The sequence below is a fragment of the Oryctolagus cuniculus genome, chromosome 6 (assembly GCF_964237555.1).
Source record: "Oryctolagus cuniculus chromosome 6, mOryCun1.1, whole genome shotgun sequence".
NCBI lineage: Eukaryota > Metazoa > Chordata > Mammalia > Lagomorpha > Leporidae > Oryctolagus > Oryctolagus cuniculus.
Window position 1 is genome coordinate 33,674,093 of NC_091437.1, and position 144,179 is coordinate 33,818,271.

Below are 144,179 nucleotides of genomic sequence, written 5' to 3' on the forward strand. Positions count from 1 at the left end.
CACTCTGATATGGGATACAGTTGTCACAGGGGCAGCTTAACCCCCCACATCACAATACTCACCCCATAAAATTATGTCATTTCCAATATATTTTCTAAAAGGAACCATGATATATAAAACCTTTGGGAAGTGACTTTTTTTTTATTCTGCAATTCATCCAAGTTTTTCCATGTATGAAAGATTTATTTATTTTGAAAGGCAAAGCAACAAAGAGAGATATACCATCCATCCATTGGTTCACTCCTTAAAAGTTCACAGTAGCTTCAGCTGGGCCAGGCTGAACCCAGGAGGCAGAAACTCCATCTTGGTCTCCCACATGGGTGGCAGTGGCCCTAGTACTGAAGCCATCTTCCACTACCTTCCCAGGCACTTTAGCAGGAAGCTGAATCGGAAGTGGAGTAGCATGTGGGATGCCAGTGTCTCAAAGGGCAGCTTAACTCACTGTACAACAATGCGAGCTCCAGTTGGTTTTTAATATTAGCCAGTCTTTTTTTTTTTTTTTTAGATACATTCATTTATTTGAAAGAGAGTTACACAGAGACAGAGAGAGAGAGAGAGAGACATCTTCCATCTGCATGCTCACTCACCAAATGGCCGCATTGGCCAGAGCTGAGCAGATCCAAAGCCAGGAGCTTTTTCCAGGTCTCCCATGTGGGTTCAGGGGCCCAAAGACTTGGGCCATATTCTACTGCTTTCCCAGGCCATAGCAGAGAGCTGGATCAGAAGTGGAGCAGCTGGGTCTCGAATCGGAGCCCATATCGGATGCTGGCACTATAGGCAGTGGCTTCACCTGCTACGCCACAGCACTAGTTCCAATATTAGCCAGTATAAATAAAAATGTAATGTGAAGGAACTTTCTAAAAAAGATTTATTCATTTACTTGAAAGGCAAAATAACAGAGAGAAAGGGAGAGACACAGAGAGATCTTTCACCCTCTGGTTCACTTCTCAAATGGCTGCAACCACTAGTGCAGGTTGAAACCAGGAGCCAGGAATTTCTTCCTGGCCTCCAATATGGGTGGCAGGGGTTCAAGGACTTGGGCCATCTTCCATTGCCTTCCTAGGCACTTTAGCAGAAAGCTGTATTGGAAACAGAGCAGGCAGGACTTGAGCAAATGCTCCAACATCCCAAGCATAGCTTAACCAGCTGTGCCACAACACTGTCCCCTACGGGACATTTTTCTAAAATCCCTTTTGAGAAAATCCTAGGAAAACACACCTACGGTCCCAGAACAGAAACTACTCAAGTTGATTCACCTTTGTCTGCCAACTCACCTTGCCTTTGCCTGACAGTGATTCTAATGATGCTTCCTGAAGTGACTTTTCTCAGAGCCAGGTGGGCTGCTCCAGATGATGCAGAATCAGGAGAGACTCATATTTTGATAAGTGTGTTGTTTAATTAGAAAGTCATCTAAACATACAGACAACAGAAGAGTCTGTTGGTAAGCATGGGCTTCCTAGTTAGAGATTCAACCAAAATTTTGTGTAATTGCATATGAGGGAGGCATATTGTGTTTGCTAAAATTACGAAGAAAATTTAATGCTAATCTCTTATTATGCCTCTGGGTTAGCTCTTTTTGTTTGTTTGAAAGAAAGATTTATTTATAAGGCAGAATTACAGAGAGGCAGAGCTGGAGGCAGAGTTTGAGAGAGAGAGAGAGAGAGAGAGAGAGAGAAGAAAGGTCTTTCATCCACTGGCTCACTCCCCAAGTGGCCACAATGGTCAGGTCTGGGCTAACCCAAAGCCAGAAGCCAGGAGCTTGTTCTAGGTCTGCCACATAGGTGCAAGGGTCCGAGTATTTGAGCCATCTTCTGCTGCTTTCCCAGATATATTAGAAGGGAGCTGAATCTGAAGTGGAGCAGCCAATACTCAAACTAGCACCCATATGGGATGCCAGCACTGCAGGCAGCAGCTTTAGCTGCTATGGAACAGTGCCAGCCTTCTCTGGGTTAGCTCTTAACCACAGGTTACAGAATAAGGACACAAAAATGATCAATTTCCTAGCATGATGCGCTGTGATTCTGGAAGCTGATCTACTTCTGTCAATACTTGTGTGAAATTCCAATGTTAACAGCCCTTCCTTTGTGAGGTCCAGTACCTTTAAGCCAACTGTTACGGTTTGAACAGGATTTCACTCCCCAAAGCATAAGGAAATTTATTTTTAAAATATTTTAAAAAGATTTATTTGTTTATTTGAAAGGCAGAAAGAGAGAGAGATTGAATTTCTGTCTGCTGGTTCACTCCCCAAATGGCCACAATGGCCAGGGCTGAGCCAAGCTGAAGCCAGGAACTAGAAACTCCATCCAGATCTCTCACATGGGTGCAGGGGCTCAAGCACTTGGGCCATCTTCTGCTGCTTTCCTAGGTACACAGCAGGGAGCTGGACCAGAAGCGGAGGAGTTGGCACTCTGATATGGAATGTCAGCATCGCAAGTGGCAGCTTAACTTGTTACACCACAATGTTGGCTCCTCAAATTAGCATTTAAACTCCAAGGTCTTCTATCAAAAATTCAAGGTCTCTATTAACAGTTAATCAATTATGGTGTCTCATAGGTGGGCCCTCTGGGATGTGACTGGATTGGATTAAGCTGCTAGGGTGGAGCCCCATGACTGAATCCTGATGGTTTTGTGATTAGAAGCCATGGAGAGGGTAGAAGAAGAGGATGCTGTGTCTCTCTTCTTCCTGGCTCACCATGTGATCATCCGTCTGATACCCTCTGGTCTTTCTAGATGCTTGAACCAATGGAGCCACCTGATCTTGGGTCATGCACCCCCAAACTATAAGCCAAAATAAACTTCCTGCCTAGATAGCTTCTCTCAGGTATTTTTAGTTAGGAAGAGGAAAAGCTAATACATCAAGATACAGAACTTGGTTTTAATGGAGATGGTTTTGATGTTTGTTCTTCCAGTCACTCTCTTTTTAGTGTCCCTTATTAATAATCTCCCTTTTCTGTTAAAGATTTACTTATGTATTTATTTGAAAGACAGAGTGACAGAGAGAGGGAGAGACAGGTTCATTCCCCAAATGGCCATAATAGCCAGGTTCAGACCAGGCCAAGGGCCAGGAGCCAGGAGCTCCATCTTTGTCTTCCCCAGGGTGGCAGGGGCCCAGCGGCCCAGCACTTAGGCCATCCGCTGCTGCCGTCTCAAGTGCATCAGCAGGAAGCTGGATGGGGAGCACAGCAGCCAGGACCCAAACCAGCACTCAGCTGTGGGGTGCCAGCGTCACAGCAGTGGCTTCACCTGCGGCACCACATCATTGGCCCAATAATCTCCCTTTTCTTAAATAAATGTTTCTTCTTCTTCTTCTTCTTCTTTTTTTTTTTTTTTTTTTTTTGACAGGCAGAGTGGACAGTGAGACAGAGAGACAGAGAGAAAGGTCTTCCTTTGCCGTTGGTTCACCCTCCAATGGCCGCTGCGGCTGGTGTGCTGTGGCCTGCGCACCGCGCTGATCTGATGGCAGGAGCCAGGTGCTTCTCCTGGTTTCCCACGTGGGTGCAGGGCCCAAGCACTTGGGCCATCCTCCACTGCACTCCCTGGCCATAGCAGAGAGCTGGCCTGGAAGAGGGGCAACCGGGACAGAATCCGGCGCCCCGACTGGGACTAGAACCCGGTGTGCCGGCGCCGCAAGGTGGAGGATTAGCCTAGTGAGCCGCGGCGCTGGCTAAATGTTTCTTCTTACAAAGACAAAAAACTAAAAGAACTCTAAGGCCATTTTTATTAAGTATCCACCTTAATATCCCCCTTAACAAGGAAAGAAAATTTATTTAAAATCACATCCAAAAACAGTGACTAACAAGGACTGACAGAGATCAACAAAGGTATTAGTTAGCTTTTTGTTACTACAAGGAGGTAGCTAGGACAAGTTACTGATGAAGAAAGAGATTTGTTTTTGCTCATAGTTTTGGAGGTGTACAAGGCAAGTGGATGGGTACCATTGGTTTGGCCATCTGGTAATGTTGGAACACGTGTGCAGGAAAAAATCACACAGCGAGCCAGAAAGCAGTGAGATGGCAGTGAGACCCGACTCAGCCTTCTATACCCAGCCTTCTCTGAAGAGCTACTTTCCAAGGGCATGTCCAGTGACGTAAGGACCTGTTACTAGGCCCATCTGCTAAATACCATAATCGGATTAAGCTTCCAATCTCTTAGTGCTACTAACACAAGATTCTGGATTCTAAACTTCAAATGTCTGCCTGAGTTTGGGAGTTATATCCCCTTCAAACCATGACAACACATGTTTGTTGAATGAATTTTTAATGAACCACATAGTTCATATTTTTTAAAGATTTATTTGTTTATTTGAAAGTCCAAGTTACAGAGAGAGAGAGAGAGAGAGAGAGAGAGGAAGGCAGAGACAGAGAGAAAGATCTTTGATCTGCTGTTTCACTCCCCAGATGGACATAACAGCAATGGCTGGAGCTGAGCCAATCTGAAGCCAGGAACCAGGAGCTTTTTCCAGTTCTCCCACATGGATGCAGGGGCCCAGGGGCTTGGGCCATCTTCTGCTGCATTCCCAGGCACATAAGCAGGGAGCTGGATTGAAGAGGAGGTTGCCCATATGGGATGTTGGCACCACAGGTGCTGGCCCTCCAGCCAATTCATTCTTACATTTCACTTTATATTTTTGTTACTTGGGGTGACTTCATCTTCTTTGTGGAAAGTAGGGGAGGGAAAATGTGGATAAGCATAAAGGAAGGAAGGGAGGAAGAGAAAGGGGAGAAGAGGCAACAGGTGGATCTGAGAAAGCTCTGAGTTTGCTTTCAGAAGCTCTGGGCACTACTTCTGCTCCTTCTATAGACCTGCCACAGTTTCATGGTTTCATTCTCTGGAATTTTATCCCCATCTGCAAAGTTGAGAGGGTGTCAGTGACAAGCATTCACTAGCGGATTTTTGAGTGCTCTCTGCTTTCTGTCACTCTATGTTGAGAAGCCTGCAGACTCTACCTAGCAAGCCAAACCCCCTGCTGGCACTGTTTTTTGTACATCTGTGAGATGACAACAGCTTTTACATTTAAAAAAATATTTATTTATTTTCATGTACTTGGAAAGCAGAGTATCACACACACAGAGAGAGAGAGAGAGAGAGAGAGAGAAGGAGGGAGAGAAAGAGAGAGAGAGAGGGGCTCTCTTCCAGCTGCTGGTTCACTCACCAAATGTCCACAACAGTCAGAGCAAGGCCAGGCTGAAACCAGGAGAACACGATTCCATCCAGGACTCCCACGTGGGTGGCAGGTGCCCAAGCACTTATGGGATCATGTGCTGCCTCCCAGGGTGCATTAGCAGGAAGTTGGGCTGGAAGTGAAGGTGCCTGGTCCCCAGCTGGCACTGCTCTGAGATGGGGCTGCTGACGCCAAGATCTCCAGGGTGGCTTAACCTACTGCAGTATGAAGCCCAGCTCGGCGTTTACAGTTTTAAATGGCTGAAAAAAATTTAAAGAGTGGTATTTAATGACATGTGAAAGTAATATAAAGTTGAAAATTTCACGTAATGTGCATGTAAGTGTTATTGGAATGCAGGCACAATCATTTGTTTACATATTGTGCATGGCCAGTTTCGTGCCACAACACTGCATATTGAGTAGTTGTCTCAGAAACTTCAAGGCCCACAAAACCGAAAATATTTGCTATATAGACCACTTACAGCAAAAAGTTTGCTTACACTTGCTGTACGACTGTATGGTAGTATATCTGCTCATTTTGGGTTGATCCAACTCTTTTATATGGGGTGTTTGCTCATCAGGTATTTTCCAAAATGTTTTTATTACAGTGCATAACCTCATAAACTTCAGCTTCCTAAAAGGAGCCATTCGGTTTCCTTAATCACTGTTGGACTCCTAGTGCCTTCTCCGGTGCTGGCAAATAGCAGGGGCTCAGTATTTCTCATTCAAGAAACATTCCAACACCACTGCTAAGCCAGTGGTTTCGAAACTCCATAGGAAATTTCTTATCTACTACAAACTAAGTTGCTTATTCCGATAATTGCAATATGTCTTTTAACTATTTTTTTAAAAAAACATTTTATGCTCATTAAAATTCTCCCCCTCAATGAATTTTAGATATGCAACGAAAAGAGTTTTTAAAAAATTGGAATCGTTTTCCTGCCTAAACAGAGCGCTTATTGAGAATGCTAGTAAAATTGTAATGGCCTCAGCCTTTTCCATCCGTGCGCCACGTTTTAAAAACGACGAGTATCAGATTCCAAGGCACGGTTGTCAGAAACATTCTGCGTGACAGCAGCGAAAAATCCAAGCGTGAGCGCCGGTCAAAATGAGTGTGTAAGAAAAAAAGTAAGATTTTGTATTCTGTGCGAAGTGTCGAACGTGGATGCATCGCACGTTGTGTTGCAGATTTACTACAGCTGAGTCATTTCGGGACACGAGTGTGTGTTTCCAGGAAAAATGAGAGGAAGGAACCAGGCTGAGGGGCTCTCCGGGTTCCCCCAGGCACTCACGGCAGCAGAGACCGGTATTCCGCGGCGGGCGGCGGCGTGCTCAAAGAAGGCGCCGCGGCCCCTTTAAGAGGCTCCGTACCTTCTCCAAGATACCATCTTGCACCAGGAGTTCGCTTAAGCTCTCCACCTACCTTGCTATATCCCTCCTACCTAACTGGGTACGACCGGCCGGCGGGGCGAACGAGCCTTTTCATTGGTGTTGCGCGCACGGCCCTCTACCTCCTATTGGCTCTTACGCCCGCCACTCGCTGTTATCTCCCGCCTCTGTCAGCTTCGGGCTAGGTTGAGTGAGGGCTCTTGGGTTAGTTCCTGTTAGGCCCTGGCCGGGGGAGTAGGTTGAAGTCTCTTGAGATGCCCGGTGGGCTGGGGCACCGGGAGCTGTGAAGGGAGTGTGAGGAGGCGGCGAGCGGAGACCCACGGCAGGCCTGAAGAAGAGCGGCGGCCGAGCCCGCCCTCACTGCACCATGCTCATAGAGGATGTGGATGCCCTCAAGTCTTGGCTGGCCAAGTTACTGGAGCCGATGTGAGTGAGCTGGGGTGGGCCGGGGCGGCGAACGTGGGCGTTGGGGGGCCGCGGGGGCGTGGGGGGAGGGGAAGCGGCGTGTTGGGGGGGGCAGTGTGGCAGGGCAGCAGTCGGGAGGTCCCGGCGACGTATTCTCTGTAGTACTATCACCATTGTGGGGGGGGGGGGGGATGAGAGAGAGCGAGGGAGGGAGGGAGACGCCGGGAGGGAGAGAGACGCCGGGCGGGAGGGACGGGGAGAGCCGGGGGGCGTTCGGGCGGCGTTGTTGTGGGACTGGGGGCAAGGACAGCGAGGGCTTTTTAAATATACCTTTCGAGTGCTAGAGGGGGTAGCAGGGAGAATGAGGGAATTTGAAAATAGTGCTTGTTGGAGCACTTAGGAAGATACCAGAGCTATCGAGGGATTTTTAAATGTGAATTTTGAGATCTTGAAGGGAGTAGTTGGACAGCGAGGGCTTACAGGTAGTATGAATCCGGGGCTAAAAGGTCTAGAAGCAGAGTATCAAAGGCCTTTTCAGAATATTGGGGCAGGAAATGTATAGCAGGGACCTGAGGCTGTAGAGCGGTTCTTGGTGAGCTCCCAGGGTTCAGGGATATTGAAGGATTTGAAAAATGTTCTGGAGTGACTGAAAGGGATATGTAGGCATTGAAGGGTTCTAGAAATTTGGAGGGAGCTGATAACATGAGGGCGGGATCTTAAGAGATTTTAAAGTATTGTGGAGGAGTTGATAATGTTAGGAGAACTGAAGATTCTTAGGTACCTGCCACTTGAGGTTGGGAAATTTGAAGTTTGAAAGGGGTATGCTGATTGCGCTATTATTGGTGGAGGGGTTGAAAGGGGTATACCTATAGCGTCTAGGGGTTTTTTAGATACAGGTATTGGAGGAATAAAAGGGGTAACGGAAAGAAGGGTTGTCTATGTTGTTGAAAGGTGGAGAGGATGACTGAAGGTAATTGGATATAGAATTCTTGTTGGTGAACTGAAAGGAGAGAGCTCTCCGTACAAAATATGTTGGATTGTATCAGGCATAGAAATATCGTTGGGGGGCTTGTGAGGGATAGTAGAAGTACCAACTTTTTGTGTGCGTGTGAAAGAGAGACAATGATCTCTGATTCACTGGTTCTCTCCACAAATGCCTGCAACAACCAGGGCTGGGTCAGGCTGAAGCCAGGAGCCCAAACTCATTATGGGTCTTCCGCAAGGGTGGCAGGAACCCAACTCCTTGAGCCATCACCTGCTGCTTCCCAGGGTGCACATTAGCAGGAAGCTGGAATCAGGGTTAGAGCTGGGATTCAAATCCAGGCACACCATTATGGGATGTAGGCACAGGGAATGCAAGTATCCCAAGGTGCGCCAGATGCCTGCCTCTATTTTTTTATATATATATATATATATTTCTTTTGACAGGCAGAGTTAGAGAGAGAGGGAGAGAGAAAGGTCTTCCTTTTTCCGTTGGTTCACCCCCCAAGTGGCTGCCACAGCCGGCGCGCTGGGGCCAGTGCACTGCATCGATCTGAAGCCAGGAGCCAGGTGCTTCCTCCTGGTCTCCCATGCGGGTGCAGGGCCCAAGGACCTAGGCCATCCTCCACTGCCCTCCCTGCCCACAGCAGAGAGCTGGACTGGAAGAGGAGCAACTGGGACAGAACCGGCGCCCCAACTGGGACTAGAACCCGGTGTGCCAGTGCCTCAGGCGGAGGATTAGCCTAGTGAGCCGCGGCGTGCTGGCCTATAATATATATTTTTTTAAATATTTATTTATTTATTTGAGTTACAGAGAGGCAGAGAAAGAGAGATCTTCCATCCACTAGTTCACTCCCCAGGTGGCTGCAACGGCTGGAGCTGCGCCTATCCGAAGCCAAGAGCCAGGAACTTTCTCTGGGTCTCCAGTGCAAGTGCAGTGGCCCAAGGACTTTGGGCCATCTTCTGCTGCTTTCCCAGACCATAGCAGAGCTGGAGCGGAAGTGGAGCAGCCGGAACTTGAACCTGCACCCATACAGGATTCTGGCACTGTAGGGAGCAGTGTTTTACCCGCTACGCCACAGCGCTGGCCCCCATAATAATTATTTTAAGGAGATAGGATTGCAAAGTATTTATGTGGTGAACTAGAGTATAGCTGGTACCTGTAACATCTCCTAGGGGGAGGAGAGAAAATACTGGAGGATTAGAGAAAGATGTCCTTAACTGACTCTTTGGAGAGTGGGTATGGGAAAGGGGTGGAAGGGAGAGATCATTTCCTGCTCCCTCATCATTTCTGCTTTTTACTTACTCTCTTGTTGGAGGTTAGAGCTTTCTGCCTGAAAGATGGTGGAAAAGAGGAAAAGCTTTGATTCATAAATCAGATTGCTTTAGGGAAAAAGTGAGTGTTTTATAGAGATGTGTTTGGGAGGTGTTGAAGCATGATGAAGTAGGGGCTGTTGGGAGACAGTGGTAAGCTACTTCCCTGTTGTTGATCTAGTTCCTGATCTTCCTGAGAAACCTTGTTAACTCATCTTTCTGCTAGTTTGGTTTCTTGGGGTAACATCTAGAGAGAGAGTTAGCTGCAGTCCACTGTGTCAGCCTTGTAAAGGCAGGATGGGTAAGGGAGGCAGCGTGGGGAATTTTGATGTCCGAAATGATACTTGCTTTCTGAGGAAGAGAAATGTGTGAGCAGTGCACAGGTGTATGCAATGAATGAATAAGCACATGCTAAGGGCTTCCCAGTTTTCTGAGTGGTGATCTGGTTGAAGTGGAGTGCACTTGAAAGATGCACTTGAAAGAGTTGTAGGAGAATATGGGCTTCTTAAATGTGTATCTTGATTTTTCACAATGCTAAGTTTTGGGGTGCCAAGATGGAAATTCCTTGTGGTGAAGGTAGGACATAAGATAAAATAGACTAAAATAGACCATATGTGGAGAAGGTTGAAAGAAGGACAAGGTTTGTAAATTTGCAAAGTTCTTCATGTTAAGGTAAAACAAACAAAAATTACCTTATCCTTTTATTTTGAACACCTGCTGTTACTGTTGCTGCTGCCGCTGCTTCTTTTTTAAAGATTTGTTTATTTTGAAAGCCAGAGTTACAGAGAGAGAGAGAGAGAGAGAGAGATCGATCTTCCATCTTCTGGTTCACTCCCCAAGTGCCCACAACAACCAGGACTGGGCCAGGCCAAAGCTAGAAACTTCATCCAGGTCTCCCATGTTAGTAGCAGGGGCCCACACACTTGCGCCATCTTCTGCTGCTTTCCCCAGGCCATTAGCAGGGAGCTGGGTTACAAGTGGAGCAGTCCAGGTATAAACTGATGCTCAGATGGGATGTTGGAGTTGCAGGCGGTAATTTTACCTGCTACACCACAATGCACAATGCCAGCCTTGCAGTTTTTTTTTTTTTTAAATCATTGTCCATGCAGATTGTTTTTGTTGTTGGTAGAGGTATTTTTTTAAAGTATTAAATACATATTTTATGTGATAAATAGAAGGTAGCCACTTTGACCTTAGGGTTACTTAGTTTTGTATTTTTTTATTTTACTTTTTTAAAAGATTTATTCATTTATGTGAAAGAGATGGGTCTGGTGCTGTGGCATAGAGGTAAGGCCACTGCCTGCAGTGCTGGCATCACATGTGGGCACTGGTTTGAGTCCCGGCTGCTCCACTTCCGATCCAGCTCTTTACTATGGCCTGCGAAAAGCAGTAGAAGATGGCCCAAGTGCTCAGGCCACTACCCCTGTGTGGGAGACCCAAAAGAAGCTCCTGGCTCCTGGCTTCGGATTGGCCTAGCTCTAGCTGTTGCAGCCATTTGGGGAGTGAACCAGCGGGTGGAAGACTTCTCTCTCTCTCTCTCTCTCTCTCTCTCTCTGCCTCTGTCTAACTCTGACTTTCAAATAAATAAATAGGTCTTTAAAAAAAAAAAAGAGAGAGAGATCTTCCATCTCCTGGTTCATGAAGACAGGTCTGGGCCAGCCTGAAGCCTGGAGTCAGGAACTCCATCCTAGTCTCCTTAGTGGGTAGCAAGGGCTCAAGTACTTGGGCCATGTTCTCTTGCCTTTCCCAAGCACATTAACAGGAAGCTGGATTGGAAGTGGAGTAGCTGGTACTTAGCTCACCTTGCTGTGATACAACACTGGTCCTTTTAATTATTTTCAAGTTCCCCAAAATGTTTTACTCTGAAATGCTTGTTTTTATTTATTTTTATTAGATTTTATTTGTTTGAAAGGCAGAATTACAGAGAAAGAGAGACAGAGATAGATCTTCCATCTGCTGGTTCTTTCCCCAAATGGCTGCAGTGGTCATTGCTGGTCCAGGCTGAAGCCAGGAGCCTGAAACTCCATCTGGGTCTACAATGTTGATGACAGGGGCCTGAGCACTCTGGCTTTCTTCTTTTCCTAGGAGTGTTAGCAGGGAGCAGGATCAGAAGAACAGCAGCCAGGACTCAAATGGACACTCATGGGATGCTGGCATTGCAGGTGGTGGCATAAGCCTCTGCACTACTATGCCAACATTTTTGTTTAAGTCAAAATTCAGTTTGGTTGCCAGAGCTATAATGAGAGATAAGGAGGGAGCAGGGTGAGAGATTTTCTGTCTAGTAGTTTACTCCCCAAATGGGCATAACAGCCAGGTCTGGGTCAGGTCAAAGCCAGGAGCCAGGAACTCCGTCCCGGTCTCCCAAGTGGGTTGTAGGAATTCAGCTACTTGGGCTATCAGCCACTGCCTTGCATGCTCAGAGGCATTAGCAGGAAGCTGCAGCAGAAGCACAGAGTGCCTGGGACTCAGACTGGCACTCCCTTATGGAATGTGAGCATTCTAACCAGCTGGACCACAATGACCACCACCCCAAAATACATAGTGATGGATTTGATTGGAGATGTTAAGAAATAGTGAAGGCAAATGCAGGTATCACATGTATTTTTATTCTTGGTGTGTTATCATGGGAGTTTTTTTAATTAAAAAATATAGTAAGTCATATACTAAAGAGGGTTGTGTTTATAAGTTTACTTTTTTGCCTATTCCAGATTCAGGAAAATTTTTGTCACATTGATTGGTTGCTACAACAGCATTTCAGAGTAGGTGTTAGGCTTTCAGATAATGTAGTTGCTGTGGCTAGGGTAGAATCAAACTGTGGCTGTGCACATGATTTCCTTTTGTACTTTCTTATGTGACTTAATTTTTTTTTTTAAAGATTTATTTATTAGAGTTACACAGAGGAGAGACAGAGAGAGACAGAGAGGTCTTCCATCTGATGGTTCACTCCCCAATTGGCTGGAACTCTGCCGATCTGAAGCTTTGGAACCAGGAGCTTCTTCCAGGTCTCCCATGCGGGTGCAGGAGCCCAAGGACTTGGGCCATCTTCTGCTGCTTTCCTAGGCCATAGCAGAGAGCTGGATTGGAAGTGGAGCAGCTGGACTCGAACCAGCGCCCATATGGGATACTGGCGCTTTAGGCCAGGGGGTTTAACCCACTGAGCCACAGCGCCGGCCCCAATGTGACTTAATTTACAGTTAACTAAATTTATATTAACTTGCAATTTCTTGGCATTATATAGCATGTTACATTTTGTTACTGATGAAGTAAAGGTGTGTGACCAGGTATTTCTTTCTTTTTTTTTTTTTTTTTTTTAATTTTTGACAGGCAGAGTGGACAGTGAGAGAGAGAGACAGAGAGAGAAAGGTCTTCCTTTTTGCCGTTGGTTCACCCTCCAATGGCCGCCGCTGCAGCCGGCGCACCGTGCTGATCCGAAGGCAGGAGCCAGGATCCAGGTGCTTTTCCTGGTCTCCCATGGGGTGCAGGGCCCAAGCACCTGGGCCATCCTCCACTGCACTCCCTGGCCATAGCAGAGAGCTGGCCTGGAAGAGGGGCAACCGGGACAGAATCCGGCGCCCCGACCGGGACTAGAACCCGGTGTGCCGGCGCCGCAAGGTGGAGGATTAGCCTATTGAGCCACGGCGCCGGCTGTGACCAGGTATTTCTAAACTTAGCCAGTTTTCTTGCGATTATTCCCTATCAACAAGTTAGAAACATCATGGGTTGTTAGAACTTACCTGTTACCTTTTATTTCTCTTGTAGATGTGGAAAATATTTTGAATTTTATTAGATGAGAGACAGAAGGAGGGATCTCAGAAGAAATGACTCCTTAGCTGGCTGGGAAAAAAAGCCAGTACTACCATGTTTGTTGGCAGTACAGTAAAGGGAATGGAAATCATACCTTAGTCAAGGAGTTTGTTTACTTAATGCTGTATCAACAGTCTAGGCACACAAGAGTTTTGTTGGGGTTCTCAACTTTACTCATTTGCAAAATATCTTGGATATCCTAGTCATAGAGACTATGTAGGAATTATCCACAACTTGTGGATGTGTTTTTTTTTTCAGAAATTATTGCTGATTATAAATAAATGTTTGCTTATTTTCATTTTCTATGAAAGGCAAATAAAGATAGAGAGCGATATTTATCTATTGGTTCTCTCCTTAAATGTTCATGTTAGTTAGGGTTGGGCCAGGCAGAAGCCGGGAGACTAGAGCTTCACCTGGGGCCTCCTATGTGGGTATCAAGGGCTCAGATACTTACACCATCATCTGCTTCCTCAAAGGAAGCACATTAGCAGTAAGCTGAATGGGAGATGGACTGTCTGGCACTTAACCGTGTGAGTGTTCTAAATGGCAACAGAAACCACTACACCAGAGGCCTGCCATACTGTTCATTTTAAGTGTGTGAACCCTTAAAGTTTCCAAGTAAATTCAGGGCATAAATGAATCATTGAAGAAATTTTTGCAAGTTTAGAAAACGTTCAGGGAAATACTTTTTCTTTTCTCTCTTTTTTTAATTTGAAGTGTTGACTTTTTTTTCCCAGAAACCTTTTATTTAAGGTATAAAAACTTCATGCATTTCATAAATACAAGTTTAGGAGCAGAGTGATTGTTCCCATTCTACCCGCCCTCACACCCTCACTCCTACTCTTCTTCCCTTTCCTATTCCCGTTCTTATTTATTACTAAGATCTATTTTCAGTTAGCTTTATACACACTAGAATTAAGTCTATACTAAGTAGAGTCCAACAAATACAATGAAAAAAAAATATCTCTCAACAGTCGAAACAAGGAATGTTCAAAGTCACTGCATCTCAAAGATCTCAGAGAGTCCACTTCCCATTCACCTTTTAGGTGCTCTGTTAGTATTATTTTGTCCTTTTGGGACTGACTTATTTCATTAAGTATATTGTTTTCTAGTTGCATCCATTTTGTTGCAAACAACAGCATTTCATTCTTTTTAACTGCTGTGTAGTATTCCGTAGTGTACATATCCCATAATTTCTTTATCTAGTCTTCAGCTGTTGGACATCTGGGTTGATTTCCATATCTTAGTTATTGCAAATTGAACTGCACAGGTAAACACTTTTCACCCATTTACATTTTCCCCAAAACAGTTTGTATTTGGTGGGGAATATTTTAAGTTATTTATAGTATATATTAAGTACATATGTGCATATACAATTCACTGCTCTTTGGCTTATTGTAAACATTTGTCTTGGTGTTTGTTTTTTAAAAGTTTGTAAACTTTTGGACAGTTTTAACTGTATTTTCTAATAAAGCATTATTGTATGAATCAGGACATTTAGTTTCTAGTTCCATGTCTGTCTCTAATTTACTATGTGACTTTGGAGAAATTTTCTAACATTTCTCCGTTGAGGGAGCTAATTATATGAACCTTTTACTTATTTCACAAACAAGAATATTACATATGCAATCTATAAATGCTTTTTATACCTCAATCATTCTTATATTACAAAAATTTATGGGTTTTGATAGTCGATGCCACGGCTCACTAGGCTAATCCTTCGTCTGTGGTGCCAGCACTCTGGGTTCTATCTCTGTTGGGGCGCCGGTTCTGTTCCGGTTGCTCCTCTTCCAGTCCAGCTCTCTGCTGTGGCTCGGGAAGGCAGTGGAGGATGGCCCAAGTGCTTGGACCCTGCGCCCGCATGGGAGACCAGGAGGAAGCACCTGGCTTCTGGCTTTGGATTGGCGCACGGCCGTGGCGGCCATTTGGGGGGGTGAACCAACGGAAAAGGAAGACCTTTCTCTCTGTCTCTCTCTCTAACTCTGCCTGTCCAAAAAAAAAAAAAAAAAAAAAATTTATGGGTTTTGAAATAGGAAAATATATTTTTTTATAAGTTTTTTTTTTTTTTTTTTTGACAGGCAGACAGGCAGAGTGGACAGTGAGAGAGAGAGAGAGACAGAGAGAAAGGTCTTCCTTTTGCCGTTGGTTCACCCTCCAATGGCCGCTGTGGCCAGCGCTCTGCGGCCAGCGCACCGCGCTGATCCAATGGCAGGAGCCAGGTACTTTCCCTGGTCTCCCATGGGGTGCAGGGCCCAAGCACTTGGGCCATCCTCCACTGCACTCCCTGTCCACAGCAGAGAGCTGGCCTGGAAGAGGGGCAACCGGGACAGAATCTCGTGCCCCGACTGGGAGTAGAACCCGGTGTGCCAGCGCCGCAAGGTGGAGTATTAGCCTAGTGAGCCATGGCACCGGCCGAAATAGGAAAATATATTCAAGTCAGTTCAAAAGTATCTTGCTTACTAATGTTAAGTGTTACTCAGAGCCATTTAAAAAATAATAATGATTCTAGTATATACAGTACAATGGCAGGTTCTGTATGTAGGAATTACTAGAGAAAGTCATATTCTTTTGTAGTTTCTATGAGTTCTGGCCATATCAGGATCTTTTATTTTTTTATTTTTTTTTATTTTTTTTTTATTTTTTTTTTATTTTTGACAGGCAGAGTGGACAGTGAGAGAGAGAGACAGAGAGAAAGGTCTTCCTTTGCCGTTGGTTCACCCTCCAATGGCCGCCGCGGCTGGCGCGCTGCGGCCGGCGCACCGTGCTGATCCGATGGCAGGAGCCAGGAGCCAGGTGCTTTTCCTGGTCTCCCATGGGGTGCAGGGCCCAAGCACCTGGGCCATCCTCCACTGCACTCCCTGGCCACAGCAGAGGGCTGGCCTGGAAGAGGGGCAACCGGGACAGAATCCGGCGCCCCGACCGGGACTAGAACCCGGTGTGCTGGCGCCGCTAGGCGGAGGATTAGCCTATTGAGCCGCGGCGCCGGCCCCATATCAGGATCTTTTAAAATGCAGTAGACTCTGTTTAAGAAAAGCAACATTGGATTATCACTGACATCAATTGTGTTTCCATCCATTGCGTTTGCAGTTCTCATTGAACTTGCGTGATGTTGATAAAATACTTGGCCATTTATGTAGAATTCACAGTTTCTAAGACACCTGAACTTTCTCTGGAGGGCATCAAGAGTATTTCACCCCAAATAAGCATAAGGGTTATTTCAAGTTCTGTCATTCTATGTGTATTTCCACACTTAGCTGGTCACTTGAAGCCTGTCATAAAGAAGACAGTTAAATTTACCAAAGATCGAATTGATTTTTTTCTAGAATCATTTTAGCAGTTAATTTGCTTAGAAATTAACATCAGGAACTTACTCTGATTCCAGTTTACAGTGCCTTTTCTTGAAATTTTTTTTCTTTTTTGACAGGCAGAGTTAGATAGTGAGAGAGAGACAGAGAGAAAGGTCTTCTTTCCGTTTGTTCACCCCTCAAGTGGCCGCTACGGCCAGCGTGCTGTGGCCAGTGCCACGCTGATCTGAAGCCAGGAGCCAGGTACTTCCTCCTGGTCTCCCACGCGGGTGCAGGGCCCAAGCATTTGGGCCATCCTCCACTGCCTTCCCGGGCCACAGCAGAGAGCTGGACTGGAAGAGGAGCAACCGGGACAGAATCCAGCGCCCCAACTGGGACTAGAACCCGGTGTGCCGGCGCCGCAGGCGGAGGATTAGCCTAGTGAGCCGCGTTGCCGGCTGTGAATTTTGTTTTGTTTTTAGAAAATAGTCCCTTTTAACTCCATTCTGGTCTGGTCATTCCAAATGAGGCCTTCCCATAATGTGGGTTAATGCTTCTAAGCAGTTTTGTTTCTTTAGTGTAAGTAAGTCCCAGAGACTGACTTTCAATCCTAAATTACCTATTCTCTGAGTTGCAATCATCGTAAATGTTAATAAATGTACACTGTTGATAAAATAAAATGCACTACAGGCTAAATATATTGTCATCTTGGAATATGATGGAAATGACAAAGATGATTGTTTTGGTTCATATTTATGGATTTGGTGGTCATGGCGAGTATACTTTTTTTTTAAATTAATTTAATTATTTGAAAGAGAGTTCTGAGAGGGAGAGGCAGAGGCTGAGGCTGAGGCCGAGGCCAAGGCCAAGGCCAAGAAAAGGAGAGAGAGAGGTCTTTCATCCACTGATTCACTCCCCAGATGGCTACAATGGCCAGGGCTGGGCCAGACTGAAGTCAGAAGCCTGTAGCTTCATCTGGGACTCCCACGTGAGTGCAGGGGTCCAGACACTTGGGCCATCTTCTGCTATCCCAGGCACATTAGCAGGGAACTGGATGGGAAGTAGAGCAGCCGATACTCGAACCAGAGCCCATATGGGATGCAGTTGCTGCAAGTGGGGGCTTGACCCGCTCTACCACAATGCCAGTCCCCAAGGTAGACTTGTTTGAACCCTAGAATTTACATACTGCTCTAAGTTTGCAGTCTCTTATTAATAAACTCTGGCTGTCTCTCTCTGTCTCTGTCTCTCCATTTCTCTGTAGTTCTGCCTTTCAAATAAATAAATCTTAGGGGGCAAAAAAGGGCTGACATGTGGCACAGCAGATTAAGGCCTGTGTTCAACTGCCAGCTGCTCCACTTCCAGCCCAGTTCCCTGTTAATGTGCCTGGGAAACCAGCAGAAGATGGCCCAAGTGATTGGGCCTCTGCACCTGGATGAAGATACTGGCTTCCAACTTCGGTCTGGTCCAACCCTGGCCGTTATATGCATTTGGGGAGTGAATCAGTGGTGGAAATTGTCTCTCTCTATCTCTTTGTCTCTCCCTCTCTCTGTAACTCTGCCTTTCAAATAAATAAATGGATCTTAAAAAAAAAAAAAATCCCAAAAGACAAAGAACAAGAAAGTACTCTGACCAGTGATCTCTGCAGTTGGCCAAATGGGGGGAAAGATCATCATCTGGCAGCTGTTAGACCTCATCTCCTGATAAGTAAATGAATAAGGTTAAATAAATATTAAATAAGTATTTTGAAAGTGTGTTTTTAGGATTGAGAAGTACTGATAATTTTTAAAGTGAGCTTAGTGGCTACCAAGAATTAGTCTGCCTTTGATGTACTGTGGAACTTGTTTAAGGAGACCATTCACTGTTTCATAGAAGAGGAGTTATTTTAGTCAAAAGACTTGGCAAGTTTTAGTCTACAAGTGAAGAACCTATTTGTTTTTATGCCCTTGGTCTGACTCCTAAATATGTCTGACTTCTTTGTTCCTGGCCTAATAGCTATAGGCTAGAAGCCAAAAGTTGCTTTCCTAGCCCTATGTTTCCTACTACTATTTTCTCTCATCCTCTCAAACATGTTGTTATTTACTTGATCATTAATCTCAACTTACACCATTTGTTATTTTGTACTGTAGTTACTTGTTTTTATATCCATCTATTGGCCAGGTGACTGAAAGGCAAGATAGTCTTGGTCAAAGTAATTCTAATAAACAGTAAACATTTAAATGAATGCATATCCTCATGTATAATTAAGTTGCTTGAAAATTAGGAAAGTAAGCTTTTTTTTTTTTTTTTTTTTTTTTTTTTTTTGACAGAGTGGACAGTGAGAGAGAGAGAGACAGAGAGAAAGGTCTTCCTTTTTCCATTGGTTCACCCCCCAATGGCCCCTGCGGCCGGTGCACTGTGGCCGGCGCACCGCGCTGATCGAAGCCAGGAGCCAGGTGCTTCTCCTGGTCTCCCATGCGGGTGCAGGGCCCAAGGACTTGGGCCATCTTCTACTGCTTTCTCAGGCCATAGCAGAGAGCTGGATTGGAAGTGGAACAGCCGGGACTCAAACTGGCGCCTGCTACGCCACAGCGCCAGCCCCAGTAGTTAATTTTGTGCGTGTATTTAACAGTGACTATTCAAGACCTGTATTCAATATATCAAAATGGCATTTGTAACTGACATATGTATGTATTTTTGCCACCAAATCTTGGCAGTGTTTCTTCGTCATCATTCATGAAAGCTGTTAATTAAGGAGAGGATGAAAGTGTTATGAACTGAATGTTGGTGTCCTGTAAAATTGTTCTGTTGGACCTTAATCCCCAATGTGGTATTGTTAAGAGAGGAGACCTTGGGACTGGCACTGTGGCACAGTGGGTTGGGCCACCACCTGCAGTGCAGGCATCCCATATGGGTGCCGATTTGAGTTCTGGCTGTTCCACTTCTAATACAACTCCCTGCTGGTGTGCCTGGAAAGGCAGTGGAGACTGGCCCAAATGCTTGGGCCCTGTACCCATGTGGGAGACCTGAAGTTAAGCTCTGGGCTCCTGGCTTTAGCCTGACCCAAGCTCTCTCTGGTCATTGGTAGCCATTTGGGGAGTGAACCAGCAGATGGAAAAACTCTTAACTTTGCCTTTCAAATGAATAAAATAATTTTTTTTTTTGATAGGCAGAGTTAGACAGTGAGGGAGAAAGAGAGAGACAGAGAGAAAGGTCTTCCTTTTTCCATTGGTTCACCCCCCAAGTGGCTGCTACGGCCGGCGCGTTGCGGCTGGCATGCTGTGCCGATCTGAAGCCAGGAGCCAGGTGCTTCCTCCTGGTCTCCCATGCAGGTGCAGGGCCCAAGGACCTAGGCCATCCTCCACTGCCCTCTCGGGCCACAGCAGAGAGCTGGACTGGAAGAGGAGCAACCAGGACAGGATCCGGTGCCCTGACCGGGACTAGAACCCAGGGTGCCAGCGCTGCAGGGGGAGGATTAGCCAAGTGAGCCGCTGTGCCGGCCTGAATAAAATAAATCTTTAAACAAACAAACAAAAAGAGATGAGCCCTTTAGGAGGTGATTAGTTCATGAAGATCTGCTTCTGTGAATGGGTTAAATTCCCATACACAAGAGGCTTGAGGAAGTTTTCTTGTTGCTGTGTGGGGGACACTTAGTAGGTGGAATCTATGAGGAGTGAGCCCTTCCTAGACCTTGAATTTGCCACTGCCTTGGTCTATGACTTTACAGCCTCACAAACTATGAGCAGTAAATTTGTTTATAAATTACTCATCTAAGGTAAGGTATTTTTTGTTTGTTTTGTTTTGACAGGTAGGGTGGACAGTGAGAGAGAGAGAGAGAAAGAAAGGTCTTCCTTTGCCGTTGGTTCACCCTCCAATGGCCGCTGCGGCTGGTGCGCTGTGGCCAGCGCACCGCGCTGATCCGAAGCTAGGAGCCAGGTTCTTCTCCTGGTCTCCCATGCTGGTGCAGGGCCCAAGGACTTGGGCCATCCTCCACTGCACTCCCGGGCATAGCAGAGAGCTGGCCTGGACGAGGGGCAACCGGCAGAGAATCCGGTGCCCTGACCGGGACTAGAACCCGGTGTGCCGGCGCCGCAGGCAGAGGATTAGTCTAGTGAGCTGCGGTGCTGGCCTGGTGAGGTATTTGTTATAGCAACCTTGACTGAACTACGAAAGCTTTCATTTGAAAAGTAGTAGAACCTGTGGATGTGTGTATACACATATGTCTATACAAAATATTTTAAATTTTAAAATACTTTCATTTTATTGGAAGGGGGGGAGAGAAAGAGATCTTCCATTTTTTCTTTTTTTTTTTTTTTTTTGACAGGCAGACAGGCAGAGTGGACAGTGAGAGAGAGAGAGAGACAGAGAGAAAGGTCTTCCTTTGCCGTTGGTTCACCCTCCAATGGCCGCCGCGGCCTGTGCGCTGCGGCTGGCGCACCGCTCTGATCCAATGGCAGGAGCCAGGTACTTATCCTGGTCTCCCATGGGGTTCAGGGCCCAAGCACTTGGGCCATCCTCCACTGCACTCCCTGTCCACAGCAGAGAGCTGGCCTGGAAGAGGGGCAACCGGGACAGAATCTGGCGCCCCAACTGGGACTAGAACCCGGTGTGCCGGCACCGCTAGGCGGAGGATTAGCCTAGTGAGCCGCGGCGCTGGCCCCCATTTATTCTATATGCCTGCAGTAGCCATGGCTGAACCAGGCTGAAGCCAGGAGTCTGGAACCCAGACCATGTCCCCTACCATGTGGCTGCAGAGACCCTTTTATGTAAGCTATCATTGATGTCCACCTGGGTGCATTAGCAGGAAGCTGGAATTAGAAGTGGAGCTAAAACTCCAACCCAAGTGATCTGATATGGGATGCAAGTGTCTGGTGACTAGCCCCTACATAGCATACCACCCCAATGTATATTTGTAGTTTCTGTTACCATGTTATAAAATAAATTTCATTTTTACTTATTTTTTGTATACTGTATTATCAAAGGAATAATTTGAACACCAATCTCAATCAGACTTTTTGTGTTTTTTAGTTTACTTTCATTCTTTTAAAATAATAAAGATATTATTACATTACAGAAATATGTTTCTCTTCATATGTGCACTTGTGTAGCTCTGATCAGACTCTGAAATTTTGAATCTTAATTTCTCCAATTGACATTACATGATTTTTCATATTTGCATATTACTTTTATAATCACTTTGGATGCCTAATATTTCTTTCTTTAAGGCGTATTTTAGGGGCTGGCACTGTGGTGTAGCAGGTAAAGCCATCATCTGCTGCACTGGCATCTCATAGTGGTGCCAGTTTGAGTCCTAGCTGCTCCACTCTAAATCTTGTTCCCTGGTAACATTCCTGGGAAATCAGCAGAAGATGGCCCAAGTCCTTGGGCCCCTGCCCCTGTGTGGGAGACCCAGAAGAAGCTCCTGGCTCCTAGCTTCAGATCAGCCCAGCTCCAGTCATTGTGAATATTTAGGGAATGAAAAGTGGATAGAAGATCTCGCTCTCCCTCTCTGTAACTCTGACTTAAAAATAAAATCAATACATTTTTTTAAAAAAAGATTTGGAAGACAGAGTGATAGAGACTACAAACAATTTTCTTTTTCTGTTTTAAGATTTAATTGTTTAGTTGAAAGAGTTACACACAGAGAGAAGGAGAGGCAGGGAAAGAGAGGTCTTCCATCCACTGGTTCACTCCCCAGTTGGCTGCAGTGGCCGGAGCTGTGTTGATCCAAAGCCGGGAGTCAGGAGCTTCTTACAAGTCTCCCATGTGGGTGCAGGGGCCCAAGGACTTGGGGGCCATCTTGTATTGCTTTCCCAGATCATAGCAGAGTTGGATTAGAAGTGGAGCAGCTGGAACTTGAATTGGCGCCTATGTGGGAGGCCGGCACTGCAGGTGGTAGCTTTACACGCTGTGCCACAGCACCGACCCTACATTGTCTATCTGCTGGTTTACTCCTCAAATGTCTGCAACAGCCAGGGCTGGGCCAAGGGTAAACAAGAACTTGAAACTCCATTTGGATCTCTCACATGGGTACAACGGCCCCAACACTTGGGTCATCTTCTCATGCTTCTCTAGGCACTTTACCAGGGATCTGGATAAGAAGCAGAGTATCTGAGACTCCAGCTGGCACTCCAGTATGGGATGCTGGTGTCACAAGTGGCAGCTTAATCTGTTGAGTCACAACATCAGCCCCATGGATGCCTAATATTTCATAAACACCCAACAGTAAGAAAATGGTTAACTTGGTGCTACTTTTTCTGTTCATGGTAATTCTTGGGCCACTGTTTTGAAGGCACAGTGGTTAAAACATTGATTTGGACACCTACATCCTTTGTTGCAGTGCCTGGGTTTGAGTACCAGCTTCGCTTCTGATTCCAGCTTCCTGCTAATGTGTACCCTGGGAAGCAGCAGGTGATGGTTTATGTCTTTAGGCCCTTGCCACCCACACCAGAGACCTGAGTTGAGTTCCAGGCTCATGACTTAAAGCCTGGCTCGTCCCTGGCTGTCATGGGCATTTGGGGGAGGGAATCAGTGAATGTGAGATCTTTCTCTGTTTCTCTGCCTTTCAAATAAATTATTTTAAAAATAAAAAAATTTAGAAAGTAATTCTGTTTTTATAGAATAAATACATATGTTTTAGTGTCTGTAGGTACCAGTAGTATTTTCTATATTTGCCTTATTACTGGTCAAAGAATATAAACTTCTTTGTGTGTGTTTTTTTTTTTTTTTTTTTTTTTTTTGAGAGACAGCATGCATGTTTGACAAGAGTGCAGGAATATTCTGCCATCTGTTGGTTCACTTCTCAGATGGCTGTAATGGCCAGGGCTAGGCTGGGCTGAAGCTGGGAATTCAGTCCAGGTCTTCCACATGGGTGGTGGGAACCCAGCTACTTGAGCCATTGTTACTGCCTCCCAGGGTATGCATTGGCAGGAAGCTGGAGTCAGGAGCCAGAGCTGAGTATCAAACCCAGGCACTTCAGTGTGGGATGTGGGCATCTTTTTTTTTTTTTTTTTTTAATGTTTATTTTTATTTTTATCTACTGAAAGAACAACAGAGAGGGTGAGAAAGAGATAGAGCAAGAGAACGTCCCATCATCCTGTGGTTCATTCCCCAAATGGCCACAACAGGCAAGGCTGAGCAGACTGAAGCCAGGAGCCTGAAATTCCATCTAGGTCTCCCATATGGGTAGCAGGGGCTCAAGTACTTGGACCATCATAGGCTGCCTCCCAGACGTGTTAGTAGGGAGCTGGATCAGAAGCAAAATAATGAAGACTCCAACCTGCATGTACGTATGGAATGTGGGCATCCCAAGGGTGACTTAACCTGCTGAACCATGACACCTACCCCATGGCACATAGGGCTTCTTAAGCATCATTTTAATTGCTAAGCTAAATTCCCATCTCAAAGAATGTGAACATTTTTAATGACTATTAATACACATTAGAATTAGGTTTTGTTCTTACAACTCAATAGCCCATATATTAATTTCTCAACTCTGAAACAAAGTTCATACTAAGTTAGAACCTGTAAGTAGGCCTATATTCATAAACATGTAAATTTTTTGAAAGTAGAAAAGGTCTAGGGGCCAGCACCTGGCGCAGTAGGTTAATCCTCTGCCTGCGGCGATAGCATCCCATATGGGTGCCGGTTCTTGTCCCAGCTGCTCCACTTCCAATCCAGTTCTCTGCTATGGCCTGGGAAAGCAGTGGAAGATGGCCCAAGTCCTTGAGCACCTGCACCCGTGTGAGAGACTGGGAAGAAGCGCCTGGCTCTTGGATTTGGATCAACACAGCTCTGGCCATTGCAGCCATTTGGGGAGTGAATCAACAGAAGGAAGACCTTTCTCTCTGTCTCTCCCTTTCACTGTAGCTCTACCTCTCAAATAAAATCTTAAAAAAAAAAAAAAAAAAAAAAAAAGGTCTAAGTAGTCTTGGCCTTTTTCCTAAAACAGAGTCTATTTTTTTTTTTTTTAATAATATTTCCTTGCTTGGAGGTCAAAGGTAGTACCTTTCCTCTTTGATGCTGGGATTGAACAAAATGTCTGAAATCTTCCATAAAGCTGATATGCTACACAGTGGATTGCAATTTGAGTATACCTGCAATGGAGATTTTTTTTAAAAGGAAAAAACCCCTAATTTAATTTAAGGTTTCTTCTTCTTTTTTTTTTTAAGATTTATCTATTTATTTATTTGAAAGGCAGAGGTACAGAGAGGGGAGGGGAGAGGAAGAGTGGGAGAGAGAGGTCTTCCATCTGATAGTTCACTCCCCAGTTGGCTTCAATGACCGGAGCTGCACCGATCTGAAGCCAGGAGCCAGGAGCTTCTTTGAGTCTCCCACATGGGTGCAAGGGCCTAAGTACTTGGGCCATCTGCTGCTGCTTTCCCAGGCCATAGCAGAGAGCTGGATTGGAATTGGAGCAGCCAGGACATGAATTGGCACTCCTATGGGATGCTGGCACTGCAGGCGACAGCTTAACCTGCTATGCCTCAGCACTGACCCCAGATTTAAGGTTTTTACAGATGAGAATTCTATGGCATTACTTCTGTTAGTGTTCTATGATTAAAAATTCTAATTGGTTTTGTTTTTTAAGTGATTTCAAATTAAAGATTTTTTTAAAGATTTATTTGAAAGGTATAAAAGAAGATTGATACATATTCTTTTAATGTTAGTACACAAGAATCCTAATATTTGTAACTTAAGCTGTAGGAAATTTCTTTAACAATTTTTAATATAAATTTTTATTTTAATTGATAATTGTGTATATATTGCAATATTTCTGTTCTTAGTGGTAATTTTTTTTTAAAGATTTATTTATTGATTTGAAAGTCAGAGTTATACAGAGAGAGGAGAAGCAGAGGCAGAGGCAGAGGCAGAGAGAGAGAGAGAGAGAGAGGTCTTCTATCCGATGGTTCACTCCCCAGTTGGCTGCAATGGCTGGAGCTGGACCTAACTGAAGCTAGGATACAAAAGCTTCCTCTGGGTCTCCCACATGGGAGACCTGGGCTATCCTTCACTGCTTTCCCAGGCCATACCAGAGAGCTGGATTGGCAGTGGAGCAGCAGATCGCAAACCAGCGCCTATATGGGATGCCAGCACTGCAGGCGGCAGCTTTACCCACTGTGCCACAGCGCTGGCCCCTAATTGTGTATATTAATGGGGTACAATATGATTTTTTAATAAACAATAATTGTACATCTTTATGGGCTACAGTGTGGCATTTCAACACATATATACAATGTGAGGAAATTTGTCTTGTTAATTCTTCATTTTAACTAAAAGGTAACTATTAGTTGACACTTAGGATACATTAATATTTTTATGCAGATGTAAGAAATGGTATATGCCTTATAGTAGATCTTATTTGTGTAGAATTGCAGCTGAGTATTAGTTCCACAGGTGTGCCGTCCACCTTATCTTGAGAGGATTACTTAGTCTTTACATTTATAACTTTAGTTGACTCTCTAGTTCTTGTGGCTTTTTTTGAAACATTTATTTTATTTGAAAGGCAGAGTTACAGAGAGAGTGGGACTAACAGAGGGAGAGAGTTCCATCCCCTGGTTCACTCTCCAGATGGCCCCAATGGCTGGGAGTGGAACAAGCAAAAGCCAGGAGTCCTTCTGGCTTTCTTTCTTGGTCTTCCACATGGATGGCACATATATTCACATGAGATACCAGCATTGCAGAGTGAAGCTGTACCATAATGCTGACCGCTAGAATAATAACTTTTTTTTCCTTTTTTATTTTTATTTTATTTATTTATTTTTGACAGGCAGAGTGGACAGTGAGAGAGAGAGACAGAGAGAAAGGTCTTCCTTTTCCGTTGGTTAACCCCTCAATGGCCTCTGTGGCTGGCACGCTGTGGCCGGTGCACCGCGCTGATCTGAAGCCAGGAGCCAGGTGCTTCTCCTGGTCTCCCATGGGGTGCAGGGCCCAAACACTTGGGCCATCCTCCTCTGTACTCCCGGGCCACAGCAGAGAGCTGCACTGGAAGAGGAGCAACCGGGACAGAATCCAGCATCCCGACCGGGACTAGAACCCGGTGTGCCGGCGCTGCAGGCAGAGGATTAGCCTATTGAGCCATAGTGCCGGCCAGAATAATAACTTAATATGGGTGTTTTTAACTTCTCTCTTTTTTTAAGATTTTTATTTGAAAGGCAGAGTTACAGAGAGAGAGAGAGCGAGAGCTTCCATCTGCTGTTTCACTTCCCAAATGGCTGCAGTGGCCAGAGCTGGGCCAGGCTAAAGCCAGGAGCCAGGAGTTTCTTCCCAGTCTCCCACGCAGCTGCAGGGGCCCAAGGACTTGTGCCATCTTCTGCTGCTTTCCCAGGCCACAGCAGAGATCTGGATCAGAAGCGGAGCAGCCAGGACTTGAACCGGCGTCCTATGGGATGCTGGCACTGCATGCGTCGGCTTTACCCGCTACACCACAGCGCCGGCCCCAGAAACATGTATATTTGACATAGTCATGGATCGAAAATTTTAGAATGCTTTTTTTAAAAAATAAATATTAATTTTTTTGTGAGGCAGAGATGGAGAGAGATAGAAAATACTCTTATATGCTGGGTCACTTACCAGATGCCCTCTGTCCATGTGAGTGGACAGATTTCCCATGTGATTGCAGAGACCCAACTACTTGGGCCATCATTGCTGCCTCCACATTAATGGGAAGCTAGAATTGGAAGTAGAGCCAGGTATTAAACATAGGCATTCTGGTAGGGGATGTGGGTATTCCAGCCAGTGTCAGAACTTCTACTTCAAATTCGTGCCCCTGTTTGTCATTAATACATATGTTTTTCACTAGTCAAGCAGAAGTGGACTCTGATAAGCTTTTGTTTCAAATAAATAGCTTAAAGGCTTTTTAAAAATCATTTATTTATTTTAAATGTAGAGAGAGAGAGGCAGACAGAAATTTTCTTTCTGCTGTTTCAATTTTCAAATAGCTGCAATGGCTGGAGGTGGGCCAATCCAGAGCCAGAAGCCAGGAGTCTTCTGGGTCTCCCATATGGGTGCAGGGGCCCAATTATTTGGGCCATCCTCTTCTGCTTTCCCAGGCATACTAGCAGGAAGCAGAACAAGAAGTGGAGCAGCTGGAACTTGAACCAGCACCCAAGTGGGATGCCGACACTGTAGGTGGCAGCTCAGCCTGCTGTGCCACCGCTCTGGCCCTGCTAAAAGGCTTGTAATACTCTTTGGGGGAAAGAAAAATAAGTAATGGTTTTGAAGGAAGGGAGATAACCCCAGCATTTGTGTTTTTTCAGTCCCTGGCATTTGTCTTACAATCTGTCAAGGGTCAGAGTCATGCTCAGATTTTTGCGGCACACTTTTAGAAGCCTTTCTGGAATGTTACCATCATTACCCTAGCTACAGTATTACAGTTGTCAGTTTAAAAAGATTTTATAGTAAGCGGTCAGTGTGTTGAAAGAATAAATAAGATCAGTAAGATCTAGAAGGGGCCAGCATTGTAGCACAGCCACTGCTTTTGTGAAACCAGCATCCCATATTAAAGTGCCAGTTCAAATCCCAGCTGTTTTGCTTTTAGTGCAGCTCTCTGCTAATGCCACTGGGAAAGCAGTGTAAGATGCTTCAAGCACTTGGGACCCTACCACTCATGTGCAAGACCCAGATGGAGTTCTGTGCTCCTGCCTCCTGGTTTAGGACTGGACCAACTCCATCTATTGCTGCATTGTGGGGAGTGAACCAGCAGGTGGAAGATCTCTTTTGTCTCTCTTGTCTCTCCTTATTTGACATTCCATCTTTCAAATAATTTTTTTTTTTTAAAAAAGGAAGATTTAGAAAATTATAACAATTCCCCAGTTTATTTAAATTTCATCATTAATTAATGAGACTTATTATTTCAAACTGATGATAGAGCACTTTATGGGTGCATGTTAGGAGCTATTAAAAATAAACAGTCCTATCCCTTTGGCTATGTATGCTTTGTATTTAGTACAGAATTTTACCAGTTAGTTATTAACAGTTACTTATTCACTCTGTTTAGATTCTGTGATCACTTTTCCCAGGTTCTAATGTTTGTTTTCTTATTAATTTACCTTCCCTTAATTATTAATTAGATTTTTAACCCCATCTTACCAAACTCTATTTTGTTAGAAGCATATTAACTCTGCCTTTGTTTTTTAGAGTCAGAATACTGGATTTGCGTAATAGAACATACGGATTTGCCAAACCAACTCCATTTATCTTGTTATCAGAATGTTTTGTCTGTTTCTTATCAGTAATCTCTTGCCCTTCTCTGGCATTATACCTGTCATGAAACCCCATGAAGGTTCTAATACATTGCAGAGAGTAATAGTGCCACTTTCTGCCAGGCTTCTCTGCTGGAGTATCTATCTGTTAATTCTAAATATCTGAATTATCTGAGCTTCCCAAGTTCCATGGGAGTGTGATTTTTTTCCCTCCCTCTTTGCTCTCCATATGAATGCTGATTAGAACTATACTTAGTAATATCTTATTCTTTTTTTTTATAGGCAGAGTGGACAGTGAGAGAGAGAGACAGAGAGAAAGGTCTTCCTTTGCCGTTGGTTCACCCTCCAATGGCCGCCGCGGCTGGCGCGCTGCGGCCAGCGCACTGCGCTGATCGGAAGGCAGGAGCCAGGTGCTTCTCCTGGTCTCCCATGGGGTGCAGGGCCCAAGCACTTGGGCCATCCTCCACTGTACTCCCTGGCCACAGCAGAGAGCTGGCCTGGAAGAGGGGCAACCTGGACAGAATCTGGTGCCTCGACCGGGACTAGAACCCGGTGTGCCGGCGCCGCAAGGCAGAGGATTAGCCCATTGAGCCGCGTCGCCGGCCAGTAATATCTTATTCTAATGGAAGAAATGAATTCTACCTACATATCTCCATTTTAATGTGTTTATAAAATAGCTTAGGTGAACATGGCATGTATAGTATTTTTTTTTTTTAAGATTTATTTATTTATTTGAAAGACAGAGATGCAGAGGCATAGAGAGGTCTTCCATCCTCTGGTTCACTCCCTGGATGGCAGCAACAGCTAGAGCTGCGCTGATCCGAAGCCAGGTGTTTCTTCCAGCTCTGATGTAGATGCAGGGGCCCAGTGACTTGGATCTTCTATTGCTTCCCCAGACCATAGTAGAGAGCTGGATTGGAAGTGAAGCAGCCAGGACATGAACCAGCACCCATATGGGATACTGGCACTGCAGGTGGCGGCTTTACCTGCTGCGCCACAGCACCGGGCCCTTGTAGTATTTTTGAAGATGGAATTGCTGTAGATTTGCTTTTTTGTTCCTAATTTAGAGTTTATTTAAAATTAAGAAGCATGTATATTTAAGGTATATATGAATGTTTTGATTTTGTATCTATACACATTGTGAAATTACTATAAAATAAAATATTTAAAATTATTAAAAATAAAAATTAAATATTCAACATTAATTATTAAAAATAAAAAATAAAATAAAATAATTAACATGTCCATTTCCTTACATAGTTACCTTTATATATGTGTATATGGCAGGGATAGTTTGAATATGTAATATTTACTTTCCACAAATTCAAGTAGATAGTATATATATCTGTTAGGGAATTTTTCCGTGGGTATATTAAAGTGATCTGTTATTAATTCCAAAATGTAGTATGCTTTTTTATTTTTTTAAGATTTATTTATTTGGGGGCCAGTGTTGTGACATAGCAGATAAAGCCACTGCCTGCAGTGACGGCATCCCATATGAGTACCGGTTTGAGTCCCAACTGCTCCACTTTGGATCCAGCTCTGCTGTGGCCTGGGAAAGCAGTAGAAGATGGCCCAGATCCTTGGGCCCCTGCACCTTCGTGGGAGGCCTGGAGGAAATTCCTGGCTCCTGGCTCTTGGCTTTGCGGCCATCTGGGGAGTGAACCAGCTGATGGAAGACCTCTCTCTCTCTGCCTCTCCTTCTCTCTCTGTGTAACTCTGACTTTTGAAAGAACTACAGAGAGAGGTGGAGAGAGAGAAGAGAGAGGTCTTCCATCTGCTGGTTCACACCTAAATCGCTGCAATGGCTAGAGGTGAGCCCATCTGAAGCCAGAAGACAGGAGCTTCTTCTGGGTCTCCCATGTGGATGCAGGGGCCCAAGGACTTGGACCATCCTTTGCTGCTTTCCCAGGTGCATTAGCAGGGAGCTGGATGGGAAGTAGAACAGCCAAGACTCAAACCATTGTCCATATGGGATGCTGGCACTGCAGACCAGGGCTTTACCCTGCTGCGACACGGTGCCAGCCCCTGTAGCATACTTTGAAGAAATATTTTAGTTTGTTTGTTTCCTTCTTTCCTCCCTTCCTTCCTTTTTTTTTTTTTTTTTTTTTAAAGATTTATTTATTTTATTTGAAAGGCAGAGGTGCAGAGAGAAAAAGAGAGAGGTCTTCTGTCCACTGGTTCACTCCCCAGATGGCTGCAATGGCTGGAGCTGAGCCAGTCTGAATCCAAGAGCCAGGAGCTTTTTCCAGGTCTACCAGGCGAGTGCAGGGACCCAAAGGCTTGGGCCATCCATCTACCTTTCTCAGGCCATAGCAGAGAACTGGATCGGAAGTAGAGCAGCAGGGACTTGAACTGGTGCTCATATGGGATGCCTGTACTGCAGGTGATGGCTTTACCCACCATGCTTCAGTGCCAGCCCCTTTACTTTCTTTTTAAATTGCCTATTTTTACTAACATGTAACTCATCATCTTTGATATACTCATTTCCATCACACTTGATCTCTGCCCATAATTTTTTTCATTAGCTTTAAGTTGTGTAAAATTGATAGTCATTAAACATTTCTTTGTTTCTTCTAATTTGTTGCTTAGATATTTAAAGAACCAGCCTGTCCCTTGATGTTGTTGATATTGACAGTGGGAAAAAAAATGTTGTTTTATTAAATCATGAACTTTAAAAATAGAAACTACAAGGAAGTATAGGTGCTAGTGTTCGGCTTGTCTTTTATTTGCTAGTCTCATAAAATTACTGGAAATATAATTGATACTCTTTTATTCTTTAAGAAAGGTTTATTTACTTATTAGAAAGAGTTATTACAGGGAAAGGGAGAGAGAGATCTGCCATCCGCTGGTTCACATCCGAAATGGCTGCAGTGGCCAGGGCTGGGCCAGGCCAAAGCCAGAAGCTTCTTCCAGGTCCCCAACATGGGTGCAGAGTAGAGCAGCCAGGACTTGAACTGGCACCCATATGGGATGCTGGGGTCACAGGTGGTAGCTTAACCCAGTATGCCACAACACTAGCCCTGATACTCTTTTTATTTTTATTTTTTTAATGTATTTGAAAGGCAGGTTAAAGAGAAAGATTGAGATCGAGATTGTTAGAGATTGATCGATCTTCCATCTGCTGGTTCACTTTTCAGATGACCTCAGTGACCAGGGCAGGCCAGGCCAAAGCCAGGGGTCGGCAGCTTCCTCCCAGTCTCCCACATAGGTGGCAGGGGTCGAGTCTCGGGCCATTTTTTCCTGTTTTTGTGGGCACACTGGCAGGGAGCTGCTAGGAAGTAGAGCAGCAGGGCCTTGAACTGGTGTACATATTTTGAATGCTGGCATCTCATGGGGTGATCTAACCTGATCCTCTACTATGGGACCCCTAATTGGTATTCTTTAACTTTCTGATTGACAGTGGAGGCTCAGGCATTATGGACCAGATTAATTAGATTTGAATGGTGCTTTGTAGGGATGCAAACTTTGCTTGCATCATTTTCCCCCCTCATTTGAAGGCAGAGTGACAGAGGGGAGAGAGAGGTATCTTTCTTTCATCTGCTGGTTCATTCCCCTTCCATCAGAGTTTTATTTAAACTCATCATGATTTTCTAATTTTACCTCTACAGCAACTCTCTGAAGCCACAAAAGATATGTGTTACTTAAGTACGCATTCCTGGGGAAATCTGAATATTATATATGAGACAGTCTTTAAACTTTTTGTGAAAAACGTGCATTCTTAACAAATTGTGAGGCAGGTATTTTGTGCAGCATTTGAGACTCTGATTTGAAACACCTGCATCTCTTACCAGGATGCCTGAGCTCAAGTCCTGGCCCTGCTTCCAATTTTAGCTTCCTATTAATGCACATCCTGGAAGAAACAGGTGGTGACTGAATATTTGAGTCTCTACCATTCACGTAGGAGACCTGGATTGAATTGTGGGCTCCTGGCTTTGGCATAGCTCAGCCCTGGCTGTAATAGGCATTTGGGGCATGAAGCAATAGATGAAATATCTCTTTCCATCTCTGTTTGTTGTGTCTCCCTCCCTCTCACTCAACTTCCAAATAAATTAACAAAACAAAAAACTGTTCAGATTTCAAAATTGTGTTTTGCACCAAGATAAATTCATACTAATTTGTGATAATTGTGATAACATGTCTGGACAGGATCTAGTTTGAGGGATTTATAATAAATGCTAATACATTAGTTTGAAAAGAGCACCTATCTGAGCAACCTGGATTCTGGTAAAACTGAAGCAGTAAACCACTCAGCATGTAGAGAGACTTGAGTAGAAGAATGATGAAATCATTGATGCATTAGGAAAAATTTATGCGGACAGCACCCCAAAGAAATTAGCAGTTTGCAAATGGACTGCTCATTTTAAAAAGGGACAAGCCCGTAGTACCAGATCATTTGCAAGAGGAATAAATTAATCTTGTTCATGCCTTATGTAAAGAGGACTGATGGTCAAGGGCAGAAACAATAGTCAATACCAAAGATATCTCAGTTGGTTCAATTTAAACATTCTAGGTTCTTCTAGGGTCTTTTTTTTTTTTTTTTCTTATTTTCATTTTATTTGAAAGGCAGAAGGACACACACATACACACAGGAACAGACAGGCAGATCTTCTATCTGCTTGCTCACTCAGCAAATACCCATAAGAGCTGGGAAGGGGCCAGGCTGAAGCCAGAAATTGGAAACTCAATCTAGGTCTCCCATTTGGGTAGCAGAGACCCAGCTACTTGAGTCATCAGCACTGCTTCCTGGGGTCTGCATTAGTGGGAGGCTGGGGTTGGGAGTGGAGCTGGGACTTGGATCCAGGCATGCTGATATGGGATGTGGGCATCCTCAGCAGCATCTTCACTGCTACACCAAATGCCCAGCTTCTGTATTTCTGATTGAAAAATTAAAATAGAGCAAACTTTTGCCAGATGGATGCCAAAACTGTTGTGTCCAGGTCAGCTGCAGAGAAGAACAGAGCTTTTAATGGACATTTCCAGCAATTGGGATCAAGATCCTGAAGCATTTCTTTGAAGAAATTTTTAACAGATCTCAAAACATGATTTTACCAGGATCATTCTGAAGACAGCACTATTAAGGGAATGGCTCCCAAGAGATGGAAGTGGTCCAGTCCAAGCCAGAATGGACCAGGCAAGAGTAAAGGTCATAGCAAAAGTTTTTTGGGATGCTCAAGGCATTTTGCTGTTGACTTTCTGGTGGACCAGATAACATAAGGATGTTTTGATCTTTTGGTTTTCTAAAATAAGGGTGACTTTATTAATGACACCTCTGTTTGAAAACATTATGTTCTTAAATTTTTGTTTCTCTTTGTCTAACTAGATGTGATGCTGACCCATCAGCCTTAGCCAACTATGTTGTAGCACTGGTCAAGAAGGACAAACCTGAGAAAGAATTGAAAGCCTTTTGTGCTGATCAACTTGATGTCTTTTTACAAAAAGGTAATTATTACAGGCTTTCAACCAAGTATTTCAATAAAGATTTTGAATGTAAGACTTCGTGAATTTGAAACTTCCTCTAAGATTGGTAGGAAAGAAAGTGGTCAGATTTCTTTGAATACTTGAATATACCCATTCATGCTTAGTTACTCATCAAGTGCTCTGGCAGAACTGGCTTTTTCCCTTTTGTTCTTTGGTTCTTTCCTATGCTGAAACAGTGGGAGTTCTAATGCTGTTTAGATGATTGGGTAGTTTGCAGCTTTTGGCAGATGTTGATGGTGGAGTGGTAAGTTTAAGGATAATGAAGCTGCCTATTCTTGCTGATAAGAGAATGACACTTTTTCTCTTAAGAATTGGGCGTCAATATCTTTTCTTTTTATCTTTAATATCCCATCTTCTTACCAATGGTCTTCACAGCTGCTTTGAGGGTTTCTTAACTTCCTTTCTTACCTTATTTCCTGCCACTCCTCCTCATTTGTTTCACTCTAGCTACATTGATCACCTAGCATTTTTGAATATACCAAACTATTCCCAACTCAAGATCTTTGATTGCATTTTTTTACTTGCATGAAAGATGGGCTTTTCTTCACTTCTTTTTCTCTTTTCAAACGTCATCTCAGAGCAGTTTCACCTGAGCACCTCATATGCTGTGTGGTACGCTCCGAGCTCCTAGTCTCCTGCTTTCAGCCCTGCTTTATTTTTATTCATATTACTTGTCATGCTGTGTCATATGTTCATCTGCGTTTACCCCCCCCCCCCCCCCCCTTGTTTTTATCTTTGCTTTGAGAGTAGAGACTTGGAACCTATAGTGCTTGGCATATAGAAGATGTTCCATATTGTTGAGAGGTTGAACAAGAATGTGCATAACACACACATACACACACACATACACGCCAGTTGATCAAGCTGGTTTTGAGAAGATATATTTTAAGTGAAATGTCTACTGAAGAAGGAAAGAAAATATGGCTACTTTTTTTAAAAAAAGATTTATTTTATTTATTTGAAAGAGTTACAGAGAGAGAGAGAGAAAGAGAGAGAGAAAGAGAGAGAGAGGTCTTCCATTCTGTTGGTTCATTCCCCATATGACCACAACGGCCAGAGCTGAGCTGATCTGAAGCCAGGAGCCAGGAGTGTCCTCCGGGTCCCCCATGCGGGTGCAGAGACCCAAGGGCTTGGGCCATCTTCCACTGCTTTCCCAGGAATATGGCTACTTATAAAATGTTTACTTATTTCGGGGCTGGTACTGTGGTTCAGAGGGTTAAGCCATCATCTGCAGTGCCAGCATCCATATGGGTGCCAGTTCCAGTCCTGACTGCTCCACTTGCAATCCAGCTCCCTGCTAATGTACCCGGGGAGCAGCAGAGGATGGCCTAAGTGCTTGGGCCCCTGTACCCTCCTGTGAGACCTGGAAGATGCTCCTGGTTTTGGCCTGGCCCAGCCCTGGTCATTGCGGCCATCTAGAGAGTGAACCAGCAGATGGAAGATCTGTCTATTTCTCCATTCTCCCTGTAACTTTGACTTTCAAATATGAATGTATTTTTATTTTATTTTATTTTATTTTTTTTTATTTTTTGACAGGCAGAGTGGACAGTGAGAGAGAGAGAGAGACAGAGAGAAAGGTCTTCCTTTGCCGTTGGTTCACCCTCCAATGGCCGGCGCGGCCGGCGCACCGCACTGATCCGATGGCAGGAGCCAGGAGCCAGGTGCTTTTCCTGGTCTCCCATGGGGTTCAGGGCCCAAGCACCTGGGCCATCCTCCACTGCACTCCCTGGCCACAGCAGAGAGCTGACCTGGAAGAGGGGCAACCTGGACAGAATCCGGTGCCCCGACTGGGACTAGAACCCGGTGTGCCGGCGCGCTAGGCGGAGGATTAGCCTAGTGAGCCGCGGCGCCGGCCTGAATGTATTTTTTAAAAGGTTTATTTACTTATTTGAAAGGCAGAGTTACAGAGAGGCAGAGAGAGAAAGAGAGAGAAGTCTTCTGTCCGCTGATTGATACCCCAAATGGCTGCAGTGGCCGGAGTTGGGCTGATCTGAAGCTAGGAGCCAGGAGCTTCTTCTGGGTCTCTCATGTGGGTGCAGGGGCTCAGTGACTTGGGCCATCTTCCACTGCTTTCCCAACCCATAGCAGAGAACTGGATTGGAAGTGGAACAGCTGGGACTTGAACTGGTGCCCATATGGGATGCCAGCACTGCAGGTGGTAGCTTTACCCGTTACGCCTCAGCACTGGCCCCTAAATAAATAGATCTTTGAATGCAAGAGATTTATTTCTTTGAAAGGTAGAGTTACAGAGAAGGAGAGAGAGTGAGAGTGAGAACCAGCAAGTGCTGGCGCGGGGCTTCAGCAGATTAAAGCCAAGGCCTGCAGTGCCAGCATCCCAAATGGGAGCCATAGAGTCCCGGCTGGTCCACTTCTGATCCAGCCCTTGCTAATGCACCTAGGAAGGGAGTGGATGATGGACCAAGCCCTAGGGCCCCTGTACTCATGTGGAAGACCTGGAAGAAGCTGCTGGCTCCTGGTTTTGGCCTGGCCCAGCTCAGTTGTTGTGGCCATTTGAGGAGTGAACCAGCGGATGGAAGATTTCTTACTTTCTCTCTCTGTCTTTCCTTCTCTGTCTATAACTCTCCCTCTCAAATAAATAAATAAATCTTTAAATAAATAAATAAGAGAGAGAGGGATCTTCTACCCATTGGTTCACTCCCCAGATGACTGCAACAGCTAGGACTGAGCCAGCCTGAAGCCGGGAGCCAGGAGTTTCATTTGGTTCTTCCATGTGGGTGCAGGGGCCCAAGCAATTGGACCATCCTAATCTAAAACACAGGATTATGTAGTTTTTCATGTATCTTAAGACTTTTTTTGTCAAAACAAAAACCCAAAAAACTGCTACTACAGAATTCTTTCCCCTTGTAAGTAGATGTTTTCTTCTGTAAATAATATATTAATTTATATTATTTAATTTAAAGATGAATCATACATGAATGCCCACCCCAAGTGCTTTTTAAAGCCTTCATAGTATATCTTGAATATTGTCTGATGTTAGATATTTACCCTATTTAAAATGAGATATTTATGAGTTCATTTGAAAGACACAGAGAAATAGATAAACAGAAATCTTGTATCTGCTGGTTCACTCCCCATATAGCCAGCCATAGTAGCAGGGCCTGGGGCCAGTCTGAAGACAGGAGCCAGGAACTGAACCTGAATCTCCCACAAAGGTGATAGTGACTCAAGTACTTGGGCCATCATCTGCGACCAGGGTACAGATTAGCAGGAAGCTGGAATTGGAAGTGGAACTGGGATTTGAACCCAGACACTGATAAGGGCTGTAAGCATGTTGAGCAGTCTTAACCACTGTGCCAAAAGCCTGCCCCAGGTGTTTGCTTTTTTATTGGACTGTATGGCTTTCAAATTACAAAAATAATGCATGATATAAATTTTTAAAAAATATAGAATATAGAAAAGTAAAGATGAAAGTCTTCTGATTATAAAGGCTTTGGAACAGTTTATTTATTAAGATGACAGGTGGCAATTTGCAAGAGCTAACAGTTTGATATTCATGGAAAAATGCTCACTACACAAATTAATAGTGTATAAAGGAGTTTATAAGGAGACAGTTTTATTTTTTTTTTTTAAAGATTTATTTTATTTATTTGAAAGAGTTACAGAGAAAGGCAGAGACAGAGAGAGAGGTCCTCCATCATCTGGTTCATTCTCCAGATGGCTGCAATGGCCGAAGCCGGGAGCCAGGAGCTTCTTCCCGGCCTCCCATATGAGTTCAGGGGCCCAAAGACCTGGGCCATTCTCCACTGCTTTCCCAGGCCACAGCAGAGAGTCGGATTGGAAGAGGAGCAGCTGGAACCAGAACCGGTGCCCACATGGGATGCCAGTGCTTCAGGCCAGGGCTTTAATCCACTGCGACACAGCGCTAGCCCCAAGGAGACAGTTTTTTGAAGAAATTAATTTGTCACTTTAGAAATAGCTATTTATGTAAAATGTATAATAACTGCAGTATAAACAGAGTCTGTATTGTGCTTTTTTTTTTTTTTTAATTTGTTTTATTTGAAAGGCAGAGTTAGAGAGAGGGAGAGATCTTCCATTTGCTAGTTCTCTCCCCAAATGGCTCCAACTGTTAGGGCTGGACCAGGCTGAATCCAGGAGCCAGAAGCTTTTTCCAGGTCTCCTGTATGGGTGCAGGAGCCCAAGCACTTGAGCCATCCTCCACCGTGTATTCAGGCACATTCAGAAGTAGAGCAACCAGGACTTGAATTGGCCCTCATATATCGGATGCTGGCACCACAGGTGGCACCTTAACCCACTGCTGAGCCACAACACCAGCCCCTAGGTTAATTTTTTTTTTTTTTTTTAAGATGTGTTTATTTGAAAGCCAGAGTTATAGAGAGGGAGAGGCAGAGAGAGAGAGAGAGAGAGAGACAGACAGACATCTTCCATCTGCTGGTTCACTGGCAAATGGCTGCAATGGCTTGGCGAAGCCAGGAGCTTCTGGTCTGACATATGATGGGGGTCCATGCTGTTGGTCCATCTTTTGCTGCTTTTCCAGGCTATTAGTAGGATGTTGTACTGGAAATGGAATAACTAAGAACCAAACCTACGTCCCGTGGGATTGCAGGTGGTGGCTTAACTTGCTGTGTTTACAATGCCAGCCCATGTGTTGTGCTTTTAATATGTTCTTTAGTGTTCTATAGAGTAGAGCCAATTAAAATTTGGTTTAAATAAAATAACAAATATTTTTACAGTTTTACTTTTAGTGAATTCTTCTAGGTTTCCTGCTCTGTTAGTCTGAAAAAATTTCAAGTTAGAGCAGTTTTTTAAGACACAAAAAGATGACTTTCTTATTATTTCCATGCCAATATTTGTTTTCAATTTGTTTTACAAACATTTTTAGTTTTTTTGAGTAGACAGTTCATTTAATCCAATAAAATGAAGATGTATCATGAAAAGATTTTGACCTATTTTACATCTTCCCCTTTCCCGCCTAACCATCCAATTTTGCCAGATTTTATGTCCTTTCAGTTTATTTATATGCAGATGTAAGCAAACACATATAAATATTTAGCCTTCAATCTTGAACATATGGTGGTATTAATACTTTTCTGTGGGTGCTGTATATTCCATTTTATGGTTGTCCATCATTTATTTGTCTCACTTTTGGAAATTGGGATTGTTTCCAATTTTTCATTATATACTCCAACAAATGATCTTATATATAATCATATATATATACACACACACACATATATAATCAAATACTTGCATCATTTTGCATATGTGTGAATATGTCAGAAGGATTTAAAAACCAATAAGTTAGATTTCTCTCCCATAAGATCAGGCTTATTTTAAGTCCCATTAACAGGGTTTGAGATGTTTTGTTTTCCTAAGTTTTTCTAACTGTTTAAGCTTTTGTTTTTTGTGTAACACTTAAATGTTATTTCTTCTCCCTAGAAACTTCAGGCTTTGTGGACAAACTATTTGAAAGTCTCTACACTAAGAACTACCTTCCAGCTTTGGAACCAGTTAAGCCTGAGCCAAAACCACTAATCCAAGAAAAAGAGGAAATTAAAGAAGAGGTAATATGGAATTTTCTTTTGCTTTTGGGAGCTTTTCTGATTCTGTCATTGGTTACTTTTAGTTAGAAGTTGAGCTCTTCAGAAGTAGCTGTTGAATGAAACTTCTGAGTTTTGGGCATGGTGTAGATTCTTCATTAAGGTTTCTTATTTGGATTTCCAAGAGTTGGAAAAATTTTGATAGCTTGTTTAAAAATTCAACAATTGCTTTAGTAGTATTAAGAAATTAAGAGAATTCTTATCCAGTGATTTTTTTTTTAGAAAAAATATTTATTTAGATATTTAATTATAGAATTTTGACTGAAAGTAAAATATTAATAAACCTTCAAGTGAAATCATTAGATAATATCTTTTCATGTATATAAGCAAAGCATTTATTCATTTGAACTATACAAGGTTATTGTCCCCTCCTCCTAGGGAATTTATTATAAACAGCATTGTCAACAATGGAAAGAAAAGAGAAAGTTTTTACAGTGTTGAAGTAGAAAAATATGATTATAAGTGGTAACCTGATTGAACCAAGAAGCAAATTTTGTGCACTTCATTTGTAATTCTTCTATCTACAGTGTGTTACATATTAAGAATGTGCATTCTGTCATAATTCTTCATGAATTAAAATAGCTCACTTTCTTCCTTTTATATGAGTAAAGTGAGGATCATGGTAGTGATTACTGAGTATTGAATGATATTTTATATACATATATATGTATACCTCCCAGAACAGTTCCTGGTACATAAATGTTGGCATTTTGTTCCAAAATAATTATCCAGAATTATTATAGAAATATTTCCAACCATTTGTTTTTCTTACATTCTGAAGACAAAATGATTTCCGTTTGAACTTGTTATTTGTACTCTTCCAGAAAACTTAGAAGAATTGTACCCAAGACACCTGTATGACATCTACCTAGATTATTAATTGAAAATTTGCTGTTTCTATGCTGACATCCATAAATACTTTTGTGACTATTTTTTTTTGTAGTTAGTTAAGCTAATTTTGTAGTACATCATGGTCCATTACCCTTAAATACCTTAGCATGTTATTTTTTTTTTAAGATTTATTTTATTTATTTGAAAGAGTTACATAGAGTAGAGGCAGAAAGAGAGAGGTCTTCCATCCGATGGTTCACTCCCCAATTGGCCATGACTGCTGGAGCTGTGCCGATCTGAAGCCAGGCGCCAGAAGCCAGGAGCTTCTTCCGAGTCTCCCACGCGGGTGCAGGGGCCCAAGGAATTGAGCCATCTTCTGCTTTCCCAGGCCATACCAGAGAGCTGGATTGGAAGTAGAGCAGCCAGGACTAGAACTGGAGCCCATATGGGACGCTGGCGCTTCAGGCGAGGGTGTTAACCTGCTGTGCCACAGCGCTGGACCCAGGTTTTTTTTTTTTTTTTTTTTCTTTTAAGATTTATTTATTTGCAAGTCAGAGTTACACACAGAGAGAAGGAGAAGCAGAGAGAGAAAGAGGTCTTCCATCTGTTGGTTCACTCCCCAATTGGCTGCAACAGCCAGCGCTGCGCCGATCTGAAGCCAGGAGCCAGGAGCTTCTTCTGGGTCTCCCATGTGGGTCCAGGGGCTCAAGGACTTGGGTCATCTTCCACTGCTTTCCCAGGTCATAGCAGATAGCTGGATTGGAAGCGGAGCAACCGGATCTTGAACCGGTGCCCATATGGGATGCCGGCACTGCAGGTGGCAGCTTTATCTGCTATGCCACAACGCTGGCCCCTTTCAGCATGTATTTCCCGAGAATAAAGACATTTTCCTAGATAACTGCAAAATTGTTAATAATTTCAGTAAATTTAATATCTGTACAGTACGTTATATGCTTTTTTAAAAAAATTTATTTATTTGAAAGGTGGGGTTACAGAGAGGCAGAGGGAGGGAGGGAGAGAGAGGGAGAGAGAGAGAGGGAGGTCTTTCATCTGCTGGTTCACTTCCCAAATGGCTGCAACAGTTGGAGCTGCACCAATTAGGAGCCAGGAGCTTCTGCCTGGTCTCCCACGTGGGTGCAGGGGCCCAAGGACTTGAACCATCTTATACTGCTTTCCCAGGCCATAACAGAGTGCAGGATCAGAAGTGGAGCAGCTGAGTCTTGAACCAGTGCTCTTTGGGGATGGCAGCTCTGCAGGCTGTGGCTTTACCCGCTGTGTCACAGCGCTGTCTCCCGTTATTTAAAGATTTTTTTTATTTGACAGGCAGACTGACAGAAAAGAAAGGGAGACACATAGGAGAAAGAGATCTTCCATCTGCTGGTTTTCTTCTCCAGTGGCCACAGGGCTGGGCAATGCTGTAGCCAGGATCCTGGAACTCCATTTGGATCCTCACAGGGGCTTAGATAATTGGACCACCTTCCACAGCCTTCCGTACATTAACAGGAAGCTGGGTTGGAAGTGGAACAGATAGGACTTGAGCCAGTGCTCCCATGAGATGGCAGCTTAACCCACTGCACCATAGTGCCAAACTTCATACAATACTTTGTACCCTCTGTATTCCAGTTTTATCAAATGAGTAAACAATGTCCCTTTTTATAGCATGTTTTTTTCCTTTTCAGAACAAGATTTATTTTAGGGGTCACATATCATTTAGTTGTCATTTAGAGAGAGAAAGAGAGAAAACAAGATCTTTCATCTGCTGCTTCATTTACCAAATGGCTGCAGTGTTCAGAGCTGGGCTGATCTGAAGTCAGCAGCCATGATATTTTTCTGGGTCTCCTAAGTGGGTGCAGGGGCCCAAGCACTTGGGCCATCCTTTGCTGTTTTTCCAGGCCATTAGCAGGGAGGTGGATCCGAAATAGGGCAGCCAGGACTCGAACCAGCATCCATATGGGATGCTGGTTTTGCAGGTAGCGGTTTTACCTGCTATGCCATGGTACTGGCCCCTAGTTGTCATTTCTGATTTATTTTAAAATTCTGGACTGATTGAACTGATCCATTATTAAAATAAAATGTGGTTCTATGTAATTAATATGAACTGAGACCAATATTACATACTTCTTTCTTTCTTTCTTTTAAAGATATATTTACTTATTTGAAAGGCAGAGATAGGGAGAGAGAGAGAGAGAATGAATGTCATGTCTGTTGGTTCACTCTGCAAGTGGCCACAGTGGCCAGATATGGGCTGTTCTGAAGTCAGGAGCCAGGAGCTTCTTCCAGGTCTCCTGCGTGAGTAAGGGGCCTAAGCACTTGGGCCATCTTCCTCTGCTTTCGCAGGCACATTATTAGCAGGGAGCTGGATTGGAAGTGGAGCGGCCAGGACTAGAACTGGAGCCCATTTAGGATGCTGACACTGTAGACGACGGCTTTAATTTTTATTTGAAAGGTAGAGTTATAGAGTGGCAGAGGCAGAGAGAGAGAGAGAGAGAGAGAGAGAGAGAGAGAGAAAGGGAGGCTGGCACCGCGGCTCAATAGGCTAATCCTCCACCTTGCGGCGCCGGCACACCGGGTTCTAGTCCCGGTCGGGGCGCCGTATTCTGTCCTGGTTGCCCCTCTTCCAGGCCAGCTCTCTGCTATGGCCAGGGAGTGCAGTGGAGGATGGCCCAAGTGCTTGGGCCCCGCACCCCATGGGAGACCAGGAGAAGCACCTGGCTCCTGCCTTCCGATCAGTGCAGTGCGCCGGCCGCGGCGGCCTTTGGAGGGTGAACCAATGGCAAAGGAAAACCTTTCTCTCTGTCTGTCTCTCTCTCTCACTGGCCACTCTGCCTGTCAAAAAAAAAAAAAAAAAAAAAAAAAAGAAAAAAAAAAAAAAGAAAAAGAAAAGAAAAGAAAAGAAAGGGAGAGGAGGGGTCTTCCATCCACTGGTTCACTTCCGAGATGGCCGCAATGGCTGGAGCCTCACTGATCCAAAACCACGAGCCAGGAGCTTCTTCTAGATCTCCCACGTAGGTTAGGGTGCCAAACACCTGGGCCATCTTCTGCTTCTTTCCCAGGCCATAACAGAAGGCTGGAGCAGAAGAGGAGCAGCCAGGACACATACCCATGCTCATTTTAGGGTGCGGAGGTGGGGATTTAACCTACTATGTCACAGTGCTGTCGCCCCTCCCCACCCTTTTCAAAAAGATTTAATTATTTGAAAAGGCAGTTAGAGGGGAGGAGAGAGAGAAAGAGAGTTGGAGATAGAGATAGATTGATCTTCTGTATGCAGGTTCACTCCCTCAAATAGCTGCAATGGCTAGGGCTGGGCCAGGTTGAAACCAAGAGCTTGAAGTTTCATCTGAGTCACCTACATGGGTACTGGGGCCTGAGCACTTGGACTGTCTGCTGCTGCTATTCCAGGTGTATTAACAGGCAGCTGGATTTGAAGTAGAACAAATGGGATTTGAACCAGTGCTCATCTGGAATGCAGGCGTTGCAGGTGGCAGTTTAATCTGTTGCTGTTCCCCAATTCTGGCCCCTAGGTTAAACTTTTTTTTTTTCAATAAAGGTTTATTTATTCATTTGACAGAGAGGAAACTGGCGCTGTGGTTTAGCGGGTAAAGTCGCCTCCTGCAGTGTCGGTATCCCATATAGGTGCCGGTTCAAGCCCCGGCTGCTCCACTTCTGATCCAGCTCTCTGCTATGGCCTGGGAAAGCAGTAGAAGATGGCCCAAAGTTCTTGGGCCCTGACGTGTGTGGGAGACCTGGAGGAAGCTCCTGGCTCCAGGCTTTGGATGGGCACAGCTCTAGCTTTGTAGCCACCAGTGGATGGAAGACCTCTCTCTCTTTGTGCTTCTCCTTCTCTTTCTGTTTAACTCTGCTTTTCAAATAAATAAATATATCTTTAAAAAAAAATTAGAAGAGAGACAGAGAGAAAGAGTGAGACCTTCCACCCATAGGCTCACTCTGCAAATGGCTGCCATGGCCTGGCGAAGCCAGTAGCTTCTTCTGGTCTCCCATGTGGGTTGCAGAAGCACAGCCTCTTGGGCCTTCTTTTGCAGCTTTCCCAGGTTGTTAGCAGGGTGCTGTACTAGAAGTGTTGCAGCTGGGACACAGGCTGGCACACATATATGAAGCCAGCATTGTGGGTGATGGCTTAACCCGCTATGCCCCAGGTTAAATCTTTTAGAAGTTAAATTTTTTTAGCATGTGGTCTTCTCTACTGTCTTTGAAGGTCACTGGTTCAGAAGTATCTGAAATACAGCTGATTTGAATATAAGAAAACATTTGTATTATTTTGGGCTTTGAAAAAACAACTGAAGGCCGGCGCTGTGGCTCAATAGGCTAATCCTCCGCCTGCGGCGCCGGCACACCGGATTCTAATCCTGGTCGGGGTGCCGGATTCTGTCCCAGTTGCTCCTCTTCCAGTCCAGCTCTCTGCTGTGGCTTGGGAGTACAGAGGAGGAGGGCCCAAGCACTTGCCCAAGCGCTTGGGTCCTGCACCCACATGGGAGACCAGGAGAAGCACCTGGCTCCTGCCTTCGGATCAGCGTGGTGCGCTGGCCACAGTGTGCCGGCCACAGCGGCTACTGAGGGGTGAACCAACAGAAAAGGAAGACCTTTCTCTCTGTCTCTCTCTCTCACTGTCCACTCTGCCTGTCAAAAAAAAAAAAAAAAAAAAAAAAGGAAAAAACAACTGAAAAGAAGGCAAGTCATTACCTAATTTCCTTTGTATCTTTGTAATAAATCCTACTTGTGAAAATTATGGAAAATGGGTAATACCAATACCAACTTTTTTGTAGAGCTACTCCAACTGACATTTTCTGGAATTTACCAATTTTTTAAATATTTATATTTTTTACTTGAAAGAGTTACACAGAGAGAGGAGAGGCAGAGAGAGAGAGAGAGGTCCTCCATCTGCTGGTTCACTCCTCAATTGGCTGCAACGGCTGGAACTGTGCTGATCCGAAGCCAGGAGCCTCTTCGAGGTCTCCCACGTGGGTGCAGGGGTCCAAGGACTTGGGCCATCTTCTACTGCTATCCCAGGCCATAGCAGAGAGCTGGATGGGAAGTGGAGCAGCATATGGATGCTGGCGCTTCAAGCCAGGGCGTTAACCCGCTGCACCACAGCACTGGCCCCTGGAATTTACCATTTTCTTTTTTTTTTTCTTTTTTTTTTGACAGGCAGAGTGGACAGTGAGAGAGAGAGAAAGGTCTTCCTTTGCCGTTGGTTTACCCTCAAATGGCCGCCGCGGCCGGCGCACCGCGCTGATCCGAAGGCAGGAGCCAGGTACTTCTCCTGGTCTCCCATGGGGTGCAGGGCCCAAGCACTTGGGCCATCCTCCACTGCACTCCCTGGCCACAGCAGAGAGCTGGCCTGGAAGAGGGGCAACCGGGACAGAATCCGGCGCCCCGACCGGGACTAGAACCCGGTGTGCTGTCGCCACAAGGCGGAGGATTAGCCTAGTGAGCCGCGGTGCCGGCCTGAATTTACCATTTTCTAAGATTATAGATATAATTTAATTGTAATTACTGACATAAGTAAAGTTCATATAATAGTATGTAACCATAGTAGTTATCATAGTTCTGTTAGATAATGTAGAAGGAGGAGGCTTGAGTGGCACATACTTTTGGCTAGTTGTCTTTTTTTGGTGTGTGCTCAGTTGATACAGTTGCTGTGGGCAGGGTATGGAGGAGGAAGTGTATCTCAGGACTAACCATCTTCCTTGGTCCTCAGCTCCGTTGTGCCACCAGTTGTTTTAGACTTAGACTGTTGGTCACAAGAGCACCAGGTGAGAGAATTTGGATTGTTGGCAGATCTCATCCTGGTACTAGAAAAGCAACTTGTTAGATAATGTGCCATGATCTATGAAGTGCTGTGCTTGTTCCTTTATGTTACCACTTCTTTTTACTGAAGTAATTTGTCCCGAATAGTATTTTACGTTTTGATTTTGCTTATTTCATTTCAGTAGAGTAATATATCCTCTGTGTTTCTTGGAAATTGGTAAAGAGAATTAATTTTTTTTAAGAAACAAATTTTTTTCAGAGATTTTTTATTTATTTGAAAGGCAGAGATACAGAGAAGGAAAGATCTTATATTCACAGGTTCATTTTCCAAATGGCTGTGGTGGCTGGGGCTAGGCCAGTCTGAAGCCAGGAGCCTAGCACTCATCCACATAGGTGGCATGGTGGTGGATTGGAAGTGTAGCTGCTGGGAATCAAAGCAGGCGCTCATATGGGATGCCGGCATTGTAGGTAGTGACTGAAAACCTCTGTGCCACAGCAGCGCTGGACCCTGAGAGAATACTTTTTTTTAAGTATAATTGGATGATTGTGTAGTGTTTTTCGCTGAAACTGTATGTTGTTAATATTGTGGCTGGCATTTATGTTGCTTCTATTTTATTAAACTGTTTTCTAGTCTGTTCACTCATATCCAGTTTTATAAGTCAGATTCTTTGTTACATAGGCATTTGTTTAGTTCCTGCCAGTGACTTAATTTTATCTTTCTCTGTGTATCTGATTTAAGGTAGAGTTGTTAGAAGACTAATAAAGTCACTATGAAATTATAATGAAGATATAAACCATTTTACTGTGATAGTGACTTGCTATTTCTGTTATTACTGTTTAACGAATGAATTGCTTGCTTTTCTATATTCCATTCTCTGCCATAAATTGACATTTGAAAAATTAACATATTGCTTGTTAAAATAATCTGAGCATTTTTTTGAAAAGATTATTTATTTATTTGAGAGGTGGAATTATAGAAAGAGAGGGAAAGACATAAAGGTCTTCCATGTGCTGCTTCAGTCCCCAGCTGGCCACAATGGCTGGAGTTCAGATAATCAGGAGCCAGGAACTTCCTCCAGGTCTCCCACTCAGATCTAGGGGCTGAAGTACTCAGGCCATCTTCTACTTCTTTCCCAGGCCATAGCACAGAGCTGGATTGCAAGAGGGGCACCTGGGACGTGAACTGGAACCCATATGGGATGCCAGCACTGCAGGCAGAGACATAGCCTACTATGCCACAGCTCTGGCCCCACTGAGCATTTTTTTGAAAAAAGATATTTATTTGAAAGGCAGAGTTATAGGGAGAGAAGGAGAAGCAGAGAGATCTTCCATCTATTGGTTTATTCCTCGAATGGCCAAAACAGCCAGGAGTGGGCCAAGCCAAAGGCAGGAGCCAGGAGCTTCATCCAGGTTTCCCATGTCGATGCAGGGGTTCAAGCACTTGAACTATCTTCCACTACTTTCCCTGGTGTGTTATCAGGGAGCTGTATTGGAAGTGGAGCAGCTGGGGATTGAACCAGCAACCATATGGGATGCTGGTGTCAAAGTATCTTAACCCCTATACCACAATGCTGGCCCCAATCTGAGCATTTTTATAAATTCTCTTGTTGCCTAACTTTTTTGGATGTGATTTGACTTCATTATTTCAGTGTATATATTTCTACCTTCTCTTGTGCCCAAAAGATTATCAGGTGGATGTGTTTTACAATCTACAGGACTATTTGTATTTCTAATAAATGTTTCCTAATAGGTATTTCAGGAGCCAGTAGAGGAAGAACGAGATGGCAGAAAAAAGAAATATCCTAGTCCCCAGAAGACCCGTTCTGAATCTAGTGAACGAAGGTTTGTGTTTATCTTTAGTTAGGAAGACATTGATAACTCACTTTTCAGTTGGCTTGTGAGGTCATTACAGGAATTGTAACATGTTCTCTGACTCATCTCTCAACTCATTAAAGAAAGAGTGTTATCGTGCTTCCTTCCATTCTGTTTTTTGTCTTTATCTTACTTTCTATTCCTTTTATAAACATCATTATGTGCTTTCCCCAAGAGCTCAGGGGTGGGAACGGTTCCCTTAGAGAATATCATTGAAATGTTCCATTTGGTTAGGGGTGTTCAATATTAAAATTATCCACTTAATTTTATACTATAAGTATTGTTGTTATTACGTTGAAATACTGATGGGCCATCAAAAAATTGGTTTTTGTTTAGGAAGACTTTGTTTTGAGCCTTTTTTATTTTCCAGTTTTCAATTTCTGTTTTTCTGCTCCCCTCTGCTACTTTGGATTCACCTCTTTTTCTTTTCTCCCCACCCAGTTTAGTAGAAGTGAGAATGCGTTTTTTCCTTTTTATATACTGGGTTAGAGGGATTATGTGGTAGTCTTAAATCTTGCAATTTTCTAAAATATCAGAGACGTTATGAATTTTGATCACTCAAGGAGAGTATTTTATACTCTACATTTGTTTGCAGAACTACTTTGTATAGCCTATATATGGCTTTTATATCTGTGTATTACAGGACACGAGAGAAAAAAAGAGAAGATGGCAAGTGGAGGGACTATGACCGGTACTATGAGCGGAATGAATTGTATCGTGACAAGTATGACTGGAGAAGAGGCAGGAGTAAGAGCCGGAGTAAGAGCCGAGGCCTGAGTCGTAGCAGAAGCCGAAGTAGGGGGCGCAGCAAAGACCGGGATCCAAATAGGAATGTTGGTGAGTAGATGAGGTGTTCCAATAAAAACACTAGTTGCTTTCTTCCTGTATCACGAAATGTATAATGAATTCCTTAACAGAAATTGTACCTTTAATATTCAATCAATATAAAAACTGAAATTGTCTCAAGAAACAATATTGATTTTGTTATAAAGGTAGGGCTCTATTCTTGGGATGAAGTCAAGGGAGTTTGCGTAAAAGAAATTATTTATAAGTATCATAGTATATGTCTAGACTTAAGTCATTTTGTATAAATGATACGAATGTCCCTTAATGAACAAAGCTATCAAATGAAGAGGGGGGTTGTTTGCTTTTGCTTTTTTTGAATAATTGATGTGCTGTAAAGTTGCCTAAAGTTTCCCAATTAAAAAGATATAAGTTACTGGGATCCCAACCGTTGATCTTCTGAGATATCAGTTTGAAAGTCAGTTCTTGGAAAACATTATTATTATAAAAAGCCATGAAGGCTGTGACCCTTTTTTCATTAAGTATAATTGATGTTGATATTATAAAAGTTTATTTTTCATGTTACTGCCACATTGTGGATGTTCCTTCTTTTAGGATATATTAATAATGAGAGCAGTTTAAAATATAGATAATAAGTTTACTTAAGTATTTTCATCTATCCTATTCTGTGAGAAAATAAGAGTAAGAACATAAATGTGTGATTTCTTTGTTCTTGTTTTTATTTTGTCTCCAAAGCAGAGCACAGGGAAAGATCGAAGTTTAAGAGTGAAAGGAATGACCTGGAGAGTTCCTATGTGCCTGTGTCTGCACCACCTCCTAACTCTTCTGAACAGTATTCCTCTGGGGCCCAGTCTATTCCCAGCACTGTTACTGTGATCGCACCTGCTCACCACTCTGAAAATACAACTGAGAGTTGGTCTAATTACTATAACAATCATAGCTCTTCCAATTCTTTTGGTCGAAACCCACCACCAAAGAGGCGATGCAGAGATTATGATGGTAAAAATCATCACCTTCTCTTATATTGTATCCTAAACTACTAGTGAAGCAAATGTTGCATGTATTGTGTACTTTAAAAAAAAAATATTATGGTTCACTGCCCAGATGGCTGCAATGGCCAGTGCTGGGCCAGGCTGACGCCAGGAGCTGTGAGCTTCATCCAGATCTTCCATGTGGCTGTCAGGGGCTCTGCTTTTCCCAGGCCATTAGTAGGGTGTTGGTTCGAAAGTGGAGCAGTCAGGACACAAACTGGTGCTCATATGAAGTGCTCATGTTGCAGGGGACCTTTTTCTTTTTAAAATTTTATTATTTATTTATTTGAAAGAGTTACAGACAAAGAGAACGAGAGAATAGAGAAAGAACTTCAACCCGCTGATTCATTCCCCAAATGGCTGCAATGGCTGGAGTTAGGTTGATCTGAAGCCAAGAGCCAGGAGCTTCTTCTGAGTCTCTTGCATAGGTGTAGGGCCCAAGGACTTGTAGCAGAGAGCTGGATTGGAAGTAGAGCAGCCAGAACTCAAACTGGCACCCATGTGGGATGCCGGCACTGCAGATTGCTGCTTTACCTGCTATGCCACAGCTGTGGCCCCAATTTTAATTTCTTTTGTAGTGTTTGGTACTTGGAACTTGGTTAAGGTGTGTAACCTACTTAGTAGTTTGACTTACTGATTTTCAGTTTGAATAAATGACTGAGTATGTATGTATTTAGATTTTTATTATGGTATATTTAAATGTTTATGAAAATTGACGAATAACATAAACCTCAGGGTACACATTACTTCATTTCAACAGTTACCAACTTGTGGACAATTTTGTTTTTAATCTATACTCCTACCCACTTCTTGGCCTGCATTATTTCTTTCTTTCTTTTTTTTAAAGATTTATTTATTTATTTGAAAGAGTTACACAGAGAGAGGAGAGGCAGAGAGAGAGAGAGAGAGAGAGAGAGGTGTCTTCCATCTGGTGGTTCACTCCCCAGATGGCTGCAACAGCCGGAGTTGCGCCGACCCGAAGCCAGCAGCCAGGAGTTTCCTCTGGGTCTCTCACGCGGGTGCAGGGGCCCAAGGACTTGGGCCGTCTTCTACTGCTTTCCCAGGTCATAGCAGAGAGCTGGGATGGAGGTGGAGCATCTGGGACTCAAACTGGCACCCATGTGGGATGCCGGCGCTTCAGGCCAGGGTGTTAACCCACTGCGCCTCAGTGCCGGTCTGCATTATTTCAGGCAAATTGCAGACCTCATAATACTTTAAATAAAAAAAAAAGATTTATTTTATTTATTTGAAAGAGTTACAGAGAAACAGAGAAAGGGAGAGACACAGAGAGAGAGGTCTTCCATCCATTGGTTCACTCCCCAGATAGCTTCAATGGCCAGAGTTGGCCAATCTGAAGCCAGGAGCCAGGAGCTTTTTCTGGATCTCCCACATGGGTGCAGGGGCTGGAGGATGTGGGCCATTTTCTGCTGTTTTCCCAAGCCATAGCAGAGAGCTAGATCAGAAGTGTAACAGCTCAGACTCAAACCGGCACCCGTATGTGCTGCCAGCACCACAGGCTGGGGTGTTAACCCACTGTGCCACAGTCTCACCCCCATAATGTTACTTTCTATAAATATAAAATGTATGTATGTTGTATATATACAGCTAGGGTTCTGCCATTCAACTTCCCAAAGCCAGCTTTAATGTTAGCAATTTCTTTATCTTTCCAAAGATAGAGTAGGCATATATATATACACACACACACACACATACACACACATATATATATATATATACACACACACACACACACACACACATACATATTCTCCCCCAGTTTCTTTTTCACATAAATGGTAGTGTACTGGGGCCGGCATAGTGGCATAGTGGGTAAAGCTGCCACCTGTGAATTCAGCATCCCATGTGGATGCTCTTTCAAGATCCACCTATTCCACTTCCGATCCAGTTCTCTGTCGATGTGCCTGGGAATGCAGTGGAGATGGACCAAGTGCTTGGTCCCCTGCACCTGCATGGGAGACCTGGAAGAAGCTCTGAGATCCTAGCTTCAGCCTGGCCCCGTGTTGACTGTTGAAGCCACCTGGGGGGTGAACCAGCAAATGGAGTGTCTGCCTCTCTCTGTCTCTTCCTCTCTCTGTGCAACTCTGGCTTTCAAGTAAATAAATCTTAAAAAAAAAAAAAAAAAAAAAAAAAGGATAAGTGTACTAGTCACAATTCTACATGATGTTTTTTCACTTAGCTGCATTTTCTAGCAGTCATCCTATTTTTATACATAAAGAGAGCCTCAATGTTTTTTTTAAGGCTTCTTTGTATTGTATTCTTATAAAAATGCATATTGATACAGGTTTAGGATGTTTGTAATATTTTTCTGTTGTAAATAGTCCTGCAGTAAGTAACATATTATATGATGCCCACTTGAATATTTCAAACTGAAATTTCAACTTCCATATAGAGCAAGAATGATTGCTTTAGCATAATATAAGAATGGATGATTAAATTTAAATCATCTAGTTTATGGCTCTCATACAATAAAGCTTCAGTTTCTATTATGAAACTTAATATCAAATAGTTAATAGTAGGTAAAAAGGTTCCTGAACCTGTTACTTGTTATTTCAAAAATTATAGTTTCATATTATATAAAATAGATACTTAACTCTTCCTCAGGGTTATATCATGATTTATAGAATAACACCAAGAGGGCTGTATGTAATCTCCTTGGAGAAAACCCCTTTGTAAATCACATTGGTAGATTTTTCAAGGACTCATTCTGTTTGTCTTCTGAATTCTAAATAGATTACAAGATGCTTATTTTATTCTTACAGAGAGAGGATTTTGTGTTCTTGGTGACCTTTGTCAGTTCGATCATGGAAATGATCCTCTGGTTGTTGATGAAGTTGCTCTGCCAAGTATGATTCCTTTCCCACCTCCTCCTCCTGGGCTTCCTCCTCCACCACCTCCTGGAATGCTAATGCCTCCAATGCCAGGCCCAGGTCCAGGTCCAGGTCCAGGCCCAGGCCCAGGCCCAGGTCCAGGTCCTGGCCATAGTATGAGACTTCCTGTTCCACAAGGACATGGCCAGCCTCCTCCTTCCGTTGTGCTTCCCATACCAAGTAAGTATATTTTGCTTAAATCTTTCTCTAGTGGAAAATTCTACTTAGAAGAGTCTCTTTGAATTTGACATTCCATTTAAAGTATTTGAAACATAAATTAATAATAGAACTTGGATTATAGTTTCATAATTAAGATGTGATTCTTTGCTTTTTTTCATCTGTTGTAGCGTGGTATTATAATACCAATAGTATAAATTTTTTATGTTGTGGCGTAGCCTATCTTGATCAATAGTCAAAATCCTGTTATTTGCTAGATGTTAGAGAACTTGCCAATATTTTAATGAGATTTTTAGTGTGTTAAGAAAATATCTTCAAGAATATTAACATATGAAGAAATTTTTTATTATGGTAACTTTTATTCATTCACAAAATAATGTGTATTGTGTCCAGACTTAGTGGTTATCAGTATTCAGTTGTTTTTGTCATTCATCCCTCTCCTGCCACATCATATACACACTTCTTTTATGTTTTCTTGTTTTTGCTGGAGTAAATTCTGAATTTCACATTTTTAAAAAATATCGCCGGCGCCGTGGCTCAATAGGCTAATCCTCCACCTTGCAGCGCCGGCACACCAGGTTCTAGTTCCGGTCGGGGCGCCGGATTCTGTCCCAGTTGCCCTTTTCCAGGCCAGCTCTCTGCTGTGGCCCGGGAGTGCAGTGGAGGATGGCCCAAGTGCTTGGGGCCCTGCACCCACATGGGAGACCAGGAGAAGCACCTGTCTGCTGGCTTCGGATCAGCGCGATGCGCCAGCCGCGGCAGCCATTGGAGGGTGAACCAACGGCAAAAGGAAGACCTTTCTCTCTGTCTCTCTCTCTCACTGTCCACTCGGCCTGTCAAAAAAATAAAAATAAAAAAAAATAAAAAATATTTATTTATTTGAAAGTCAGAGTTACACAAAGTGAAGGAGAGGCAGAGAGAGAGAGATAGAGAGAGGAAAAAGGGGTCTTCCATCCATTGGTTCACTCCCCAGATGGCTGCAACGGCTGGAGTGCGCTGATTAAAAGTCAGGAGCTGTGAAGTTCTTCCAGTTGTTCTACATGGGTGCAGGGGCCCAAAGACTTGAGCCATCCTCCACTGCTTTCCCAGGCCATAGCAGAGAGCTGGATTAGAAGAGGAATAGCCAGGACTCGAACCGGTGTTCATATGGGATGCTGGTACCGCAGGTGGCATCTTTACCCACTATGCCACAGCTCTGGCCCCCTGAATTTCTTATTATTTCACCAGTATATTCATAATGGATCTCTTCACTGACAAGGATATTTGTTTTGTTTAGATTTATTTTATTTATTTGACAGGCAGAGAATAGAGGGAGAGAAAGGAATGACAGAGAGAGGGGGTTGGGGGAGGTTGTCCATCTGCTGGTTCACTCCACAACGGCCAGGGCTGGACCAAGCTGAAGTCAGAAGCCTCAAACTCCATCCAGGTCTCCAACATGGGTGGCAAGGGTCAAGTGCTTGGGCAATCTGCTGCTTTCCCAGATGCATTTATATAAAAGGAACAAATTTCATATATCGTTTTAAGAATATAATGATACTTCCCACCCTTCTTTTCTTAATTTTCTTTAAATTTTGTAGTGATATACTTTCAGTTTACTTTGTGATCACAAGCTTAAATCTCCACTAAATAAAGGATTCAACAAGTAGTAATGCTTGTAATGTAGGCTGTAAATAATAATCAAATCTCAAAATGTCATTTTCACTTACACATTAGAAATTTTTTGTGCCCTATATATTAGTTAACACAAATCAGGGAAAACATATGAGGAAATTTTTTAAAAAAAGATTTATTTATTTGAAAGGCAGAGAGTGGGATAAAGAAATCTTCTGTCTACTGGTTCACTGCAGATTCCTGCAATAGCCAGGGCTGGTCCAGACTGAATTTAGGAGCCAGGAACTCCATTGTAGGTTACATGCGTGTCCTGGGCCCAAGTACCTGGACTGTTTTCTGTCTTCCTAGGCACATTAGCAAGGAACTGAATTGGAAGTGGAGTAGCCAAGACTCCAAACTGGCACTCCAATATGGAATGTCAGTCTTACAAGTGGCAGTTTCACCCCAGTGCCACAACACTGAACCCAAGAGTGAAATATATTTAAGGTTTATATATTTATTTATTTGAAAGTCAGAGTTGTAGGGAGAGACAGACACAGATCTTCATCTGCTTTTTCACTCCCCAAGTAGCTGCAACAGCCAGGGCTGAGCTAGGCTGAAGCCAGGTCACCTATGTAGGTGGCAGGGGCCCAAGCAGGTAGACCATTTTCCTCTGCTTTTCTCATTAGCAGAGGGTGCCAGTTCAAGTCCTGGATCTTCCATTTCCAATCCCACTCCCTGCCAATGGCCTGGGAAAGCAGTAGAAGATGGCCCAAGTGCTTGGGCCCCTGTGCCTGTGTGGGAGACCTGGAATTAGCTCCTGGCTCCTGGTTTCAGATCATCCCAGTTCTGACCATTGCAGCCATTAGAGAGTGAACCAGTGGATGGAAGTCCTCTCTCTGTGTCTCTCCTTTCTGTTTGTAACTCTGCCTCTCAAATAAGTAAACAAATCTTTAAAAAAAAAAAAAATCTTAGAAAAAAAATGAGAGGCACAGTGACAGAGAGAAATATTCCATCTGGTGATTTGGGCTGGGCTGAGTCAAAGCCAGGTGTCTGAAACTCAGTCTAGGTCTCCCTTGTGGATGGAAGGGATCCAGGTGCTTGAGACATCACCTGCTGCGTCTAGGTTGCACATTAACAGGAATCTGTTACCAGGACTCAAAGACAGCCCTTTAATTGATAAAAGCCTTTTTTTTTTTTTTTTTTTAAGATTTGTTTATTTGAAATTCATAGTTAGAGAGAGGGAAGGGCATAGTTCTTCATCTGCTGATTCATTCCACAGATGGCTGCAACAGCAGGGCCAGAGCGAAGTCATGAGCTTCATCTAGGTCTCTCAAGCACTGGAGCCATCTTCCACTGCTTTTTAAGGCACATTAGCAGAGAGCTGGATCATAAGTGGAGCAGTAGACTGAACCAGCCCTGTATGGGATTCCAGTGTCACAGGCAGTGGCTTAACCAGCTGCACCACAATGCTGGCCCTGGGTAGTAGTATCTTAACACTGGTGTACTCCTGTCCCAAGAAGCTTCTTGATATATATAGAAATGCTAACAGTAGAAGCTATTATCTCACTGTGAGAACATACCTGTTTAAAAATTAAGTCAAAGCATATCATATTACCCAGTGGTTTGCTTTGAAAAATTTAAATTCAACAGAAAACGTGAAAGAATTATACCTATATACCGTATACCATCTAAGTTAAACAACTAGTATTTCATTATTTTTATCATATTTTCATTGACATGTGTCTTTCTCGTTTTTATTTCTGATGCATTTCATTGTATGTTGCAGAATTCTGTAGAACTTTATCACCTTGGAAACTTTCTTTAATCCCTTCCTAGTCATTCTCATCCTCTACCTGCAGAGGCAACCAGTTTTGTTTGTTTGCATCCTGGATTAGTTGTACTTGTTCTAAAATTAAGAGTCATTAATCAATGAATTAAACAATTTAAACAAACCAGCTTCTGTTAAATTCCTCAATTCTGTTCAAAGCCAAAGTATTCTAAGTATGAATGCCAAGATGAGTATTAGTACATTGAATTTTTTTTAAAGATTTATTTATTTATTTGAAAAGCATAGTTACAGAGAGGGAGAGAGAGGCAGAGAGAGAGAGAGAGAGAGAGAGAGAGAGAGATCGATCTTCCATATGCTAGTTCACTGCCCAGATGGCTGAAACCGCCAGGGTTGGGCCAGGCCAAAGCCAGGAGCTCTATATGTCTCCCACATGGGTGGCAAGGACTCAAGCATTTGGGCCATCTGCTGCTTTCCCAGGCATGTTAGCAAGGAGCTGGCTGGATTTGAAGTGGAACAGTCAGGACACGAACCAGTGCCCATATGGGATGCTGGCATCACAGGTGGTGGCTTAACCTGCCATACCGCAATGCTGTCTCCACATTGAATATTTTTATTAGGAAATGTCAGTCCTCTATATTTCACTTTTTGTTATTTGTAGGACCACCCATAACACAGTCAAGCTTAATAAACAGCCGTGATCAGCCTGGGACAAGCGCAGTGCCCAATCTTGCACCAGTAGGAGCAAGACTACCTCCTCCTTTACCCCAGAACCTCCTTTATACAGTATCAGAACGTAAGTAAATGTTGTTTGATTTAAAATTATTGGGATGTAGAGAGATTTTTGTCATATCAGTATTACCCTTTTAAGAAATAACATTTAATTTTTTAAAAGATTCATTTATTTGCAAGGCAGATTTACTTTGGGGCGAGGTGGGGAGGAAATGGGGGGTGGCAGAGAGATTAGTTATTCTTCCATCTGCTTGTTCACTCTCCACCTGGTAATAATGGCTGGGCTGGGACAGGGCTGGGTTGAATGCAGGAGCCTAGCACTCCATGCAGGTCTTCTGTGTGGGTGGAAGGGGCCCAGGTACTCTGGCCATTATCTGCTGCCTTTCCAGGCACATTATCAGGGAGCTGGATCAGAAGTCCAGCAGCCAGGACTCAAACTGGTGCTTATATGAGATGCCAGCAGTGCAGCCAGTGGCTTAACCTGCTGTGTTTCAGTCCCAGCCCTAAATAATGCCTGGTTTCTATTCTTACAGACTGTGTAACTATACATAATGTGATTAGGCCATCTAGCTGTGTTTTAATTTGTGTGGTAAACAAGAGAAAGCAAGACCTTCTATTTTAGAGAAGTTTGTTCTTCTGTAGAGTAGTAGCATTTAAACACTTCTTAGGGAAACTTTTAAAACAACTATTTGTGTATTTTATTTGTTTACTTTATTTCAAAGTCAGAGTTACACAGAGAGGAGAGATAGAAAATCTTCCATCTGCTGGTTCACTCCCCAAATAGCCACAGCGCTGGGGCTGGACCAGGCTGAAGCCAGGAGCCAAGAACTCCCTCCAGGTCTCCTATGTCAGTGCAGGGACCAAGTACTTGGGCCATCCTCTGCTGCTTTCCCAGGTGCATCGCAGGGAGCTGGATCGGAAGTGGAACAACAGCCAGGACTCAAACTGGTGCCCAATTGCAATGCTGGCCCTGCAGAAAGTGGCTTAACCTGCTATGCCACAGCGCTGGCCCCAGGGAAACTTATTTTGATACTGTGTTCAAAAACTGTTTCCCTGAGTTTTTGAAATGTAAGGCTTATCTTAAGAAGTATGCAGAAGATTAAGATATGTCTGATAGGGGCCGGTGCTGTTGCGCAGTGGGTTAAAACCCCTGTATGCAGTGCCCGCATCTGATACGGGCGCCAGCGTGAGTCCTGGCTGCTCCACTTCCAATCCAGCTCCCTGCTGATGGCCTGGGAAAGCAACAGAAGATGTCCCATGTCCTTGGGCCCCTGCACCCACGTGGGAAACCCAAAAGAAGCACCTGGCTCCTGGCTTTGGATCAGCTCAGCTCTAGCTGTTGCGGCCACTGAGAGAGTGAACCAGCGAATGGAAGACCTCTCTTTCTGTCTCCTTTCCCTCTTTGTGTAACTCTGTCTTTGAAATAAGAGATATGTCTCATAATTATGTAACATGTTGAGATAATGATAGAAAGCGATCATTTAAATTGTAGTGTTTGGGGTTTATGCTGTTAAAAGATTTAAATTTTATAATGTTTTCTTTTCATCTTAATTCTCATTCTTTTTTTTAAGACTTAATTGTGTATTTTTTCATTTTTATTATTTTTTAATAAACATCTTTTTTTTTAAAGATTTGTTTTATTTATTTGAAAGAGTTACAGAGAGAGGTAGAGACAGAGAGAGAGGGGTCTTTCATCTACTGATTCCCTCCCCAAGTGGCTACAGTGGTTGGAGCTGAGCTGATCTGAAGCCAGAAGCCAGGAGCTTCTTCTGGGTCTCCCACCTGGGTGCAGGGGCCCAAAGACCTGGGCCATCATCTTTTAGTGCTTTCCCGGGCCAGAGCAGAGAGCTGGATTGGAAGTGAAGCACCCAGGGTTGGAACCAGCACTCAAATGGGATGCCGGCACTGCAGGCCAGGGCTTTAACCCCCTGTACCACAGCCTTGACCCCAATAAACATAATTTCATTCCATTTTTCCACAGGCTTTCTGAAGTACTCTTGTATCTTTTTCTTTTTTTAAATTAGGCTTATTTATTTATTTTAAAGGCAGAGCACGGAGAGGCGGGGAGGCGGTGGGGAGGGGGAGAGATCGATCAGCCGATCCTCTATCTGCCGGTTCACTCCCCAGATGACTACAGCTGCTGAAGCTGAGCTGATACGAAGCCAGGAGCTTCTTCTGGGTCTCTGACATGGGTGCAGGGGCCCAAGGGTTTGGGCCATCTTCCATTGCTTTCTCATGCCATAGCGGAGAGATGCATCACAGAGCTGGATTGCAAGTGGAGCATCCAAACCTCGAACCAGAGCTCATAGCGATGCTGGCACTGCAGGCGGCAACTTTACCTATTACTCCACAGCAGCAGCCCCTTATTTCATTTATATTTTGAAAGTCAGAGTTAGAGAGAGGGGGAAAGACAGAGAGCGGTCTATCCACTGGTTCACTCTCCAGATGGCTTTAATGGCCAGTGCTGGGTCAGACTGAAGCCAGGAGACAGAAGCTTTATCTAAGCCTTCCATGTTGGCGGCAGGGGCCCAAACACTTGGGCCATCTTTGCTGCTTTCCCAGGGTCATTTTCACAGAGCTGGATCAGAAGTGGAGCAGCTGGGACTCACAAACAGTACCCATATGGGATGCCAGTTTCACAGGCTGTAGCTTTATGTGCTATGCCATGTTGCCAGCCCCCTTTTTATTTCTTAGATGTTTTGTTTAGATTACAAAGACTTTTAAAAAAACTTTTTAAATTGTTAAAAATTTGGATTGTTAAAAATATCAGGTTATGAGATTTTTTTTCTGCAGAGCCATTGTGACATGCATTATGTTAATATATAACTATAATTGTGTTAATCTTCTTTGTAACTGTGTCCATCATTAGATTTCTTTTGCCTTCTAAATATTCTTACATGTCATAGAGAAGCAATTTTGGCCAAGTAGTTAACTCCTAGCAAGTTACTTAACCTCTCTTAGTATCCTCTCATTTTGTTAAGTGAGAATAATAGTTACCTACTTCATTAAGGTTATATGGAGGAATAATGAATTAATACATGCAAAACATCTAAAAAAAAAAAAGCCTGCTACCTGGTAAGCTATATGGATAGTTACTATTTTTTTATTATTTTTTTATTTTTTTTAATTTTTGACAGGCAGAGTGGACAGTGAGAGAGAGAGAGAGAGAGAGAAAGGTCTTCCTTTTGCCGTTGGTTCACCCTCCAGTGGCCGCCGTGGCCAGCGCATCGCGCTGATCCGAAGGCAGGAGCCAGGTGTTTCTCCTGGTCTCCCATGTGGGTGCAGGGCCCCAAGCACTTGGGCCATCCTCCACTGCACTCCCGGGCCATAGCAGAGAGCTGTCCTGGAAGAGGGGCAACCGGGACAGAATCCGGCGCCCCGACCGGGACTAGAACCCGGTGTGCCGTCGCCGCAAGGCGGAGGATTAGCCTAGTGAGCCACGGCGCTGGCCATGGATAGTTACTATTATAGTTCTTTTTGTCTCCTCAAATTTCAGCCTATTGTCTTTTACCTGAGTCTGTGTTCCATGGTCCCAGTCTGTCAGTGGAAATAACACGCACCTAATCACCTGGAATTGAAACTTCTATGGCTGCCTGATTGCTTTACTTTTTCATACTTTGTTATTAATAAAATTTTTTTCCTTTGGTGTGCCCCTCTCTGTTTCTACTATGTTATCTGCCCTCATCTATTGCTTGCTAGTTGACTTATCTGGATTATAGCCACAACCTTCTTGACACCCCCTTAAGCCACACCACATAAGGCTACTAAGCTGTTTTTCCCAAGAAAACCAACTGTGACCATTCCTCATGAGAACACTTCAGTAGCCACCATTCCCTTTAATTCCCTGGTGAGCCCGTCAGTAGCCTCTAACTTTCTTTTATCTAGCCATTTCTTCTTGGTAATCTTTTCCCCTATTCCCCAGTGTACATCTTCTCTGGTAAGGCCAATTACAACCTCTCTGCACTCCTGTCAATTCCTTCACTTTATTTTTCTATCTCTACTCCTCCATAAAGCTCTCTGATGTCTTATTCTTTCAAGACCAAAATCTTTTAAATACTTGGGTTATTAATATTTTAATCTCCAAAAAGTGTTTATTGCATAATAGCATATACGAGGATATAGATGTACTGTTTGATTCTGTTTTTTAAAGATATATTTATTGGGGCCGGCGCTGTGGCGCAGTAGGTTAATCCTCTGCCTGCAGCGATGGCATCCCATATGGGCACCGGTTCTAGTCCCTGCTGCTCCTCTTCCAGTCCAGCTCTTTATGGCCTGGGAAGGCAGTAGAAGATGGCCCAAATGCTTGAACCCCTGCACCCCCATGGAGAACCTGGAAGAAGGTTCTGGCTCCTGGCTTCCGATCAGCGCAGCTCTGGCCATTGCAGCCATTTGAGGAGTGAGCCAATGGAAGGAAGGCCTTTCTTGGAAGAGTTACACAGAGAGAGAAGGTGTGGCAGAGAGAGAGAGAGAGAGGTCTTCTTTCCACTGGTTCACTCTTCAGTTGGCCACAATGGCCGGAGTTGTGCAGATCCGAAGCCAGGAGCCAGGAGCTTCTTACTGGTCTCCCACGTGGGTGCAGGGGCCCAGGAACTTGGGCCTTCTGCTGCTATTCCAGGCCACAGCAGAGAGCTAGATCTTTCCCAGACCATAGTACCGGCCCCAGAAGGCCTTTCTCTGTCTTTCCCTCTCCCTCTCTGTAGCTCTACCTCTCAAATAAATAATCTTTTTTTTTTTTTTTTTAAATAGATATATTTATTTGAAAATCAGAGTGTATGCGTCCATATGCTGGTTCACTCCTCAGATGGCCCCAGCTGCCAGGAGTTTCATCTCGGTCTCCCATTTTGGTGGCAAGATTCCAAACACTTTTTTTTTTTTTTTTTTTAATATTTACTTTATTTATTTGAAAGACAGAGTTACAGAGAGAGAGGTCTTCCATCTGCTGGTTCACTGCCCAGATGGCCACAACGGCCGGAGCTGCGTTGATCCGAAGCCAGCAGCCAGGAGCTTCCTCCAGGTCTCCCACATGGGCACAGGGGCCCAAAGACTTGGGCCATCTTCTACTGTTTTCCCAGGCCATAGCAGAGAGCTGGATCAGAAGAGGAGCATCTGGGACTAGAACCAGCACCCAATATGGGATGCCGGCACTTCAGGCCAGGGCTTTAACTTGCTTTGCCACAGCACTGACCCCGAGGGTCCCAAACACTTAGGCTGTCTTCCATTGCTTTCCCAGGATGTTAGCAAGGAGCTGGATTAGAAGTGGAGCAGCTGGGACTTGAACCAGTGCTGGTATGGGATGCTGGTGTCACAGGCGGTAGCTTTTTCTGTTATGCTACAGTGCTAGCCACTGTTTGATATTTTTTCAGGTATATAAATTTATATTTAGTTGAGCTTCTTCAGACAAGAAATTATATCTGTGGGGTCAGCACTGTGGCGTAGTGCATGAGGCTGCTGCCTGCAGTGCCACATCCCATATAGGTGCCGGTTCAAGTCTTGGCTGCTCTACTTCTGATCCAGCTCTCAGCTATAGCCTGGGAAAGTAATGAAAGATGGCCTGAGTCCTTAGGCCCCTGCACCCACATTAGAGACCCAGAGGAAGCTCCTGGCTCCTGGTTTTGGATCAGCGCAGCTCAGGTTGTTGAGGTCATTTGGGGAGTAGGCTGGTGGATAGAAAATCTCTCTCCTTCTGCCACTGCCTCTATGTTAACTCTGATCTTCAAATAAATAAATCTCAAAAAAAAAGAATTTATATCTGTATACTTAAGTAATTGCCCTTCCTATTTTATATTTAATATCTCACAATCTTGTGATTAGTATAGTGTGTTTTCACAGTGTATATTTATTCTTCTGTTCTCATTTTTAAATTAGAAATCTCAAATATGCATAAATGTAGAACAGTGAACTTACATGAATCTGTCAGCCAATTTCAACAGTTATTACAATTTTTTAATAAAAGATTTGTTTATTTATTTGAAAGAGGGAGGGAGAGAGAGAGATCTTCCATCTGCTGGTTCATTCCCCAAATGGCCGCAAATGTAGAGCTGAGCCAGGAGCCAGGAGCTTCTTCTAGCTCTCCCAAGTGGGTAAGGACATCTCCTGCTGCTTTTCCCAGGCCATTAGCAGGGAGTTGGATCGGAAGTAGAATAGCCAGGACTCAAGCTGGATTCCATATGGGATGCTGGCGTCACAGATGGTGGCTTTACCTGTTATACTGCAGTTATTAACTTATCATTAATCCCCTTATATCTGTTTCCTCAGCTGTCACTATGATTGCTGCACACTTTTTGGACTTTTAAATTGGAAAACTGGGTTATTTATATCAGAGTCTGTTGTATATGCATTTTTTTAAAAAAAATATTTATTTATTTATTTGAAAGGCACAGTTTCAGAGAGCCAGAGGTAGAGAGAGAGATCCATCTTCCATCTGCTTGCTCACTCCCCACATGGCCTCAACGGCTGGAGCTGGGCCAATTTGAAGCTAGGAGCCAGGAGCTTCTTCTGGGTCTCCCACGTTGGGTACAGGGGGCCGAACACTTGGGCCATCTTCCACTGCTTTCCCAGGCCATAGTAGAGAGCTGGATTGGAAGTGCAGTAGCCGGATCTATAAACGACACCCATATGTGATGCCGGCGTTATAGGCAGCAGCCTTACCTGCTACGCTACAGCCGAGACCACAAAGGCATATTTTTACACATTAAACAGTATTGTGGGGGCCGGTGCTGTGGCTTAAGGTATAAAGTCACCGCCTGTAGTGCCAGCATCGCATATGAACGCCGGTTTGAGTCTCTGGTGCTCCACTTCTGATTCAGCTCTCTCCTATGATCAGAGAAAGCAGTAGAAGATGGCCCAAGTGCTTGGGCCCCTGCATGCACGTGGGAGACCTGGAAGAAGCCCCTTACTCATGGTTTCAGATTGTCATAGCTCTGGCTGTTGTGGCCATCTGGGGAGTGAACCAGCAGATGGAAGACCTCTCTGTCTCTCTCTATGCCTTTCCTTCTCTCTCTATATAACTCTGACTTTCAAATAAATAAATCTTAAAAAAAAAAAAAAGAGTATTGTGACTCATGATAAGAATTCCAGTTTATATTTAATGTTAAAAAAATTGGCAAATAACAGCAGTTTTTATATCATTGAATTTCACATTGTGGCTCACACTATAAACATTCCATTTTGCTTTATTTTTGAAAAATTTGACCTTTATCATTTCAGTGACATATTTTTCAGCCGGGACTGGCACCGTGGCTCACTTGGTTAATCCTCTGCCTGCGGCGCTGGCATCCCATGTGGGCACCAGGTTCTGGTCCCTGTTGCTCCTCTTCCAGTCCAGCTCTCTGCTGTTGCCCGGGAGGGCAGTGGAGGATGGCCCAAGTGCTTGGGCCCCTGCGCCCGCATGGGAGACCAGGAGGAAGCACCTGGCTCCCGGCTTCAAATCGGCACGGCTCCGGCCATAGCGGCCATTTTAGGGGTGAGCCAACGGAGGGAGGACCCTTCTCTCTGTCTCTCTCACTGTCTAACTCTATCTGTCAAATTAAAAAAAAATATTTTTCAGCCAATATTTATTGAATGCCTACTATGTGCTAGGCATTGGAGTCCAATGGATTTTTTCTGTTCTTTTGGAACAGAAATTTCAAACTTTGATTTTTCAAAGACTGGTAATATTTGTTAGAAAACTTAAAGATTTGTTTTGTTTATTTGAAAGGTAGAGTGGCATAGAGGGAGAGACAGAGAGAAAGATCTTCCATTTGTTGGTTCATTCCCTAAATGGTCACAACAGTCAGGGCTGGTCCAGGCAGAATTCCATCTGAGTCTCCCATGTGGGTGGCAGGGTCCCAAGACTTGGGCTATCATGTGTTGCCTTTCCAGGCTCTTTAGCAGGGAGCTGGATCCAAAACAGAGTAGCTGGGACTCAAAATGGTGCTGCAGCGTGGGATCCTGTTGTATGCCTCAGCTTAACCCACTCTTTACAATGCTGGTCCTTGTTAGGAAATTTGAGGGGCCAGTTGAGTTATTAGCAGCTGCTTCTTTTGCCAGGTTAAGGGCAGTCTGTGAAAACATCACTTAAAAAAAACTTTATTATATCAAAAATACAATCTCAGAATAAAGAATAGTCCTTAATATTACTTGATTTTATGAAATATTCACATTTCCTCCCATTTTTGCCTTATTCCAATAAAAGTTGTTAACTTATTGACAAATGAGAGTTATTGCTTTAGAGGTTGGTTTCATTGTTTAAAGATACTTAATTGATTGGCAACTGAATATTTTGGAAGATATAGACTATTCATATCAGACGTTTTATAGCTCTGTTGTGCAAACAAGTTTATGATTTTCTTCCTTTCTTAAAAACCTAAAATTTAATTCTAAAGTTTGTAGAGAAATTTGAAAACCTATACTGTAGTTCCTAATAACTATTTACTTATTATTTTTATTTATTTATTTGAGAGGTAGAGTTACAGATAGTGAGAAGGAGAGACATAAAGGTTTCCATCTGCTGGTTCACTCTCCAAATGGCCACAACAGCTGGAGCTGAGGTGATCTGAAGCCAGGAGCCAGGAGCCAGGTGCAGGGGCCCAAGCACTTGGGCCATCTTCCACTGCTTTCCTAGGCCATAGCAGAGACTGGCTCAGAAGAGGAGCAACCGAACTAGAACCTGCACCCATATGGAATGCCAGCACCACAAGTGGAGGGTTAACCTACTGTGCCACAGCACCAGTCCCCCTAATAACAATTTAAACATTACAAAAAGTTGAGGGGTATAGTATAGTCAGTCATCAGTTTTTAGGTCTTTGTGAAATTATGTTGATTAAGAATTATTTTTAATTGTCTTTGAGCCAGGTAAGTTGAACCTTTCAGATTGTTCAGTTTACTTTCCTAAATATTATAATCACTGATTTGAAAAAAATCAGAACTTGCATTACTTAAAAGGAAGTAAACAGTTATATGTATGTTTGCAATATAATAGAGAACTTGAACTATCATAAAGAGAAAGTTTAAATTATAGCTATTTCATTGCCATTAACAATTAGTATTAAATTCACAGCATAGAAAACATTTACTAATGGGAAACAGCGTATCAGATGCTATTTTCGTTTTAAAGATTTATTTATTTATTTGAAAGTCAGAGTTAGAGAGAGAGAGAGAGAGGTCTTCCATCCAGTGGCTCACTCCCCAATTGGCCACAACAGCTGGAGCTGCGCCGATCAGACTTCAGGAGCCAGGAGCCTCTTCCTGGTCTCCCATGCGAGTGCAGGGGCCCAAGGCCCAGAGCCATCTTCTACTACTTTCCCAGGCCATAGCAGAGAGCTGGATCAGAAGTGGAGCAGCTGGGTCTCTAACCGTTGCCCACATGGGATGCTGGCACTTCAGGCCAGGGTGTTAACCCACTGTGCCACAGCACCAGCCCCTCAGCTGCTATTTAGTTGTGAAAATTATATCCCTAGAGACCCAAAGTAAACAGAAAAATGAAATCTGGATTTTTTAATTTTTCTATTTCTGGAGGTAGAAATAGAAGTCTGCTCAATACTAGGTACTGGAAATAGATGAGTAAGAAATGGTTCGTCTGAGAACCTAAAAATCTGACCATGGAGAGAAATACATAAACTAACAACCACTACCCATACACACATAAAAACCAATTTTAGTAAATCTTGCTGGTATGACTAAATGAAATGAATATCTTAGAAAACATAGGTTGGCATTGTTTTGCAGCATGTTAAGTTGCTGCTTGTGATGCTGTTTTCCCATATGAGCACCAACTGTTCACTTCCAGTCCTGCTCCCTGCTAAATGAGCCTGGAAAAGCAGCTGACAATGGCCTAAGTGCTTGGACTCCTGACACCTATTTGGGAGACCAAGACAGAGTTCCTGGCTCCTGTCTTCAACCTGGGAGTTGTGGCCATTGGTGGAATGAACCAGTAGATGGAAGATTTCTTTCTCAGTCTCTGCCTCTGTTTCTCTAACTCTGCCTTTCAAATAAAATAAATAAATCTTTGAAGAAAAGAAAAAAACAAACAGGTCACAAAGGAACTAATTAAAAAATAAAGGGTTGGGGCTGGCACTGTGGTGTAGTGGGTAAAGCCGCTGCCTGCAGTGCTGGCATCCCATATGGGTGCCGGTTTGAGTCCTGGCTGCTCTACTTCCCATCTAACTCTCTGCTATGGCCTGGGAAAGCAGTAGAGGATGGCCCAAGTCTTTGGACCCCTGCATTCACTTGGGAGACCTGGAAAAAGCTCCTGGCTCCTGGTTTTGGATGGGCCCAGCTCCAGCTGTTGTGCCCATCTGGGGAGTGAACAGGCAGATGGAAGACCTTTCTTTCTCTCTCTCTCTCCTCTCTGTAACCCTGCCTTTCAAGTAAATAAATTAATCTTTAAAAAAATAATAAAATGTTTAGTCTACAATTGTAACTTGTTTTGAAAGAATGTTAAAAGAATTAATAAGAAGTAGCCCATTGCACAACTGGATAGGATATACATGATTCCTGATGCTGTTTGAAAGTTAATGTCAGCCTGCGCCGCGGCTCACTAGGCTAATCATCCTGCAGCGCAGGCACACCGGGTTCTAGTCCTGGTTGGGGCACCGGATTCTGTCCTGGTTGCTCCTCTTCCAGTCCAGCTCTCTGCTGTGCCCCGGGAAGGCAATGGAGGATGGCCCTGCACCCACATGGGAGACCAGGAGGAAGCACCTGGCTCCTGGCTTCGGATTGGTGCAGCGTTCTGGCCGTGGCGGCCATTTCGGGGGTGAACCAAGGGAAGGAAGACCTTTCTGTCTCTCTCTCTCTCTCTCTCTCTCTCTCTCTCACTGTCTAATTCTGCCTGTCCAAAAAAAAAAAAAAAAAGAAAGAAAGTTAATGTCAGATAGATGTACTATGAAAAAACTTTGGAGAGACAGCAGTATATATCCATGAAAAACAGCCATATCTTCTGTAGTATTTATACATTTTAACCAAAAAGTCACTTTGGTGTTTTTCAGGATCTTTTTTTTTTTTTTTTTGAAATATTTTTTAACTTATTTGTTTGAAAGGCAGAGTTACAGAGAGTGGGGAAATACAGAGACAAAGAGAAAGAGAGAACTTCCATCCACTGGTTTATCCCCAAAAGGCCCCAATGGTTAAGTAGGGGTGAGACCAAAGCCAGGATTGAGGAGCTCTATCCCTGCCTATTATGTGGGTGAGAGGAGCCCAAGCAATTGAGCCTTCTTCCACCACCTTCGTAGGCACATTAGCAGGAAACTGGATCAGAACCAGAGGACTGTGACTTGGAATTGGCACTCTGATATGGGATGCCATTGCAAATGACAGCTTAACCTGCTGTGCTGCAATGCTGTCCCTCTGTCAGGGCCATTTTTAAGTAAAGTATACTTGTTTTCTGTTTTATATTTGGTTGGTCTTCTACTTCCTTGAAGAAGATGCATGGAAATATTTTATAATTGGTAAAATTTTGTATCGAATGTGAGAAAAAACTAATGGGAATGTGACATGTTTGGTGACTGTTGAGTTGAAGGTAATTGTCCACCCTTCAAGTGAATTCACATAAATAATCTTTGTTTCAAAAAGTAATTTTCCTCTAACTATTATGAAAATACTATGTTACTAAGCTTGAGATTTGCTCATTTAATTCTGTGGAATACATAACCACTCATACAATGGTTTAATGTCTAGAAAAGTGAATCAGTGTCTCATCCTGTATTTTACTTTGATTCATGTTGCATTAGTTGTCCGAGTACCCATTTCAACGTTGTCATTTGGATACTTTAAGCTTTAACCTCTTCTTTAAGTGACTTTTCATTCAGTTCGTACTATGCACCAGGCACCATTTAGGCCATGAAACATTCTGAAGCAGGAGGCATGGTAAACTTGGTTAATATTTGGAAGATGTTGCTTTTTATTTTTTCTAGATTTTAGCTTTCAGCTTAACGGTTATCTTACAAGTTTTTTCCCTGTGAGTACTATTAAAAATGAAATTAGGAAAGTTACAGAAGATGACTTAAGTTTTACTTTGAATGAAGACTATCTTTTGGTTAATAATCAAGAATGTAAAAACTGATACCAGATGTGTAAGACAGAGAAACAACTTAAATGGGAACATGAACTTGGGGTGCTTGGGGTTCGGAATTATCCTATTACTCTGTGTTGACCAAAAACAAAGTTGAATGAATGTGAATTCTGACTGCTTTATCTTTACCATTATTGTAACTTGTTTAATTTAAAAAAATCATTTTTAAAGATTTATTTTATGTACTTGAAAGTTGGAATCACAAAGAAAGGGAGAAACAGAGACAGAAATTTTCCATCTGCTGGTTCACTCCCGAAATGGCCACACACAGATGACTTCAATGGTCAGGGCTGGGCCAGACCAAAACCAGGAGCTTCCCACACAGGTGGCAGGGGGCCAGGTTCTTGGTTCATCTTCCACTGCTTTCCCAGGTGCAGAAGTGGAGCAGCCCAGCTGACATGGCCGGTGCTGTGGTGTAGTAGGCTAAGCTTCTGCCTGCAGTGCTGGCATCCCATATGGGTGCTGGTTCCTGTCCTGTTACTCCTCTTCTGATCTAGCTCTCTAATTATGGCCTAGGAAAGAAGTAGAAGATGGCCCAAGTCCTTGGGCCCTTGCACCCACATGGGAGACCCGGAAGAAGCTCCTGGCTCCTGGATTTGGATCAGCTCAGATCCGGCTGTTGTGGCCATTTGGGGAGTGATGCAGCAGATGGAAGACCTTTCTCCTTTTCTCTCCCTCTCTCTGTAACTCTGCCTCTCAAATAAATACATTTTAAAAATCTTAAAAGAAAAAAAAAAAAAAGAGAGAAACAGAACAGCCAGAACTCAACCAGCGCTCAGTTTGGATGCCAGCATCACAGGTGGTGGCTTTACCTGCTACACCACAGTACAGGTCCCTTAAAAAACTTTTATTGTGAAAGCCTTGAGGAGAGCTGGTAGTCTAGTGAATCTGTGTGTACACACTTTCTGCTTCAAAAGTTACTGAGGTATGGTTAATCCAGCTTCATCTGTAACTTATTCTTGGTTTGATTATGCTAGAACAAGTCCGAAACAACATTCCATCTGAAAAAAATTTAGTATTGTTAAAAGATAAAGATTAAACACAGACGCACACACAGACAAAATCATGGTATTGTCACATTCCCCCCAAATTTTCTAACAGATATGTAGTTGATACTTATATATTCCCATTTTATTGTAAATATCCTGTTATAGCTGGTTTATTTGAAGCTAGATCCAGAGCTATGCACTACATGCAGTTAATAGATGTCCTGAATCTGTAACAGTTTCCCTTAACTTTTTCTTTTTCCTAGACATTTATTTGTTGAAGGAATAGATCATTTGTCCTGAAGAATTTTCTCACATTCTGGACTTGGCAGATTTGCATTTCCTAGGGTTATTTAACACATTCCTGTATTTCCTGTAAATTGGAAGTTATATCTAGACACTTCATTAGAATGACTTTTTGTCCCTGTTTTTGGAAAGAACATGTTACAGTTAGGGTTATATACTTCTATACTTCTTACTGTAGTACTCATCATTGTGATGCTCCTAATGTCTGTTTGTCTCCTGTGTTAGAAATATTGATCAGTATGTACAGTTATTTTCATTGTGATCCATCCATTTTAAAAGTTGTTCATGGTTTGACTACTTTGGATTATTACCTGAATCTGCTATTTCATTTGATACTCTAATTCTGTAGTTTCTCTTACATTTATTATTGACATTTTATTAAGTGAAACTTGGCAGTATTAACCATTTGGTTAACCTGAAATACACATTTTACATGAAAGGATAAAACTTGTTTCCTTTCATTTATTGGTTTGCAGAATGAGTTGGCTCCCTCTGTCTTCCAAAGGGACCACTGCATTTATTTTTAAACTATCATTATGAACTCATGAATTTTTAACATGTTTGATGTGTTTTCACTCCATTGTAGTCCTGTCTCATGTTCACATTGTCTCAGCTTTGCCAGTGGGAAGCTTCTTCATGATTGCTCTTGGTAGCCTTGTTTTTTGGACAAGCTATTCTTTGATAACTGTCTTGCTTTTGGAAGGATAAGGGATACTGTTTTTTGCCCAGTCTTAGAATCAGCTCTTTTTGTCTTAAAGAAACCTGTTTCTTCTAGAAGTATTATTTAGAGATCTTAATAGCTGTGTGTAAGAAAATCTGGTTTAATTTGAATAAGCAGCCATCTTTCTGAAGTGTTTGAACTACATGTTGTCATTCGTTTTGAAGGTGGACATTGTACAAACTAGCCATTGAGTTTCTAATTTCTAGAGGCAGTTATTAGATATACTTGATGAATTGAATAATACTTAATATATTTAATACTTTGTGTATTTAAAGTCATCATGTGGCCTGAGGTTGTTTTTCTTCACATATTTTTGTGTAGAATGCTATGTTTTGCTGATAGGTCACTCTTCATAAGGCGTTTTCTGTAACAGATCATACAACTATTTTCAGATCACTGAGGAATTGTTTTTGCAGTGTAATGAATGATCCTTTTTTAATATAATTTTTGAAAGGATTGGTGCTAAATACAGTTATGTGGTCTGCTGTACAATATGGTTTATCACCTTTTATACATTTATAGGAGAAGAGTGGTAAAGTGTAGCTTATTTATTTTTCATAAACATTGACCATGAAATCAAAATGGTTGTTTTGTAGCCTTTTTTTTTTTTTTTTTTTACAGGCAGAGTGGACAGTGAGAGAGACAGAGAGAAAGGTCTTCCTTTACCGTTGGTTCACCCTCCAATGGCCGCTGCGGTCAGTGCACTGCAGCCGGCGCACCGCGCTGATCCGAAGGCAGGAGCCAGGTGCTTCTCCTGGTCTCCCATGCGGGTGCAGGGCCCAAGGACTTGGGCTGTCCTCCACTGCACTCTCTGGCCACAGTGGAGAGCTGGCCTGGAAGAGGGGCAACTGGGATAGAATCCAGCGCCCCAACTGGGACTAGAACCCGGTGTGCCGGCGCCGCTAGGTGGAAGATTAGCCTGTTGAGCCGCGGCGCAGGCCTGTAGCCTGTCTTATTGAGATGTATTAAAAATCTGTAGGAATTGCTGAACTTTTAAGGACATTTAATCAGATGTTAAGGAAAAATTCTATATAAACTTTGTTTTTTGGTGGACATTTTGCAAACTAGCCATTGAGTTTCTAATTTACTATGAGACAGTTATTAGATATACTTGATATAAAACACTGACAAAGTTTTAGAAATATGTTTCACTTGGAGTTGTTACTGGATAAGATTCTAGTAAATGGAAAAAGGACTGTTTTGTTCCTTGATACCTTGTCTTTTTCTAATCCTATTCTATAGGACTTGGCTTCAATTGTGTGCATTCTTGCATCAGTGTATATACCTCTAAATGTACTTTCTTTCAAAATGAGATTCTTAATACCTGAAATAATTTAGTATGTTCAATGGTAGTCTGTTTTTTTGTTTTAGTCTCTTTTTTTCCTTTTCTGTATTTGTTATTCACTTGTTCACAGGGATAACACAGTTTTGTTAAATTGTTTCATTTTTTCTTTTTAATGTTATTCTCAGTGATGGTACATTTGTGGTAATTTATTTTTAATTCCTTTATTATTGTCTTTTCTGCTCCCAGATGTGGGAGTATATATCTTGTACAAATTTGAAATTGTATGAAGGGGATGGAGTGAAGGATTTTTTGTTTTGATTTGAGAAAGATGTGAGAGAGTTCCTGTCTCCTGGTTCACTTCATAAATGTTCACTGTGGCCAGGACTGGACTGGGCCGGGCCAGAGCCAGGAGCCAGGAACTCAATACTTGTCTCTCATTTGAATGCCAGGAACTCAGTTGCTTTAGCCATCACCACTGCCTCCCAGGGTCTAGACTATCAGGAGTCTGGATGCAGGAGCTAGAGAAGGGTGTTAAATCTAGGCACTCTGATACTTCACTCAGGCATCCCAACCCAGCATCTATTCCTGCTCCTTGTTTGTCTAATTTTGGTATGTGACAGCCTTCATACATATCTATGTATCTCTTTCTTATTGGATACAAAATTCTTAGCTCAGGGCTTCTTTGTCTAGTAAGTTGATGAGGTTGTTCAACTTTGAGCAAAACTAACACATAGGTACTCCATTTAAGATCGTAAAAGATGGGGTTATGCAGTCGTGCTACCTAATTCTTAGTCTTTCTTTTTGCATCAACACATCCTAACTAGTTACATGTCTAAGTTTTCATGAGTCAGAAAAAAATCTCAGTAACATCTTTATCCTTTACTGTTCCTGTTGGTAAAATTTCTCTGTTCTTCATTCAGAGTCTCAATAAGTACATCATTATCTAAGAGAAGCTTTGGACTCTCAATCCCAGCTGCCCTCCTATTCTTTCCTCTATAGGACAGCCCATGTACTCTCGTGAACATGGTGCTGCTGCATCTGAGCGACTTCAGTTGGGGACACCGCCTCCTCTGTTGGCAGCTCGTTTGGTGCCACCTCGCAACCTCATGGGATCCTCCATTGGGTACCATACCTCAGTCTCCAGCCCCACCCCTCTGGTCCCAGGTAAGCTTTGCTGCAGAAGGCTATCCATCTTGCTGATCTTTTGTATCATAAGGTGGCCAGCCTAAGAGGTGACCTGGTTCCCGCTCTGCTGTCACATTCCCATTAAAGCTCTTACCAGGTAGTTTTCTGTTCTTCTGCTTGTTTGGTTTGTCTTTAGTGGCTGCTAGATGATTAGGCCTCCTGTATGTCTTATCATCTCTGGTGTTCTCTGTATTTGCTTTCAGTGCCTTGGAAACAAAATCATGCTAATTTCTTGAGCTAGTTTCTAATCAGGTAGATAGGAAATTAATATCTATTTGAATGTTTCGTTTTTTATTTATTTTTTAAAAACGATTTATTTATTTATTTGAAAGTCAGAGTTACACAGAAAGAGGAGAGGCAGAGAGAGAGAGAGAGATAGGTCTTCCACCCAATGTTCACTCCTCAACTGGCCACAACGGCTGGTGCTGCGCTGATCCAAAGTCAGGAGCCAGGAGCTTCTTCCAGATCTCCCATGCGGGTGCAGGGGCCCAAGGACTTGGGCCATCCTCTACTGCTTTCCCAGGCCATAGCAGAGAGCTAGATGGGAAGTGGAGCACCCGGGGCTTGAACTGGCGCCCATAAGGGATGCTGGTGCTTCAGGACAGGGTGTTAACCCGCTGTGCTCCAGTGCTGGCCCCATCTATTTGAGTGTTTTCTGATTACTTAATTATATAAATTAGGTTAATTTTTCTTTAAAAAATAAACCTGGTTTCTTGCTGAACATCATGGATGAATTTGTTCTTTTTGCCCTCTGCCCCTTGTTGTATGGACTGGCTGTGTAAATGTAGTCATACTTGAAAATTCTTCCCTCTTAACTGACATGTATATTTTGAAGGTCTTTAAAAAAGTACTTTGTGAATGTCTTAAGAGTTTTTGTTTGTTTTTTAACTTTTCTCAATTTACTTTTAGATCTGGTTCATCGTAATTAACCACAAGACTTTTAAGTTTTTTGGGGTTTTGTATGGAATTATAGGACAGGATCGTTATGTAACTTTTAAAAAATGTTCTGTAGCATTAAAGATGGAGCAGCATTTATTTTCTGTGTTACGTTGCATGTAGTTTTGTAGTCTTTTTTTTTTTAATATTCATTTGAAAAGCAAAATGACAGAAAGATAGGTCTTCCATCTACTGATTTGCTCCTCAAATACCCACAATGACCAGGGGTGGGCCAGGCCAAAGCCAGGTGGCAGGAATTCCATTTTGGTCTCTTACATGGGTAGCAGGAGCCCAAATACTGGGGTCATCTTCCATTACCTTTCTAGGCATGTTAGCAGGGGAAGCTATCAGTCAAAAGTAGAACAGTAGGGCTCAATTGGATAATGCCCACCGTGCCACATTGCTAGCCTCTATTGCATGTAGTTTTCAGAATTGACATTTGTAACCATAGAAGCTTTTATTTTACATATTGTCTTCAAACTATGTTGACCTTAAATACATCTAAATTTAATAAACAAGGTGATTATGTTTGCTTTTAAGTTGTGCTTGTCATTGCAGATATGTTTCTGTGAGGAGGGCCTGCTTATGATTAAATATTGCCTTTAGTTGTTTTAAACAAATTACAGAGAGGAGGGTTAGAACAGAAGTTGAATTAAATATGAAGCCCAAGTAATACTTTTTGGAGGATTAACTGTAAATGTGACCCTCTAACCATTGAAGTTCAGAATCTATTTGGTTATAATAACCACCATCATGCAATTTTGAGGTTGACTGCAAGCTTTGAGCATGAAAAACCAATTCTATGATAGGAACATCATCGTGATAATAATTTATTAAATTTTCTGAGCTGTTCTCCTCTGAGGGGGCAGCACAGGCTAGCCTGGTGATTGATTTTCAATCTTAACATTTTGTTAAAGACAGTTTTTAATCTCTTGATGCCCTTTTTGTATGATTATGTGAACTGTTTCTACACCAGAAGAAGGGAAAGTAATGGGGATGGGGGAAGAGAAGGAATGCACTAGCACTTCTAGTTCTGATACCACATAACTTACAGAGTCACCTTGCTTTAATGGCATTTTGTTGTTTCAGACTCATGGTAACCCAGTGATGTTTTGTACAAGGAGAGAGTTTGAATATGAACCTGAAGTTAGGGAAAGCACAGTATTCAGGGGAGAGGTTTAATCTAAGACGGTTGAATGAGATTTGCTTTAGTGTCAGCTTCTTGAAAGCCTATGTTTATTTTGACAAGGGCTGCAGTCTCAAATGCCTTTAGATGCCAGGAGAGTCCCCTAAATAGGGATAATCTGTTGATCTTATATTCTGTATCATAGAAATGAAGGACCAATAATGAAGATCTGAATGCACTTTAAATTGTAGCTGAAACTTAATGTGAATTAAATAGGGAATTTTTCCACTAAGAAAAAAAAAGCCAGAGAACTATGAAAATCAGTGTCTTTAGTCAATTTTAACCCTTTCATTCTTTGTGGGATGGATAAAGAGAGTATGTACCAGTTGGAGATAAACACTTAGAGAATTTTCTTTTTTAAATATTTTATTTATTTATTTATTTATTTATATTTTTATTTATTTGAGAGGTAGAGTTACAGACAGTGAGAGGAAGAGACAGAGAGAAAGGTCTTCCCTCCAATGGTTCACTCCCCAAATGGCTGCAATGGCCAGAGCTGCACTGATCAGGAGCCAGAAGCCAGGAGCTTCTTCCTGGTCTCCCAGGCAGGTGCTGGGGCCCAAGGACTTGGGCCATAGCAGAGAGTTGGATTGGAAGAGGAGCAATCGGGACTAGAACCAGCGCCCATATGGGATGCCTGTGCCGCAGGGAGAGGATTAACCTGCTGTGCCAAAGTGCTAGCCCAGATTTTTATTTATTTGAGAAACAGAGTTAGAGAGGGAGAGAGAAGGAAAAGGTCGTCTTTCCGCTAGTTCACTCCCCAAATGGCAGCAACAACTAGAGTTGGGCTGATCCGGAGCCAGGAGCTCGGAGCTTCTTCCTGGTCTCCCTTGTGGGTGCAGGGCCCCAAGGACTTGGGCTGTCTTCTCCCTTCCGAGGCCATAGCAGATCAGAAGAGGAGCAGCCAGGGCACTAAACAGTGCCCGTATGGGATGCAGGCACTGCAGGTAGTGTATTAACCTACTTGACCACACTGCTGGCGATAATTTTTTAAAACCACAACATAATTATTTAGCATTAGAAGTCTAAAAAGTAAATTTTTAGTTGTAAAGAAAGCACAGGAAACATCAAAATATATGATGAAGGATGGTGGTAAAGATAATTGCTACTTTTGTATATATCAAATTTATCTTATTTAGTTGTATTTGAAGTATATTTTGTGTGTGAAACCAGCTGTTATCTCTCCAGTCTAAAGTGCAGTTAACTAAATGAATAGAATGACTCCTTCCCCCCAACCTCTGCAAATTCTTTAGAAGTTGGTGATGGCCGGCACCGCGGCTCAATAGGCTAATCCTCTGCCTGCGGCGCCGGCACACCGGGTTCTAGTCCCGGTTGGGGTGCCAGATTCTGTCCTGGTTGCTCCTCTTCCAGGCCAGCTCTCTGCTGTGGCCAGGGAGTGCAGTGGAGGATGGCCCAAGTGCTTGGGCCCTGCACCCCATGGGAGACCAGGAGAAGCACCTGGCTCCTGGCTTCAGATCAGCCTGGTGCGCTGGCCGCAGCACGCCGGCCGTGGCAGCCATGGGAGGGTGAACCAATGGCAAAGGAAGAAGACCTTTCCCTCTGTCTCTCTCACTGTCCACTCTGCCTGTCAAAAAATAAAAAAATAAAAATAAATAAAAATAGAAGTTGGTGAGATGTGATGAGTAATAAAGGAAATTGAATTAATCCTAACATTATAGCATTCATCTACATGAAAATTTGTCTTTAAAATAAGCTTTGAAGTTTGGATCAGTTGATGTAATATATAGGGTAGAAATGACTAGATGAATGAATCTGGAAATATATCAACAGTTAAGAATAAAGTTTATGTATGTTTTACAACAGTAGCATTTTTCTTCTAAAAGATGTGTCTATACTCTAAATTAAAGAGAAATGTATACAGATCAATATAACTGTATTTTTTGGAAAATAGGTGTTTTTAGCAGTTGTGTATAGTAATGATAAAATGCTTAACCTCTTTCTGATTTGTTACTTGTTCTGTTGCTTTGTTTTCTCTCAGATACATATGAGCCGGATGGTTATAACCCAGAAGCTCCTAGTATTACCAGTTCTGGTAGATCTCAGTACAGACAGTTCTTTTCAAGAACACAGACACAGCGCCCCAACCTGATTGGCCTAACATCTGGAGATATGGATGCAAATCCAAGAGGTGAGAGTGCATTGAACTTTTTTTAATGCAAGGTTTTATGCAGTAGTTGGATATATTTATTTTTGTAGGAGATGTGCTTATTTATTTGAAAGGTGAAGTGATGCACATGCAAGCACACATTCACACACACACACACACACACACACACACATCTGCCATCTGTGAGTTCTATCATTTGCTAGTTTATTCCCCAAAAGGCTGCAACAGCTGGGGCTGGGCTAAGCTGAAGCAAGGAGCCAAAGAACTCCATCCGGTTTACCATGTGAGTGTTAGTAACTCCAGTACTTGAGCCATGATCATTTGCTGTTTCCCAGGCACATTAGCAGAGAGCTGGATCAAAACAGAGTATTCAGGACTCAAATTGACACTCTGCTATGGGATGCAGGCATTCCAAGCAATGGCAGAGCTGCTGTGTTATAACAACTAGACATAGTTATTATGTTTGCATTTTTGTCCTTACTTGAGGAAATTTTCAAAATTCTTTGAAGAGTATTATGTAATCATCTCACTTTTTTTTTTTTTACTGTCTCCAAATTGTATTTTTTTAAAAGATTTATTTTATTTGAAAGAGTTACACAGAGAGAGAAGGAGAGGCACAAAGAGAGAGAGAGAGAGGTCTTCCATCCGCTGGTTCACTCCCTGATTGGCTGCAACCGCTGGAGCTGCGCCGATCCAAAGCCAGGAGCCAGGAGCTTCTTCTGTGTCTCCCACGTGGGTGCAGGTGACCAAGGACTTGGGCCATCTTCTCCTGCTTTCCCAGGCTATAGTAGAGAGCTGGATCAGAAGAGGAGCAGCTGGGACGTGCACCAGCGCCCTTATGGGATGCCAGTGTCACAGATGGTAGCTTTACCTGCTACACCACAGTACCAGCCCCTGATTTTTTTTTTTTTTTTAAGATTTATTTTATTTATTTGAAAGAGTGACAGAAAGAGAGCTTCTATCCACAAGTTCATTCCCCAAATGTCCACAATGGCCTGGCCCAAGATTAGAGCCTGGAGCTCTATCTGTCTCCAGCATGGGTAACAGGGGCCCATGGACTTGAGCCATCTGCTGCTGCTTTCCCAGGGAGCTGAATCAGACACAGAGCAGCCAGGACTTGAATTGGCAATCTGATGTGGGATGCCAACATTGCAGGCGCAGCTTCACCCTCTCTCACAGCACCAACCCTAGAACTGATCATTTGATAATTCCCTATTTCCTCCACTAGCCTTCTGAAGACAAATCCTACAAGGACATGTATCATTTTTATTTAATTCACTAATTTATATTTAAGGTATAGTACAGTTGCTGAGCTGTGAAATAGCTAGCTGCTGAAGAGATACATGTAAAGCGAATCTGTGTTTATATCCTTTTTTTATTATTATGGGTTTTTTTTGTTTGTTTGTTTTGTTTTTTTGTTTTTTATGTTGACAGGCAGAGTGGACAGTGAGAGAGAGAGAGACAGAGAGAAAGGTCTTCCTTTTGCCATTGGTTCACCCTCCAATGGCTGCCACAGCCGATGGCAGGAGCCAGGTACTTCTCCTGGTCTCCCAAGGGGTGCAGGGCCCAAGGACTTGGGCCATCCTCCACTGTACTCCCTGGCCACAGCAGAGAGCTGGCCTGGAAGAGGGGCAACTGGGACAGAATCCGGCGCCCCGATCGGGACTAGAACCCGGTGTGCCGGCGCCGCAAGGTGGAGGATTAGCCTAGTGAGCCGCGGCGCTGGCCTTTATCCTTATTTTTATGATGGTCACAAGTAGTATGTTACCCACATCCCTACCCCAGTGTCCAGTAACACATGTTACCCTCTGCTTGGAGCAGTTGCTGAATTTTAAGGCAAATACTCAGGGTATAACAGGTATAGTTTTGTGTTGTTATTTACCTCTTTGTTCAACATACCTCTTCCCACCTTTGGGTAACCTATTCCAAGGTTAATTTATTCTAACACTTGTGTCTTAATCATGGTGAGAGAAATATGCTAGTTTACAGTATTGACTTTGGACTTTCCAACTTTTCAGTTTGGAAATTTTAAAAACTATAAAAAAGTAAAAGAAATATAGTGAATACATGAATGCCTTTGCTTAGATATACCAGTTACATTTTTGTCACTCCTGGGCATGAATACTGACATGCATACTTTCACCTCTCTTTTTTTTCCTTTTTTTAAAAAAATATTTATTTTATTTATTTTAAAGGAAGAGTTACAGAGAGAGGTAGAGACAGAGGTCTTCCATCCGCTGGTTCATTCCCCAGATAGCCGCAACAGCCAGAGCTGCGCCGATCTGGAGCCAGGAGCTTCTTCCAGGTCTCTCCCATGTGGGTGCAAGGGCCCAAGGACTTGGGCCATCTTCCACTGCTATCCCAGGCCATAGCAGAGAGCTGGATCAGAAGAGGAGCAGCCGGGTCTTGAACTGGCACCCATATAGGATGCCAGTGCTTCAGGCCAGGGCTTTAACATGCTATGCCACAGCGCAGGCCCCTCTGACATTTTTTTTTTCTTGAACAACTTGAAAGGTACTGTCACACTTGTAAGTGTTTTAGCTTACATCTAAGAATAAAGGTCCTCTACAATATCACTCATACACATGAGAAAATAATTATTCCATATTAATTTTCAGTCCTTAAGATGCAGTGAACATTTTGTTGAATTGCCTCAGAAGGCAAATAAAACCCTTCTGTTGATGGTGCTAAGTTTGTTTGTCTGAGGTGATATTTGTTATCTCTCTGAATTGTGAATAATCTATGAAGTCGTATTTTGGCACCATCTAACAACTTTTCACTAATAATTTTTTATATCTATTATAATATTATTAATAATAACACATTGAGTAGATGAGCACTATGTTGCTGCAGGTTAAACTGCTGCTTGGCTGCCTGCATGCCATATGGGTGCTTGGTCCAGTCTTGGCCAATCTGCTTCTGATCCTGCTTTCTCCTGGTGTCCTGGGAGGCAATAGGTGATGGCCCAAGTGTCTGGGCCACTGCTGATCATGTGAGAGAGCTGGGTATAGTTCCAGGTTCCTGACTCCAGCCTGGTCCAGCCGTGGCTATTGCTGGCATTTAGGGAGTGAACATCAGATGAAAGTTCTCTCTCTCTCTCGCAGTGTTTTTCAGAGTAGATGAAAATAAATAAAAATAAACATTAAAAACGTTACTACATTGTGGTTGTCTTCAAGTTTTTAAACTTTGATTTCTATTCTCTTAAGAGGAGAAAAAGGAAACAGTAGTAGTTGAGTGCTATTCACAGTATTTTTAGCTTTTACATTACATATGTAATCATTTGAGATTCTCCAAAAACTCAATATGTGAATTTTTGTTTTCAACAGCTGCTAACATTGTCATCCAGACTGAACCACCAGTTCCTGTTTCAATTAATAGCAACATAACCAGAGTAGTTCTTGAACCAGATAGCCGGAAAAGAGCAATAAGTGGTTTAGAAGGGCCACTTACGAAGAAACCTTGGCTGGGAAAGTAAGATAACTTGCTAATTTCTAATATCTAATTGGTGTTTTTATTGTTTTGTCTGCATTAGTAAATTTGAAAAATTAAAAGTGTCATTTAATGAGTGATTCTTTTCGAAGTCTTAAAGTTAGGGTTTTAGGGGACATCTTTAGAATTCCTAAAAGTTGAAACTTTAGCAGAATATTCATAGTAGATGTTTGTAATTGGTGCCTATCAATTTCTGTGCCTAATTATTTAAAAAGATTGAGGCAGTTGAAATAAATAGAAAAAGAAAAAAAATTCTGTATTTTTACAGAGGTTGAAAAACACACCACTGAAAATTAATGCCTTAGCCTTGATTTAATTTTAGTCATGTTTATAATTGTGGTAAATTTTTTTGGCATATGATTTTTAATGTTAATTAAGCTTCTTTTTGTAATCTTTTGCTGTCCACTTTTCTTTCTTTCTTTTTACTTGTTCTATTGTTGTGTAATAATGATGATGTGAGAGTTGCTCAGTAATTGCTGAAGAATGCTAGAGGCTACCAAAGGCATTTTTTAATATATATAAACTTACTTGCTAATGTATTGCTTGGCTAGGCACGAAATGGGAGAATTAACCAAAATCTGTTAATGTTCTTTTAGGCAAGGGAATAATAATCAGAGTAAACCAGGATTCTTACGAAAGAATCAGTATACGAACACCAAATTAGAAGTGAAGAAAATCCCTCAGGAATTGAACAACATTACCAAGCTCAATGAACATTTCAGCAGATTTGGAACTATTGTTAATATACAGGTAAATGTGGTACCATCAGAGACAAAATCCATGCATTTTATGTATCTTGGAAAGAATTCTGAACAGCTCACTTTGTCAGTGGTTATTCTCATCATTTCTGCTAAGTGTTTGGAATGCCACTATACACACAAGCACACACACACAGCTTTATCATGGAATTATTATGCTGAATTTATTCTTGTAAATTCGTTTGGTTCTTTTCTGCAGCCCTTTCTGGAAGACAATGGCCTAGTTAAAATTTTTGATGATAGTTCTATCTTTGAACAAATGACCTTAAAAAAGTTATTTGAAAGGCTGAGCAACTGAAAGAGAGATATCCTTGATCTGCTGGTTCACTACCCAGTTGGCTGCAACTGCAGGTCTTGGCTGGACTGAGGCCAGGAGCCAAGGACTAAATCTTGGTGTCCCACATGGGTGGCGGGGCCCAACTAGATGAACCTTCCCTGATATACTGGCAGGAAGTGGAGTAGGCAGGACTTGGATTAGCACTCAGACTGGCATTATAATACTGGATGTTGGCATCACAGGTGACAGCCCACTGTACACAGTACCAGCCTCAGCTATTTTTTTAAATTTGTATTAATATTCTAACTATATTGTTGAGATTTTTGGTTATTTCTGACATTGTAACACTGGCTACTGAATGACTGGTTCTGATCTTGAGAATTTTAGAGTTTTGGAGTTTCTGGTTTTTTTTTTTTTTTTTAAGATTTATTTATGTATTTGAAAGTCAGAGTTACACAGAGAGAGGGGAGGGGGGGCAGAGAGAGAAAGGTCTTCCGTCCATTGGTTCACTCCCCAATTGGCCGCAACGGCTGGAGCTGTGCTGATTCGAAGCCAGGAGCCAGGAGCTTCTTCCAGGTCTCCCATGTGGGTGCAGGGGCCCAAGGACTTGGGCCATCTTCTACTGCTTTCCCAGGCCATAGCAGAGAGGTGGATTGTAAGTGGAACAGCCAGGTCTTCAACTGGTGCCCATGTGGGATACCGGTGCTTCAGGTCGAGGCATTAATCTGCTGCGCCACAGTGCCGGCCTCTCAAATTGAAATTTTTGTATTTTGCTGTCTATTTGTTAGTTATCGAATTCATGGTTGGATTTTATTTTCTACTTGATGGTGCTTGAAGGCTAGTTTAAATTTGAATGTTAGTGTATTTTTAATTTTTTTATTTGAAAGGCAGAGTGACAGAGAGATGGAGAGAGTGATATCTCCATTGGCTGGTTCACTCCCCAAATGGCCACAACAGCCAAGGCTGAACCAGGCTGAAGCCAGAAGCCTAGAACTCATCTGTCAAAAACAAAGTCCTTTGAATTCCATTTTCCACATACTTTTTTTTTTTTTTTTTTTTTTTGGACAGGCAGAGTGGACAGTGAGAGAGAGAAACAGAGAGAAAGGTCTTCCTTTGCCATTGGTTCACCCTCCAATGGCCGCCGCGGCCGGCGCACCACGCTGATCCAATGGCAGGAGCCAGGTACTTATCCTGGTCTCATGGGGTGCAGGGCCCAAGGACTTGGGCCATCCTCCACTGCACTCCCGGGTCACAGCAGAGAGCTGGCCTGGAAGAGGGGCAGCCGGGACAGAATCCGGTGCCCTGACCAGGACTAGAACCTGGTGTGCTGGCGCCATGGCGCCGGCCTCCATATACTTCTAAAAAATTTATATTTATTTGAAAAGTAGAGTGACAGAACCAGAGACAGAGATAGAGAATTCTTAATATCTGCAGTGGTTCACTCCCCAAATCTCCAATATGGCAGTCCAAAATGTGTGCTGGCATTGTACTTGGCCTCTTAACCCATTGTTGTTCAACACTGGCCCTTAGAAAAATTTAGATGCATTAATGTAGGTAAATGTATTAGTCTTCTTGGGTTGCCATAAAAAATACCATATACTGGAGCCAGTGCTGTGTTACAGCCGGTAAAGTCACCACCTGCAGTGCCAGAATCCCATATGGATTCCAGTCTTGGCTGCTCCACTTCCCATCCAGCTCTCTGTTGTGTCTTGGGAGAGCTGTAGAAAATGGACCAAGACCTTGGCCTCTGTACCAACATGGGAGACCCAGAGGAAGCTCCTGGCTCCTGGCTTTGAATCAGCCCAGCTCTGGCTGTTGCAGCCATCTGGGGAGTGAACCAGCAGGTGGAAGATTCCTACCTCTCTGCCCCTGCCTCTGCCTCTGCTTCTGTCTCTCTGTAACTCTGCCTTTCAGATAAATAAATCTTTTAAAAAAATACCATAGACTGATGGACTGAGTGTGGCTTAAACAACATCAGTTATTATCTCACAGTTTTGTAGGGTGGAAAGTCCAAGATCAAGGTGCTTTGTGAGGGCTCTTTTCTTGGCTTGCAGCCTTCTGACTTCTATTGTCTTTGCATAGCAAAGAGATATAAAGAAATTCCTTCCTCTTCTCATAAGATCACCAGTTCTGTTTAACTTTAATTACCTCCTAAAAGCTGTCTCTGTTATAGGTTAAGGCTTCAACATGTGAATTTTGGGGATACATAAGTCCCATCCATAGTACTCAACCACAGTTTATTTCATTGTTCTGTGTTGTGAATTTATGTTGTTTCTATTATTTTCTTAAAGGTTGCATTTAAGGGTGATCCGGAAGCAGCCCTCATCCAATATCTTACTAATGAGGAGGCCAGAAAAGCTATTTCTAGCACAGAAGCAGTTCTAAACAACCGATTCATTCGAGTCCTGTGGCATAGGGAAAATAATGAGCAACCAGCACTCCAGTCCCCCTCACAGCTGCTCCTGCAACAGCAGCAGGCACTTAGTCACCTTTCACAGCAGCATCATCACGTGCCACAGCATCTTCATTCACAGCAGGTGCTGGTGACCCAGTCTCCTCCCTCAACGGTACATGGAGGTATCCAGAAGGTAATCCAGAGCACTGGGAATTAAAATTCCATTGGTCCTCCTTAAGATCCTTGTTTCTCAAATTATGGACTTTGGGTTTTCTCCTGTTTGATTATTTTTGAGCATTTAATTTTTTGAAAGAGACAATGATGTGAGAGGGATATAGACGTGTGTGCACACATACATACAACACATGGTAAGAAAGAAAGATACCTTCCATCTGGTGGTTCAGTCCACAAATGCCACTCCACAGTAGCTGGGGACCAGAGCCAGGAGCTGGGAACTCCATCTAGTCTCCTATGTGGGTAGCAGGAACCCAAGTACTTGGACCATCATCTGCTGTCTCCCAGGCACATTAGCAGGAAGCTGGATTGGAAGCAGAGGCAGGACTTGATCCCAGACACTCTGATACAGAACGCAGTCATCCAGAGCGGCAGCTTAATCCCCTGCACTACAAGGCCTGCTTCACTTCCACTACTCATAATCAGATCTACTCGTAATTTGAATGTAGACCAGCAGCATGTGATCTTCTAGGACCTTATTAGAAATGCAAACTCTTGGGCCTCACCCAGTTCTCATGAATTGGAATCCCTATGTGTGTGCCCAGGAATCTGTATTTTAACAAACTTTCCAGGTGATTCTTAGGTATTCTGAAGTGTTATGTACTCTGGAAGAAGTACTGTTTTATACCAGAACACTTACCTGGGTGTAAGTTTCTGTGCCTCATCTATAGCACCAGACCTATAAAGTATATCTGTAATTATAGAACTCATAAATGTACTATAGAGTATATTTATATACTATAGAGTATATCTCTAATTCTAGGGCCCATAAATGTACATGTTTAAGAAGCACTCTTTAAGTGATTCTTAGCCCACTAAAGTATAGTAATCGATGCACCAACAAACAGCTCTGAATGTAGAACTAGTTCTTTATTTTTTGTTAGAATCAGTCTCCTAGTATCCATCTATTTGTCATATTTTTCTCCCATTTAGAAAAATTATATGTCTTTTAAAACAGGAGAAGTTCCAGGAAAATTGGGATTTTGACCGTTATATTACCATTATATTCTTTGTATTCCTATTCTCTAAAATAGTGCCTGGGAGAACATACAACTGCCCCTTAGAGCTATTTGGATATTGACAATAATGATCTTCATATTCTCATGTTTAGATTCAGTGCACTTAGATTTTTTTAAAAGAAATATTCCTTAACAGTATATAGTCTCATCTCCATCCATCATCATGTTCATTTCCATCTAAACTTTCATTGACTTTTTATCCCATTTCAGTTTGGTGAATACTTTTTTCTAGAGGTTGGTTAAATAGTATAAAAAATGATAACATTACATGTGTGTTCATTAGACCATGTTCTATTAATACAGCCCAGAATTGCATTATGCTGTGAAGGGTATCATTTCACACTGTTAGGTGTATTAAGCTACGGTCAGTGAAAACCCCCAAAATCTTCAAAGCATCACGTACTAGTGGTAACATTAGCAAATTTTACATGCCTGTCTGCATGCATTTTGTTTTGGCATATTTTAAACATCCAGAAAGTGTGGGTAATATTATCATTTGTGTGCTCACCACTTAAAAAAATAAAACCTTAAAGATAATTGAAGCTCCCTCCCATTCTTATTTTCTTATATTCTTCCCTAGGGTAATCACTGTCCTAAATTTGCATCCTTCCAAGGCATGTTTTGAAACTTTTACCACATATATGTTTATTTTGTATAAGCAGATGATGAATAAACCACAGACACCAGGTGCATATGTTCTTAACAAAGTTCCTGTTAAACATCGTCTTGGACATGGAAGTGGTAACCAGAGTGATGCGTCACACTTGTTGAATCAGTCTGGTGGTGCTGGAGAGGATTGCCAGGTATGCATTCTGTGAACCTCAGATATATTTAAGAGCTATTCAGTGGCACAGAGAAATTAACAAATTATCATCTAGATTTGTGATATATATAATTTGCTCAGGAAAGAGGAATATGACATTTGACCTAAGTGTGGCAGATACATCCTCCTAACTTCCTTTAGAAATTTGCTAGTCAAATTTATGTTTTTGTTCAAAGCTTAGTGGGAGTTGAACATTTCTTGCTATATATTAATAGGTAGCTTTTTTATTAATAAGTCATTTATTAAATGTCTTTAATAGTTTTTCCTCTTTAAGAACCTGGTGAAGCAAATTCTGTGATAATAAAAAGCCAAACTTTGGAATAGCTTTTTTTTAAAAATATATTTATTTATTTTACTTAAAAGAGTTACACAGAGAGAGGAGAGGCAGAGAGAGAGAGAGAGAGGTCTTCCATCCAATGGTTCACTCCCCAGTTGGACGCAACGGCCAGAGTTGTGCCGATCCGAAGTCAGGAGCCAGGAGCTTCCTCCGGGTCTCCCACATGGGTGCCAGGGCCCAAAGACTTGGGCAATCTACTGCTTTCCTAGGCCACAGCAGAGAGCTGGACAGGAAGTGGAGCAGCCAGGTCTCGAATCGGCACCCACATGGGATACCGGTGCTTCAGGCCAGGGCGTTAACCTGCTGTGCCATAGCACCAGCCCTGGAATAACTTCTAAGTAATTTCTTTTGCTTTTAGGAATATATCTGTGCAGTGACTTTCTAGCATGGTGATTATTACAAATGGAGACCAGGAAAATCCTGAAAAAGAAAAATAATATTGGAGGATAGCCCAAAAAAATACTATAAATCCCTGTAACTGAAACAGTTTGATGTTGGCACATGAGTAGACCAGTGGAACAGAATAGAAAAGCTAAAAGTAGACTCAGTTGCAAGTGGGGAGTTTAAGTATCAGATCAGCAGGGAAAATGCACACTTTTTGATAAATGCTCTTGGGCTAACTGGATAGCCATATGGAAAAGATAAAATTATTTTTTATTACATCATAAACTAGAGTAAATATCAAATGCATCTGAGATTTAGGTATTGATGGAAATGCTAAATGATACAACCCCTGTCAAAGGAAGTTTGGCAGTGTCTGGCAGAAGTATATATGTATTCAAAGAAGTAGTAGTGTTCCCTTTAAAAATTCAGGTAAGATGCAGTAGCCAAAATATGAAAAGATGTATATGCAAGGTTAGTAATTGTAGATAGTTTGTAACTGCAAAACACTGGAAACAGCTCAAATGCCTTTTAGGAGGGGACTGGTTACTTAAAATGTAGTACATCCACAAAGGAATAAGGAATATTTTTATATATACAGTGGAGTGGTTAACAGGATGTATTAAGTTAAAAAAGCAAAATGGAAGGGAATGTAGTTGACCACTGTTGGTTTAGAAAGTAAGAGTAGTCAGTGCATATTAGTATTTGGTTACAGTAGAATGAACAAGAAGGTAATTCATAGCAGTTCAGATCAAGTAGTTATGACTAGTGTAAAAGAAGCAAGCTGACTTTGACTATTGATTATTTGGTAGATTTGGCTTGGAACCATTAAATACTGAATGTAATTATAAAATAAAAGCGACCCTAGAAATTGTGGTGCTGCAGATTTAAAGTTGCTGCTTACAACTCCACATCTCATATTAGAGGGCTGGTTCTGAATCCCAGCTACTCTGCTTCCAATCCAGCTTCTTGGTAATTGATCTCGGGAGGCAGCAGATAATGATTCAAGTTCTTGGGCTTCTTCCACCCATGTGGGAACTTGGATAGAGTTCCAGGTTCCTGGCTTTTGCCTGGCCCAGCTCTGGTTGCTCTTGCAGGTATTTAGGGACTGAGCCATCATGTGGAAGATCTCTCTCTTTCTCTTTTTCTTTCTTTCTTTTTTTTTTTTTTTTTTTTTTTAAGATTTATTTCATTTATTTGAAAGAGTTACAGAGAGAGGTAGAGACAGAGAGTGGTCTTCCATCTGCTGGTTCACTCCCAAGATGGCCTCAATGGCTGGAGCTGTGCCAATCCGAAGCCAGGAGCCAGGAGCTACCTCCAGGTCTCCATGTGGGTACAGGGGCCCAAGGACTTGGGCCATCTTCTACTGCTTTCCCAGGGCATAGCAGAGAGCTGGATTGGAAGAGGAGCAGCCAGGACTAGAACCGGTACCCATATGGGATGCCGGCACCCCAGGCCAAGGCTTTAACCCACTGCGCCACAGTGCTATCCCCTCTCTCTTTCTTTTTCTCTCCTCCTGCCTTTCTATGTTTCAAATAGATGAAAATAAACAATTAAAAAATAAAGGGAAGAAAAATATGAAATTGCATTCAGAAACAAACCATTACTACTGAAAACTTTTTTTCTTTGATGTCTTTTGAGCAACAATGGAGTTTATATATAAAGAACTACATTTTATAAATGAATTTTTAAAGGTAAAAACAATTTAAATCCTTAAAAGAATAGAAATGCATGGAATTTTTCTAAAGCATTTTTGAGATTTAATTTATTTATATTTGTTTTTTTCCTTTGTAGATATTTTCAACGCCAGGCCACCCAAAAACGCTTTATAGTTCTTCAAACTTGAAGACACCTTCCAAACTTTGTTCAGGGTCTAAATCTCATGATGTTCAAGAAGTGCTTAAAAAAAAACAGGTAACAGTCTTGATTTTTTTTGCCTTACAGAGGAAAGGACACATTACTTTTTTTTTTTTTTTTGACAGGCAGAGTGGACAGTGAGAAAGAGAGACAGAGAGAAAAAGGTCTTCCTTTTGCCGTTGGTTCACCCTCCAATGGCCGCCGCAGCCGGTGTGCTGTGGCCAGCGCACCGCGCTGATCCGATAGCAGGAGCCAGGTACTTATCCTGGTCTCCCATGGGGTGCAGGGCCCAAGGACTTGGGCCATCCTCCACTGCACTCCCTGGCCACAGGAGAGAGCTGGCCTGGAAGAGGGGCAACCGGGACAGAATCCGGTGCCCCGACCAGGACTAGAACCTGGTGTGCCAGCGCCGCAAGGCAGAGGATTAGCCTAGTGAGCGGCACCGGCCTAGGACACATTAAATTTGTAAGTGGTGGTGTTAACACCTTCATCCGTTCATGTTATTGTAGAACTACATCTAAATGCTTATTAACCTTCTCTTTTTAATGTACAGTTGGAAAAAAAAAGATGAACAAACAAAAAGTATTTCACAATTGCCTTTCAGTGGCCACATCAAACACAAGGAATAAAATTTTTCCCATTAAGTTTTTTCTCCAGGAAAGGGAGAGACTTGTATTTCAGTATGTATTTTTTTTTAAGTTCCTTTTTGGAAAGGTATTATAAATTAGATAATTTTAGCAAATTTGTGGGGAGCAATCCGGACTAGACTAAGTTACTCGAATTAAGACTTATTCTATGCATCTGCTCTCCCACAATGTGGCGTTGGGAGAGAAGTAAACAGCTTCCACACAGCTGCCTCCAGTTCAACCAATTAACTGTAGGACTTGCTCCTGATTGGAGAGCAGCGTACTCAGCCGAGTTGGGATTGGCGGAGGAGGACTATAAAGGAGGAGAGAGACGGCATGCACCAGGAACATCTATGGGGAACATCTAAGGGAACCCGTGCAGCCCCCGAGAGAACCGGCCGGTGGTATGCCGCTCCCCTGCGGAAGTGGGGAATGCGGCCAGGGGGAACTGCCCTTCCACGGAGGTGGAAGGGATAGTAGCCAACCCGGGAAGAACCAGCAGCAAACCCGGGGAGGGCCGAGCAGACGAAAGAACAGCGCAGGGTCCTGTGTTGCTCCTCCACGAAGAGGGGGAGCGACATAATGGTGCCGTGACTCGGATAGGAAACCTAGCTCGGATAGGAAACCTAGGACGGATAGCAAACTTAGGAGGGAAGAAACGGGAAGAATTGGGAAAATATCGGAGAGAGAGACTAGCAAACAGCCTAGGGAAAAGCCGGACGAAAAAGGAGCCGGAAGAAGCTATTGAAAGCCTAGGCATAGACTCAGATACGGACTACGGGGGGAAGCTGGGAGAAATCTCTAAGGTCGAAAGTGAAAGTGAACGCTAGAACAAACAGACTCGGACGCGGACTGTGGGGAGAGGCCAGGAGAAATGAGGGAGGAATATCGTTGGAGGAAAGCTTGGGGAAACATACCGGGTAGAGAAAAATGTTAGGGAAATTGAAGCCGTGGGGGGCAGGCCAAGGCGGAGACGAAAGCCACTTTGGGATTCTCAAGTTAGCCCGGGAATAGGGGGCGAAAAGTTGAAACTAGAAGCTGAAACGTGAGCCTGGTTGGGATCCGTCTGATTAGCCCGGGGAGCAAAGGACGGGAAGCCAAACCGTGGGGCGGAGACGTACGCTGGGTTGAATTCGCCAGGCTAGCCCGGGGAACTTAGATTGAATGCTAGTGGCGGACACGTAAGCTACGCTGTGTTACTCGCGGAAGCCGCCGCGTGCAGAGAGAGCACGGGGCGTGAATAGATAGGGAACGGGGCTGGCGTAGGCCGTGGTTCAGACGCGAAAGGGTTAAGCGTGGAGACCGCGGAGCGCGCGAAGCCGAGCCGCGCAAAGCCGGGAAGCTGCGCAGATGAGAGAGGCGCGCGGGCTGAAGCGGCGCAGAGCCGGGAACCCGCCGGCGGGGCGAGGTGCCGGAAAGCCGCAGGGATAAGAGAAACAGAAGTTTAGAAGTAAAGTGAGAAAAATAGGAATGCTGGAAGATAGAAGTAAAATGGGAGAAACAGAAATGCCCGGAGATAGAGAAATAGAGAAATAAAAAGGCCTCCCTACAACACTGCAATGTGAGAGCTTGGATTCGGTCTGCCTAATCAAGTGAGGCGATGAGCACCTGCGGGCAGCTAGCAGCTTATGCGCCGCAGGTCACCGAAGACAGGCACGAATTAACATCAGTAAGGCTTCCCCACAATACAACAATATTAAGCTTGGATTCGGTCTGCCTGATTTAAGGCGGTAAGCGCCAGCAAGCAGCTCGACCAGAGTATGAGCTGCAGGTCACCGAAGATAGGCACGAACCAACACTAATAAGTCTCCCCCACAATAAGGCAATGAGAAGGCTTGGATTCGGTTTGCCTGATAGAGCTTGTAAGCCCCTGCAGGCTCGACCAGAGCATGCGCTGCAGGGCACCGAACACAGGCACGCATCAGCGCCTAAAAACCTCCTCACAATGGCGAAGAGAGGACCCGGATTCGGTTTGCCTGATTGATAGGACTTGTAAGAGCCTGTGGCAACTCTAGCAAGGAGAGCAGAGTGTGTGCCGCGGGACACCGAAGACAGGCGCGTATCAACGCTAAAAAATAAAAAGAAAGGGGGATCTGTGGGGAGCAATCCGGACTAGACTAAGTTACTCGAATTAAGACTTATTCTATGCATCTGCTCTCCCACAATGTGGCGTTGGGAGAGAAGTAAACAGCTTCCACACAGCTGCCTCCAGTTCAACCAATTAACTGTAGGACTTGCTCCTGATTGGAGAGCAGCGTACTCAGCCGAGTTGGGATTGGCGGAGGAGGACTATAAAGGAGGAGAGAGACGGCATGCACCAGGAACATCTATGGGGAACATCTAAGGGAACCCGTGCAGCCCCCGAGAGAACCGGCCGGTGGTATGCCGCTCCCCTGCGGAAGTGGGGAATGCGGCCAGGGGGAACTGCCCTTCCACGGAGGTGGAAGGGATAGTAGCCAACCCGGGAAGAACCAGCAGCAAACCCGGGGAGGGCCGAGCAGACGAAAGAACAGCGCAGGGTCCTGTGTTGCTCCTCCACGAAGAGGGGGAGCGACATAATGGTGCCGTGACTCGGATATGAAGCCTAGGCAGGGTTTAGTGTCGTTCCCCCATGAAGACGGGGAGCGACAAAATTATGACTTTTCATGCAGTTATTCATATAATTAAGTTAAAAGTTTCATTTTTATCTTATATTTAAGTTTCCATAAGCTTTTTCAATAAAATAAGTATATGTTATATCTCAGTGTAGTTAGAAATTTAATAGGAGCTTGGGAGGCAAATATTTCTGGCAAAGAGCCGCAGATTTTGATCACTTCTAACAGTTACAATTTTAAATTTTTACTTTTTTCAAAAAAATATTAATGTGAAAGGTAGAATTGCAGAGAGAGTGTGAGTGAGATCTTCCATCTGTTGGTTCACTCCTCACATGGCTGTAATGGTCGGAGCTGGGCTGATCCAAAGCCAGGAGCTGGGAACTTCCTCCAGGTTTCCCATGTGAGTGCAGGGGCCCAAGTAATTGGGCTGTCTTCTGCTGCTTTCCTAGGTGCATTAGCAAGGAGCAGGATCGGAAGTAGAGCAGCCAGGACTTGAATTGGCACCCACATGGGATGCCAGTGCCACACATGATGGCTTTACCCGGTATGCCACAGCACTGACCTCAATTTTTATTTCTTTTTTTTTTTTTTTAATTTTTAAAGATTTATTTATTTACTTGAAAGAGTTACAGGTAGAGACAGAGGTCTTCCAACCACTGATTCACTCCCCAATTGACCACAACAGCTGAAGCTGAGCCAATCTGGAGCCAGGAGCTTCCTCTGGGTCTTCCCACATGGGTGCAGGGCCCAAGGACTTGGGCCATCTTCTATTGCTTTCCTAGGCCATAGCAGAGAGCTGGATTGGAAGTGGAGCAGCTGGGACTTGAATCGCACCCATAGGGGATGCCAGCACTGCAGGTGGCAGCTTTACCTGCTATGCCATAGCACCGGCCCCTAATTTTTACTTCTTTAAACATTTATTTATTTGTTTGAAAGAGTTTAGTTCAATTGATCTTCTCATCCACTGGTTCACTCCCTAAATGGCCACAATGGCCAGGGCTGTGCAGGCTGAAACCAGGAGCCAGGAGTTTCTTCTGTGTGTCCCATGTGGATGTCAGGGGCCCAGGCACTTGGACCATCTCCTGCTGCTTTTCCCAGGCCGTTAAAAGACAGCTGCATCAGAATTTGAGCAGCAGGGACTCAAACCCATGCCCATATGGGATGCTGACATCGCCATTGACAGCTTTACTTATTATATCAAAATGCCAGCCCCTAACTTTTATTTATTGATTTTACTTACTTGAGAGTCAGGGAGAGGCAGAGAGAGCGAGTGAGCGAGCTCCCATCTGCTGGTTCACTACTCAAATGGCTACAATAGCTGGAGCTATGCTGAAGTGGGGAGCAGGGGACTCAGTCCAGATCATCCATGTGGGTGGCAGGGACCCAAGTACTTGAGCCAATAAATGCACCTTTCCAAAGTCTACATTAGCAGAACTTGAACCCAGGTACTCTGATATGGGATGTGGGTATCCCAAGTAGCATCTTAACTATTGTGTTATTGTGTCAGACACCTACCCTTACATTTTACATTTTAAACTTCAAAAATAAGGATATGTCTTATTGCATTTTCAAATGCATGCTGCTCTTGTTTTTCTTCATAAAGACATTGAGATCATTCAAATCAACTAACTTTATAGATACAGCTATTAGTAGCCAATATTTTAAATATTTTTATTTTTTTAAATTAATTAATTAAATTTTTAACAGGCAGAGTTAGATAGTGAGAGAGAGAGAGACAGAGAGAAAGGTCTTCCTTTTTCCATTGGTTCACCCCCCAAGTGGCTGCGGCGCGCTGCACCAATCTGAAGCCAGGAGCCAGGTGCTTCCTACTGGTCTCCCATGCGGGTGCAGGGCCCAAGGAACTGGGCTATCCTCCACTGCCTTCCTGGGCAACAGCAGAGAGCCGGACTGGAAGCGGAGCGACCGGGACAGAATCCAGTGCCCCAACTGGGATTAGAACCCGGAGTACTGGTGCTGCAGGCAGAGGATTAGCCTAGTGAGCCGCACCGCCAGCCTTTTCTTTTTCTTTTTTTTATTTAATATTTTAAATATTTTTAACTATAGTTATAAATGTAAACTCTTGTTACATTGGAAATGTTAAGGTTTTGTCCCTGGTTTCAGCTATTTTTTGATTAGTAGGAAAATTCTGTCTTAGATAAAGACCCAGAAGAAGTGAGTTAAGGATATAGTAAGGTTACGTATCATTGGCAGATTTTGTTTTCCGTTACTGATTTCTTCTTTTTTTATTTATGCAGGAAGCAATGAAGCTACAACAAGATATGAGGAAAAAGAGGCAAGAAGTGTTAGAAAAACAGATAGAATGCCAGAAGGTAAGATGAGAGCTCATTGTTTGCATACTGGAATTAATGTAGAGGGTTGATTTTACAAAGATACCCGTAAAAGTAAAGTTTTTAAGTCTTATTATATTAATGTTTGCTAAGGATAATTTTACCTTTTTTTCTGCTTTTCTTTTTTTTTTTTTTGGTAGATGCTAATATCCAAGTTAGAAAAAAACAAAAACATGAAGCCAGAAGAAAGAGCAAATATAATGAAGACTTTGAAAGAGCTTGGAGAAAAGATCTCACAACTAAAAGATGAATTAAAGACATCTTCTGCAGTTTCTGCACCATCTAAAGTGAAGACAAAAACAGAGGTATGTATTTGCATTTTTTTAATTGAACATGCTGCCATGAGCTTGGCAGTTTGAAAATATTGAAAGTACAGTAGAACTAAGTCTATCTCTCTTTTTTTTGTAAAGACATTTGTTTATTTGAAAGTTAAGAGTTACAGAGAGAGAGAGAGAGAGGGTGAGAAAGAAAGATCTTCTATCTGCTGATTTACTCCCCAGAAGGCCACAACAGCCAGGGCTGGGTTGGGTCAGGTCAAAGCCAGGAGCCTGGGACTCCTTTCAGGTCTCCCATGGCATGCCAGTGTCACAGAAAGTGGCTTAATCCACTATGCCACAATACCAGCCCTTATAGCAGAACTCTGAGGTAGCAAATTGCCTGGTAGCTTGATAGTCAAGCAGTTATAAGACAGGTTTTTTTTTTTTACTCTTTCATTAGATGGTATTGGCTGTCTTTGTGATCAAGAGTTGATAATATTGTTTGAACAAAGATGTGGGTTTTTTTTTTTTAAAGATTTATTTATTGATTTGAAAGTCAGAGTTACACAGAGAGAAGAAGAGACAGAGAGAGAGAGAGGTCTTCATCCATTGGTTTACTCTCCAATTGGCTGCAACAGCTGGAGCTGCACTGATCCAAAGCCAAGAGCCAGGAGTTTCTTCCGGATCTCTCAAGAGGGTGCAGGGGCCCAAGGCCTTGGGCCATCTTCCGTTGCCTTCCCAGGCCATAGCAGAGAGCTGGATTGGAAGTGGAGCAGCCGGGTCTTGAACCGGCGCCCATATGGGATGCCAGCACTGCAGGCGGCAGCCTCACCTGCTAAACCACAGCACTAGCCCCAAAGATGTGTTTTTTGTTTTGTTTTGTTTTGTTTTTGACAGGCAGAGTTAGTGAGAGAGAGAGACAGAGAGAAAGGTCTTCCTTCCGTTGGTTCACCCCCGAAATGGACACCACGGTCGGCACACTGCAGCCGGCGCACTGCACCTATCCGAAGCCAGGAGTCAGGTGCTTCCTCTTGGTCTCCCATGTGGGTGCAGGACCCAAGCACTTGGGCCATCCTCCGCTGCCTTCGCGGGCCATAGCAAAGAGCTGGACTGGAAGAGGAGCAACTGGGATAGAATCCGGCGCCCCAACCGGGACGGACTAGAACCCAGGGTGCTGGCACCGCAGGCGGAGGATTAGCCAAGTGAGCCTCGGCGCTGGCCAGATCTGTTTTTTAATCGAAGTTTTGGTCTTCTGTCCTGAAGATGAAACTGCTAAAGTGAAGGGCAGGAAAGAAACGTTTCCTATTTCAGCAATTTTTAATAATGTACTATTGTAGCAAAACTATCATTTTAATAATCAGGTTATCAGGGGCTTTAATATGGGTAAAAATGTGTCATGCTATAAAAGAGAATAAGAAGAAGTTCTAGATCCATTTAAATCTGGTTTTATTAATTTCCAAGTGTTTCCTTTCTCTGAGAGAATACTTACCTTACTCAGTGGTTCTCAGTGGTTCCATTGTTACTACCACTCTGTTGTAGATTTAGTTAATTTCTTTCTTTCTTTCTTTTTTTTTTAAGGATTTCTGTTTTATTTATTTAAAAGAGTTGGAGAGAGAGAGAGGAAGAGACAGAGAAATCTTCCACTTGCTGGTACATGCCCCAAATGTCCTCAATGGCTAGGGCTGGGCTAGGCTGAAGCCAGGAGACAGGCACATCATTCAGGTTTTCCCATGTAAGTGGCAGGGTCTAAGGACTTGGGCCATCTTTTGCTGCTTTTCCCAGGCCATTAGCAGGGAGCTGGATCAGAGGTGGAGCAGTGAAGACATAAACCAGCACCCATATGGATATTGGCATCACAGGTGGCAGCTTTACTAGCTGTACCACAATGCCAGCCCCATTAAGATCATTTTAACCCTTTAGAGAACTGGGAATAAATTTGTCCGATATATAGAATGCAAATTGTTATGTACAGTGTGATATAACATTTGCAGTTATGGTTCTTTGAGTGTAGAAATATAAAGTGTTTGAGTTAAAATTACTTTTTAAAAATACAATGTAATGTTTTTATTTAAATGTTCCCCAATTATAGAAAGAATTTGCACAATTAAAAAGTAAAAGGAGAGTCTGGCACTGTGGCATAGTAGGTTAGGCCTCCTGTGGCACCAGCTTCCTATAAGGGTGCCAGTTTGAGTCCTGGGTCCTCTACTTCCAATCCAGCTCCCTGATCATGTGTCTTGGAAGGCAGTAGAAGATGGCACAAATGCTCAGGCCCTTGCACCCACGTGGGAGACCCAGAAGAAGCTTCTGGCTCCTGGCTTCAGATGAGCCCAGCTCTGACAATTGCAGTCAGTTAGAGAGTAAACCAGTAGATGGAAGACCTCTCTCTATGTCCCTTCCTCTCTGTAACTCTGCCTCTCAAATAAATAAATAAATCAAAAAAAAAAAAAAAAAAAAAGTAAAAAGAGTACATAGGAAGGGAACAAAACCTTTGACAGATATGCCCCCTGAAAACTGATAAATAATTTGTGTTTTATCCAAAAGAGTGGCTAGGGGCCAGCACTGTGGTGTAGTGGGCTTAGTCTCTGCCTGTGGTGCCAGCATTCCGTATGGGCAATAGTTCCTGTTCTGGCAGCTTCTCTTCCTATTCAGTTCTTTGTTATGGCCTGGGAAAGTAATAGGAGGTAGCCCAAGTGCCCAGGCCCTTGCACCCACGTGGGAAACCCAGAAGCAGCTCCTGGCTTCAAATCTGCTCAGCTCCTGCTGTTGTGGCTATTTAGGGAGTAAAATAGCAGATGGAAGACTTTTATCTCTGTCTCTGCTTCCCTCTGTCTGTAACTCTACATTTCAAATGAATAAAAATAAAAAATCTTTAAAAAAAAAATAGCAAAAATAGTGGCTATCCAGTCTAAGAGTAATTACAAAACTGTTACCTTTGAGCAATTAATAATATTGCACTGTATAATTTATTTTGTGAAGATTGCTCTTATCTGCCTTCTCTGAAGTGACTATTTTGCCAGATCTGATTTTAAGTTATTTTGTACAGTATTATTGCTTATTGTTTTTCAGTGATATATTCTTTACATTTGCAATGTTTTATCTATGAATTTACTTTCCTTAAAGTAGCCATATCAGTTGCATCCTCTCACTCTCATTTTCCCAAAAGAGAAGTATGTATTCATATAATTATTATGTTTTGAATAAGGTCTTAGAAGTTTTCTAAAAATACCTTTTTTACTACTGATCTTTCCAAAGGCCCAGAAAGAGTTACTAGATACTGAACTGGACCTGCATAAGAGGCTGTCCTCAGGTGAAGATACAACAGAATTACGGAAAAAACTCAGTCAGTTACAGGTTGAGGTAAGATTTAAAGAGTTACTGACCCATCATATTTAGCATCTCAAATATAGTTTTCTCTTTCTCTATTTTCCAAGGCTTAGTCTAAGAATGTATGTTGCATTCTACCTTTTGTTTGCTAATTCAGGCTGCAAGATTAGGTATTTTACCTGTGGGTCGAGGAAAGACCATGTCCACTCAAGGTCGAGGAAGAGGCCGAGGCCGTGGTGGCAGAGGAAGGGGCTCACTAAATCACATGGTGGTGGACCATCGCCCCAAAGCACTAACAGTTGGGGGATTCACTGAAGAGGAGAAAGATGAACTACTTCATTTCTCAGTAAGTTTTTAAAGCAGCAAATGTTAATTCTAGGAACACCATGTTCAGTATTTTTCTGGTGTAATCTGTATAAATATCAAATGTTTTATATATTAGAAAAGTTAGTTGTAAAAACCTGGATATTAGCAAATTCTTACTAATGTATTTGAAGATCAAGAAGCAATTTTTGCTTTGTAATTCCATAATATTTCACATAAATGGATTGGTACTGCAGGTTGTTCCAAAACTACATTTGATTTTTGTTTTAGGATTGCTACATGGTTACCACGTATATATAGTCAGTAAGTAAAAAATATCCTAGATGGAGAGGCACAATTCAGAGTGTATTAGGATAACAGATATGTTTACTTAGGATCTATGTACAGTGCTCATCATTACTTTTAGGCAATATGCAAGTAGTAATTTGCTGCATGCAAATATCTATGATTTTAGATATATACCTAGTATATTCTTTCTTTATAGCCACTCATTAATTCAATCAATAAATGCTGAGCGATACTTATGCCAGAACATTTTCATACATCCTTTCATTTCATCTTAAATGTAAATGTGAAACACAGTTGAGCCTCCTTGCATATGAAATCCTGTGTGAAAACCAAGTCTTAAAATCTAAACAGGATCAGATGATTAACAGGTTATAGAACTAAACCAACCAAGTTCCCTATTCTCAATTTTTTTTTGAGAGAAAATGTTTTCAGCCTTATTACACGTTTAAAGATGGTAAAAGAAGAAATTAAGAGCAAGGTTTCACTTCAGATGTTACTAGTTTGATGCTCATTGATCTTTCATCCTAACTTAGAGAATGGCAGACAGTTAACAAAGAGTATCCAAATTTGAATCATTTACATTGTGGCCAGTTCACTACTACTTTCGCTGCTGTGACTCTCATTTTCCTATCCAGTAAAGTGGGAGAATAGCTTTTTTTTTTTAAAAATTGTAAAAACTTCCTTTTGTAATTAGACTTTATAGTTATTCTTATTATTCACATTGTTATCTAACTCTTTTTAGGACTCTGCTAATCTAACCAAGGAGTATGGTTCCCATGCTGGTTCCATTAAGCAGTTATTTCCTTTTTTTCTCCCCTGATTTATTTATTTATTTATTTGTTCCTGCGAAGGCAGTGGGTGATGAACCTGTGCCCTTGCCACCCACATTGGAGACTGGCTGGAGTTCCTGGCTCCTGGCTTCTGCCTGACCCAGCCCCAGCTGTTGAAAGCATTTGGGAGTGAACCTGCAGTTGGAAGATTTATTTATTCATTTGAATGGCAGAGTGACAGAGGAGAGGGAAAAACAGAGCTTCCATTCACTGGTTAACTTCCCAAATTCCTGCAACAGCCAGCACTGGGCCAGGTCAAAGCCAGATGCCAGAAAATCCATCTTGGACTCCCACCTGAGCTGAAGGGGCCAAGCAGTTGGGCCACCCTACACTGTTTTCCCAGGCACATTAGCAGGGATCTAGATCAGAATTGGAATAGCTGGGACTCAAACTAAGTAGGGGCCAAACCATTGTACTACAACATCTGCCCTGGGAAAATAGTTCTATGTGACTTCTTTGAGGAGTAAAGATGCTAAGTGGAGGAGCACTACACAGATGCAGGGTGCTTTTGAAAGCTGCACAATTGTTTGTGTTGTCTTCTGAAGTTGAGGGTATAAAATTAACTAACATCTTGCTAATTAAGTTGGCACTTAGACTCAGCAACAGCTCTAGTTAGTTAGTATTGGATTATGTAAAGCAGGAGTTTCATACATTTGACTCTGCAGAAAGTTCCAGTCATAGAAAGTAGATAATCTGGCCGGCGCCGCGGCTCACTAGGCTAATCCTCCGCCTAGCAGCGCTGGCACACCGGGTTCTAGTCCCGGTTGGGGCGCTGGATTCTGTCCTGGTTGCTTCTCTTCCAGTCCAGCTCTCTGCTGTGGCCAGGGAAGGCAGTGGAGGATGGCCCAAGTGCTTGGGCCCTGCACCCGCATGGGAGACCAGGAGGAAGCACCTGGGTCCTGGCTTCGGATCGGTGCTGCGCCGACCGTGGTGTCCATTTTAGGGGTGAACCAACGGAAGGAAGACCTTTCTCTCTGTCTCTCTCTCTCCTACTGTCTAACTCTGCCTGTCCAAAAAAAAAAAAAAAAAGGAGTAGAGATCTAATTCTGGGGTCCTTCAGAGTTGTCCTTGTATACAGTATTCTCAGTTTGTCTTAAAGGAAGTATGCTTGTATGCTACCAGTATAATCATTGCAGGACTCTTAATGGTGAAGATGGGAACCACCTAAAAGTTCAACAGTGCATTTTTAAAAAATGCCTAATCATAGGAGAAAATTTCCAGGCTGAATTATTAAGTTACACAAAGGTAGAGATACAAGATTATACATAAATTTGAAATAGAACTACATTAAATTATTAGTTCATCTTGGTAAAAGTCAAATTAATTTTTAATTTTTTTCTAAAAACTTTTCTAAACAATCTAAAAACTTCACTGTTTTTCATATCCTCCAATGAACGAGCATTATTTTTTATTTATTTTTTAAGATATATTTATTTATTTGAAAATCAGAGTTACAACAGAGAGAGAAGAGGCAGAGAGAGAGGCAGAGAGAGAGACAGAGAGGTGTTCCATCCGCTGGTTCACTCCCCAGTTGGCCGTACCGATCTGAAACCAGGAGCCAGGAGCTTCCTCCAGGTCTTCCCACGTGGGTGCAGGGCCCCAAGGACTTGGGGGCATCTTCTACTGCTTTTCCAAGCCATAACAGAGAGTTCAGTTGGAAGTGGAGCAGTTGAGATACGAACAGGTGCCCATATGGGATACTGGCACTGCAGGCAGCAGCTTTACCCACTATGCCACAGCACCTGACCCCAAACATTAGTTTTAAATATTTATTTACTTATTTGAGAGGCAGAGTATCAGAGAAATCTTCTATCCACTGGTCACTGCCCAAAAAAGCCACAACATGCAGGGCTGACCCAGGCTGAAGCCAGAAGCCAAGAATTCCATCTGGGTCTCCCAAGCGGATGACAGGAACTCGAGTATTTGAACCATCATCCTTTGCTTCCCAGGTGCATTAGTAGAGAACTGGACCTGAAATGGAATGGAAGAGCCAGGAATTGAATCGGCAATCTGTTATGGAATGTAGGCATCCCAAGCAGCGCCTTAACCTGCTTGAACCACAACAGCCACCCCTAAATACTTTTAAAGTCAGATTTTTTACCTCATTGACTTTTAGGATCAAGCATTGCTTTCCTTTCCTTTCTTGTTTTTGGAAGCAGAGTGAGGTGAAGGCAAGGAGAGAGTTTTCCCCATGTTACCTTTGGTAGAGACATAATTTTAAACCCTTTTAGTTGATTCTTTGGTATTTTCTCCATTTCTGCTTACTATTCTTGTTTTTAAATTTTGAGCATAATTTATTGACTTTCAAATAGTTTTTCTGCTTCCCAGCCCTGGTTTGGTTCTTTGGTGTTCTTTCATTTTTTCTTTTCTTGTGGATTTATGTCTTTAAATTGAAAAATAATGATTTCAGTAGGGGAGGTATGGAATTGCCTGCATTAGATGGTTATTACTCCTTCTCTAGCCAGAAACCCTTTGGAATCTTAAAGTAAGACGTTTAAAAGTTTAGGTCTCTGTATCTCTAAAAATATTTATGTAGTTCATTATAATATTTATGTTTTTACTGATAAGAACCTCTAATTCCCCCATTCTGGTCATTCCTGTATAAGGCAGTTTAATTTCATATTAGCTAACGAATACTTTTGTATTCACATTCACATGCACAAGGACTTCAAAAAGGTCATGGCATGTGGAATTAAAAGATAAATTGAAATCCATACATAGTTTTTTTGGTAATATACATCCTTCATGAACATTTTGAAGACTCCTATGGATACATTTAGAAAACTTTCATTTATTATATATGACTGATCTGTTTATATCCATATATATTTTTAATATAAATTATTTTATTTCCTTGGCCAACACACATACCAAAATGAACGACGAGTCAAAGTGTATACTATAATGAAAAAGAAAAATCTCGTCTACCTCTAGAAACTCTTTCTTTCCCCATAGGCACTTACTATTAACAGTTTCTATTATATCTTTTTTCTTTATTTTTAAAGATTTATTTATTTTATTTGAGACAGAGAGAGAGAATCTGCCATACACTGATTTACTCCCGAAATGGGCATAATGGTCACGCTTGGTGGGCCAGGCCAAAGCAAGGAGCCAGGAACTTCAGCATGATCTCCCATGCAGATGGCAAGGGCCCAGTTACTTGGGCCATCTTCTGCTGCCTTCCAGGCGCATTAGTGGGGAGCTGAATCAGAAGTGGAGGAGCTCAGACTCATATCTGCACTCCCGATGTCCTAAGTTGTGGCTTAACTCTCTGTGCCACAATGCTGGCTCCTTTCTCTCTCTGTCTCTCTCTCTGTCTCTTTCTCTCTCTCTTCCCCTCCCTCTCCCTCCTCCCTCTGATTTATTTCTTTAAGATTTATTTTATTTATTTGAAAGGCAGAGAGTGAAGGAGATCTTTCATCTACTGGTTCACTCCCCAAATGACCACAGTGGTCAGGGCTGGGCCAGGCCAAAGCCAAGAGTCAGGAACTCTGGGTATTCCACATGGGTGACAGGAGCCCAGCATGTGGGCCATCTTCCACTGCCATCCCAGGTGCATTAGCAGGGAACTGGAGTGGAAGCAGAGCATCTAGGACTTGAACTAGCACTCTGAAATGGGATGTCAGTGTCACAAGCCACAACACTGGTTCCAAGATTTAGCTATTTGAAAGACAAAATGACAGAGTGGGAGAGACACAGAGAGCACTTTTATCTGCTGGTTTACTTTGCAAATGGCCACAATGTTTGAGGCGGGAACACACCGAAGCCAGGATCCTGAATTCCATCCTGGTTTCCCACTGGGTGGCAGGATCCCAAATGCTTGGGCCATCTTCTCTTGCTTTCCCAGGTGTATTAGCTGGTAAGCTGTATTAGAAGCAGAATAGCTGGGAGTTGAACTGACCCTCCAGTTTGAGATGCTGGCACCACAATGATGGCTCACCTCACTGTGCCAAAATGCCAGCCCTTCATATATCTTCTTGAACATGTTCTCTGTTTTACAGAGAAGTGGTGTGTTATATAATTCTTATGCATATGTTCTTCTCACTTAATTTGCGTTAAAGTATCAGAGATTGCTCTGTACTGCTATACATGATGTTCCTTCATTTTTCTTAATGGCTTCTTAATTCTTCTTTGCATCCATGTATCATTAAACATTGGATTTAAATGTGTTTAAACAGTGTTTCATTGTAACTTTCTTTCTAGTGTTTCATTATTTCAAGCCATAAATATATATATATATATATGAGACTATATATGTTCATATAGTTATTAATGAGTATGTGATATTTTAAGAGGTCAATCCTCATATTATTAAAATGCTTTAATTGAAGAAAGAAATATGCATCAGTGGTTAAAAATATGGTTAATAAAATGTGAATCTTCCTCCTACTAATTTCTGTTCACCCTTGAAAGATAGTCACTGTCACTAATTTTGGGTATATTTATAGGGAAAAAAAATGTATATAAGAGTAGGTAGAGCGGCTGGGTCTGTGGTGTAGCTGGGTAAAGCTCTGCCTGCAGTGCCAGTATCCCATATGGGTGCCAGTTTGAGTCCCAGCTGCTGCATTTCCAATCCAGCTCTGTGTTATGGCCTGGGAAAGCAGTAGAAGATGGCCTAAGTCCTTGAGCCCCTGCACACACATGGGAGACCTGAAAGAAATTCCTGGCTACTGACTTCAGATCAGTGCAGCTCCTGCCATTGTGACCATCTGGGGAGTGAACCAGCGGATGGAAGACCTCTTTCTTTCTCTCTCTCTGTCTCTCCTTCTCTCTGTGTAACTCTGACTTTCAAATAAATAAATTAAAAAAAAAAAAAAAGAGTAGGTAGATAACTCATTTTAAAACATTTACTGTAATGTGATTACATTTTAAATACAGAGGCTTATTCCAAAACTTATTTTTTCACATAAAAATCTTGGCTATTTTAGTATTTCCTTAAAATCATAAAGATGATAGTTAATTTAAAATATTATGAAAACCAGTTGTACCAATTAGAAACATGGTTCAGTGATTTATCAGAAGGTAAGCACGCATTTACCCATGCCTCAGCTAAAAAAATGGGGCATTCACAGCACCTAGAGCCCTTTTGGTGTTCCTCCCAGCTGTGTCTTCTATCTGCCTTAGAGAAGTAACCATTATCCTTGCTTTATGATAATAGGCATCCTTGATTTCTTTATAAGCTTTTTTTTTTAATTTGAGGATTCAATATTTGCCAGTTTATCTAGTCACTAAAATTTATTTGAGACCCCCCCCCCCAATCAATACAGATAATCCCGAAGTTATAATGGTTCAGCTTGTGATTTTACAGTGGTGTTAAAGTATACCTACCCATACAGCCTTTTGTTTTTTTCACTTTCACACAGTATTCAGTAAATAGCATGAGATATTCTACATTTTATTAAAAAATAGCCTTTGTGTAAAATGAATTTTCCCAAACATAAGCTGATGTAAGTATTCTGAGCATGTTTAAGATATGTTGCTAAGCTGGGATGCTCAGTAGGTTAGTTTGTAGTGTTTCATGTATTTTCCAACTTAGATTAGTTTATGGAGACATAATTCCATCAAGTTGAGGAGCATCCATACTTATTGAGTTTGTGGTTTTTCTTAGACTTGCAGAGTTGTGAGTCCCCTGATGTGTACATTCCTGCTGAAGTCAAGTTATGCATTACTCTGACTTCTTTTTTTAGCTCTTATACTGTAAACAATGACCTTTTTGCAGACTACTTAATGCCACAGTTGTCTCATTTTTATGCTTTTTGTTGTTGGTTAAGCTGTTTAAAATGACCCCAAAGTATAGTTTTAAGGTTTATTTATTTACTTGAAAGACAGAGGAAGAGTGAGAGATCTTCTGTCCATTGATGCACTTCCCAGATGGTCCCAACGATCAGTGCTTTTGACCAGGCCAAAAACGGGAGCCTGAGACTCCATCCAGGTTTCCCATGTGGGGGGCTTGTTGCCATCTTCTGATGCTTTCACAGACACATTAGCAGGGAGCTGGATAGGAAGTGGGACAGCCGGGACTAGAGCCTACGCTCTTTCAATAGGATGCTGGTATTGCAAGCAGCAGCTTAACCAACTATGTTGGCGCACTGGTTCCCCTCAGAAGTGTAATTCTGAGGGGTCTCTGGTATTCCTAAATTGAAGAAAGCTGAGGTATGCCTTCAGAGAAAACACAAATTAGACAAACTTTGTTCAGGCATGAGTTCAGTTGTAGTAAATCAATAATATATATTAAAGTATCTATATACTTCAAACAGAAGTACGCATAAAAAAGGGTTATGTTTCTGTCACTTGACAAAAAAATATATGACCCTCTAGAAGCTTGTAAATACAACTTTATCCGGTATTTCCCCCAGGAGCAGTGGTTTAGTATTTGCTTATTCAGTGTTCTCAGTAATTTAATAGACCAGTAACAAGAATTGACTGTAGTTTTATCACCTAAGTGTGCTTTCCTATCTTCTTGTTTTTCAAATTTTTTAAAGATTTATTTATTTATTTGAAAGTCAGAGTTACACAGAGAGAGGAGAGTCAGAGAGAGAGAGGTCTTTTTTTTTTTTTTTTTTTTTTTTTTTTTTTTTTTTTGACAGGCAGAGTGGACAGTGAGAGAGAGAGAGAGAAAGGTCTTCCTTTTCGCTGTTGGTTCACCTTCCAATGGCCGCCACGGCCGGCGCACCTAAGGCAGGAGCCAGGTGCTTCTCCTGGTCTCCCATGGGGTGCAGGGCCCAAGCACCTGGGCCATCCTCCACTGCACTCCCTGGCCACAACAGAGAGCTGGCCTGAAAGAGGGACAACCAGGACAGAATCCGGCGCCCTGACCGAGACTAGAACCCGGTGTGCTGGCGCCGCTAGGTGGAGGATTAGCCTATTGAGCCGCGGCAAGAGAGAGAGGTCTTCTATCCACTAATTCACTCCCCAGCTGGCCGCAATGGTTGGAGCTGCACAGATCCGAAGCCAGGAGACAGGAATTTGTTCTGGGTCTCCCACGTGGGTGTAGGGACCCAAGCACTTGGGCTATCTTCTACTGCTTTCCCAAGCTATAGCAGAGCTGGATCGGAAGAGCAGCTGGGACTCGAACCAACGCCCATATGGGATGCCAGCACTGCACCGACCCCTTTTTGAATTTTATATGAGTGGAATCATACAATATGTATTCTCTTGTGTCTTGGTTCTCTTGCTTACCATTATATTTGTAAGATGCATTCATTTTGTTGTATGTAACAGTTGTATAACATTTTTATTTGTAGAAGTATACCATAATTTATTTTTCCAGCCTCCCATTGAGAAATATAAAAGTTATTTATGCTCTGTGGATTTTGAAAATAGTATGGCTATGCACATTCTCAGAAATGTCTTCTGTATATGTACGGAAAATTCTATTGGATATATATATTGAGTTGCTGAGTGAACCACATCAATTTTAGATTCTCATTAGTCATGTATAAGAAGAGTTCTTGATTGCTAATCTTAGTTGATTTGTTATTAGTAGGATAATAGATTTTATTTATTCTTAGTTCCTGGCTGTGTACAGATTAAATTCCTAGTTCTTCCTTTAGTAACATTTTCAGTACATTTAATGCCTTAAAATTCCTTTCGGGGTTATATTACAGATTAAAATCTTCATTGCTTTTTCTGCTTATAAAAGTACTGTATTTTTACTTAAAAATTCAAGTAATACAGAAATGAACAAAACAAGCATTGAAAGCCTTTCTGTAATTGGACTGTGTTAAAAAGGTAGATGGGATAGATGTTTGGGAAAGCGGTTAGGACCCCCGCTTAAGATATATATGTACTTGTCATATCAGTATGCCTACATTTGAGTCCTGGCTCTGCTTCCAGTTCTGCCTTCATGTTAATTAATGTACACTCTGGGAGACAGCAGTAATGGATCCCCAAATTGAGTTCTAGGTAGCTTCTGCCTGGGCCAGCCTGTCTATTACAGACTGTTTGGGAGAAAATCAGGAGATTGGTCTTCCTGTCTCTGCCTTTCAAATAAAATACAAGAGCAATTTTTTTTTTTTTAAAGTTTAAAAACTGTATAAGGATATGTATATTTAAAAGTAGGTAAATTATGATTGGATAGTCATTTTCATACATCATTTGGTATGTCTCACTAATTGAAATGTTTCATGTCAGGTTATAAGGATTCAGTCCCCACAAGGAGTGATGGGAATTTTTTTGTCAAGTCACAGAATAATATCTATACAGGGTATAGTTATGGGTTTGGCCTAAAGTTTGCTGTTACCTGCAGCGCTGCAATATTCTGTTTCAAATGCTCCATAAGACTTACCAATAATTTTCCCAGGAAGACCGGAGTGAAATATAAAATTGAAAAGAACCCCTCTGTTAGGTTTTTCAGAACTGCAAGTTCTTTTAACAGAAAAGCTGTTAGGGGTGACGAAACTTTCACTTTGGTGAAACTTAGGATTTCTTTGCTTTTGCTTTTTTGCTTGTCCTTAAAATTAAGTTTTTACTTTCTTTACTGAGATTTGCTGGGGAGAAAAATATGTTTTGGAAGTAGTATTCTTAACACAGTTGAGACAGTTTTCCTTTAAGTTAGGACAGTAGGTGTCGAATTAATGTTTGTGAATTAGCTGGGAAGTACTTGTCATTGTATAGAATTTCAGAAGCAGAAGTGGCAAGAGATTAAATACAGGTAAGTGGCACTGTAAGAAATGCAGTGAGTTAAATAAATATGAGATGATTCACTGTTTTAAAAATTACTCTTTTTAAGGTTTAAATATGTAGTAGACATCAAAGTCAAAGATCAATAATTGTATCAAGAAAAAATATTTTGTACCCTCATCATGACTTTTATTATAGGATGACTATAAAATTTATCTTCCCAACCAAGATGAATTACAAAATTCGCCTGACATTGATATAAACCATGGAATATCTAGGCAAAGCAGAACATACAGTTGTGTTCTCATTGGAGATTAGTTGTAGATTCAGCTTAATGGATTTTCTTCCAAATCATTGAAGTTTTTAAATAGCATGGAATTTGAAAAAAATTATTAATAAATGTGAGTGCCAACTTAGTGTGTTCTTCTTTAATACATTTTAGGCTACAAATCAAGGGTCAAAATTCAAAGACCGTCGACTACAAATATCATGGCACAAGCCCAAGGTACCATCTGTATCCACTGAGACTGAGGAAGAAGAAGTCAAAGAGGAGGTAAATTTAATGACTGAAAATAAGAGTTGAATTAAATCATTTCCAATTATATTTTTCTTGACATAGTATAAATTAAAAGATATGCCGGCACCACGGCTTACTAGGCTAATCTTCCACCTGTGGCGCCAGCACCCTGGGTTCTAGTCCGTCCCGGTTGGGGCGCCGGCTTCTGTCCCAGTTGCTCCTCTTCCAGTCCAGCTCTCTGCTGTGGCCAGGGAAGGCAGTGGAGGATGGCCCAAGTGCTTGGGCCCTGCACCCGCATGGGAGACCAGGAGGAAGCACCTGACTCCTGGCTTCAGATCAGTGCAGCGCACTGGCCGCAACACACCAGCCGTAGCGGCCACTTTGGAGGTGAACCAATGGAAGGAGGACCTTTCTCTCTGTCTCTTCTTCTCTCACTGTCTAAGTCTGCCTGTCCAAAAAAAAAAAAAGACCAGTCTAGAAGCAAAAATCAGCCTCTTAAAATATATGAGGTGGCAGGTCTTTGGTGCAGCCCTTAGGGCATCTCTTGAGAAACTCATATCAAACTGTGCCTAGTTTTGTGTTCTTGCTCTGCCCCCAATGCCAACTTCCTGTTGATGTGTACCCTGGGAGGCAGCAGATGATGGCTTGAGTATTTGGGTCGTTCATGGGGGAGATCTGGATTGAATTTCTGGTTCCTGGCTTTGGCCTGGCCTAACCCTGGCTCTTTTGGGCATTTGAGGAGTGAACTAGCAGATAAATTCTGCTCTGTTTCTCTCTCTTTCTACCTTTCAAATAAAATGGTAAAAAATGTTTGTGGAAAAATAGAATTAAAAATAAGTTTATCTTAAAAAAAAAACCATGTTTAACAGTTTAACATTTATATTTGGTAATGTGACTTCTAACAGAATTTTATATAAGAAAGGCAGAAATGAGCCCCTTAGTAAAAAACTAAAGAAAACTTTGCATTTTGGTAAGGTTTCTGGATACTTGAATTTGGTATGAGATTTTAAGGTTTTATTGTTTTGTTATTTTTTAAGATTTTGTTTATTTGAAAGGCAGAGTGACAGAAGGAGAGTGGCAGAGAGATGGGGGAAGAGAGAGATTGACTCACAAATAATTAAATTAGATTTGTAATTAAAATATTAGATGTATATATAGAAGGAAAGATTTAGGAGTTTGTGTGGCCTTTTAGATTCCTCATTTTTAAGTTAATGAAATAAAATTATTTTTAATTTATCAGAAAAATATTTCAGATTTTTTCTTTCTTTTTTTTAATATTTTATTTATTTTATTTGAGAGTTAGAGTTACGATGAGAGGGTGAGACAGAAAGGTCTTCCTTCCTTTGATTCACTCCCCAATTGGCCACAATAGCCAGAGCTGCACCAATTCAATTCCAGGAGCCAGGCGCTTCTTCTTGGTCTCCCACTTGGGTGCAGGGGCCCAAGGACTTGGGTCATCTTCCACTACTTTCCCAGGCTACAGCAGAGAACTGGACTGGAAGAGGGGCAGCTGGGACTAGAACAGATACCCATATGGGATGCCGGTGCCGCAGATGGAGGATTAACCTACTACGCCACGGCGGCAGCCCCAGGATTTTTTTTCTTTCATTTCTCCTATAAACATTCACATACTATTTATTTTCCTGATGATACTAGAATAGAAATCTGTTAGAAGTCAAACAGTTGGCAGGAGAAAGGAATTTATATCTGTTTAAAAAAATAAAATACTTTTTGGTGTTCTTTTTGTCCAGAAAGATACTCTGCATGTATCACTTGTAAGTCCTATGTAGGTGTTTTTTTTATGTCTTTTTGTATTTTTTTTTTTTAAGATTTATTTCATTTATTTGAAAGAGTTACAAAGGGAAGGAGGGAGAGAGAGAGAGACAGACAGACAGACAGAGAGGGGTCTTCCATCCGCTGGTTCACCTTCTACGTGACCACAGTGGCCAGAACTGAGGTGAGCTGAGCTGAAGTCAGGAGCCAGGAGCTTCTTTTGGGTTTCCCACGAGGGTGCAGGGGCCCAAGGACTTGGGCCATCTTCCACTGCTTTCCCAGGCCATAGCAGAGAGCCAGATCGGAAGTGGAGCAGCAGGGACTTGAACCGGTGTCCATATGGGATGCTGGTGCTGCAGGGCTGGGGCTTTAACCCACTGCACCACAGCCTTTTTGTCTTTTAGCATAAAAGGTATTTTACCTCACGTTCCTGTACAACTAAGCTGATTGTATCCTCTCTCTCTTCAGGAAACAGAAACCTCAGATTTGTTTTTGCATGATGATGATGACGAAGATGAAGATGAATACGAGTCTCGTTCATGGCGAAGATGAAATCTGATGAGAGCTGTATAATTTTTAGGAATATTGTTTAGAAGAACAACTTTTTAAAATTATTTAAAGAAGTCAATGAGCCAAAAAATTTTTTTTATTTTTTTTCAACACAGTAGGTTTAAGGACAGCAAGTTTGCTATTTAAACACATCTCATAACTGTACATGATATTAAAGCACCAAAGGCCTAGTGACTTTTACACAGTTGTGAAGATCTACAGGAATGATATGGATAATCTCTAGAGCCTTATTTTCCACACCTTTTTTTGTTGCTATTGGTGTTGGATGATGATGTAAATGACAGGGTGTTCAGAAATTTTATTTTGGATTATAATCTGATAAAATTTCATTAAATGACAAAATTGCCTGGAATCTCTTAACTCTAAGCTATTATGGATGGGTTGTCAGACAGTAGGAGATATTTGTAATTAAAATACACTTTCGCTTTCAAGAGTTGTCTTGGAAGAAAAGTAAATTTATTTTAATTTTTTACTGTAGAAGAGTCCAATTTGTATTCAATCTAAATTTTTTTCAGGTTTTTTATGTGCAGTAATACTATTTCAGTGAAAATCACAACAAACTCTGTTCTTAAAGGCTATAAGGTAATGATAGCTAGCTCTATGGTAATTCCATTCTCATCACATTAACTCCTGTACTTTTCCTTCTACTGATCTTTGCTTTGCCACTCAGCATTGTTCAGTTGGTTCCTTTTTTTATTTAGTAATATTTTCAGAATGTAAAAGGCTTTCACCTATTGCCTCTTTCTTGTCCCCCTTTATTACTCTTGCCTGTTTTTTAATAGGCCTGACGTACTCAATATTAAGATGATTGATTTGGGCCACCAAAAGTCAGTCCCCAATAAAAGGTTTAAAGCAACACCTTGATAAATAAGTGATGTTTTGATCAGAATAATGGAAGAATGGGGGGAGCCACCAGCCTTTTTTTTTTTCCTTCTATTTTAAATCTTCAGCTTAGTTATAGTTATACAAAAAGGTTAAAAAGTGTCTGAAATTTTCTAAATTTCAACCATGATGGTGAGGGTACGGGGGTGGGGTGGAGGTAGGGCAGGGAGCTGGGGATGTTAGTAATAAATGGGAGTCATACCTTGACTTTGATCAGATGATCTTATATTTTCATAATTTTGTAGCGTGTTGCTATCCATGCACATGCGTCCTTCAGTAGATAGTTTCCTTTCCTGTGTGCATTTTTACTGTACACTGTATAGAGTAGAGTATCTGTTAAGTAAGATATATATGTAAATTTATGTCCTTGTGTTCTGAATGTTAGATGGAAAAGCAGAGGAGCAACACTACACTGTACTGACCACTAGGGAAATAAAATGATTATTGTATCTAGGATATCACTTTTTGAAGGATATACACATCTGTGCTTTTATAAATGTGTGGTGTGAAAATTTGAAATTTCCTGTTGGCTTCAGAGGGTTCTTGGTGATCACTCTAAAAATTTGTTTCTTGAGGTAATGACTCTTTTTCAGAATAGAATCCATTCACTAAGAAACTTAAAACCATCAGGACTCTAGATTCACTTAACTACAAGAAGTTACATCCCATGTTCTGATCATCTTTTCTCTTCTACATAATTTCCTGGAATGATGTGTCTAGCCAGGGTCATTTTTAAGTCCATATAATTGTCCCTTCATAACAAGGGAATCCTTTTTTGAGGTTATTGTTATATTTCTGGTAACACTGAAGCTAAAATAAACTTACAAGCATAGAAAGAAAACATTAGAATGGGGTACCTAGAATAAGCACTCTTGCTCCTTACTCCTCCATCATCTCTAATGAAATTTTCTTAATGTCTGTGGCTCAGTCATATATATTTTGAAAGATTCGTTGTGGTGAATATTTTGAGTCCTGACAGTTTAAACATGATAGAGGGAACAAAGGATTTATATATTTTTTGTACAAAGGTTTTTCTTAAGCTGTATAATTTTGTAAATAATTTGTTTGGTTTTTGGTTTTGTTTTCTTTTTTGTTTTGTTTTGTTTTTGTGTGTGTGTGTGTACTAAAACTACCAGCGTATAGATTTCAATAAGAATTGTTGTATTTTTGTATTTGGAAACTGAAAATTACAGTAAATTAATGGAGCTGTAAGAATTTTCAGTAGACTGACAGTTCAATAGAATGAGATTCCTTTTCATATGATTTTTTACCCTCAAAATTGTCATCTTATTATACTCTTAGAGAGGAAGTTGAGGATTTGACTTTTTAGTTATTGGGGGCAGGGAATGAAAGAGAAAAGTGTTAAGGTTTGAGGTTTTTTGTGTAAATTTGATTTTTAGTACATCTTAAAAAAGACTGAATTTTGCTTTCAAAGTGTCATTTCTAAGAATTCTAAAACATTTTGACTCATAAATGAATTCAAATGCATAAAACAGTTGAATTTTTTTTGTTATCCTCCTCTTTGGAGTTTTTTTTATCCTACCTTCAAATCCCCAACTGTTAGAATTTCTTTTAAAAGTGAAGTGAAGAACCACAATGATTTGTTTTCTTCACATCTTCATTTACGGAGATTAACATACAGCATCTGAGGTGGATTCTGCTGTTCTTGTATGCGTGATGTGTTTACAAGAAGCTGATCAGCAACAACCTCCCAGCAGGCTGGCTGGGTCAGGCGACTTACTAGATAACTGCCCAAGCTCAAAAAAAAAAGCTAATCCCAAAGAAATTTCCCTCAATTTCTTCTTGGAATATTGAGAATATACTGTCACCAGCTGAGATGATCTAATGGAGAACAGCCCTGTTAAGGTGAAAGGTCTGTGGTGATCATTATTTCAAAATAGAAGAAAAAAAAATCATGTGAAAAGGAATAGTGGTTCCTCTTGATGTATAGTATGCCTGTATTATAGTTTTTATGAATTGTGAACTTGTGTAATAGTATAATAGGAGATACTGTTGAATTTCTAACTGTTTATACATTTAAATTCATATATGTAATGTTTGTTTTATCGATTACAATCTGAATTTCTAAGAAGCATGTTGACTTTTGCAATAAAGATGCAATATGGAATGGTTCACAATTGGAAAAAAAAAGATGAAAGTATTTCAAATTTAAAAGAATTTGGAAAATTTCTGAACCATTCCAAAATTATAACAATCACCAAAAGAGCTGTAATTCTGGCTTGTTCTGGAAAGAAAGAAAATGTATGTGTGTATGCTTGCTCATGAGAGAGAGTTGGTAGTGGGTATGTGTGTGTGTTTTATGTTGAGTTTATATATGAGAGAATGTCACTCAATATGAAGTCACTGGCTAGTATTCAGCAGAGTAACTCCCTCCACAGGGTAGCATGAGGAATGAGAGAACAGGGTATTAAGCTACTGTTTGTAGGCAATTCTTGGTAGCCCTATGTTTTGGTTAATGGATGGGTCTTGGTACCCCCAAATACAAAGCACAATTTTATGATAGCAGTTATTTTCATGTTGTCTTAATACACCTGCCAACAATAAAAGAGAGAAGGGAGAGAATACTGACAAGAGATGACGGCAAAATACAAGTTCTGTGTGATAACTTGTAAGGAGTAACAGGAGAACGCAGTGATTGTACACAAAAGGACTGCGTTTGATGGGAGAGGGAAGGAAGAACGTCCCTTGGGCTCCTGCTTTCTCATTTTAAAAATTGCAGTTCTTATGAAATTCCCCTTAAAACGATTATGGACCAAGAAAGTCATTCCTTAAATTTCATTTTATACAGGAAAACACGAAAGAATGAGAGTGGATTTTACTTTCATTCTTTTCAAATAGAGGCATTTGTATTTTATATATTATGTAAATAGCAAAAAAGCTCTGTGACCATTTGTTTTGAACAGATCTCAGTTGATTCTATATAAATTTATACTAAACATCAGTTATAGGACTTTTGGGGGGAGGGCAGGAATAATTCTGAACATAATTTTATCTCTTTAAGAATAGCAAGTCAAATATTTTTACTAAAGTGGAGTGCTGATTAACAGAAATTTTAGTGGTTTTATGTGGGGTTTTTAATGATTTTGGTGTAAATTGTACTAAAGTCAAGGATATGTTTTGAGTCATCAGCCCAACATATTTAGTCATGCATGGTGCAGTAAACAAATGTGACTCTGTACCAACATACAAGATTTTGGATAATTGAGTCAGGCAGGAAGACTGCTGTTAGCACATCCTTGCAGGACAGGGTAGAACTCCCATATTATATTCATTTTTAGTCTCAAAGACTACTTGAGGGGCCAACCAGTGTTGACTCTGAAAAAGTCTATATACTGATATCACGTGCGTTATGAATCACTTCCGTTTATGCTAAATTGATTTTATTGCCAAGAGATCGCCTTTCAACAGGATCATCTACCATTTGGCCTCCTACCTGTTCTGCAATCGACCTTAGGTTAACCAAACCATTCTGAGATAGGCGACTTGATACAGGTGAAATTAAGGTCAGAATAGTGTTTGACGATCGCTTGCAAGATATGTGTGGTTTGCATCTCAGACTTCTGCAAGCGGATTTTTTTCCCTTTTTTGGTGGCTGTGGCTAGGTCACTAAAATAAGCTAGTGGTAACTATTGCTGATACTTTAAAAATATTTATTTATTGAAAGTTATAGAGAGAAAAGGAGAGACAGAGATCTTCCTTCTGCTGGTTCACTTTCCAGATGGCCTCAATCAGGAACCAAGAGCTTCACCAGGTCTCCCACATGAGTGGCAGGGGACAGGTACTTGGGCCATCTGCTGCTGCTTTTCCCAGGCTATTAGCAAGGACACTAACTAGCACCATGTGGGATTCAAGCGTTCATTTTTTAATAATTAGTTAAGATCTTAATACTGCTTTGTAAAAACCTTACAAAATTATGTAAGCTTTCTAGAGTTTTAAAATTATATTTATTTATACAAAAGGCACAAAGAGAGGGAGAAACAGCACTTCATCCACTGGCTTGCTTCTGAAATGGTTACTAGGGGAATTAATCAGCAGGGAACTGAATCAGAAGTAGAGCGGCCCAGACTGGAACTGGTGCTCCTAGGTAGGATGGCAGCGTCAGTGGCAACTTGACCTGTTGCACCACAATGCTTGTCCCTAAAGTTCTTTTGATTTCATTTGTTCTTAGTTTGCCCCTAGACTGCTATCATTGGAAGATACTGATAGATTTCTCCCAATTAAATCAGTAAAGGCTTATGCTTGCTTTGCCAAATGAAATTTTAAGAATGGTTTGGCTTCAAGGTTGAGGTTGAGCTGCCATATGTTCAGTTTGACTGCTTAGACCAAGCATTGCCTGTTTAGATAAGCTTTCACTTCTCTATAAATTACTGAGTTTAATTCTGAACCACCCTCCAAGTATGTTATTACTGTAGGATGCAAGTTTTTAGCATGTAGAACCTGTAGGGGGCTCCAAAAGGCAAAATTTGAAGCAGCGACTCACAGCAGAGCACAATGAGACACACTTTCACACACACTGAACAGATTTACAAAACAATACCCCCACTATCCAAAGTGCCACTTATATTTATTTTATTGGATAAAGATTGTCAGGATCCGTTATTTGGCTTTCAAAATTGCAGGTTGTAAAACTAGCCTGTAGAGTTGCAGGATGCATATTGCACTTTTCACTTATTTGCTATGACATCATTGGTACTCATGAGTATAAAGTGATACAACTTTATCTTATGTACTTATTTTGCTTGGAAAGATGTTTTGGAGTCTAAAATTGACCTTTAGTCCAAAAAGTGAAAATAATGTCCTTTCCTCAACGTGAAAAACAACTTCTCAGTGACTTTTTAAACTTGCCTACGATTTAAAATTTTTGCCATTATGTGGCGTCCTAGGAAGGGGGTAGAATCCTGGTATATTGGTGCTACTTATATAATTCAAGTCACTTGTCAGAAATTACCTATTTCTAAAAATCTACCTGTGAAATCCACACAACTGCAGTTAGGCTTTGAGTTTAATTCTGCTCAGTTAAAAATTGCCCTTAGTCAATCTTTCCAAACAAACCAATTTTGATATGTGCATATTCTGACATTGTACCATTGAATTGACCCTCTTCAAAGATCCCTGTGAATGTGTCTGAAATGGATAAGCCCCTGTATGAAAATAACTGCCTGTTTTTGCCACTTTTCCTAATCTGAAGCAAGTATGTCGTTAGTATCTTTATATTACACGGGTTTTCCGGTTTCTAAAATGTGAAGGTGAAGAGGAACATGTTGATGAGAATGTGGCAATGCTTAAAAATCTGTAGAAGAAAGCAGTTAAGTTTGCAAAGTAACAAAATCAGCACTAATGTGGGAAATACAGATTTCTTAGACATTTCAGTATTTCCACCCTCTCTCTATGTACTGTTCATTTGGAATTTTCCTTAAGCAATAAAGCCAGACCTTCTTGTAATTCTTTTATTAAAGGTTTTAAATTCTTTTTTAAAAGGTTTATTTATTTATTTATTTGAAAGGCTGAGTGACACGGAAGCAGAGACAAAGAGGGATCTTCTTTCTGCTGGTTTACTCACCAAATGACTGCAACAGTTGAGGCAGGACCAAACTGAAGGTGGTAGCCCATTACTCTATCCATGTGGTTAGCAGGGGCCCAAGTACTTGGGCCATCTTGTGCTGCTTACCCAGGTGCATTAGCAGGGAGCTGGATTGGAAGCAGAGAAGCTAGGACTTGAACCAGCATTCTGATAGGGGATACTGGTATTGTAGGCTGTGGCTTAACCCGCTGTGCCACCATGCCAGCCCCTGGGCAGTTATTTTCAACTGGCTTGGCTTATAATTTTAGACTTCTCCAAAGAAAAAGCTAAAATGTGGCATATATTGAATGTAAACTGTGCCCCCAGATAGTGGGCTGAGTAGTTCCCCTGCGTTCTGTGCTTAGGACAGCCATTGAGGGTGATGCTCCTACCTCCTGGTTCAGCACTGAAAACTGAACTTGAGAGAGATTGAATTACTTCCCTGAGGTCACACTTGAACACGGGTCTGATTCTAGAGCTTATGTTCTTGACCTCTGTGCTCTATCTACTGCTTCCAATGAAGTAAAACGTTCCAAGCCTGCAGCGTCACCGGTCTTTTTCATTAGTGTCTGTCAGACACTGCCATTTCGGCTCCATCTATCTCATCTGCCTTGGATTGAAACCAGGCTCCCTTGGGAAGGAACACCATGTTTTTAGGTAGCATATTGGAAACTATAGTGTTTATGCTAATTTGTGGAGAAACATTTTAAAGTAATAATATCCTGTGACCTCCACCATGTACAGCCAGCCAATTTGATAAGTTTCACAATAATTTGGCTATATCATAACGTATGTTTATTTTCAATTTTATCTTAAGTATATTTTCCCTGTGGCAAACTGAATTATGATAATTTTTCAGGATTTCTACCTTGCTTTTCAATATATCTGTGCTTTCTTCCTTTTAACCTTGGCATTAAAAAAATCATGTTGTACATAAATAAGTTTACATGCTTTAATTTAATGATGGTTTCATATAGTGTACTGAATCTTTGAGTCAGAAAGTGCTGAGAATAGCAGAGTTCATCTATAGTTATATTTATGCCATAGATTTTTTAAAAAACAATATGTATTCAGTGAATAAAACTGATGTTCGTGTTGTTGTGCTTATAGAGTTATTTGATGTTTACATGTTCAGATTTTTGTTTTAGCAATGCCATTTAAAATCCTGTCGGATATATAATTTTCACTGTTTTTGGAAATTAGCAAATATTTATTGACTTGTAATTGTTATGGTAATAGTTGCCTTCTGAAAAAAAAAAAAGAAGATGTAATTAGTCTTGAGAGAAAGGGGCCTTTTTAAAAATTCTGTGATAGCCTTTGAGAAAACTAGACATATTTTAACAGGCTTACTGGGAAATTCTTGACAAGTTTTTTAGCTGTATAGTTCCAGAATGATAACTGTATCAGGGAAATGCTGAGACAAAAGAATGGTCAAAACATTTTGCAGGTAAAACAGTACATGTTTTTAGAAAGGTACTTTCCCCTAAAAATAAATTTGTATTATGTCATGTGTTTAAAAAATTTCACTGTTATTACATGCTAAAAAAAGCATATATGCTGTTAAAGAATCAACATGTTCTGTTTTGAAATACAAAAGATAGGGAAGAATTTTATATATAGAACTTAATTTCTTAGAATTATAACTTTTTTATTTTTTGAAAAATTTCTACAAATAACTATGAAGCACTTATCTCCGTGTGATTTATTTAAATCTAATAAATTATACATTTCTGCACTTTAGTCATTCATGTGAACATTATTTGGAGTCATCTCAATAGAATGGTGCTGTCTGGTCTCCTGAGGCCCAAAGTATGTCAAAGAAGTTTCCCCTACTCTTAGTTCTTTACATTTTCAAGTAAATATTATTGATAAGTCAGATCAAGCTAAAGAAAAGTCTTTAAAGTTCCAAGTAAATTATTAAAATCTACGTAAGAGTGGGGACTCTATTTAGGAAAGCTGCTGTGCCGAGTTCCTGGTACTTCTGGAAAGTTGAGTGGACATCTGTGGATTTCTCAGAAATGGTCACATCCAGAGGATGAATTAGAACATAACTGGTGTATTCAGACATGATTGGAAAACTTTCAGCATTATCTGTTAAATAGCCACGTGGCATATTTTGCCTCTTATTTTATACCTCTGAAGATTGCCTTTTTATTCATTTTGACATTCTGGTTATCTTCACTGGCAATTCTTTCATGTCTCATAGACCTAGGTCCCAGACTTGGTTATAGTATGTAGTTTCATTTGTTTTCCTTTCTTTTTGAATCACAACCAAAGAGAATCTGCACATTTAAAGTCGGAGGAAAGTACAATGAGTCTTGATTGTGTCTAACATTTAATAAAGTCATCCTCCATCATTCTTAGCAAGAACCAGAATGGATTTGTGTGTATGTGCTGTAAATAAGAATTGAATTAAGAGAACATGAGAGGGAGTAAAATGTCCTGCACGCAGAAACTCTTTAATAACTGTTGAGTAAATGCCTTAATGTAGCACCAGGAGCGGTGATCAGAACAGCCCACCTCCACGTTTTATTTGGTTAATTCTCTTTTCATTTCACTACAGTCAATTTTAATGGCACTAGGAAGAAATGATTGTCAACTTGGGAAGGGGGCTGCAAAGCCTTTATTGCACTGCAATTATGCTCCCTATTTTTTTTCCTGAGTCTTGGTTTCTTTAACCGTGGCATCATTTTTGCATAGTAGTTTGAACGCCAGCATTCTGTGAGGGAGGGATTGCAAGCAGAATTCTCAGGGCACTTGGATCTGATAAAAGCAGCTCCTCTCCTACAACCCAGGATATTCCTCAAATAGTGGCCAGCAAAGCTCCAGCTTCATGATCAAAGTAATGCTGTCTACTATCTCGCTGTGCTGAGTGTTTTGCGTATATTATCATTTAACTCTCAACAACTGGTATACTATTTTTCTTTTTTGTACAAGGCAAAACGGGCATAGATAGGTTGTGTCACCCATATTGAAAGTAGGGCTTAAAAAAAAAAAGAGTATTTATTTGAAAGGCAAAGTGAAAGCGAGAGAGAGAGAGAGAGAGCGGCGCCAGCGAGCCAGCTTTCCCATCTGTTGGTTTACTCCCCAAATGGCCGTAACCGCTGGATCTGGCCTAGGCTGAAACCAGGAGCCAGGAACTCCTCCCTGATCTCCCACATGGGAGTACTTGGGGCTTGTTCTGCTGTCTTCCTAGGTGTACTAGCAGATAGTTGGGTTGGAAGTGAAGCAGCAGGACTCAAATTAGCACTCGATGGTATGCTGATGCCGCTTAACCTGCTGCAGCACAACACCAGCCCCAACACAGGGCTTCCAACGATTGCTTGAGCCTCCATTCATATTTCAGTTCTTGCTACATGTGTGAAATGTGATTACTTACTTTTTGAAGACCCAGTTTACTCACATAAAGTGGTTATTAAGTTAGCATCTACTTAATGCTCATGAGATTAGAATGAGCACTGAGACATTACTGAAAGTATTTTGTGAAATGTTCATCACTACTAGCAAATCATTCAAGCTTAATTACATTATCTAAATGGAGTTATTTTCACCTGCAATTGAATTTCCAATCTTGGTTACATAACATCTTGTGGAATGATCTAAGTAAATGCATTGGTGGTGTTGGAGAAAAGAGAAGGAACTACTTCATACCCGAGTTGCAATACACCATGATAATCAACTAAATAGAGACACTGGACTCTAGGTAGTAATGTTTTTTAATCCTCAGCAGTTGGTACGTGCACTTTACACGTAGCCAAGAAGTGAGCCAGATGCCGTATATTAGTGCAGGTGGTTGATTCTGACTAGAATCCCCTTGCCAGTTTTCCTTAGATCTTGTGAAAGCATAAATATCTCTCTAGTCTTTTTTTTTTTTTTAAAGATTTATTTATTTGATTGAAAGGGGGAGTTACAGAAAGGCAGAGGTAAAGAGAGAGGTCCTGCACGAGGTGGCCACAGTTCCAGCCCCTCCCTAGTCTTGGACTCTGATCTGGGTATTTACTTAACAGAGTCACACTTCAAAATCTCCCTTACTGGCTGTTGCATTGTCTGTCATATGGTCAGCTTCAGCCTGATAAACCTGTTCATGTGAATCTCCTAGTTATATTCATTTTTTTGTGTGTATTTTTTTTTTTTTTTTTGACAGGCAGAGTGGACAGTGAGAGAGAGAGAGAGAAAGGTCTTCCTTTTGCCGTTGGTTCACTCCCCCAATGGCCGCTGCGGCTGGCGCGCTGCAGCCGGCGCACAGTGCTGATCCGAAGCCAGGAGCCAGGTGCTTCTCCTGGTCTCCCATGTGGGTGCAGGGCCCAAGCACTTGGGCTATCCTCCACTGCACTCCCAGGCCACAGCAGAGAGCTGGACAGGAAGAGGAGCAACCGGGACTAGAACCCCGTGTGCTGACGCTGCAGGTGGAGAATTAGCCTAGTGAGCCGCGGCGCTGGCCTCTCCTAGTTATATTCAATGGGGTTTTCCCATGCCTTAACAATTCCACAGTGTATATAGTTACATATAAGTGATGGCCAATGAATTATGCTTTAGGGTGCTACCAAAGAAAAACAACTAAAAAGGGAAAATTGATGAAACTATTGCTTATAAAGAATATATAAGTCATAGCTATTGAAAGGATATGAGTATGCCCTTAGTGAAAAGACCATGAAATAACCACACAACTCATTCACAGAATCTGTGTTTCTGGATAATAGAAAAATATGGAAAAGCAAGCTGTCATTTTCTTTTATAAAATTATTATCCAAATGATACACATTACAAAAAGAATCAGGTTATTAAAACTATTAAATTTTTTGAGTGCATTCTATTATAACCCTTTTAAACAAATGCAATGATTTATTGAACACTCTAGAGCATGAAAATGTTTTAAATGCTCAAATGGAAAATGAGGCTTTCCTGTGCTTGCGCCTCACTTCCAGCACACCACACTGTTAGAACACAGGCAGACTTTGATTTCCGCGTCAATATTTCTCTATCCCTATTTTGCATTCTCCGAGGACATCATCTCTCTTTTCATAAATCTGCGGACCTCTTCACCCTCGCCTCTCCCCATTCCCTGTGGCAGAGGACTCCCCTTTGTTTCTTTAGGAAGAAAGGAGATGATGGCCACGTGATTCCCTCCTGTGTAGCCAGGGGCGCTGGTGCTTAATCCACAGGGAGTCCTTTGTTTTCTGCCTTATTCTTCTTTCTTATTGTCAGAGCGATTAACTTAATGTGAGGATCCAGGAGCCAGAGGCAAAGTGGCCCTTCAAATTTAAAATCGAAAACTGGATAACAGGTGTAAAATTTTTGATAATGGCTTTATCTGGATTGAATCTGGAAGATTAGGTGAGAGCACTTTTTCCAATGGTAATTAATATTACCTGGGGATTCCATTTTTAAAGTTTTATGTATTTTTATTTAAAAGTCAGAGTGACACAGAGAGAGAGAGAGAAAGAAAAATCTTCCATCCTCTGGTTCACTCCTCAAATGCCCTCAACAGTTTGGGCTGGGCCAGACTGAAGCCAGGAGTCTGTAACTCCATCTGGGTATCCCACCTGAGTGGTAGGAACCCAAGTACTTGAGCCATTAACTGCTGCCTCCTAGGCGCATTAGCAGGAAACTGGATTGGAAGTGGAGGTGGGACTCCATCCCAGGCACTGCAATATGGGATGCTGACATCTCAAGCCACAGCATAACTGGCTGTGCCTCCACGACCACCGACCACCCGGACCTGTTATTCTGTTCTAATGCTACACTGTAGCTCCCAAAGGGAGAACACTAACCCCCCCCCCCCACCAGATAACAAACCTAAGTATTACGTAATCAAACCTTGACACCATTGAAGTGCTTTTCACTGTGGGATCACAAATTATATGAGCATTTGTGGCTTTCAGGTAGGAAGAGATGATTGGCTGTTGCCACTCCATGCATTGGTAGTAACACTGAAAAGCATCTCACAATTTTTGAAGAACTCAGCAGCAACTGCACTGTGTCTGGAACAAATGATTGTTATCTGCACATTTATTTCAGGAATATATGAAGTTACAAGATACACAAGGAGGAAATATCCTTGCGTAACCATAGTAGCTTAAATTTTTATGAGAATTATCTCCTGAGCAGAAGCTGTCAATCTTGGGAAGAGAAACTGGCATAGATGTTTAATTCCCCTCTTTGCCCCATTAACTGGTTAAACTGCCAAGTCAATACATTCTGTAGACAATTTAGAAATGGGTGCAACTCTGCATGTTGTTACTGTTGCTTTTAAAGATTTATTTGAAAACAGAGTGATAGAGAGGGAGACACACACACACACACACACACACAAACAGAGAGAGAGAGAGAGAAGAGATTCCGTCTGCTGGTTCAGATTCCAAATGGTAGCAAGAGCAGGGGCTGGGCCAGGCCAACACCAGCAGGCAAGGACTCTGTCCTGGTCTCCTACATAGGTGGCAAGGGCCAAGTATTTTCCGCTGCTTTCCCAGGTGCATTATCAGGGAGCCAGATTGGAAGCAGAGTAAACTGGACCAGGACTGGTGCTCACATATGGATGCTGGCATCACAGGTGGCTGTGCCACCGCGCCAGCCCTTGAATTTTTTTTTTTTTTGAGCATGAAAATAATTTACTGATTAGACATCTGATTTATACAAGCATTAGGCCTACTGAAGACAGAATTAACACACAGCTCATGGAATAGGAGAGAATTCCACCCAGCAGCCACTGCATTTCAAAGTTCCTGGGGACAGAGTTTACCCATTCTGTCCCAGAGCTTTAGCCTGAAGCATCCATGTGTGCTTGGTGTTGACTAAGTGGAACAGGAGACGAGAAAATTTGTGTACTCTCAGCCTGGCAAATATCACTGGTGATGTGACTTTCAGAAACTGAATGGTGTTTTTTGAAGATGATAGTATCTGTCCCAGAATAAGGAGCACAAGTTTGTTAAGATCAGGTCAGTGACACAGCGGTTTGAAAATCATGCTTTTGAGTATATGCGCAGGCACATTAGAAAGTTAGGTGGCAATGTGGCTCAAAACGGCCAAGAATCACCAGTCTGGAGAGACATCAAAATCTCTTCACTCTCCCTGTGTGTGTGTGTTTCATTTTTAAGATTTACAAAGTGCATGTGATTCTCCTACGTGTTTATCACATCTGCTCCGCGGGAGCTGGTGGTGTGACCGGCCACATAGCAGCTGAGCCTGTCCTGCAGGTAGGAAGTGTGTAGGGAGCGGGACAAAGCACGCCTTCTAAACACAGTGATGCTGCAGAACTCAGCGGCTCTTGGCCGTGCGCGTGCGCGGTTGGTCTGCATGGAGAGCAGTGCCCATGACGTGGCCCGACGTGTCATGTTGGTGACTAAAACACAGAAGTGACACAGAAGACTTGGGCTGCTGGCCGGGCTGGCTGTGGTAGTGCAGCCGGTGGCGTGCATGCGGCTCCCCGTCCCCGCGCGTGTTCGCCGCCTGTGGACAACCGAGCCAATGTGCCGCTTCCCGCGAGCGTGTGTGTAGGTTACAGGTTCTCTTCCCTTGGTGGGATTGCTATTGGAATTTCAGAAGCTGATAACCGCTGCAGGGGTCTCGGCTGCTGACCGGGATGTTTATGGCCGTGGGCGGGCCGGGGAAGCCGAGGAAGCCTGCGCGCTAAGGGAACTCACTGTTATTTTTTTTTTTTTTTTTTTTTTTTTTTTTGACAGGCAGAGTGGACAGTGAGAGAGAGAGACAGAGAGAAAGGTCTTCCTTTGCCGTTGGTTCACCCTCCAATGGCCGCCGCTGCAGCCGGCGCACCGCGTTGATCCGATGGCAGGAGTCAGGAGCCAGGATCCAGGTGCTTTTCCTGGTCTCCCATGGGGTGCAGGGCCCAAGCACCTGGGCCATCCTCCACTGCACTCCCTGGCCATAGCAGAGAGCTGGCCTGGAAGAGGGGCAACCGGGACAGAATCCGCAGTATCAGAGCTTGATTTCCTCCGCAGGTTCCTGTGAGTCCTTCGCTGAGGCGGTCCCAGCTGAGCAGGCAGAGAGGGGAAGCGTTTGGGGGCATTCGAGGGAAAAGCTTTGTGGGGTGAGGGTAGACTGAGGCCAGGGAGGGGCCCTCACTGAGGAGGTGGGGCGGTCGTTGCGGCCCGCAGGCTGCAGCAGGTGCTGCCCAGCGCCCGTGTGTGGGGCTCAGACCCTCCGGCCGCATACTGCCAACGTAACTGGCTCTTAGATGTAGCCACCTGATTCCTTGTCTGGTAACTAAAGCAGTATTTCACCCACCTGTATGAACGCCGACCTGTCGGCCGCAGGAGGTCACCAACAATAGAATTCTTTTCTCTCCATGCAAGGATGAGTTAGAGAATGCAAGTGAGAGAGAGACGCTCCCACAGCAGGGTAGGGACACACCCCCGTGACGAGTGCACACAAGAGCTGTGTGCTACAGGTGACCCACATGGGCCGGGAGCAGAGCCCTGGGGCAGGACAGGGCCAGCAAACCTGCGATCCCCATCCTGCTCCCAGGAAGGCGACTGTGCTGTACTCAGGGACAGTGAGGTGGCCAGATGAAGCCTGTCACTGTCAAGTCATCATGAAGGCGGAAGCTACACCACATGTGAGTGCTATGCAAAACGCCTGGCATTATCATCCTCATACACTGACCACAATAAAACTCCCTTAAAAAAGATTTTATTTATTTGAAGGACTGAGTTACAGAGAGAAAGAGGGAGAGACAGAGAGAATGTGCGAGAGAAATCTTCCATCGGCTAATTTACTCCCTAGATGGTTGCAATTGGATGGGCTGGGCCGGGCCGGGCGGTAGCCAGGAGCCAAGAGCTTCTTCCAGGTCTCCCAGGTGGGTGCAGGGGCCCGAGGGCTTTCCTCCACTGCTTTCCCAAGCCATTAGCAGGGAGCTGGATCAGAAGTGGAGCAGTCAGGACTTGAACCAGTGTCCGTATGGGATGCTGGTGTCACAGGTGATGGCTTTATCCACTACACCACAATGCCAGCCTCAATGCTATCTTGCTAATAGCAATGACTCACAAAGACTGTTTTGAGCCATCCTAAAAATTTGTTTTAAAACCTTTGAAGTTGTTTTCTTTTTTTTTTTTTAAGTAAAATAGACTTCACATTTCTTTTCTTGGTTTTACAGATGTATTTGAAAGTCAGCGTGACAGAGAGAGACAGGGAGAGACAGAGAGAACAAGAGATCTTGTATCTACTGGTTTACTTGTCAAATTGGCCACAAAAGTGGAGCTGGGGCTAGGCCAGCTCCATCCTGCGATCCCAGGTGGGTGGCAGGGACCCAAGTACTTGAGCCGTCATCTTCTGCTTTCTCAGGTAACCCAGCAGGGAGCTGGATCAGAAATGGAGCAGCTGGGACTTGAACTTGTGCTCAGATATTGGTTGTCTACCTCATAGGCAGTGGCTTAGCTCACTGTGCCACAAGAGCAGCCCCTGGAGACGAGTATTCATATCATGTCATTTTGTCCCTCAGGAAAAACTGGGGGCCAAGTTACAAAGGTAGGAAGCAGGAGAGCCAAAAAAAAATTTTTTTTGACAGGCAGAGTGGACAGTGAGAGAGAGAGACAGAGAGAAAGGTCTTCCTTTTGCCGTTGGTTCACTCTCCAATGGCTGCTGCGGCCGGCGTGCTGCAGCCGGCGCATCGCGCTGATCCGAAGCCAGGAGCCAGGTGCTTCTCCTGGTCTCTCATGTGGGTGCAGGGCCCAAGCACTTGGGCCATCCTCCACTGCACTCCCAGGCCACAGCAGAGAGCTGGCCTGGAAGAGGGGCAACCGGGACAGAATCCGGTGCCCCAACCGGGACTAGAACCTGGTGAGCCGGCGCTGCAAGGCAGAGGATTAGCCTAGTGAGCCGCGGCGCCGGCCCAGGAGAGCCAAAATTTAAATGCAGATGATGCTGCACCAGTGTTGTGGCATAGCAGATAAAGCCACGGCCTATGGTGTCGGTATTCCATATGCTCGTTGGTTTGAGTCCCAGATGCTCTGCTTCTGATCCAGCTCCCTGCTGATAGCCTGGGAAAGCAGTGAAGGATGGCCCAAGTGCTTGGGTCCCTGAACCAATGTGGGAGACCTGAAAGAAGCTCCTGGCTCCTGGTTTTGGCCTGGCCCAGCCCTGGCTATTGTGGCCATCTGGGGAGTGAACCAGTGAATGGAGGATCTCTGTCTATCTCTCCCACTCTCTCTCTCTCTCTGACTTCCAAATAAATAAATAAAATCTTAAAAAATAATAAAATAAATGTAGAGAGTTCAGCTTTCAGTAGTGGCTCCAGCTGAACTCCTGCCCACCACAGATCACAGAACTACAGGGGAACAGTGTTAACACCATCTTTGCCACTCAGAAAAGGAACCAACAAATTTTATTCTGACCAAATGTATATGAAAGGCAAAAGTGAAGGTTTGAATTACTTTGGACTTATATGAGGCTACTTAAGAGTTTACAGAAATTGGAATTAAAAGATAAGTTTAGTTTGGTGCAATAAAATTTGCAATCATGCATATGAGGAGCATTCAAAAAGTTCATGGAAAATACATGGTGAAAATTGCCTGGTTTTCTAAATGCTTTGCACTAAAACAAACTTGTCATTTAATTTCATTTTCCCACAAACTTTTCTAAAGAACCCTTGGGTATGATTTTAAAATGTACAACTTTATCATTCATTGAACATCCATGAAAGAGGCTGCTTTTAACAACTCGTGGAAACGGGGAAGCTTTCTGATCACTGTTTTATTTTATTGTATTTTTTTTTTTTTTTTGACAGGCAGAATGGACAGTGAGAGAGAGAGACAGAGAGAAAGGTCTTCCTTTTGCCGTTAGTTCACCCTCCAATGGTCACCGCCGCCGGCGCACCGCACTGATCCGAAGCCAGGAGCCAGGTGCTTCTCCTGGTCTTCCATGGGGTGCAGAGCCCAAGCACTTGGGCCATCCTCCACTGCACTCCCTGGCCACAGCAGAGAGCTGGCCTGGAAGAGGGGCAACCGGGACAGAATCCGGCACCCCGACCAGGACTAGAACCCGGTGTGCTGGCGCCGCAAGGCGGAGGATTAGCCTAGTGAGCCGCGGCGCCGGCCTGATCACTGTTTTAGAGAGCAGGAGTCTAACTCTTTTCCTTATGCAGTGTGAGTTTTAACGGCTTCAGTTCAACACCTATTTTTGCTTAATACAACATTTAAATAGTGGCAAACAAGCACAGAGCTTGCTCTGAGAATGTTACTGTGCCTTGCAGTTTAAGCAAATACTGTCTTGGGGGCAGTGAGGCGTTCACTATTATTTCCTGTCCTCACTATACATCTTGATCTTTCCCGTTAGTGCCTCTGTCCTGCTCATTATATTCTTCAAGATTGTCTTGATGAAAACACATCGGTTTAGCTTTGGTGATTAGCAAACATTAGCAGACCTACTGTTGCAGAGCGTCAATAATTAATGGATACTCCTCATTAATTTCTTCTGAAACTGACTCTCGTTAGACTACAGTAAGATATAGTTCTTGCATTAAGAACAGATTTTGTGTGTGTGTATGTGTGCAAATTGTTGAAATCTTTAGTATAGAGTTGATCTTTTGGTATAAAGATAATTGAAAATGAATCTTAATGGAGAATGGGACTGGGAATGGGAGAGGGAGGAGGAGGAGGGGTGGGAGGGTGGATCCAGTAGGAGGAATCTCTATATTCTTAAAGTTCTACTTGGGAAATTTCCCAAAGGTTTCTTTGGGAAAAAACAAACAAACAAACAAAAGAGCAGATGAAAGGAGCGAGGACTCTGTGCCTATTTTGAACACAGGCCACTGACTTTTGAGGGAAAATGACAACAGCTGAGTCCACCAGTGGCGATCAAAGAAAACCTTTCTCATGAGAGGCGACCTGTCTTTGGTTCGCTAAGGGCCTGACGTCACAAGGTGTCAGTACTGTGATAGCTTTCTCCTGCGCTCTGCACAGTCTGCCCTTCAATCAAACACATCCCAAACCCAAGCGCTCCCCTATTCTTGCACTTGACCTTCCTAGCCATTTTACTGCCTGGTAGGGAGCTCCTCTGTCGGTACACAGTGGAACCCCTGCTCCACTTTAGTTTTTAGTTTCTGTCCTTGGTTTTTATTAATATGCAACCCTTTTAAAGAATCTGTTACAATTAATGGGCAGGCAATAAAAATATAGGTTCTGAGATAAATAGCCCAATAAAATACTTCCCTGAGGACATTATTCTAATTAATAGTTAGGTTTCTTTCTATGAAAATAATCAAATACACATGAGTGTTTCCTTGTTTCTGCCACCCAGTGTTGGCAAAGCTCATTCTGCAACTATCCACAAAGTACCATCTTGAACTTCCCAGGAAGCTCAAGGAATTATCAGCCTTTTTCTAAGCTGGCAAAATGTGGGTGGTTTAAAAATGAAACAACCAATAAAACAGTAGACTGAGTTTATTGCGCAGAGGTGGGCTCCTCAAATGGAGTGCTGAAATACGTTTCCCACGTGGCTGTGCTGAAATTCAGAGAATCGGGTCAGGCGTTACGTCTAGCAGAACACTGCTTGGGTTGCCCTGCCCCCCACACTGGAGTACCCGAGTGGGATACCTGGCTCCGGCTCCTGATTCCAGCTTTCTGCTAATACAGACATTGGGAGGCAGCAGAGACGATGCAAGTAATTTCTGTCCAGGTAATAATTCCACGTAGCGATGACAAATACTAGAGTCAACCCAAAGATAAAATATAGCAGATAGACTGAATTTTAGGGTTGTAGTATAACTGAATACACCTCGCTTATTATATATATATAAAAAAAAAAAAAACATTGTTGTCAGCGCTGTGGCACAGCAGGTAAAGCCGCCGCCTGCTGTGCCGGCATCCCATATGGGTGCTGCTGGTTCGAATCCTGGCTGCTCTACTTCTGATCCAGCACTCTGCGATGGCCTGGGAAAGCAGCAGAGGATGGTCCAAATCCTTGGGCCCCTGTACCCACATGGGAGACCCGGAAGAAGCTCCTGGCTCCTGACTTCAGATCAGTGCAGCTCTGGCTTTGCAGCCATCTGGGGAGTGAACCAGCAGATGGAAGACTTCTCTCTCTCCCTCTCTCTCTCTCTCTGCCTCTGCCTCTCTGTAACTCTGCCTTTCAAATAAATAAATAAATCTTAACAACACTGTGAGGGCCAGCGCTGTGGCACAGCAGGTTAAGCCACAACCTGCAGTGCTGGTGTCCCATATGAGTCCCAGCTGCTCCACTTCCTATCCAGCTCCCTGCTAACGCACCTGGGAAAGCAGCAGAGGACAGCCCAAGTGTTTAGGCCCCTACACCCACGTGGGAATCCCAGATGAAGCTCCTGGCTCCTGGCTTCAGCCTGCCATAGACCAAGCCATTGTGGCCATTTGGGGAGTAAACCAGTAGATCTCTGTCTTCCCTTCTCTCTCTAACTCTACCTTTCAAATAAATAAATCTTAAAAAATATATAGTTACCAAAAAAAGAAAAAATATATAGTTACTATAAATTGCTTTTTGAAGATGTAACAGGTATAATGCTAAGTGTTCGATAATCAATTGTCTTACAGTAATCCTTAAGGTACATATTATGTTGCCCATTTTACAGATAAGAAAACTAAAAGCACAGAGAGATTAAGTGACTTACCCAGAATCACACAGTAAACAAGCAGCAGGACCTGGCTATGAGTCTGGGTAATATAACATTTAAAAATTATGGAAATAGATTGTTAAAGAAACAAATGACATTATGAAGCTGGGTGTCTTGTAAGCTTTCAGCTTAATATAAAAGGAGTGCTTATTTTCTTCTCTTATCAGTGATTAAGTATCACCTTTATGTTTTTATAAGTGTAAAAAGTTACTTTTTATTTATTGATTTATTTACTTGAAAGGCAGAGTTACACAGAGGGAGAGGCAGAGAGAATTCTTCCACCTGCTGATTCACTCCTCAAATGGCCAGGAGCCAGGAGCCAGGAGCCAGGAGCTTCTTCTCAGTCTCCCACATGAACGCAGGGGCACAAGCACTTGGGCCATCTTCCAATTCTTTCCCAGGCCATTAGCAGGGAACTTGATTGGAAGTGGAAGAGCTAAGACTGGAACCGACGCCCATATGGGATGCCAGCACTGTAGGCAGAGGCTCAACCTACTGTGCCACGGCACCAACCACTCCAGACTTTCTGAAGCTTCTTCATGCATGGATTCCCGAATTTCTTGGACCAGAAGAGAATCTTTCCTTTCCGTGTGCTTCCTCAAGTGCCTTCCTATTTGACATGAAGCGCGCTGGCTGCCTGTAGGCCTACACTACAATGTCTATTTAGGGTCTACTCGGTGAAGTCAAGCTGACGTTTCTTCCCTTGAGCTTATTGTCTAAATTCAGAAGATCAAGCAATTATTAGAAAAAAATACAGGAAAAAAAGCATAAAGTCCTAGTTTGCTGTTAAGTTTGTTTTCACTATAATTTAGAATGGCTGCATAAAGAAAAAACTAGGCAATGACTCTTACACGTCTCCCCACCTGCAGCGTACCCCGCAGGCTGGGACTGAGAGCCTGCGCGCAAGAGTTCGGTGGAGGAATAAAATAGGAAAAGCGCACAGCACTGCAGTCACAACTCAATCTCAGTATTGGTTTCTTTAATAAATGGAACCATAAAGTTGCACTGAAGTGAATATACATTATTAGTATCGCTTACCATGTTTATGATCCACTCCACATCAAAGTGACATAAAAAGCAGAGTTAGTACCAATTAATATCCAATTGCTCATCAAACTTTAATTTGTATTTGCTTCCCCCTGATTGATACATCTTTTATAACTGAAAGGCTCCATCTCTTTATAACATATGCTATCATTCAGGGCCACTTGTTTTAATCACTCTGCAAACCAGCATGGAATTGTCTCATAATTCACCCACGTGTTGTCACGAGTGCCTGCAGTTATGGCAGCCTTCTCCAAGGAGCTGCAGTCCTCCTCGGTACGTTTGGAAATATTAAAACAGCAGAGCAGATCCCTGGCTAGGAAGCAATCTGGCCTGATGGATGAGCAAAATGCTGATTTCTCAGAGTCAGGAAGTCTCTTTTTTCACCCTCTGGTGTGGATCTGGTGAGCAGCTGCAGAGGGTAAGGCGGAGCTGCAAGGTGGAGGGAACAGTTTTTGGGGGGGAGGGTTGCGGGTTACAGGTGTGGCTTGTCAGCCCAGCCCTGTAACAGTTATCAGCAGTCACTCATCCATGGCCAGTGCTAACTTGGGCCGAGTTTCAGGTAAGCAAAATCAAGGGTGTCTCATATGTTGCCTCTTATTAGCTCTCCTCTTCTTTTAAAAAAAGATTTTATTTATTTGAAAGGCAAAGTGAGAGAGAGAGAAAGAGGAGGCAGAGAGAGAGAGGGAGAGAGCGAGCGAGATCTTCCACCCACTGGTTCATTCCCCAAATGGCTGCAACAGCCAGGGTTGGGCCAGGCTGGAGCTAGGAGCCAGGAGTGGCAGGGGCCCAAGGACTTGGGGCATCTTCTGCTGCTTTCTCAGGCCATTAGCAGGGAGCTGGGCCAGATGTGGATCAGCCGGGACCCTAACTGGTGCCCACAGGGGATGCCGGTTTTGCGGAGGACATCTTTAACTGCTGCACCACAATACAGGCCCCCTCGTTAGGCCTTTTAGAGGTAGTAAATTCCAAATCACCTGAGAGTCTTCATTTTGGTGTTGAGAGTTTCCAGGGCCCCAGCAGCAATTCCCAGCCCTCAAGGCATCGGCCTCTGAGACCCTGGGAACTTCCCCTCTCAGCAGAGCCAAAAACCTTCTCAGTGGTCCAGGCCATGTCCTTTTTTTGAAAGGGAGACACAGAGAGAGTGAATTCCCATGTGCCGGCTCATTCTCTGAATGCCTGCTATAGCTAGGTGGGGGCTAAAGTTTGAGCCAGGAGCTCAACTGGGGCCTCCCTCATGGGAAGCAGGAACCCCATCACTCCAGCCATCACAACTGCCTCCCAGGGTCTGCATTAATAGGAAGCTGGAGGTGTTCCTCCAACCCAGGGACTCTGAAGTGGGCTGCAGGCGTGTTAACAGCTAGGCCAGGCTGGCGCAAAGGCTCACTAGGCTAATCCTCCGCCTGTGGTGCCGGTACCCTGGGTTCTAGTCCTGGTTGGGGTGCCAGTTCTGTCCTGGTTGCTCCTCTTCCTGTCCAGCTCTCTGCTGTGGCCCAGGGAGGGCAGTGGAGGATGGCCCAAGTCCTTGGGCCCTGCGACCGCATGGAAGACCAGGAGAGGCACCTAGCTCCTGACTTCAGATCGGCGTGGTGCGTCGGCGGCAGCGCACCAGCCACGTGGAGGGCGGCGAACCAACGGAAAAGGAAGACCTTTCTCTCTGTCTCTCTCTCTCACTGTCCACTCTGCCTGTCAAAAAAACAAAAACAAAACCAAAAATAGCTAGGCCAAAGCCTGAGCTGATATCCAAGTGTTGTGTTTTGTTTGTTTTTGTTTTGTTTTGTTTTGGCAGGCAGAGTGGACAGTGAGAGAGAGACAGAGAGAAAGGTCTTCCTTTGCCTTTGGTTCACCCTCCAATGGCCGCCGCGGCCAGCGTGCTGCGGCCGGCGCACCGCACTGCTCTGAAGGCAGGAGCCAGGTGCTTCTCCTGGTCTCCCATGGGGTGCAGGGCCCAAGTACCTGGGCCATCCTCCACTGCACTCCCAGGCCACAGCAGAGAGCTGGCCTGGAAGAGGGGCAACCGGGACAGAATCCGGCGCCCCGACTGGGACTAGAACCCGGTGTGTCGGCGCCGCAGGCAGAGGATTAGCCTAGTGAGCCGTAGCACTGGCCAATTAAATCATCTTAAAGAGCATTTTATTGGAGTGTCGTGGCACAGCAAGTTAGGCTGCCCCCTGCGATGCTGGCACCTCATATCAAAGCGCAGTCTGAATCCTGGCTGCTCTGCTTCCCATCCAGCTCCCTGCTAAAGCACCTGGGACAGCAGCGAAAGATGGCCCAAATATTTGGGTCCCTGCTACCCAAGTGGGAGACCCGGATGGTGTTGCAGGCTCCTGGCTTTGGCCTGCCCCAGCCCTGGCTGTTTCATTTGAGGCCTGAACCAGTGAATGGAAGATCTCTTCTCTCTCTTCCTCTCATTCTCTATCATTTTGCCTTTCAAATAAATAATTTTTTTGAGTTCTTTTCTCATGAAGACTACAATGAAGAAGGGTTTGACTGAAGGTTGTGATCACAGATCTACCTCTGCCTGTCCAGCCTACCACTGGTGCCCGGGTGAGGGTGTCTTGGGGAGGGAACAGGTAGACAGAGTCCAAACCAGTCTGCAGGCACCTCGCCCCCTCCCGGCTCTGAAACAGTGGTACGGTGGTGAGAACACAAGTCGCACAGGCCTGCTTTCCATTCCTGGCTCCTCACCTTGCAGGTGTTGAGAAGCCGACCACGTGACAAACTGCTGAGCCCCCGACGGCCCTGCTTCAAGTGCAGGATGGTAACGGCATCCCTTCCCTGTGGGGCTGAATGAGATCACTCTCTCAGCACACCCAGGTGCCTGGCATAGCACAAGTACTCAACACATCCAATAGGTCCTAACTACCACGCAAGTGTTCCTCTCCAGAGCCACGGATGGGGGTCAGCACGAGCTGCCGAGCAGCCTGGCTGTCTACAGGGACGGCCCAGCCTCGCGTCTTGGAACGTTGCCATATCCACGAGAACCTGCAAAATCCCACTGACTTTATTTTTTAAATCATGAAACGTTCCTGACTTCCCGCAAAGTTTAGCAAAGAATCTTAAGAGGCACCGAAGTTACTCAGCTTAAGAAATACAACCTCGGGAACAATAAGATGCTATCCAGCTATTAAAATGAATGAGCTGGAGCCATGCGGGTAGATCTCGGAAATCCACTGTTGATCAGAAGGAGCGAGGGGCCAGAGGAGGCCATTACAGCAAGTTTATGTAGGAGCACAAGGATGCCGCGTGTGAGTTGTTCAGTGGCGCGCGCATCGGTAGCCAAAGTGCGGAAACACGCAGGGGAATGATAAGCAGTGCTTTGAAGGATGGGGGCCCTGTAATTCTCAGCTGTCCTGCCTTTGTTCTCAGCAGGGCTTAGGTCAGGAGCTCCTCTCCCTGCTGTCTTTACACAGATGTTAGCCCCTGTGGAGCCAGAACTCCGGGCAAGCAGTGTTAAATACACTGAAAGCAAAATCCTTCCTTTGAATGTGCTGGACTCCCATTAAAGTCCAGGGGCGCTCTCTCTGCAGGCCTTGGTCTCCCTCTGCCGCCGCACTGCCTCCCGCACGTCGGGACATGACACGTTCAGCCTGAATTCTGAAGGTTGGATGTAACATAAAAGCAGCCAACCGGCAGCATAAATGTATATGAAATGAAATCAATAAAAAGTGTGGTTTTCCCCGCTATTGAAGATAGTCCTGGGAGAGTACATCACAGGGGGTAGGACAGGGCTGGGAGCGGCTGACAGGAGAGATGAAGGCAGGGTGGGGGCGGTGAGAGGAGGGCGGGGGTGGGCGAGGGGGCCCAGGTCAGCATGCCCTGTGTGAGCCAGGCTTCAGGGAGAGGTGGCCTTCTGTTTCCCTCGTCGCTTAGAAAAACCAGCTGTCAGTGTTTCCGTGATGAAGTCGGGGTCTCTGTTTTGTTTATTCTGCTTTGTCCCCAGAGGCCATCGTGATGATTCTGCGATCACATTGAGTTCTATTGCAAAAGGTTGACTTCAGGTTGTGAGTTCATGGGAAGACTGAAGACTGAGGTCAGGGAGAGGGAATTTGGAAAACTGTATTTTTTTTCATTTGTTTGACAGGCAAAGCCACAGACAGAGGGGAAGGAGAGGGAGAGGAAGAGAGAAAGATTTCTTCCACCTGCTGGTTCACTCACCAAATGGACACCACAACCGTGGCTGGGCTGGGCTGAAGCCGGGAGATGGGAACTCCACCCACGTCTCCCACATGGGTAGCAGCACTCAAGGACTTGAGCCATCACCTGCTGCCTCCCAGGGGCAAACCCTGGCACTCCCACATCAAATGCACCTGTCTCAAGCCACAGCTTCACCCCCTGCACCACAGCACCCTCCCCCAAAGAGGCTTTTGTTCCAAAACTTTTCCCATCTAAAATGACAGTGGAATGTTTCTATATCTCATAATAATAAAACGTTAAGCATTCTAAGCCCTTTGTACCAATGAGTTAGTTTGTCCCTCATGGAAACACACAAGGTCACATTGAGGTGTATGACGTAAGCCAGGCCTGAACCCAGGGAGCCTGACCGCCACCTCTATGCTGCGTCTCTCACCAGGCACGGGCCCCACTGAAACTCATGGCACAATAAACAAGTAAGCCTTGTTTACTGGCAAAGGAAACCTCAGACTCTCCTTCAACTTCACCGCGGTGCTCTCGGGCTTTGGGAATCGCCTAATTGGGCCCTCCCTATTGCAAAGCTGGCGTTAGCGGCCAGGTCGTGGTCCAGTAGTTGGAGCCTTAGTCTGGACCTCAGGCCTTCTCTCTGATCCCTTCTCCTGTTTCCACGTCGCCCTGCTCAGCAGCCCGTCCTGCCTCCTTCTGCTTCTCAGAGCTGTCCTCTCATCTTCTCGGTGGGGCCCCTGCACCTTTTTTCATGTCGTGTGTCGCCTGTCCATTCAAGGCCTCAAATCATTGAACCTGGCAAAAGCAATCATTGATGGGAAACATCAGCCAGACTGTATTCGGAGAATTTAGACCAAGAGAAAGTTGGGCTGACTGTGGTGCAGGAGGATTAAGCAGCCTCTCGAAACAGAGTGCTGGCTCGAGTCCTGGCTGCTCTACTTCGCATCCAGCTCCCTGCTCCTGTACCTGAAAAAGCAGCAGAGGATGGTGAAGGCACTTGGGCCCCCTGGGCTCACCTGGAAGACCTGGATGGAATTCCAGGTCCTGGCCCAGACCCGGCTATTGCAGCCATTTGGGGAGGCAACTAGACTCTGTGTGTCTCTCTCCCTCTCTCTGTGTAACTTTGCATTTCCAATAAATAAATCTGTCACTCTTTCAAATAAATAGAGAGAGAGAGAGATGAGAAATGGTGCTCTCTCCTGCCTTGAGCAGAGTGACGTCATTCAGAAGTTCCCGCAGGCCCCAGCTTCATGGTTACATCTAAAGAGCAGCTCCGTGCGTCTCTGCCCAGGGCGGTTGGATGTGTTGTCCTCTTCTTTTATTCCCCTCTCCCTTTCCAAACTCTTTACTTGGTGATGGAGACGGGGTAGAGGGATGTCACTAAAGCTTTTGCTACTGCGTCATCATTGTTGTGTGGTGTACTCTAACTGATCCTAGCTTATGTTACACTAGTTATCGTTCAGAATGTTTTTCTTCTTATGGCAGACAGCAGGGGTGGGGACCTGCGTTAATCTAAAAAACGTGCTATTGGGCCTGGAGTTTGTCTAGTAGTCTTCTAAGGCACTCGAGTTCCATACTGGAGTGCCTGGATTTGAATCTCAGTTTAGTTCCCAATTTCAGCTTCCTGTTAATGTGGATGTTGGGAAGTGGAGGTGATGGCTCAAGTAATCAAATATTTGCCACTCACATGAGAGACCTGGATTGAGTTGCCAGTGCCTGGCTTTCGCCTGATCTGGTCTCGGCCATTGGTGGCATTTGGAGAGTGAACCAGCAGATGGATGCTCTCTGTCTGTATTTGTCTTTGTCTCTCTAATAACAACAACAACTATAAATAAAAATTCACTAAAGGCATTTCTTTAAAGTGTGCTATTTTTCAGGGCACAGCACTATGATGTATGTTGATTTGCTTTTGTTTCATTTTCAGGGAAAAATAAATATCTTTGGTATCCAAGCACACAATTTTAATGCACATGTAGTTATTTTGTATCATCTTGTGACTTTGCAGTAAGTCTAAGGGGGGTATGTCAAAGCGCTCAGTGAACGCGGACTTGGAATCATTTGGGTTCTTTGATGGTAAGCAACAGGAACTAAGCCTGCAGGCTGGTGTTGTGGCTCGGCGGATTAAGTCGCCCCCTGCAACACCAGCATCCCATATCAGAGCATATTGGTTGAATCCCTACTGCTCCACTTCTGATCCAGCTCCCTGCTAATGCTCCTGGAAAAGATGACCTAGGTACTTGGATCCTTGCCATCCACCTGGGAGACCTGGCTGGAGTTCCAGGCTACTGGTTTTGGCTTAGCCCAGCCCTGGCCATTGTGGCCATTTTTGGGGGTGATGGACAATTTCTCTCTCTCTAACTCTACCTTTCAAGTAAAATAAGTGGTTTAAAAGAAGAAAAGAAACTAAGTGTGACTAGCTTAAACAGAAGAAGAATGCACTGGAAATATCAAGCCTCTTACAGAACGGAAGGGTTGAACTTTCTCTTTTTTAAGATATATTTAATTATTTGAAAGGTAGAGTCATAGAGAGGGAGACACACACACACACACGTATGCAGAGAGAGAGAGAGAGAGAGAGAGAGATCTTCCATTGGCTGGTTCACTCCTCAGATAGCCGCAGTGGGCAGCACTGGGCTAAGCTGAAGCCAGGAGTCAGCAGTTTCTTCCAGGTCTCCCGTGTGGGTCCATCTTCCACTGCCTTTCCTAGGCCATTAGCAGGGAACTGGATCATAGGTGGAGCAGCCAGGACATGAACTGGTGCCCGTGTGAGGTGCCAGAGCTATAGGCAGTTGGCTTTACCTGATGCACCACAAGACTGGCCCCAAGGCCGGCCATTTCAAGGACTGAGAGGCAGCAGGTGGTCCTGAGGTAGCGGGGACTGAGGGCTGCACTTTCAGTGTCGACATAGCTGCCCCTGACCTCCTGCAGCCCTTGTCAATGTGCTCATGGTTCCACTCTCGTGGAGAACCTGGGCCTGGCCACCTCCGACCATCGGGCAGAAGAGAGCAGGACTCCTGACTGACACTCCCACCAAAATCATATGCACCCAGGAATTGCTGGCTTCCCAGGACAAAACTGGGTTGAATACCAGTAGAAGGGGCAAAGGTGATGATCAGATTAAAAACAGTTGTTCATTCTGTTCTTTCAGAATTTCACTTGATCTTTCCCCAAAAGTGGCAAACGAAAGCCACCTGTAAGAGGAGTCATAAATATCATTGTCAGGGTTTGGATCAAAACCCCACTTAGCTCTATGTTGCTCAGTACGGTATACTGAACTTGACACACACAGGTGTGTGTATTGTGTCCAGAGAGCCCGCTAGAGTTCCATGAGACTTCAGGGTGCTCAGGGTTGGGTGGTGACTGTACCAGAACATGAAGAGGTGCTGGCTTCTCTGTGCTCCGTCTCGCGGTAGTCAGCTCTGCGGCTGGCACTGGCACCTCCATCATCTGCAGAGAGGAGGAATCTGACCCGGAGCGAGTTAGAGTTTCCTAAGCAGTTATACAAAGTAGGAGCTGTTCCTAATCAGGTTCCTCAATGTCTGCTTCAAGTCACAATATGTCTGCTACTCTTGATTTACTTACTTCTTTCCAAAGAAAGCAAATATTTCATTTTACGTAGTTTTGGATCATATCCATGTATATACAGTATAAAAGCTTCCCGGTTTATTCTCTATTTAAGTTCACAAAGATCATTCTCTTCTAAAATATTCATCACTTACTTTAAAATAATTTTTAGCACTCAAGTAATTTATGTTATTACAAAAAATCAGAATATACATAGGCCAAAAGGAAGAAAATGACAATCCATATATAATGCCCTGATAATATGTTGCGGGTATACTTCCAGATGTTTTTCCTATGTGTAATCTGTTATATATATATATGCTCAGAATTTAAAACATGAAATTGTGCTGATTATATGTACTTGTCTTTTTCGTTTAACAAGGCATTATCTTTCCATTTTATAACAGATATCTCTTCTACATTGTTTTCTTTGTATTTTAATATCACTTTTTGAATATCCTATTAATTGTACATTATGAAGACAAAGGAAAGATAATTTGCCACGTTTCTTTTTTTTTTTTTAATTTATTTGACAAATGGAGAGAGGGAAAAGACAGGCAGACATAGAGAGAGCTCCCATCCTCAGGTTCACTCCCCCAAATGCCCCCAGTGACCCCAGTTCTGGTCAGGCCAAAGCTGGGAGCCCTGAACTCAAGCCAGGTCTCCGCAGGGTGGCAGGAACGCAATCAATGGAGACATCCCGGTGTGTGCTGCCTTGCAGGTCTGCACCAGCAGGTACCTGAAGTCAGGAGCCCGAGCAGCCCCAAGCCCTGGGCACCTGATCTGGGGTCTTAATTGACAAGTGCTAGACCAGAGGCCCACCTTGCCCCCTCTCATTTCTCCTTGGTGTCTTTGCTTTGATTTTCCCTCTTTACATAACAATGAAACCTGGATCTTTCTGAATTCAGTGAAAGAACAAGAGCTGTAACACAGTGGTAGTTAAAAAAAAAAAAAAAAAGAATCGCCCTACACAACCAAGTTCCCTTTATGGACGCCCAGACGTGTTAAAAGTCTTCAAGCACTAGGATGTATTCTCTTTGTGGAAGAAGCTAGCACTGCTGTCTCCATTTTACCGCAAAGAAGAAGGAGGTAGACAGTACTGAGGCCGTCGGGGAAGTCATTGGCAGAGCCCAAAAGAGAACTTGAAGTTCTAATGGCCCAGTCCGCTAATCAAACCACAAAGCCGCACTGCTTCCCCTTCCGCTGCTTCGGGGCTGAACTTGAAACGGAAAGTGCTGCCTCCCACGGAGGGCTGAATGGCGATTTGCCATTCACAGGCTGGGTTGCTCCGGCTCCCCAGCTCTCCGTTGTGGGTGAAAGCTTGTTATCCTGTGCAGGCCCCATTGATCTGTTTCGACAATGACTCCTGAGTTATATGGCCCCTAAATGCGTGCTGCCAGAGAGATCTATACTGTGGATGCGGTGGTGGGGACTTACTGGAAACGCTGGCCTGATCTATGTGCCCGGCTGCTCTGTCTCAATGAAATATCCCTGCACACTGGGAGACCGCTTGCCTCTGCCTCCCGTGTAATGTGTTGTGCTGGAAAAGAGGGAAACAAAACGACTTTCAGAAATCTTAACATTTAATGTAAAGCCTTTTTAGGTATGTGAATACAGAGTAGCCAAAGCTTTTCCAAGGGTGACTTGTCAGTTCAGAGTAGAGAAGAAAAGAAGAGGGGAGGGGAGAGAGAAGGAAGGTGGGAAGGACAATATTTAATAAATAGGCACACCCATTTATCCAGCAGTTGTGCTTTGAGAAATTTATTCAAAGCAATTAAAGGTGGAAATCACAAGGATTGAATTGCAAGTCTCTTTCATGTCATTTGCTGTGATGAAAAAATTAAAATCTTTGCGAAGTTGAACAGCAGGAGGTTGTAAATTGTGACTTGAGTATATAAAGGTGTTATATCATTAAAAATAACTTGTATTAGAGCTTACAAGGACAAGGGAAATTGTTTAGGATATAATGGTAAGTTAAAAAACACAAGCTATGAAATCATTTCGGTTTGCTACCTGGTTTGTAAAAATAACACACACATACGCACTTGCACCCACTCACAAGAGCGCCTGCACCTGCAGACGGGCCCTGCCTGCCTTGCTTTCTCAACCACTCTCCCCCTAGATTTTTTTTTTTTTTTGATGACTCCTTGGACCTCGGGGCTACTCCTCTCCCTGAAACATCTTCCTTTCCCTTCAGCAACACATTCTTCAGTCTCAGCTCAAAGCCGCTTTGTCACAAAATCCTTCCCTGATCAGCCCAATAGGGCTTGGGCCCCTGATATGTGCTCTCAGGGTCTCCATATCAGAGACAGGTGTTTTCTACATAGCACCATGGTAGTCACTAGTACTGTCAACCAAATACAAAGTATTCAAAACTCTGGAAACAAGATAATGTAAGTCTGTCATAAATCCCAATGCAGTAAATTACTTATTATATATTTTCTTTTGTTTTCAAGCTTTGTGGATGCTCTGAGCTTTTTTTGAAAATTTTTTAGCCAGTTAAAAGATATTAAGGGATTATGGATAATTTTTTTTAGGGGTGATAAGTTTTGCATTTGTTTTAAAGAGCCCTTATCTTGGAGGGGCACATTCTGAAATATTTACAGGAGAAATAACCCAGTGCCTGAGGTTTGCTTCTAAGGAAAGCAGGAGGGGATAGGGCAGGTTGTAGGCTGCTGGTGGTCAGGGCTGGGTCATACTGGCTATAAAGGATTTATTTATGTACTATTCTGTGGACTCCTGGTGTGTTTGAAGTGCTTCCTCATTCAGAAGCATACATGGGATTTGATGAGGTCTGATTTTCCACTCATTTTTCCATGGCTACCCAAAGTCCTCCCCCTACGCCAACCCGGAAGTTTGAGGAGCACGCGTGTGTGTCTATCCTGCTTCCCGGCATCCCCCAAGAACAGTGCCAAGTGAAGTCCAAGGCGGAGCAAATGCTTCAGTGGTGGTTAGGCTCCTCCATGGCGACTTGCAGCCGTGCAGCATTTGGCCTGGACGCCAGTCAGACCACGTGCTCAGGAGCGACCCAGCGGCACTCGTGTTTGGTATTGCTTGGCCGACATTCCTCCCTTGTGCCTTTCCCAGGGCCTGCTGGACGTGGGGAGGCCCCCAGTGGATCTGGAAACACAAGCCAATCAAGGCTGGAGTCACCTGCCATCCGGAAGGGTGCCATCCTACGAGCGGGGACCAACAGAGGACCCAGTCCCCGCCCCACCTCCCCGTTCCTGCTGTACCGCCTTGTACTCATTCTCCTCCCTCCAGGTGCGTGACGAGCTCGTGCTGCCTTGCCTCCATGGAGCCGGGGTGCTCACATGCCTTGCTTTGGCTCACGAATTGGAAACAGTGATGAATATCAGTTCCATGTGGAAGTCTCAGTTTGTTCTGATCTCTTGCCTCTGCCCCTGGGCTGGCAATTTTCCGACGGGAGGGACTCACCCTCACTGAGTGAGAGGGACCTGGGCAGAGATAATCTCGCACTGCAACTGATTCAGGATGGTCAGGTACCAGGGCAGAAAGTCTGTGAGAAAATGGCATTAAAGTCAAGTCCAAGCTTTTTGGAATGTATGTATATTTTTTTTCATAATACGCATTTTCATTAACGTTTTGAAAACCCCTCTGCTTTTGGTTTGAACAATTTTTGGTTCCTAAAATCATGCAAATGTATAAACTCCAAAGTCATATTTATTGGTTACAGGGTGGAAACTTGATTGAGTTTTACTGTTGAGAAGAGTGGGGCCTAGCAGGAGGCCCATGGGGCATGGGAGGCTTGCCCTCAGAAAGTTGTTCTTGCAAGAGGCTTGCTTATAAAATCGGGGTAGGGCCCAGCCACTTTCTCTGTGCCCCAGCTTGCCATCTGATGCATCTTCTGCATGTGCCCTACAGACCTTCAC

At 43.0% G+C, this 144,179-nt stretch overlaps 1 protein-coding gene and 1 long non-coding RNA gene across 10 annotated transcripts; one reads left to right on the plus strand and one right to left on the minus strand.

Moving 5' to 3' along the window:
* Positions 1–4,278: 4,278 nt before the first annotated feature.
* Positions 4,279–6,578, minus strand: LOC138850177 (uncharacterized). Of its 2 annotated transcripts, none has more exons than XR_011389788.1 (3): positions 6,453–6,578; positions 5,153–5,421; positions 4,279–4,536 (listed from the first exon to the last, which is right to left on the minus strand). It is a non-coding gene; the product is annotated as an uncharacterized lncRNA (long non-coding RNA). The 2 variants fall into 2 exon arrangements; XR_011389787.1 differs by having other exon boundaries at positions 4,279–4,846.
* A 121-nt stretch (positions 6,579–6,699) lies between these two features.
* On the plus strand, positions 6,700–114,587 carry RBM27 (RNA binding motif protein 27). 8 transcript variants are annotated; one of them, XM_008255173.4, is made up of 21 exons: positions 6,700–6,975; positions 33,840–33,958; positions 39,416–39,540; positions 47,924–48,015; positions 48,689–48,882; positions 49,585–49,848; positions 52,661–52,948; positions 56,986–57,120; positions 73,400–73,564; positions 77,707–77,856; positions 81,162–81,306; positions 81,921–82,074; positions 84,651–84,947; positions 86,670–86,810; positions 89,343–89,462; positions 94,881–94,955; positions 95,114–95,278; positions 98,483–98,587; positions 98,712–98,900; positions 109,061–109,171; positions 111,377–114,587. In XM_008255173.4, exons 1-21 carry the CDS (start codon positions 6,917–6,919, stop codon positions 111,458–111,460), a joined length of 3,177 nt encoding a protein of 1,058 aa, XP_008253395.2. In that variant the 5' UTR covers positions 6,700–6,916; the 3' UTR covers positions 111,461–114,587. The 8 variants fall into 8 exon arrangements, with proteins under 8 accessions (XP_008253395.2, XP_002710333.2, XP_008253397.2 ...); XM_002710287.5 differs by having other exon boundaries at positions 49,588–49,848; XM_008255175.4 differs by lacking the exon at positions 73,400–73,564.
* Positions 114,588–144,179: the final 29,592 nt, after the last annotated feature.

Excerpts from the sequence above, each read along its gene's own strand:
- RBM27 (XM_008255173.4), top strand. The coding sequence starts at position 6,917 with ATGCTCATAGAGGATGTGGATGCCCTCAAGTCTTGGCTGGCCAAGTTA. Across the intron at positions 48,883-49,584 it reads GGATCCAAATAGGAATGTTG|CAGAGCACAGGGAAAGATCG; the intron begins GTGAGTAGATGA and ends TTGTCTCCAAAG. Across the intron at positions 109,172-111,376 it reads AAGAAGAAGTCAAAGAGGAG|GAAACAGAAACCTCAGATTT; the intron begins GTAAATTTAATG and ends CTCTCTCTTCAG.